General features: G+C 37.1%; 2 protein-coding genes across 3 annotated transcripts; both read left to right on the plus strand.

The window, feature by feature from the left end:
• The first annotated feature begins 16,884 nt into the window (after window positions 1-16,884).
• UFL1 (UFM1 specific ligase 1) lies at window positions 16,885-51,358 on the plus strand. Of its 2 annotated transcripts, XM_056125299.1 has the most exons (19): window positions 16,891-17,004; window positions 18,256-18,401; window positions 20,331-20,359; window positions 20,987-21,084; window positions 21,746-21,860; window positions 22,835-22,965; window positions 29,852-29,910; window positions 31,839-31,985; window positions 33,477-33,652; window positions 35,195-35,374; window positions 37,160-37,280; window positions 39,964-40,080; window positions 43,571-43,688; window positions 45,145-45,308; window positions 45,390-45,520; window positions 47,056-47,136; window positions 47,655-47,740; window positions 48,254-48,434; window positions 49,465-51,358. In XM_056125299.1, the coding sequence occupies exons 1-19, from the start codon at window positions 16,928-16,930 to the stop codon at window positions 49,681-49,683; spliced, it is 2,376 nt and encodes a 791-aa protein (XP_055981274.1). In that variant the 5' UTR covers window positions 16,891-16,927; the 3' UTR covers window positions 49,684-51,358. The 2 variants fall into 2 exon arrangements, with proteins under 2 accessions (XP_055981275.1, XP_055981274.1); XM_056125300.1 differs by lacking the exon at window positions 20,331-20,359 and having other exon boundaries at window positions 16,885-17,004.
• Window positions 51,359-55,776: 4,418 nt separating this feature from the next.
• Window positions 55,777-118,080, plus strand: FHL5 (four and a half LIM domains 5). The gene is made up of 6 exons (XM_056125332.1): window positions 55,777-55,906; window positions 99,767-99,936; window positions 100,854-101,028; window positions 101,944-102,113; window positions 107,984-108,170; window positions 117,813-118,080. The coding sequence occupies exons 2-6, from the start codon at window positions 99,778-99,780 to the stop codon at window positions 117,974-117,976; spliced, it is 855 nt and encodes a 284-aa protein (XP_055981307.1). The 5' UTR covers window positions 55,777-55,906; window positions 99,767-99,777; the 3' UTR covers window positions 117,977-118,080.
• The last annotated feature ends 26,099 nt before the right edge of the window (window positions 118,081-144,179 follow it).

Below are 144,179 nucleotides of genomic sequence, written 5' to 3' on the forward strand. Positions count from 1 at the left end.
ATCGGCCAAAAGTTAGGTATGTGGGAGACACACCCACAAACCACCTCCGACTCAGCTATATAATTGGAGTCATGGCCTCTCTGGTTCTGATCGAACTACTTAATGGCCATGATCCCAGAGATTCAGAAATAAATCTAGGAATCCAAAGGCTTTTTGGCAGAAATGCATCCTGTTCCTGCAGTAGATTACTGGTGCTGGGCCACTCCAGGCAGGAATAGGTTTTGTGCCTTGACCTGTTCCCCTTGGCAGCCCGGTGACTACCATCCTCCAGAGGCCACGGGACAGTCAGGCTTGGGCCTGCCGTGACAAGACACACGTGGCCTCACCAGATGGGGGTGGAACTAGCCCTTTCCTCCCCATCCCAATTAGACCCTGAGTTGCCACCTACAAATGGCCTCTCTGGCTCCTGATCAAGCAGATTAATGGCCATGATCCCAGAGACTCAGAAACAAATCTTGAAACCCAGCAGCTTTTGGCAGAAATGCATCTGGACCACATACAAGGTGGCCACTGCCTCAGAGCTTATTGGAAAGTCAGGTATGAGCCGGAAGTGACGGGGCAACTGCAGTCTCATGGGAAGGGGGATGGTACCAGCTCGTCCTTCACGCCCTACCGAGGTCATGAGTTGCGCCCCATGAGCGGTTCTCCAGCACGGCCATGGTTCCAGAGGCAAAAGTACTTAATCCAGAGCCCAGCAACTTGCAGCAGAAAAGCAAATGGACCATGTGCTAAACTTCGGCGCCATGCCCCCCTGGGAGGGAAAGGGTGTTGCTCCCTTCCACCTCCCCTCCCTCCCCCCCACCCCCTGCAGCAAGGTTCCTGCGACCTTGGAGCTTGCTGGAAAGCCAAGTATGAGCCAGCGGAGATGGGGTAACTGCAGTCTCATGGGAAGGGGGACGGTACCGGCTCGTCCTTCATGCCCTACTGAGGTCACGAGTTGCCCCCAACGAGTGGCTCTCTGGCACAGCCATGGCTCCAGAGGCAAAAGGACTTAGTCTAGAGCCCGACAGCTTGCGGCAGAAAAGTGAATGGACCATGCGTTAAACTACAGCACCATTCCTCCCCAGGAGGGAAAGGGTGTTGCTCCCTTCCGCCTCCCCCCCGCCCCGCACCCACCCCCAGTAGCAAGGTGGCCACCAGCTCAGAGATTATTGGAAAGCCAGGTATGAGCCAGCGGTGATGGGGCAACTGCAGACTCATGGGAAGGAGGGAGGTACGGCTTGTCCTTCATGCCCTACCGAGGTCATGAGTTGACCCCCACGAGTGACTCTCCTGCACAGCCATGGCTCCAGAGGCAAAAGGACTTAATCCAGAGTCCGGCAGCTTGCGGCAGAAAAGTAAATGGACCATACATTAAACTATGCCTCCATGCCTCCAGACACACAGAAACCAATCTCATAATTATCTGGCTCTTTGCAAAAATCCAAAATTGCAGCTGCATGACATTATATGATTCTTATAACCAGCTATAGAAAACAAAGTATTTCACAATGGGTTTTCAGCAATTCTGATTGTTTCGGGTGGGGGGATTCTAAACAATAGTGGTGCATCTTTTGTCAAAATAATGAATGTAATCAATGTAGAAAAGAGTTAAGTAGAAATCATCTGCCTCACAGGCATTGGGAGGGGTGGGATGGGGGCATACTGGAGTTCTTGGTGGTGAAAAATGAGTACTGATGAAGGGAAAGGTGTTTGATCATTGTATGACCGAGACTTAAACCTGAAAGCTTTGTAACTTTTCCCACAGCGATTCAATAAATAAATATAAGAAGAAATATAAATAAATAAATAAATAAATAAATAAAATCATGAAAAAGAATAAGGTGGATTTCATGTCCTATTCATTCAGCTAATCAGTGGCTGAATAAATAGCAGTACTCCTACATAAAACAAAAAAAAATGCTAAACTATGATGTGCAGATATGAAAACCCCTACAGGAAAACAATATCTTTTGAGGAGGGCAACAGTGTGGCATGTGGGTATATTCAAGTGTTTTTGAAGTCTTCTGAAGAGTGGGCTGCAGCCAATGTGATCATCTGAAGAGAGATTGTGTAGAAATATTTTAGAAGCTTTAAGAACTCTATATTTTCTTTGACCAATAAAGAGTCAGTCATTTTGTGTATTTGAAAGTGGGAATGGCTTGACTTAAATGATACCTATAATATAATCGCGATGCTTCTTTGTAGTTTTTTGACTTAATGGTCACACTCATCTTCACTTGGGTAGGGTTTTTCTCAGTGCTCATGGAACCATGTGTGCTTGGGATGGAACCCAGAGATTCCACGTGCAAATCATGTGTTACAGCCCTTTGAATAATCTCCATGGCCTTCTAATTATATATTTTTAATATAAAAATGTTTTGTGCATGTTAACTGATATCACCAAAACTAGTGGATTTTGTAATAATGTGAACAGGTAAGAATATAATATTTTATACATAAGTACTGTGCTACAGGCATCTGTGAGTAGAAAAGTTCCTGACATTGTCCCTATATCTATATAAATGATAAAACAGGATGCTGGCTGGGAAATAGATTAAATGAAGAGAATAAGTCAGCATCTAGAAGCACATAGTCTTTGGGGTTAAAGAAACGTTATAAAATGCACATAGCAATCATATTACCTGCCCTCTTCCCAACACACAGTAACACATGCACACTCTTTCTATTGTTTGACAAGGGAATTTCTGAACAAATACCACCAGGAGAAAACACGCTTTGGGGTTTAGAAAATGGCTTCATGCTGTATGCTTAGAATATTTATTTGCTTAATATAATGACATAACCAAAGTTTTAAAACCTACCCCATAAATAATAAAACTTTAACAATTTGTAAATATTTTTGTTATATTTAGTCTACCAGTTTATCCAAAAGAAAGCTTTTGGATAGGCAAAAAAGAAATGTGTTAAACATCATACAGTTATTTTAGCTTTTCAAAATAGAGTAAAATCTGTGTTCTGCCTCTCATATTGAAATCATAAGCTCACATAGAACTACTGCATTTTTTTGCCTCCTCTATCCCAATCTAGGCTGTTATCATTTGCTTGAAAGACGAATGTCTTATATTGCAAAGAGCACAGATGTATCTTTCTCATCTATAATGATTCAAAATCCCAGTAAGTAATTATTTCGTGAATGGATTTTACAGAAAGCCAGCTCATACTGCAAGACTAATTCATCCTTCTGTTAACAACATTTATCCAAATATCTCCCCACCTGCAAGGATAAGTATCATGACAAATACAATATTTTAAGAAAACTATGTATTTACCAAGTTCTGAAGCTGTGTTCAATCATAGAAATATTATAGAATTTTATGAGGAAAATTCAATAGACTTTAATATGGTGCAGTATATCATAATAAAGAACATTGTACTGTTAACAATGTTTCAAAGAAGCAATCTTGTTATGAAAGTTGTTTTGACCTCAGGAAAAGCAATTGGTAATTTCTAACTTATTCAACATTATGTACATTTATATCAAGAAATTGAATAACCCATTTTTATCTTTTGTTTACTGTTTGATTTTTAAATTCAGGATTAAATATTTTAAGAAGCTTTTTTGCTATAAAGTTTTTTTTAAAAAAATAATAATAATGTACACTACTAAGGTTGGGGTTTCATTCAGATTCCCTACCCTCAACTTTGAAAGGTTCTTGTGGTATCATTATTTATAAAATTATTAGTATCTGATAACATTAATTACTGTATTACCACAAAGAAAGTGATAAAAAAAAGCATCTGGAGAACTTTGAGGTTGGCTGAGATGCAATAACTTTGTACACCAAAAGCATAAACAGGTGATACTATTGTAAACATGTTACCAAAATTACAATTTAAAAAATGTAAAGATTCAAAGTAAAAAAATTAAATTTCCTCTTGTATAATTTAGTTTAGTCTACTTTTTGTTACTGTTAACAAAGTACCACAGATTCGGTCAAATTTAAACAAAAGAAATTTATTGTCTGTATGCCTCTTTCAGTTTCTAGTGGTCCAAGCTTTTTTTCAAATGGAAGCTGAGTGATTTTCCTTTCCTTCTGTCTCCCTCTCTTCTGTGTTGGTCCTGAAGCTGGCAGATAGCCACATGGGTGCCCATTGGCATTGGATTCTTAGGAAGTAACAAAACCAAGATGGTATTTGAAGAAGTTACTCTGTCACTAGTCCTAAAGTAGAAATTTCTTTATGGAGAGACTTACTTGTGGACACAGAAAGTGAGACCTGATAAAACTCTAATTGAAGACAGCACAAACCTAGGAAAGTCTGGACTCCCTCAAGAGAGAAATTTCAGCAGTAATAAACAGGATATATCACAAGTATATTCTTGAGATATACAAAGATATATCTCAATTATCCTTAAGATAAGGATGCCATCACACAAACTCTTATCTACTTAGAAAATACCATGTGGGTGCAGTTTGGGAGAAAACCTCTAAGATCAACTCTTCAGAGGCGAGCAAATCTTCTCCACATTCTGGGGGACAGGAGGTGGCCAACATATCCCCCAAGATGTGTACTCTTAACTATATTCCCCCCCCACACACACACATATAGAGAAGCTTGTATGTTCACTCTTGAACGTTATTATCTCTCTTTCTTTCCTCATAGTCTCCAAATAAAGCTGTGTTATTTCACTGCTCATCTGAAGATTTTTTCTGTGAGGCAAAATGATAGAACATATGATAGAGCTGGAAAGCCTGGGTAGAACTTAGGACCCACTTTCCTTTCTTGTAAAGAGTAATTCCTCACTCCCACCTCAGATCCACGATTCCCTGAGAAATCGGGTGGCAGGGAAAATTATTCAAACCCAGCAGAGCAAATGGGACCCATGCAGCTTTGACCACCGCCTTTTTAGCTGATAAGACTTCAGGTCTTTACCATGCAGAGGCTCATTGGAGATTCATCCACTCTACATTTCCTCAGACAATTTTCTTGGTGAGCAAGGTGGGTAGAGAGGAAAGAGATGTAGTAGACTTCCTCCTCCAGACTGCTACTTTTTCCCTCACTTACATAAGTCACTTGCAAGTTTCAAAACTCTCTCTGCATCCCCTAATAAGTAATTGTTTAGGGTCTGCTCAGATAATTGAGATAAAGGCTTTTCTCAAGATGCTTACCTTTATTGAAAATTTTGTCTTATGATGTTCACAGGTCTTAAAGAATTAACATGAATATGGGTTGGCACTATTTTCCTGCCTATAAAACCCTCTAATTTTTGTCTTATAGTTTGCTGCCAATTCTGAGATTTTTCTCTCTGTTTACCACTGGCCTTATGCTTACTTTTCCCTTTGTCTTGTATATTTTTATTCCCTACCCATTAGGATATTATTTCCTCCCATCACATAATTATAATCATGTATGTTAGTTTGCTAGGACAGCCTATAATTTTGCTCCAAGTTTTATCCTATGGAATTTCCCCAGGCCAAGCAATTCTCAAAACAACAGTTAAGTGTCCTACAGTTCAACTTAATTCTGACACTACTTTTCTAGACACAGTGTCAGAGACCGGATACTAAGGGCTCAATCCTACCAGACTGTCCCCTTCAGGTGCCAATTGTAACTTTATACATCTGCCAAATCATCTATAAATTGGAGATTTCAACCACCACCACTCAGTGTTCTATTAATTTTCCAGGATGGCTCAGAACTCAGAAATATTTTACTTAGTGAATGACCTATCATAAAAGGATATAACTTGAGAAAGATATATGATAAAAGTGCTTAAAGAGAAGCATGGCGAAAGAGTACATCGCTCTTCTATAGAATACCCAGATCTCCCCAATGACACCATGTTTAATAGCAAAGAATCTATTCAAACCTCAATATCTGGGATTTTTATGAAGACTTCATTACATAGGCATAGTTTATTGACCATTGGTAACAGAGTACAATCTCTAGCCCTTCTCCTAATCACCATTTTCTCCATCCTTATAAAGTCTTCCCTCTGTTTATTTCTCTTTCTAATTTCCACTTTGTATAAGAAAACTAGTCATATTAAACTAAGGCCTACCTTATTTTGATGTAATCATTTCTTTAAAGACCTTTTTTTGAAATATAGTTATTAAGTAGGGAGATAGGTGGGGATGGGAGTTAGCCATGAATTCTTCGGATGTAATAAACCAAGGTGGGATTTGACCAAGTTTCTCTGTCACTAGTTCCAAAGCATTGCTGCATATAGGAACTTAGATCAGATAAAACTTTAGCTGGCATCAGCACAAGCCTAAAGAAAGCTGTACCCCCTAGGAGAGAAGCTCCAGAAGAAACAAAGAGTTTTGATAAGGATATCAAAGAGGACCATCAAAAAGTTTAAAAGTCATGCCCTTGACAACGTCATAGCAATGGACACTTATCTAGGCAGAAAGCCCGATGTGGGGGAAAAAGCCTCACTTGGGAGAAAACCTTTAAATGTCAACTTGGCAAAGTCAAGTTCTAGCTTACCGATTCTGGGAGCATCTCTACCTGAAATGTGTACTCTCAGATATCTCTCTTTCTCTCTGTCTCTGTCTGTCTCTCTGTCTCTGTCTATCTCACTGTCTCTGTCTGTCTCTCTTCTCTTTCTCTGTCTCTGTCTCTCTGTCTCTGTCTCTGTCTCTCTCTGTCTCTCTCTGTCTCTCTGTCTCTGTCTCTCTCTCTCTCTCTCTCTCTCTCTCTCTCTCTCTCTGTCCCTGCCTCTAGAGAAGCCCATATTCTCTCTTGAAAGAATTACTCTTCTTTCCCACCCACACCACCCTTGATTACTTCCTCATAATCTCTAAATAAAGTCTTTTTACTTCATTATTTGTCTGCAGTGGACCCCAAAAACCTGGAAAGGTCTATAACTAATTTTCCATTTCTAAAAAGAGCAATTCCTCAACCCAGTCTGAGTCCACACCTCCCTAAGAAATATAGTGGCAGAGATTTCTTTCCCACACCAAGAAGAACAAGTGGACTTCAGGTGCAGTTTCACAGCTGCCTCACAGGACTGTTGAGACACGAGGTATGTACAGCAGAGGTTCACTATAGACCTTTATCACTCTACAATGATAAAAGGCATGCCCCCTGGTGATAGAGATGGGTAGAGAAAAGTGGTTGATTTCCTCTGGTGGCTGCTCTTCTCCTCATGCGTGTAAGTCACCCAGTGACTTCCACCAGCAAGTCACATTTTGATATACTAAGAATTAGGACTTCAACAAATAAATTTTGGATAGAAAAATATAAAACAAATTATCCCACAGCAACACCATTCATTTTCATTTTGGAAAAACAAAACAGAATAAAATCTTCCTTCAAAGAACTACTTCCTCAAAGCACCAGCAGTATCATGTACTTACATCTCGTCATATTTCCCGTGTTCCGACATATTTCCTAGCCCTTGTGCTACAAGGTAGAACATTGGGAGTAATGTTGTTTCAGCAATACTATAGTTCTAATGTACCAGCAGGGGCCTGTACTATGAAAATATGAATATTAAAAAAAAGTAATTTCATTTAGGAAACCACAATCTCATAAGACTGTAACATCCGTTTCAATAAGAGCTGTTTCAATGGTATCCTTGATTTCATTTTGTTTTAATGCCCTCAGTTTTCATCAATAATATCTATTAAAAAATTGCCTTATAAATTCCATCATGCTATTTAATGTAGGAAAACTCTTAGGATGTCTTCAAAAATCTTTTCCTAAAGATTCTTTTTTTTTTTTACTTGTAGGTATGTAATATCGTTTAATTGACGTAACTGTTATTTATTGAATGCTTTTACTTAAAACCATATTTAGTAGGGCCAGAGAGATAGTATAGAAGGTTAAGGCATTTGCCTTGCATGAGGCTGACCAGGTTTAATCTTTGGTACCACATATGGTCCCCTGTGCACCATCAGGAATGATTCCTGAGTGCAGAGCTAGTACTAAGCCCTAAGCACAGCTGGGTGTGGCCCCAAAAAATAAAACAAAATGTATAGAATGCAAGTTATACAACTAGATTGCCAGCATAATGAGAACAACAACTGAGTTGACGAGTCATTTATGCATGAAATGCAAGTCTTCAGTAAGTATTTATTAAATAAATGAAAAAGCCAACCTTTATAGAAGTAGATGACCCTGATTGTTTTTCCACCCTGATTTAACTATTTTCACCAGTACTTCTGATTCTTTTTCTGTTTATCTTTGCTAGCATAATTATTTCTATATTAATAATTTAGGATAAACTTTATCTAAGTTATAAATGTATAGCTTGCAAAGGTTATAAAAATATATGTGATTGAATGAATTTCTTAGTTAATGCATAAATTCTCCACAGTTATTGACACTTTCTAATAATGAAATGTCAGGGACAGTATTAGCAAGGGACTTTCTGCATTGGTCTTGTATAATATATCTTTCACACACTAATTTTTCCAAAGGTTATGGAGAAGTTTTCTAGAGATGAAACAATGACTTCATAAACTGAAGCCAGCCATTTTCTATTAAGGCTGCTAAATGAAAGTCACTGAATATAGACCAAATACGCATAGTCATATAATCAGAACTTGAAATGCTCCTGATGTCTCTGAAATTATGATTCTTAGCCCAAACAAAACTAGATCTATCTTTATGTCTGCATGATCTTTTAACTTCCTGGTCAATCAAGTATACATTTATACAAGCCAGATTATATAATGCTACCACTGTAAAAGAGATGTCAATTCCTAGACACCTATCACAATAGAGAACAATGTAATTCCTTAAGTATGGTTTATAATCTCAGCTGTAGCAGTGAAAGCCAAATTTTTTCACATTTTTCTAAAATCTCCATATTGGTGAACAATTTATTCCTGGCTCAATGAAACATTTAGATCCAATAAAGCTCTCTGATTTTTCTTTTGATAAACCAAACACTAAAACTGTGAAACAAAGCCACTCTTCTCACTACATTTTTATTTTCTAGATTAATTTTACAGAAATTATAGTGTTTGTATTAATAGGCATTTACTGTCATCATTTTCGGTAACTACTAAATTTACCTTAGTTTCTGTTTTAAATACTGAAATCCATTAACCTGTATAACAAAACCTCTTTTGGAAGTTCTCAATTTGTTTAAGACAAGTTTTGTGAGATAAAATTGTGAGAATCACTGGGTTGAAAGAAGGGAATTCTATGTTTTAGGAACACAAAACCTAAAGCAAGTGTCCCTCCCTTCCCTACCCTCACCAGGCAGCTCATTCAGGAAACATTCATGATATCACAACTGAGTTCTATGTAATAAAGCACTCAACAGAATGGGAGAAACCAGGGTGATGTCTATCCATAATCTGTGGATATACAGACACAATTCCAACTAAGATTTTCTTGGTGCCACTTCCATTATGCATTAACCCAAGTCTGAACCAGAATTATCTTGTATGAATTCTGGACTTCTGGGAGGGTAGGATAATTCACTGATTCTACTGGCAAAATTCCCTCATTTAGAAAGATTTCTGACATACTCCATTGGTGGCCCTCATATTTCTGATGCCACTACCAGAGGTCTTTGTAACATGAGACTATTTATCAGAAGTAAGGCCTTGCTCTGGAAAGGCAAATATATTTCATAGCAAGTGCCAGCTCTGATATATTGTTAGCAGCTGCCTGGAACATTGTTTGAGAAGGATTCTGAGGCATTTCCAGGCTTAGCAAGACAAATGCCATAATTGATTAGTGATCTACCTTGGGTGCTAGAACGAAGAGTGGTTAGCTTATGTGTTGTTTATTTGCTGACACAATCAATTGGAATTGTTGTGGTCAAATAGATGTTGAGAATAATGTTTAGCTTAAGTAAAGATTATATAGAAATGTTGCTACTACAATATGTATGTACTTACCCCATAAATGAATAATAATACCAGCAGCATTGTGTCCTTCATAAACAAGATCTACTGAAAGTTTATGCATAGATTTTGAGATTCAGAGAGACATACTAGTATAAAGAAAAATTGGGATTACCTCAAAGTCCTGCAATTACATTATTTATGTGTCTAAATATGTCTCAACTTGTCATATGAGCTAGAATGGAACTTTGGGCCGTGAACTTTGGGGTGTCACCTGTTGACAGCTTCCAGATATTGTTACTGTTTCAACAGTGTTCATGATCATGATCATGATCATCCTGTTGTTCGTCGATTGCCTCGAGCAGGCCCCAGTAACATCTCCTTCGTCCTAGCCCTGAGATTTTAAAAAGTGCCATATTCAAGGCTCTTTGAGGGTTAGGGGAATGAGACCCATCATTGTTACTGGTATTTGGCATATTGGGTACGCCACAGGGAGTTTGCCAGACTCTGCTGTGTGGGCAGGTAACATTCGGTAGCCTGCCAGGTTGTCCAAAGTAAGAATGAGATAATAAGATATCGAGGGTGGCAAATGCGGCTGTGCTTCCAGGAGCCAGGTTTTATAGTCTCTGGGTCTTGGCAGTTGATGGGATTACACGGTGCCAGGGGGCCAGTTGGTGGGTGTGACCCCTGCCTACTGGAAAATGGAGGTTCTGGGTATAGCATCTGATATATGTTCTCAATATCTTTACAACACACTATCTTGTTAGTGTAATTAATAATATCTGGAGTATGGACAGAAGGAGGAGGAGGAGGAGGAGATGGAGAGGAGTGAAGAAAAAGGAGAAGTATTAGACGCAGGTTTTTTCCTAGAGATTTTAGTCAGCCTGATTTTACCATGCTTGGCAGAATGTAGACAATATATATTTCCTAGAATGTGTTCTTACAATGTTTAACTCTGCACAAAACTGTCTTTACCAGGATATTGCTGGCAATGTATTCTTTGAAATCATATTGCATTGATGAAATAGAGGGTTTTAGCTCCTTTTAGATGTGTACCAAACACTGACACAAACACTGACTTGTTCTTCTAAGAATTTGCATTTTTGTCATTTTGGCTGGGAGTTATATTGTGTAAAAGTATACATAGAAAAGCAAGTGATGCCTGGAGCTAATAAATCTGGCCTTAAAAATAGCTCTGTGAAGGAATTTGTAGAAAAAGTAAAACCAGAAGAGACTAATATAGAATTTGTTCCCTTGGAAACAAAGATATAGTGCTTTGGGACATATATAACATTTTATAAAAATGTGTCTTTAAATAATATAGTAAACAATATAATTAAAGATAATTTTAGTAAAAATAAAAGGGGAATATATATACATATGGAATTTTAGAGTTTACTATTATTTACATGATTTAAATCAGATTTGTTCAAAGTCTTTACAAATGATAAAATGATATGGGCCTTAAAAAACACTAGTCATCAACTAGCGGTTGAAGGTAAAAGATCACATTGAACAGAAACATACTTCCTTACTCCCCAACAAAACCTACTAATATCAAAATAGAATATTAAGTCTCATTTTCAGATAAAAAGTAAAACTTAGGGACAGAGTAACAGTACAGTACAGAGACTAAGGTAACTGTTTTCCTTGTATGCAGCCAACCTCGGATCAATTCACAGTAATGTACATGGTACCCTGAGCACCGACAGGAAAAAAGGAAAAATAAAAACAAATTCTAAAATGCAATATTTAACTAACTTGTTTTGAGGAGTTAGAGTGAATGTTGTACATCAGGAAATAGCATGTGCTGCTTAAGAACAAGCAAATGCATTCCTAAAATTGATACATTTGAAAAATAAGAAATTCCATACACAAGGTGACATCCCATCAACTTCATCTTAGACAAAAGAAATTGCATCATATTTAAGATAATTACACTCAAAGGTAGTTATTTTATTTTGTGAACTAAATGAATCAGAATCTTAAATGACTATAATCCTCTCATAAAATATTTTACATCTAGTATTCTAAGGGTTATCTAGTTAACCACAAGAGTGCATTTTTCTCTAAGCCAATTTTGTTATTAAGTTAAATAAAAACAATAATTTTAATGAACTATAAAAGGCGATGGCAGAAATAAAAATTTTAAGCTCTGGAAATCTTGTCTAGAGATGCAATTGAAGGATCTGCTGTATAACTGAAACAAAACAAAATAGAAGGGACATGTTTTGAAAGTGTGAAAAGTTGTCACAGGAAAGACATATCACAGTCATTCTGAGGATCACCTCAGGAAAAATATATGGAAGCAAGAGGTAAACATCTCTCATAAGAAAGAAATTTCTCCCAGATCTGTCTTAAAATTGATTATCCAACTTTGCAAAATAGAAAACAAGTGAAATGTTCCTGTCACTCTATTAAGGTCTTTCAGAGAAATTATCATTGTGGCAGGTAGGATACCTACGAGTGTGAACCTTTCTGTTCTAATATTCTGAAATTCTATAACCCTTGAGTGCCTTGCTGCCTTCCTAGACTTTAGCATCATAAAATCTCTTTCATTGGCTTGTTTTCTTTAATACCTCCTTGCTATATGGTATGATTGATGAACTTATAATCAACACATAATAATCACTTAAATCATATGGTTTACATAAGAGTTTACTTTTGGTTCTGTGTGGTCTATAAGTTTGGATAGTTCTATAGTGATATATGTCAATCATGATATTATCTTACAGAATATTTTTACTGCTCTCAAAACTTCTGTCCTATCTATTCATCCCTATTCCCTTGACAACTTCTGGAAAACACCAACTGCTTTACTGCACCCATTGTTTTTGTTTTTCCTTTCCTAGGATGTATTATAATTGGAATCATATTACATTACTTTTTCATATTCATTTCTTTCTCTTAGTAACATTCATTAAATGATTAATGTATGTATTTGAATGAGTTGAAAGATCAGTTCTCTCTAGTGTTGAATATTATATGAATGTCCCACAGTTAACATACCTATCCACTTACTGAAAGACATATTAGTAGCTTCCAAGTTTTGATAATTAAGAATAAACATGCAACAAAACTCTGTATAAAGGTTTTTGTGTTTATATAAATTTCTAACTCCTTTGTAATATCAATGGATGCAGTTGCTGGGTTGTGTGATATTATTTTAGTTTTGTTAAGAAAGTTCTATATTGCGTCCTTAACTGATTGCAATATTTTTGATTCCCAGCAGCAAGTTCTGAAAGTGCTTATAACTCATTACCATTAACCTTCAGTGTTGAATTGGATTTGAATCATTTTAATTTGTGTATAATGGTATATCATTGCATGGGCTGGAGCAATAGCATAGTGCATAGGGCTTTTGCCTTGCACATAGCCGACCCAGGTTTGATTCCTCCTTCCCTCTCGGAGAGCCCGGCAAGCTACTGAGAGTATCCCGCCTGCACGACAGGGCCTTGGCAAGCTCCCTGTGGCATATTCAATATGCCAAAAACAGTAACAACAAGTCTCACAATGGAGACGTTACTGGAGCTCACTTAAGCAAATCGATGAACAATGGGAGGACAGTGCTCCGGCCATGCTACAGTGGTATATCATTGTTTTAATTTACTTTTCTCTGGTACATGTTGTGTGGCATCTCTTTTATGCTTATCTGACATTTCTACAATTTCTTTAATAAAATTTTAGGGTCTTCAACTCACCTTTTTTTATCGATTGTAATGTTTTCTTTTGTTGAATTTTAAGACTTCATATATCTTTTGGATATCTTCTTTGTTAGATGCCTATTTTAGAAAACAAAAATCTCCCAGTCTTAGATTTAACTGTTTCATTTATTTTTAAGCTTTAGGAGAGGGCCTCCAAAACCATATTCAGAACACCTAGAGGCCTCTTTCAGTAATATTTTCAGACAGACAGCCTGAGGATTACTTGTCACACAGGTGGTGCTTGGGGCTTCCAAAATGCATGGGGTACCAGAATAGAGTCAGTCACATATAAGACATGTGCCTTAAACCTTGTGCTATCTCTCCAGTTCGTCTTCTTGATTTTTTATATTGACTTTTGTCCAGCAGTTTTTTGTTTTAATGAAGTCCAGCTTATCAATTTTTTCTTTCACGAGTGAAGCCTTTCATCATCAGACACACTGTCATCTAAGTTTTCTCATGTTTTTGTTTTCCTGTCTGATACCTTTCAGGAATAATTGTTTTTAAAGCGTGAAAAGGAAAAAGAGAAAAGCACTCTGAATATCTACTTTACTTACTGAACTGAGTATAGGGGAGAGCAAAATCAACTTGCTCCTTGCTCTATATTTTATTTCATTGTATGATAGAACTGCTTCACCATGTAAGAGAATTAGAAGAGGTTCTAACCTATGTAAAAAAAAAAATACACAGCCTTAATGGTATGTGTACACATACACATACAAAATTACACATCTTTGTGCAAGTAAATGTAAATCAATCAATATTGCCATTAATGTGTCATTAATATTCAATAATGTCCTTCAACAAAAAATTGCTCTGGTCCCAGGTAAGAATGATGTATGCATGAAACAATATAATAAATAGTACTGTAAATCCTATACCTTAAGACAAATTCTTTTAGAAGAAAAAGAATCGGCTAAATTCCCCAGAAAGGAACATAAAGTAACAAAATAGGACACTAACATCCAAGAATAGCAGGAGGCCAGCCGCACATGCTAGGGGAAAAGGCAGCTCAGATAGAGAAGGGAGCACCAAATAAAGGGTGTTGGGAGGATCCTCCTAGTGATGTAGGCAGGTAGACAGGGAAAGGCCCTTGGCAATGAAATTTAAATCAACAAAATTTTGGGAAGGAAACAAGACCTGATCAGCCCTTCAGCAGACCCGGAAGAAATTTGATCCCTCACCAGAGAGCCATCAGACACATCTGCATCTCTTAATCCGATTAATTTTTGGTGGATCAGCCCAGAGAAGACTCCAGAACTTCCGGACCAAGAGGACCCCAAGAGCCTATAAAACCCCACCCAAAAGCCCATTCAAGGCTCTCCATTTCTGTAGAAGCCCATGTTCTCTCTGAGCGCTTAACTCTCTTACTCTCCATTTCCCCACTTATCCGCTTACCCCTTTCTCTTCCTCTCCCAAAACCTCCAAATAAAATCTGTTACTTCAGATGGAGTACTATGTAGCTGTTAGAAAAGATGAAGTTATGAAATTTACATACAAGTGGTACTACATGGAAAGTATCATGTTAAGCGAAATGAGTCAGAAAGAGCGGGATAGACACAGAAAGATTGCATTCATCTGGGGAACATAAAGCAACAAAAAGGGAGATTAACACCCAGGAATGGCTGAGATTAGTACCAGGAATTTTGCTCCATGAATGGAAGGCCAGCCACAGGCTCTAGGTGAAAAGGAAGCTCAGATAGAGAAGAGAGTACCAAATGAAGGGTGTTGTGAGGGCCCTCCCAGGGTGGGAGAAGCATGCTAAAAGTAGTCGATAGACCAAACATGATTGCCACTCAAAGCCTCTCTTGCAAAACACAGTACCCAAAAGAAGAGAGAGAGAACAAGGGGGAATACCCTGCCACAGAGGCAGGATGGGACGGGGGGGCGGGGGGATGAGGGGGGGGGGATGCTGGGACCCGTGGGGATGGATGACGGGCACTGGTGGAGGGATGGGCACTTGATCATTGTATAACTGAAACCCAAGCACAAAATTTGTAAGCCTATAACTGTACCTCATGGTTTTTCACTAATAAAAAAATAAAAAATAAAAAAAATTAAAAAAATTTTTTAAAAATTTAAAAAAAAAATCTGTTACTTCACTGCTTGTCTACTCCTGAAATTCTTTTCTGCAAGCTAGACAAGAACCCTAGAAACCCTGGGTAAGGCCTGGGACTGACCTCTCCTTTCCTGCAAAGAGCAAATCCTCACTCCAGCCTGAGTCCGTGGCTCTCCGAGCAATCTGGTGGTGAGGATAAACTCCCGAGCCGAGAAGACCAAGTGGACTTAAAGTGTGACCTGACAGCCACCTTGTGGAGCTGGCGGGGCTCAGGCCCGTGCCAAGCAGGGGCTCACTGCAGACTTTACAGGTCCTAGTCTTCCCAGGGACTTCTGGGTGGCAGAGGTGGAGTGAGAGAGGGTGACTGTCTTTCTCTCCTCCTGACTCGTGTGAGCCACCCGTGGGGTCCACCGACATCACTAGGAAGGGAGATGCATGCTGAAAGTAGACTATAGACCAAACATGATTGCCACTCAATGCCTCTTTTGCAAACCACAGCACCCAAAAGGAGAGAGAGAACAAAAGAGAATGCCCTGCCACAAAGGCAGAGTGGGATGGGGGGATGGGGGTGGGTGGGAGGGATACTGGGATTAGTGGTGGTGGAGAATGGACACTGGTGGAGGGATGGGTACTCCATCATTAAATAATAATAATAAAGGCCCTCCCGTTGATCATCGATTTGCTCAAGCGGGCCCAGTAACGTCTTCATTGGAGACTTTGTTGTTACTGTGTTTGGCATATCAAATACGTCACGGGGAGCTTGCCAAGCTCTGCCGTGCAGGCGAGATACTCTCGGTAGCTTGCTGGGCTCTCCGACAGGGGCGGAGGAATCGAACTCGGGTAGGTAGTGTTGGCTGTATGCAAGGCAAACGCCCTACCGCTGTGCTATCTAAAAGCAAAGCACAAAAATTTCTAAGTCTACAACTGTACCTCATGGTGTTTCGTTCATAAATTAATTAATTCCTCAGAAAGAAGTTCATGATATTGTTGATAGCAACCAAAGGGGAGAAACTAGCTACAAGCACAAGCATGGGCAAAAAAAGTGGCTATCTAGATAAATCCTACGCTTAAATTTTCTCCTGACATCAGGAATAAAGCAAAGACGTTAGATTACACTTTTCTAACGCGGCCCTTCTTCTAGTTCCCTGGCACACCCGGCCCCAAACCAGGTGATCTGACTCCCAGGGCGAGCAGGCGAATTCGCCCAGTGCGGCTTGCACCGCCCAGGCGCGGTGGGCGTGGCCTCGGCTCCGCGGGGCCCGCCCCTCTCCCGGCCCGGGGCGCGCGCGTTCGGCGTCTGTACGGGGAGGCGGCGTTTCTTGTCCCTCTGCGCGTCCCGTTCCGCCTCGCCTCCCGCGGCCTTTGGGGCTGACGTGTCTGCACTTCCTCGGCCGCTGGACGAGTGGGGAGCCGCGATGGCGGACGCCTGGGAAGAGATCAGGCGGCTGGCGGCCGACTTCCAGCGGGCGCAGTTCGCGGAGGCCACGCAGAGGTGCCCGACCCTCCCTCCTCTTTGTGGAGTCCACCGAAGCCCCTGAGCGGCCACGTCCAAAGACCCGAGGCCCGCAAGTCCCCACCCCCCACCCCCACCCCCACTCCCCGATCCTTGGGAAATCCCGGCCTTGCCCAGCCGGGAAAATAAAAAGATTGGAGGCTCTTGAACTGAGTCCTGCGCCCGGGGAGCCTGCCACCTCCTGCGGCCCTGGGTTGTCCCCGCCGCTCCCCGCCGTCCCTGGGCCAGGCGTGTCCCCCTCCTCGCGGCGGCCTGGGCTGGTGACTCCCCGCGGTGCGAGCGAGCGAGCGCTCCCGATGCCGATCTGTCATCCAATCACCGTGGCGTTGTTTCCCCTGCTGTGCTTCCTGAGCCACGAAAGAGCTGGCAAAAAAGAGCCCCCACCCCCCAAGAGAGCACTTATTTTGCAGATGCTAGGCTGACTGTCGAACCTTACATCTTCTGGGCCACCTTTGCAGGTGGGCGAGGCCCGGAGGCTAGCTAGCATCTTTAAAAGGACACTGATTAATTTCCCATCCAAATCACTAACCTTGGGGGTCATATATGTCAGGTGCTCCTTAACGCTGCCTATTTAGGTTACAGAGCGCTCTCTCTCTCTCGCACACACACACACACACAGTGCTAGCAGAATGCATGGTTTGATTTCTTTCTTTCTGTCTGTCTTTCTTTCTTTCTTTCTTTTTTTTGGTTCATTGATTACAAGTGTCTTTTTTCCTTCTGGGTTCTCTGAAGACTATAATTCCTAATGCTCTGACTGGCATTGAGGGCAAACTAAGGCACAGGGTTCCACGCTTGGGTAACAGTTGCATTTAGGATTTTCCCATCTGAAAGGCCATGTCTACAGACCACTGAAGAGGAAGGCAAATGGCACTCAATTTAAAATTCTGCCTGTTTGTTTTTTTTTTTCTTCTTTGTTTCTGTAATGAAAGTTAAAACAGGGCCCCATTCTGTTCAGATTTGGAGATTAGTAGCAGATCTAGTAAAGAAATCAGACTTGCAGTCTGTAATAAGGTGATTTGTACCAATTACGTACATGGTTTTAGTGCCTGTAATCTTGTTTACTCCAAAAGAGCTTTAACTTGTTGAATTGTACTGTTATAATAATAAAATATTTTGTAATAAACAGAATTTAGTAACTTAAATGCCCATTTTCCCACATCCTATTGAGTTTAATGAGCACCATATGTATCGAGTATACTTTTAAAACATAACTTTTCTTGTATGCTTCAGGTTGTCAGAGCGGAATTGCATTGAAATTGTGACTAAATTGATTGCTCAGAAACAGCTGGACGTGGTTCACACACTTGATGGGAAAGAATATATCACTCCAGCCCAAATTAGTAAAGAAATGAGAGATGAACTGCATGTGCGAGGCGGTAAGTGGTCGCTCAACTTTTTTCTTCTTTTTTTTTCCATATTGAAAAAAGGAAGTATTAAATCCATAAATAATTATTTGCAGTTATAGGACATCTTTCTCAATTGTTGATATAATACCCAGTCTTAGTATCTTTATAGATTTCGCTGAACATGATCGTATAACTTAAATAGCACTGCACTGTCCTCCCCTTGTTCATTGATTTGCTCAATCGGGCACCAGTAACGGCTCCATTATGAGACTTGTTACTGTTTTTGCCATATTGAATACGCCACAGGTAGCTTGCCAGGCTCTGCTGTGCGGGCAGAATATTCTTGGTAGCTTGCTGGGCTCTCAAAGAGGGACTGAGGAATTGAACCCGGGTCAGCTGCGTGTGAAGCAAATGCCCTATGTGCTATCCTATCACTCCAGCCCATATAACAAATGAATTTATTACTTTGCAAAAGATTGATTTTACAGAGTTATGTATGTGTGAGTTAACTGTTACTTCATAGTTTGTAACTTTATTCCGTGACTCAGGAGAGAGTAACTAACGACCTGTTTCCGGTCGTAATTAAAAAGGAGAGAAGATATTTTTAAGGAATGTGCATTCTTAAAATCCAAGGCTAGATTGCCTCACAGACACCTTTTTTTTTTTTCTTTTTTGGCTACACCCAGTGGTGCTCTGGGCTTATTCCTGGCTCTCTGTTGCTGAATTACTCCTGGCAGTGTAGTGGAACATATGCTGGGAACACAGCCCCACCGGCATAGGGTGGTACTATCACCTGCTGCCACCTCCACACCCCTCTTATGAACTCTCCTTTGAGTATGTATTTGCAAATTAATAAACTCTCATCCATACAGTGCTACACTTAATCATTGTAAAAAGTATCATTATAAGAACACAAAGGTTTTTTTTTTCTTTTTTTTAATTATTTTTTTCTACTAGTGAAACACCATGAGGTACAGTTGTAGACTTACAAAATTTTGGAAAACAGTATGGACGATTCTCAAAAAAATTAGAAATTGAGCTCCCATTTGACCCAGCAATACTACTCCTGGGAATATATCCCGGAGAGGCAGAAATGTATAGTCTAAATGACATCTGCACTTGTATGTTCATTGCTGCACTGTTCACAATAGCCAGAATTTGGAAAAAACCCAAGTGCCCGAGAGCAGATGACTGGTTAAAGAAACTATGGTACATCTACCCAATGGAATACTTTACAGCTGTTAGAAAAGATGAAGTCATGAAATTTTCACACAAGTGGTTCTACAATGGAAAGTATTATGCTAAGTGAAATGAGCCAGAAAGAGAGGGACAGACATAGAAAGACTGCACTCATTTGGGGGATATGAAGTAACAGAATGGGAGACAAATACCCAAGAATAGTTGATAAGAACACAAAGTTTTTACTTTGTTTGGTCTTTTTAAAATTTAAACCACAGGAAATTTAAACATGGAGCAAAACAGAAACAATTATGAGAACAACTCTTTGTTACATATTACTGAGTATATTTGTGTTTTTTTAAATCTTCCTGGATAGAGCTAATTCAGTGTTTTCATAATTTTTGATCCTTAACAGATGTATTTTGCTCAGAGATAAAAATCTGACTTCCAGTTTCAAAAATATTGAAAAAGAATTTGTCTAAATTAGGTTCTCTTTGTTAGCAGTGTATAAGCACTGTAATGGGAGACACTTCTCACTAGCTGATTTATCCACTGATTTGATATGACAAGTGAAACTTTGAAAGTAGACTGTTCCTATGTCTTCACATCTGCAAAGATTTATTCAGCTAATAGTCTGTATTTAAATACATTCATTATGCTGTTCAATGTCCTTTATAGAAAAAGAACTTAGACATTTCTTAATGTAAATTTATTGATATTTGTAGTTTTCAACTGGTGAAATAACAAGTACTTTAAACAGGTATCTTTTCTTTAAACTAGGTCGAGTAAACATTGTTGATCTTCAACAGGTAAAATTTAAATTTACACATTTTTCTTTTGATCTTAATTTTTATTTGCCATTTTAATACCTTAAAAATATTTACAGACATATTTTGTATGTTTCTGGAGAAAGAATTGTATAATGTTCACTGGTCCATTTTTTTTTAATCCTAAGAAGTTCTGATACAGTATATCTATTTCATGAGTTCTTTCTCAGTCAGTATTCTCATTCTTTGCCATATAAACTTATAGCTGTAATTACAATTGTAGCTGTAATTATAATTGTAATTTTTGTGTAATTACAAGGTAATTATATGAGGAGAAAAATCACTAGTTTTATGTTTTCATATTTTTAAGTACATTGAAGTTAAAAATATTTTAAAAAAGCAATTTTTAGAAAAAATCAAAGTTATAGTGTATTCAGAAAGCTGTCAATTCTTATGTGAAATTTTAGTTTTTTGCTGAAGCAAAGAGTAACAAGTATAGGTCAGTACTGAAAGTAGAGAATCTCTTTTCTATTTGGATTTTTATATTTAAAATAGATTGAAATTTATTTTTAAAAATTTTAGAATGATAATAATACTAGATATATATCATTTCAAACTTGAAAATCCAATGTAAATTTTTTACTAATCATATCTTTATTTATCTTTCAGGTCATTAATGTGGACTTGACTCATATTGAAAATAGAATAAGTGACATTATTAAATCAGAAAAGCATGTTCAGCTAGTCTTGGGACAACTAATAGATGAGTAAGTACAGTATTTAATAATACTAGTGTATTTTTTAAATACTACATTTAGCATAGCAGTAGCCATTTTGTCATTTTGCTTTATTTTTCTTAAAAGTATGTAATTGATTATACAGAGTACTTGGAAATAATATGAAGTTAATTTTCTATTATCATAAAAATTACAAGAACATGATTTTTGCAGTCTTTCTGGTGTGATCTTAACTTCGAAACCAAACTTTTTTCCAAAATAATCAATAAAGAATAACTTTAAATTTTTCATTATTACAATACCTTTGGGCTGGAGCAATAAGCATAGCGGGTAGGGCGTTTGCCTTGCACGTGGCTGATCCGAGTTTGATTCCTCCGCCCCTCTCGGAGAGCCTGGCAAGCTACCAAGAATATCTCGCCCACACAGCAGAGCCTGGCAAGCTCCCCATGGCATATTCAGTATGCCAAACACAATAACAACAAGTCTTACAATAGAGACGTTACTGGTGCCTGCTCAAAGCAAATCTATGAACAACGGAGGACAGTGCTACAGTGCAGTGCTACAATATCTTTGGCATTTATAACTTGACTAAACTTATGTTTAGTTACATTGATGATAAAATGGCTTTCAGAGTATAAAATATAAAGGGAAATCTTTCTTAATAACTGTTTTTGTCTTTTATAAATATTAGGAACTATTTAGATCGGTTAGCAGAAGAGGTGAATGATAAATTGCAAGAAAGTGGTCAGGTTACAATTTCAGAACTGTGCAAAACCTATGATCTTCCTGGAAACTTTCTGACACAGGTATTTATTTATTTTTTTGAAGTTTAATTATGTTTTAGATGAATTAATAAGCAGAAAAATCAGATTTTCTTACTATTAGTAGATTTTTGCAAGTGTTTGTTGGTTTAGCAACATATTTTTATGATGCTTCTTGTTAAATTGATGTTTCTGATAAAATCAATTAGAAATGATTATAATCTTTGAACCTAGAGAAAAACATTTTCAGTTATAAGTCTACTTTGATACAATAACAGGTATATAAGAAATATATACATAAACTTTAATCAGAATATTAAAGTTGTCACTCTACAGTTACGTATTAAATAATAACTAATAAAAAGGGTCTAGGGAATCTCACTCATGTGATAAAGCACTTAAGGAGACCCTGATTTCAATCCCCAGATTGACCTCAGTAGATTTATTTTAGGATTTGAATTAGGTACAGATTTATTTCAGTTATACCTTCCTTCAATCTGAGTATAATTGTGGAGAAATATTCATGAGGTACCAAATATCTGTCAATTTAGATCTCTGGGCACAGATAACTTATACCAGAGAAGTTAATATTTAGGCCTGTGGCTTACTAGGTGATAGAATCTTAGAATAAACTTTTTTTTTTTCTCTACGTTAGAGCCATAAGCTCAAGTAGGACCTTTTCCAGGGTCCTGTTTGTTTCTTGGCTAGCTCTATGTTTCAGTTTGCCTATATCTAGGAAATCACTTCTATTTTGCATTAGGAATAACCCAAATTAGCAAATTGGGCATATCAATAGTTAAGTTTATTCATTTGTTGGCTCTGCATCAGATGATAAATTGTATAGTCCCACATCTTTATTTTGCTTAGAAATTTTGTAAATTTTTGCCTTTTGGAATTTCTCAGTCACATGATTATTACAGAACCAATAAAGAGCATGATTTTTATAAGACTACACAAATATAAATGTTTATGTGTAATTTTGTTCTTTTAAATTAACAAAATGTATTTTTTATCCCCAGGCACTAACTCATCGACTCGGTAGAATTATTAATGGACACATTGATCTTGATAATAGAGGAGTAATTTTTACAGAAGCTTTTGTTTCTCGACATAAAGCAAGAATACGTGGGCTTTTCAGCGCTATAACTCGGTAAGTATAATCTTTGGGGGAGAATTGAGGGGTTTGGGCCACACCAGGCAAGTGCTTAGGAGCTGCTCTTGGCTCTCCGGAATCATTCCTGGTGGTGCTTGGGGCATGGGGATCAAATGTATTTCCAGGTATCAAACTGGGTTCAGTGCATGTAAAGCAAACCTTACACTGTTTCTCTGGCCTTTTCACTAAGAATGTTTTAAAATGTACATATGTATATATAATCATATTCTATTAGCTGAGTCTTTTTTTTCTCCAGTATAATTAATTTATTTTGGTTTTGGGTCCACACCAGGTTTGCTCAGGTCTTACTCTTGGCTCTGCACTCAGGAATCCCTCCTGGCTGTGTGGTGCTCAGGGACCATATGGGATGCCGAGGATCAAACCCAGGTCCGCTACATGCAGGGCAACTTTCTTTTTAGCCCCTCTTGATTTTGTTTTTTGGGTCACACCCAGCAGTGCTCAGGGGTTACTCCTGGCTCTGCACTCAGGAATAACTCCTGATGGTGTACAGAGGACCATATGGGATGCCAGAGATCAAACCCGGGTCAGCCATGTGCAAGGCAAACATTGTACCTGCTGTTTTGTGACTCCCTCCACCTTTGTTTGTAGAAGCAAAATATAATTCAGGACTCTAGAAAAACAGAATAAACACTATGTGGAGCAAGAGTCTTAGACTTTAGCCACTCTTCTTCAGACTGTATTTCCTTCTCCCTACCTTAACTCTTCTTTTGATTCAAATACACTTTTGCACAGTGCCTTAGTAAGAATATAAAGTCACATGCAGATCATGAAAAAAGCATTTGGTTTAATATCAAAAATGTGTGGACTGGAGAGATAGTACAGTGGGCAGGATGTTTGCCTTGCATGCAACTGACACTGTTCTATCCCCAGTTCTCCCGAGCTCACAAGGAGTGATCCCTGATGACAGAGCTAGTAGTAAGCCCTTAGGATAGACCCTAAGCACTGCTGAGTGTGTCACAAAAAACAGAAGTTATTGGGCCATAGCTGAGTCTCATGGTAACCAGGTGAATTTGAGATAAATCAAGTCAACTAACTTCTTCAGACTTCAGATAGAGCTAGATACTTTAACATCCTATATTCTAAATACAATGTACAGATTAATGACTAGTGATACAGTTTTTTTGTTGTTGTTGAATCACTGTGGGACAGAGCACTGCAAAGCTGTTCATCATTGGATTTCAGTCATAGAGTGTTTCAACATCCATCCCTCCACCAGTATACATTTCCGAGCACCAGCGTCCCATCACCCCCTGAACACTAACACTGATCTAGTGATATAATTTATAATTTAAAAGCACTTTACCTTTTCTAAATAAGAATATTTAAAATTATTTGGATCTGTGTGACAAACTCCCATATGAAATTGAGAAAGTCCATATTTGCAGTTTTCTCTTTTCTTTGTCTTTAACTTTATCTCTGTGATTTTATTTCTCACCCTGAAACTAGCATTTTAACATTCCATGATTTCTCAAAATAATCAAACTTTGAACTCTACGTTCCACTGAAATCTACCATTCTGTTTGTTCCTTTCCTTAAAACGATCTTCTCAAGGGCTAACATCTACATTTTTTATCTCAATTTTCTTCTTACCTTCAGGCATTTCCCAAGTCACCTATTTGGCTTATACTTTGTACATAACAGTGACAGCACATAAATGTCAGTATCACTGCAACTAATGGATACTCCTTGTCCTTGTTTTACATGACTTTGCTGTGAAATGAACTCCAATCATGTTAACTTCTTGAAATTGTGTTACATTTTTCTTTCAAATACCACATTTGCTGATTTCTTTTTATATATTTTTTTCTACTGCACCTTTAAAATTACTCTTTCTAGCTCTTCATTTCCCAGTCTTTCAAGTTTTATTTCAGATCATCTTTTCTTCTCAGTCTGGCGCTTTCTTCTTGGATAATTTTACGTTCTCTTTTTGCCAGAAATCAAAGGTACTTGTAAGTAATGTCCTCTAAATTAAACCAGATCTCATGCCCTATGTCATGCCTTGTTTTAAATTTCAGACTCATACTTCTAGCATAGCATCTTTAGTAAAATGTTTTACAAATGTGCTTCAAATTAAATGTACTTAAAGATTTTACCATCTCGAGCTAGCCCACCTTGCCCCAGTTAATTTTATTGGATACTATTTGCATTTTTGTGCAAAAACCCAGAAATCATTTTTTGTACCAGTGTTCTTCAATCACTGGTTTGCAGATCAGTACCAATCCACAACTTAAAATGGTTGAAAATTGATTGTGTGCTACATTGACTGTAACATACTCCATGGGCTGCTAAATAGGACAGGTCTGCAGCTGTAAAAATGTTGCACAATGCTGTTGCTTTCACTCTCCCTTTCAAAGTACAGTCTTTTGAATTAATATCTTTTATTACTTAGGTAATTTTTATTTCTGTGATATCACCATTACAATCACTTTAATTTATTTTTCACTCAACTATTTTCATAGATTTCTAATCAGTCTCTTCTACACATACTACCTTCTAGGATACTGTTTATATTGGAAGTCACGTGTTTTTTATTGTGCATCTCAGATGCAAGGTCCTGGTGCTACAAAAAGCTAGCAGGTTGGAAGCTAAAACTTACAAACTCATGAAACAGTTTTTTCTTTTTTCAGAAATATGATCATAAGCAGAGAGCCCAAAGAGAATATTTTTTTCCGACCAATTGGAGAGGAAGTCACTGTTACAGTGTTCTGTCTCCACAAGTACTTTTTAGTCTGTATATCCTACAGACGGGGTACTTGTCATATATAATAAGACGGCAAAATCAGAAAGTTAATATTGGTATACTACTGCTATCATCCAATTCACATATGCCAGTCACGTTTTACTAGTTGTTGCACTAAGGTTCTCCATACAAATGTATCTTCTTCAGAATTTCATACTGCATTTAATTTTTATTTCTGTCCTTACTTTCAGAGTTACTTGATTTTTATTTTTGTCCCCAATTCTTCTGAAGGGCACATAGCAATTATTTTGTGAAATATTTAATTTTACTTCTCCACTGTTTTTTTTTAATACTTTATTGAGGTTATTTTACTTTAGAAGTTGTATCGTGGAAGTGATTCTGTGTGCTTGTCATTGAATCTGTCAGGTGGCATTTCATTTAAATTTCTTCAGGTACTGGGCCAAAACTATAGTACAGCTATAGTAATACACATTATATATAACTAGTTGTATTAGTATGTTAGTTAACATTAGTTAATGTATATTATATGTTATATTCTATATACTGTTATTAATATCATAATAATATAAATATAATATGTTGTGTATATATAATACATATAATAATATGTAGGATGTTTGTCTTGCACATGGCTGATCCAGGTTCCATACCCAGCACCACATGTTGCCCCTTCACTCCCATCCTCAAGCATGGGAGAAGTGGTTTCTACATGCAGGGCCAGGAGTCAGTCTAAAAGCCACCCGATGTGGGCCCCCCAAAAAACAAAAAAGAATTTTCCATATACTGAAAATGGGCATATAATTTTTAATCAGGAAATATCTGCTGGACTTTTCATAAAATTACTTATTCCTTTTAATTGTTTATAAGTAATTATAGATTATTTTATATAACAGTAACTTGAGACCATGTAAGTTATCCCATTCTTTATCAGACATTCAATTTGTTTGTTTATTTTAATAGGGAAACTCGGGTTTCCATCTTTTCTTCCTTGATTTATGATCCATTTTTATCAGTCTAGCTTTTCATATTTATATTGACTTAGTTAGGGACAGTCACTGCAGCTAGCTTCTGTGTTCTTATTTCCCATTTGTTTTGGAGCATTTCCCTTCTTTCCGTACATGATGTTCCAGGCTCTGTGGAACATATTATTTAGAAACCAAGATCTGGAACTGGATTGCTTATTGCTACTTAACCTATCATAGCTCCCACATCTTCTCAGTAGACAAGCTAAAGGATAAACATAAACAGGTGTGCACAACTCTATATGTCACGACCTCTGTGTATATATACAGACCATGATTTCATACTTTATAGTATGTAATTTCATTACAACACTAAATTTCCTCCAGTTTCCTCCTTTTTTTATTTCCGTTCCCTATCTCGTCATGAGAAACTTCTCTTCCATTACCTTTATTTCTTTTTGATGTGACATGTCTCCCATTTTTGTTACATTTCTCATTTCTGTGTGGATGCCCTCTCACATGTATTTGAATGTAGTTACCATGTTCAGCAAACAGTATCTTTCTGACCCATAGAAGCACTGTACTGTCCTCCCATTGTTCATCGATTTGCTCAAGCGGGTACCAGTAACATCTCCATTGTGAGACTTGTTACTGTTTTTGGCATATCGAATATGTCATGAGTAGCTTGCCAGGCTTTGCCGTGTGGGCGAGATACTCTCAGTAGCTTGCCAGGCTCCCCAAATCTTGTATTTACGTGGAGTACTATTAGGAGGGGGCTGGAACAATAGCACAGCAGGTAAGGCATTTGCCTTGCATGCGGCTCACTGGGTTCGATTCCTCCACCCCTCTCAGAAAGCCCAACAAAAAAAGCTTTGCCATGGCAAAACCTGGCAAGCTCCCCATGACTTATTCGATATGCCACAAACAGTAACAGCAAGTCTCACAATTTGTTATGAGACATTACTAGTGCCAGCTCCAGCAAAATCGATGAACGGGAGAACCGTGCTACTATTAAGAGGACTAGGCAGCCGGATCACCCTTCTAACTCAACAAACTTGTAATGGATTTGTTTCTGAGAGAAGCTGTTTAGCTGAGCAATAGGATGGAGGCATTTGGGAAAGGTGGCAAGTGTTCAGTTTTGTAACACTTTGTACTCTGGATATTGCTTATATAGCCTAAAAATACATTTTACTATTGACAAACAGTTACTTCTTTGATCAGTTATTCATTATTGTAATGACTGTAGCTATACTCAGCAATTATTGTTAGAAACTATTTTCTTCTTAGTTCCATCTTCCAAGAAAAAACACCAGCATCTCTGACTCAAAACAGGTTTATATTTACTATTAGTATAGCCACAAAGAAGTGTGGAAAGTAATTAAGATATATATATATATATATATATATATATATATATATACCAAATTGCACAGTATTTCAGCAGTTGAAGTTCCATCATTAAAAAAAAAATCAAAAAAACAGAGCTACAGGGCCAGAAAGACAATTTATTACACACAGCTGAGTTCAACCCATACCATCATGTATGATATCCCAAGTCTTGCCAGGAATGATCACAGTGCCAGGAGGAGTAAGCCCTGAGCATTGCCTGATATGGTCTAGCCCTCCTCCTTCAAAAAATCAAAACTAAAAATAATTTACAATTCAATGCAGTATTTATTAAATACCTGCAATATGTTATGAGCCCATAATTTTAAGATGAGTCCTTGGATCTCTTCAGTTTAAGGAAACTGAAAATATAGAAAAAAAAAGAGACGGATCTAATTATTTAATAAAGGAGAGTAAACTTAGAGAACCTGATTAGTTTAACAGTTCAGACAGCTAAAATATTTGAATAAAGAATAGAAGACTGTCACTGTATTGTCCTCCTGTTGTTCATCAATTTGCTCGAGCGGACCTAGTAACATTGTGAGACTTCTTGTTACTGTGTTTGGCATATTGAATACGTCACAGGTAGCTTGCCAGGCTTTGCCGTGCAGGCGAGATACTCTCCGTAGCTTGCCAGGCTCTCTGAGAAGGGCGGAGGAATCGAACCTGGCTCAGCAGGGTCAGCCGCGTGCAAGGCAAACGCCCTACCGCTGTGCTATCGCTCTAGCCCAATAGAAGATATGATTCATAAAGGAATTTTGTATAAATAATTTAGGGACTAGAGAAGATAGAACAGTTAGTAAGGTGCTTGCATTGCACACGGCCAAACCAGTTTTAATCACTGGCACATTTTGTCATGCCCTGAGCACAGCCAGGGAGAAAAAAGTAAGTTAGTAAAAAATCCCCCAAGCACAATGGTGTTAAATATGAATTTAAAAACTGTTTCTGCTTTCCCAAGATTGTTATAAAGAAAATATAAAACTATTATCAATAAAAGTAGACTGAAAAGTTAGAATGACTTAACATTTTCAATTATATTAATAAAAATACCAGTGAAATACCACGAGAGATATGCATAGTGGCTTAAAATGAATAACAAAATAATGATTCTATAAAAGTTATTATAATTTTAGACAGCAAAGGAGGCAAATATTGAAGAGACAGATTCATGAAGGATTGGCAACAGCTGTGAAGGAAGTATTGTAGGTGATGGAAATTAATTATAATATTGGTTGCTTGATTTTATCAGCTTATTAACATCATTGAGTTATACTTAAAATTTATTAAGTTTTGGTATACAAATTATACTTCATTAGAGCTTTTATAATGCTTAAAAGCAAAATACCAAAAAGGAAAAAAGCATTTTAACTAGATTTCTACAATTCATTAACCTAATCTAGGAGTATATCACTCTTATTCATTTCTCTTATTCATTTCAGTACTTATATAAGCTTTTATTTTCAAAACTAGAATTGTTTGACAGTCACTTAACTATTGTCAAGTGGCAAAGAAATAAAAAAAAACAGAGAAAAACCCAGACTCTTTTAAAATAACAGAAAGAAGAAAACCACATGAAAAAGAGCAAGGCAGATAATTAAGTATCATTAAATCAAATTGAAAATTTGGTACAAAAGTAAATTGAGCCTGGATTGGAAATACATTAATTTCCCTACAATTTCAGTATGATTCTAATTAAGGATATAAAATGTTGTGCCTCTCTTACTGTCATATATTTTTCTTTGAAATTGTTTTTCATAAATACATATATATAATGAGTATGAATATTTTTTTTCATGTGCTTCTTTCCGTAAAGGCCTACACCAGTGAATTCTTTGATTTCAAAATACGGATTTCAGGAGCAACTTCTTTACTGTGAGTTTTATTTAAGTGTATTTTTATAATTAAAGCAGCGTAATAATTTCTCCAGATGTTGTTTGTTTGTTTTGTTTGTATAGATCTGAATCTCTTACGATGTTTTGAGGTTTGGGTTTTTATTTTTAAGTTTAGTAATTTTTTAAAATAAAGCGAGTTTTTCAACTCAAATGTCTGCAAACCTAGGAACTAAATTAAAGATGGAAAAGAAATACGGATAAAAAACTAGAGTTAAATTTTATTTCCTACATTTTTCATAAGATGGGCTTTAAATATATAGTCTTTACTACATTTAAAATTAGAAGTTGACTTATTTTTCAATCTGTGTATTTGAAGATTGGTAAGAATTCATTATATTTAAAGTTCTTTAAGTGAAAATTGGCAACTTGATTATTTTGATTAGAATTTGATTTGACCTGAATATTTTGTTGTACAGTCAACAAAAAATTTAAAATTTTGTGTTCTGATTCATCATGTAATCTACACTTTAGATTAATTAATCTACACTTTAGATGTTGCATTTTAATTTATGCAAGATTAAGATTTTAAAATTAAATTTTTTGTAAAAAGTTAATTTAAAGAACATTTCTATATGCCAGACATTTTTCTTTTTGGTGGGGAAGGATAAAGAGTGACTTGGGGACCACCCAGCAGTGCTCTGGGACTGTTCTTGGCTCAGTCCTCAGGAGTCACTCCTAAAAATGCACAAGGGGATGGAACTGAGGTCAGCACATGCAAGATAAGTGCCTTAACCCCAATTATCTCTCTCTTGCTCTGCTAGACATCTTTTGAGTATGTTTGTTAATTCACTTAGTCTGCTTTGTCTTTTTTTTTGTATTTTAATTTTTATATGATGAAATGTTTCATAACAGTAATCCTGTCTTTTGGCTGTATTATTGTTAGTCTTTTAATATTTATTGAATGCTTATAATACATCAAACAACAAACAAACACCGTCCTCCTGTTGTTCATCGATTTGCTTGAACGGGCCCAGTAACATCTCCATTTTGAGACTTGTTACTGTGTTTGGCATATTGAATATGTCACGGGTAGCTTGCCAGGCTTTGCCGTGTGGTAGAGTTACTCTCAGTAGCTTGCCGGGCTCTCTGAAAGGGGCGGAGGAATCGAACCCGGCTCGGCCGGGCAGGCTGCACGCAAGGCAAATGCCCAACTGCTGTGCTATTGCTCCAGCCCATCAGCTTCCCTTTTTAACACCTGTGATGTATTCGATATGCCAAACACAGTAACAAGTCTCACAATGGAGACGTTACTGGGCCTGCTCAAGCAAATCAATGAACAACCAGAGGACAGTGACAATGACAGTAATTCTATGAGGATGGTATTTTTATTGTCCCTCTTTCAAAGATGAGGAAGTGGAGGCATAAGGAAAATGATCTTCCTTTGTTTCTCAGCTAGCAAATGCTACAGTTGAGATTTGGATCCAGATCCATCCTCTTAACCACAATATAGTACTTTTTAGGTTGATTTAAAATATGTTAACTTTTTAAGTAATGGAAATGTCATCACCAAATTTTCCTTGATTCCATATTATATACTATTCTAGTTTGATCTAGGTGTCTTGATTTTTTCTGAACATAAGACCATTGGACTTGGGAGCAGTGCATATTATCTATTCTCAAAATTGCAAACATATGCACGTGTGTGTGTGCGCGAGTGCGCGCACACACACACACACACACACACACACACACACACACACAAAATCCAACATGCAAGTTACTGTGAGTTACAAGTTCACCTTTAGCTAATCTTCAACATTTTCTTGAATTTGTGACCTTCCTTTTCTCATAAATAGTAGAGATGAGATGCTTTGTATACAGTACCTTCATGTCTGCTTAAAACATTTTTCAAGGTAAATTGTGAGATTTGTTCCTAATCTTACATGTTTTTCTTGGTTATCTTTTAAGCTGTGCTTGAGGAACTCGTTAATAGTGGACGTGTGCGAGGCACTGTGATTGGTGGGAGACAGGATAAGGCGGTGTTTGTTCCTGATATCTACTCCAAAACACAAAGTACTTGGGTGGATTCCTTTTTCAGGCAGAATGGCTACCTAGGTAACTAATTTTTTTTTTTAATTCCTTTGGAACTAAAACTGCTTTCTGATATAAATACATTTGTAGAAAATATTGCACACTTGCCTGGAAGACACAAATAAAATCCATTTTAATGATTTAGTAAATGACGATGGCTGTCTTTGAGTTTAAAAGTAGTTATACTGCAGGTTTTTGTAGTCCTTAAAACTGAGTTTGATTAGGTACTGAGCAGTTTTAATGTTGAAAGGCTAAATAAACTTGTATTAATTGTCATTCGACTATGTGATATTATATGTTATTCAGTACTACAGACATTATCTAATGAAAATTATGCTCTTATACCTCTAGTACTTTTAATTCATCAGATAAAATTATTTTAATATTTTCTAAAGTTGCCTCTTTTTTAATTTCATCATCTTAGAAGTATTTTAGGTGTCAGAGAGATAGTACAATAGGTAAGACACTTTCCTTGTGTGCAGTTGACCCTGGTGTGATCCTAGTCACGCCAAATGGTTCTTGGCACTTGCCAGAAATGATCCCTGAGCACAAAGCCAGGAGTATTCCCTGAGCACAGCCAGGTGTGACCCAAACACCCAAGGTGGAAAAAAAAAAAAGAATTTTATTTGCTGTTAGCTTTAAAACATCCATTTATATTAGTTACCCAGTACTTCAGAGACAATTATTCTAAAGTGGATTTCTAAGATTCCATCATTTGGGTAATGTTATAAATCAGATTGAATTCAGTCATTAAAAACTTGGTTTGTGAGGAAGTGTGTGTGAGTGTGTGTGTGTGTGTGTGTGTGTGTCTAGTTTGATCAGTTATACCAGCCTCCCCCAAAGATTAGGAAATTATTGTTCATATTTAGATCATTTAAGCTGACTTTTCTTATTATTTTTGTTCTATGATATATTGGTCCATTTTATTAAACATAAACTTGGATTAGAATGTTGTTAAAATTTTCTTAAATATGATTTTTTGGGGGTTAAAAAGAGGAAAGCAGGTATCTCTAGTAACTTTAATAGTTATAAATATAAATGATTTTTGTCTTTATTTGCTACCTTTCAATAACCTAAATTATGATGGAAAAATTACTGTGTACTAAGTTACATTTGAAAACTAAATTCCATTTCTTAGTTAACCAGTAGGCTAAATTGATTTCAATTTTTTTCTTAAGTCTTTGCCTTCTCTTAATCTGTGTTTTTTTACTTTTATTACTCTATAGTTCTCTTTTTTCTCATTGACTCCTCAAATGGAGACGGTGAACACAACTGGGATTGAAGAATTTAAGAACCATTTTTAAATTAAAATTTAATATAAATTTAGGAAGGTGACATAATGAGGAAATAAGCTATGGTACATTTCTGATTTATTCTTTAAAATAATAGTAGAATTCAGTGCAATTACAATTAACAGATTTTAGTAGAAATGACCACATTTATAAAGTTTCTATAGGGTATGAATAATTGACAGTTCTTTCCCAATTTTACATTATTTTATATTTGTATTTCTAGAATTTGATGCCTTATCGAGACTTGGAATCCCGGATGCTATAAGTTACATAAAGAAGAGATACAAGACAGCACAACTTTTGTTTTTGAAAGCAGCTTGTGTTGGTCAGGGACTTGTGGATCAAGTGGAAGCTTCAGTAGAGGAAGCCATCAGTTCTGGGACATGGGTTGATATTGCAGTATGTTTGATTTTTTTTTTTTCTAAAATGTTTTATTAAGCCTCTGAAAACTGCTGTTTTCTAAATATATGTTTACTTCAAAATTTGATATATGTAGGGTTGGAGAGATAGCCAGCAAAGAATGAGTTATCAATCCTACCATACAGAAATTAATGAGATATACCACAATCTTATCTAAGTACCTATGGATTATATTATCGAGCATCATGCAGCATTTGTTTATTCCTTTCCTGTTGATTTCTGCTAGTGTATTTAGTACAAGCTGTTTTAGCAATGACGGTTTCACTTGTTTCATGTGGACATTTATTATGCAAAGAGCCAAATTAATGGAAAGAAAGAAACCAGGCAATTCATTATTTAAAGTTTATGACTTAAATTTTTTATAAATCAGAAAGATTTTTATTTGCCAATCAGAGCATAGCCTGGCCTTGTATACAGCCCACCTGACTGTATCCAGAACCCAATGTGGTCCCCTTAGCACTACCATGAGTGATCCATGAGCATAAACAGTTGTGTCTCATAAACAAAACAAACCAACAAAGTTCTTATTTGGCAACTGGAGGAATAGTACTGTGGATAGGGCACTTGCCCATACATGGCTAACATGCATTCAATCCCCAATAGCACATATGATTCCTCTGTGTACCATCAGGTGTGGCACAAAAACAAAAAATGAAAGAAAAGTACTTATTTTGGATATGCAAGTTCCAAATGATGCCATGTACTTACTTACTCAAATTTCAGTGTTGCCAGATAGGGGTGTGGTATGTGAACAAATTTCCTTTTCTTAGGAGTGGTACTTTCATAAAGGATTAAGGAGCGGGGCAGAGGGTTAGAAGGGTAGACAATTCAAGAAAATGGTGAAATAAAGTCAGTTTTTAGAACAAGGAGTGCGTGCATGTGTGTGTGTCTGTCTGTCTGTCTTTCTGTGTGTGTCTGCGTTGTTTGTTTTGTTTTGTTTTTGGTTTTGCAAGTTAAGCAGTGACTTACTTCTAGCCTTGCTCAGGGATTACTTCCTGGCAGGGCTCAGGGAACCATATGCAGTGCCAGAAATCTAACCCAGATAGGCCACATGCAAGACAAGAGGCTTTCTCTCTCTAGCTCCATGTATATCTTGGAAGTAAAGTTTTCATAACTTGCTGGTAGATTCGTTGTTTGTGGTTTTTTGAGAAAGAAACTACATGTACGTTATATGGACATGCTGAATTGAGTTGGGTGGTTACTATTCTTTAAACTGTTGGAGAATTATGGAGGAAAAATGGGGCAAGCCGGGGATGGACAGGAGACTGCAAATTAGTGCTATTTTGAACATGTTAAATTGAGATGCCTATCATATATGAGTATTATGGAAATGGAAGTAGACATAATTCTAAAGTTTAGATTAATGTTGAAAGTAGAAATGTAACTTAGGACATTATCAAAATATGATGATTGTTGAGCCCATTGGTGTTGATGAGATCCCTTAGGTAGGGGGATGTTTGTTACAAAACATTTCTCTGTATTTCATTAGTCACACTGTGTTTATTTTATTTGTAATTCTAGCCTCTGCTACCCACTTCGTTATCAGTTGAAGATGCTGCAATGTTGCTGCAGCAGGTGATGAGATCATTCAACAAACAGGCTTCAGCTGTAGTCTTTAGCGACACTGTGGTAGTCAGTGAAAAATTTATAAATGACTGTACAGAACTTTTCAGTGAATTGATGCACCAAAAAGCCGAAAAGGTATGCCAGATTGCCTTTTATCTACTAATATTACAGTATTTTCACATTAAATGTTTTTTTTCTGATGTTTTTTGAAAAATGGACTAAGAAGTAAAATTGCTCTCTACATCATTTTCCTTTAATCCATTATTTCTCTTTTTTCCTGTCATGGATTTGTTTTTTCTTTATTGCCGTCAGGTCATATAAGTTAGAATTTAGACAAATGATTTTATAAAAAAGGCCCTCCCGTTGATCGTCGATTTGCTCGAGCGGGCCCAGTAACGTCTCCATTGGAGACTTTATTGTTACTGTGTCTGGCATATCAAATACTCTCAGTAGCTTGCCGGGCTCTCCGAGAGGGGCGGAGGAATCGAACTCGGGTCGGCCATGTTGGCCGCTTGTAAGGCGAACGCCCTACCCGCTGTGCTATCGCTCCATGATTTTATAAATTGAATGATTTATAAAATGATTTTATAAATTGAAATAATAAATTATATACCTCATCTGAGAATATTGGTTTAATATTATACAGAAAAATGCATCTTATATGTGTAAATATAACAGTATATATGATGTGTGATGATCAGTACACAGTTTTCTCTTTAAATCTAACACATCCTATTAATTTTACCTATTTGCGGTACACAGAATGACTATAGAAGAGAAATGTTTGTTCCTACGTAAATTACTTAGATCCTCAAAACATTTGCAATCAAAGTACTTAAAGGAATCATGCCGGATCTGCTTTATTAACTATTCAGTTCAGGTTTCTAATTGGTAGCACCACTTTCTTTCAAAGCCTGCTCACACATAGGTTCAAGCTAACCCACTTATTGTAAGGTAGACTATAATAAATCCATTAGAGCAGGTTGAATTTATAAATTGTTGATATTTATAGTCCTCTTCAGATTTTTAATAATAAAAAAAATACGCAATATTGTTCCACACTTGAGCTACTAAAATAGCCCAGTGAAAATTGTATAGAAGACTTTAGGCATAACTCTCTTTGTTTACCCTGGAAATTTGGACCTACATGCCTTCAATTTCTTCTTCAAAAAAGCAAATTAATACCTACTTGAAATGTAATGAAATCTATGAGAGGTTTATATATCTTTAGTATATTATATGTATGCTACCAGTTACTCGATGAGTATATCATTTTTGTCCTCTTTTTTCCTAAAACTAAAAACTTATAGCAGTTGTCATTTTTTCTTTCCTTATGCTACCTCAACCAGAAAAAATAATTTTTTTTAAGAAATGTGATTTTTCTTGTTTGAACTGTCAGCATTCTAAAAATTTTTCTCTGGAACCCCAAAAAAGAAAAATCATTTTTTAATAATGAAAATATACTTTTGTCAGTATAGATTTAGAGCCCTTTCCTGTGATAGAGAACATATTGCTGAACTTCAAAGTAGTATATTATCTTAAAATAAAAGATCGAGATTGAGTCTACAGGATGAAAATATGCTTCTCTAACTATCCTTATCAGATCATTTTGATAGAGGTACCTTCTCTTTCTGATAATCTCAAGTATCCAAGTGATTATTATTCAGCAGTAGTAGAAACAATCAATCTTAGCTGAAAGGGATTTCATCTGACACTGTGTATTTAGGATTTCTTATTAGATTACAAAAAGCCAAAAATAACAAGGAAAGTAGTTTCAGAGTGGCAACTGTGAAATAAAGCTCTATAGATAGCAGCAATGAAAGAAATTAGGAAAATCATATAAGTCGTAAAGACAACTTTTTTATGTTTTCCTGTTTTGTAATATATACTTTAGCCTACGAAAAATATGATTTATTCCAGGAAATGAAAAACAATCCTGTGCACTTAATCACTGAAGAAGATCTGAAACAAGTTACTATTTTAGAAAGCGTTAATACAAGTAAAAAAGATAAAAAAGATGAACGACGAAGGAAAGCAACAGGTAATAAATTATTAACAAAATTTTAAGAGGGTTTTGGAATTCGTTTTTTATTTTTGCAGTGAATTTTGCATTTATTACTCCCTTTCAAAGACTATAATTTGGTTTGTTTGCCTTTAACTATTAATCATATTTTTTCTAATGAATTAACTTTTCAGTTATTAAAGTGAAGATATTGACTATTACATGTTTTATTAGTTATTTTATGGCCTACCTTCTATTCTCATTTTTTCCTCATGCTCCATGTTCCAGTCTAATAATGATTGTTTTTTATTCTCAATCTTGACAAGTTCATATTTACACTAGCTAGTCTCTCAACATCAATTCCACACGTAGAGCAAGCGATTTGCCCTACTCCAATTGCCACTCATGGCAGAAGCCCTTTTTTTACACTAGCTAGTCTCTGTTCCAGGATTTTTCTCTGCCAGTGTCAATTAAGTGACTTATCATCATTTAGGCTCAATTAAAATGTCAGTTCCTCGGAGATACTCAGTAACTACCCAGAAATTAGGCATCTTCTATATTGTCATCTTTCTAGAGGTGTTTTGAGGGGTTTTTGTGTATTTTTATCACGGTGATACATGTTAATTATCTAAGAACCTTGTCCATGTCAGTAGTTTCCCTTCCAGTAAAAGCACACCTTGGCTTATTTTAGGTGTTTATAAATGTATTGAATGCAAGAACTTCCCATGAGAATTTTTTTTATTTCAGTCACTAGGAATTATATAGAGTGCTACTGGTATTGGGCTGGAGAGATAGAACACACACACTTGCATGTGGCCGACCCCGAAGACCCGAGTTCTATCCTTCTGCCCCTCCCAGAGAGCCTGACAAGCTACTAAGAGTATCTTGCCCGCAGGGCAAAGCCTGGCTGCTACTCATGAGGTATTCGATATGCTAAACACAGTAACAAGTCTCACAATGGAGACATTACTGGGCCTGCTGGAGCAAATCAATGAACAACAGGAGGAGAGTGCTACTACTGATATTGGGCTGGAGCATAGCACAGCGGGTAGGGCTTTACCTTGCACGCTGCCTACCCGGGTTCGATTCCTCTATCCCTCTCGGAGAGCCTGGCAAGCTACTGAGAGTATCTCGCCCGCACAGCAGAGCCTGGCATGCTCCCCTTGGCATATTCAGTATGCCAAAAACAATAACAAGTCTCACAATGGAGACGTTACTGGTACCCGCTCGAGGAAATTGATGAACTGGAGGAAAGTGCTACAGTGACAGTGCTCCTACTGATATTCTGATAACTTATATTTATGATGTAATATTTCCCGTGCTTTTATAATAGGAAAAATTTTATTTGTGCCAACAGTGAAATTCAGTTTGACATGTTTCATCAGAAAATATAGTTATATTTACCATGGGCTGTAACAACTTAAGTTTTGTTTGTAGAGGGATTCACTTATTTCTTTGTATGGTTTCTTTCCCCCTCAGATATTTTTTATAGAATCAATAATGTTTATAATTCCTATTCTGGGAAAGAGATAGTGAATTACTACAATTAATTATAGTATTTGCGGCCATGCATATTTTATCAAGTCATTGAAAGATATAATGATACATTTCTCTTAATAGTTGGTTGCATTCAGTCAGTATTAGTAGCCTCTTTTATTTGCTTATAAAATGAAGAGTCATCAGGTAAGATTTTGTCTGTGCTATTTTATTGTAACAGTATTATTACAGTTACATAGGTTAGATCAAACATGAGAGTTTTCCCCAGGGGAAAACTTATTTTCAATTTAAAAGCATATTTTCTTTAATATGTGCTTTCAAAAATTGTTTTACTATCAGAATAGCAAGGAAAAATTAATAGTTCTTTTAGTAATGGGCTATTATAATATCTAAGGAATACTAATTAGTATCTATGATTATATCTTTAGTGTATAAATAATTGGATTTAAAAAATTAATACACTTTCAGTATTTTTCAGTGTCTTTAGTTTCATTAATAGATAAGTATTTTTTGTTGAATAGGATTTTTTAATGGGAATACCCAGTAACAGAGAAATGCCTCAATACTTCTTACTTCGGTTTACAGTTGTTGAATTTGTTTCTCAGTATGTATTTGTGTAACCTTTACTAGCCAATTGATTAATAATAATATTTTTTTACTTAACTGATTTAATATTTATAGTCAGTACTTTCTGACACCCCTTAAGTGTCAACCATTTACTTAACCCCAGGAAACAAATATTAATGACATATGCCGCTTGCTGTCAAGAAGTTTTTAAGTGGTTGGGAGTGGATGAGTCTGAGTGGGTGATAATCTTTCAACCAAGAAAGCAGTAGCTATAATTAAGTTTTCGAAGTATTGAAAGAGGATACCAAAGAGGCTAATACTAAAAGAGTTGAGCTAATGAGGACACATTTCTTTTAGGAAGGGTAGAAAAGGAAGTGAATAGATGAGTTTGTTCAATAACAAATTAGAACTGTAGAAAAGAAGTGACTGCACTTAGAAACAGAGGGACTGTATTTGAATATTTAGGTTATATCTGAGTTAGATGTTCAAATTTAAGAGATTTATTATTACTTTTATTGAATTTGGTTATGTTTTAAAAGTGGTTACAATTTTCTTTAATTACTAACATGCACCTTTCTACCATAAGGTTAAAATGACAACATAGTATCATTTAAAAACAAAGTTTACTCAGGGATTACTAACTTTATTTTTCCACCAGAGGGCAGTGGAAGTGTAAGAGGAGGAGGTGGTGGCAATGCCAGAGAGTATAAAATGAAAAAAAACAAAAAGAAAGGAAGAAAAGATGATGATAGCGATGATGAGTCATCACACACTGGTATGTAGCTTTATTTCAGTCACCCTTTATATTCCATGATTTTTTTTCACCTTTTTAAAAAGATGTACACAGATATATGTGTTAATCCAACAAGTTGGTTTACATCGTTTCAATGGTCACAAATTTCTTTTTTCTTTTTTTTTTTTAAGACTGTGATTTACAAAGTTTTTGATAATTGAGAGTTTTAGGCATATAATATTTCAACACCAGTCCCTCCACCAGTGTTCCTGTATTCCCTCCCTACCCAAACCCCAACCCTGTCAACTTGACAGGCACGTTACAAAGTCTCAGTGGTTGCAGTTTAAATGTAGTGTTTCTGTTTTGTTAAGTCTGCATTTTGGGTATATGACATACATCAGTAGTCACAAATTTCTTTTGCTATTATGTAGTTATGATAATCACCCAGACGTAGTTCATAATAGGATATATTAATTGTATCAAGTGCCAGTTTTAGTGCAAGCTTCTCAGTTCACAAATTGACATATCAATAACAGCTGTAAATCACGATCCATGACAATCAAATCTCTTCTTTCAAAGTGTGTTAGTGATTGATGGTATGTCTATTTATTTCACTTTATATATTTTGCATCTTTTGGTTACTTTATACACAAGCAAGACACAGAGTTGTGTTTTCTGTATCCCAGTGATAAATCCGTGTGATATATTATCAAGATGGATAATCAAAAGACAGAACTGGTTGACAAAGATGAACAGGCAGCAAAGAAATAAGCGAATACTTGGACATAAAGCATGACTCAACAATAAATAATGTTACAGGAAAAATGCCTTATATTGGGAAGGTTGACATTGCCACTGTTACAGAATACTCTAAACTCATAAAGACTCACTGGTTTAAAGAGGGACAGTGGTTTAACAACAACAACAAAAAAATGAAAATATTTCAGCAGATGTGAAGTTGGCAAAGAAGTTCACATTAAAGGGAACTCTGGTTTCATGTTAAAGGGCAACATTGCAAACTAATCCAAAGTTAAAAAGGAAATGTGACCGTTTGCCAAGGCATAAAAAAGATGCTTAGTCTATTTTGTATGTCACAGGAAGAGAAGAGGGCAAGTACAGTTCAGTTGTCCTTGATAAGTTTTTTACAAAGAAATGAAATTTTTATTCTCAAAGTTTTTGATTTCATTTTTTCATTTTCATTTCATCATCCTGTTACTCGTCGATTGCCTCGAGCAGGCCCCAAGTAACGTCTCTTTCATCCTAGCCCTGAGATTATATTCAAGGCTCTTTAGGAGAATGAGACCCATCATTGTTACTGGTATTTGGCATATTTGGTACGCCATGGGGAGTTTGCCAGACTCTGCCCTGTGGGCAGGCTACATTCGATAGCCTGCAAGTTTGTCCAAAGTAGGAATGAGATAATAAGATGTCATAAAAAGATGTCCTGATAAGATGTCCTGATAAGATGCGGTTCCGGGAGCTGGATTTTATAGTCTCTGAGTCTTGGCGCCAGGGGGCCAGGTGGTGGGTATGACCCCCGCCTACTGGAATTTGGAGGATCTGGGTGGAGGATGCTCGACTCCAATCCAAGTAGGCTGGGAGATCTCGGCCCCGGAACCCGCGTGGATTTGTCCCTCTGCCAGTACCTTCATGTGTGCGGAAAGTGGTCTCAGCATGGTGGTGGCTGGTCCTGGAGGTCTTCGGCTGCCGGAGCCCTGGTCAGGGCGGGGAGGAAAGCTCAACCCGCTCCCCTCCAATGGGCTCCGGCGAGGAACAGCCAGGCGCGGGGGCAGACTGATGAGCTAAATTATTGTGTACTGTATTATAATTATATTTTATTTTCCTAGACCTAGAGTAAAAGCCATTAATGTTTTCTCAGAAACATTTCTCAGAGGTTATGGAACTGTTTTATTATTTCTAGTTGATAATTAAAATACTTTGCATTTTCAACTTGCCTGCTCAGTTTTATGGTCTCCCACTGCAGTGGAAAACAGATTGTTTTATGAAAGTTATATGTGAAGATTTAAGGAGGAAACAATTATGAATGTTTAATTTTTATGGAGACATCCAGTTGATTAGTTGCTTTTACAAAAGGAGGAAAATTATATGTCTACATCTTTCCTCTTGAAAAATAATTTGACTTAATGAAACTAAGCTTTTCCCTTTCTTCCAGCAAAAAGAAAATTATTTGAAATGATTGAGATGCTTATTTTTTAGTTTTTCCCCCAGAGTTCATTGAACATGGCCTAATGCTGAGAGACAGTTATGTGGTTTCAGCTGTTAAGGAGCTACTGCTTTTACTGCCATAATTGTTTGACGTATGTCTTTAGAGCAATGGTTTTCAGTCTTTTCTACCTGTAGACTAACATCAGTCCAGCAGTAGAAATCACTGCTTTAAAATAGTCCAAGAAAGCTACTATAGCTTTTTTTTGATATGCAAATGGAATATTGAAGAAAAAGTTTCTTCATAGAAAGTATTACTTCTACCCTTCTTTTAAATAGTAGTAAGAGTAACTTCTGAGTTTTAATTTTTCACTGATTAATGGACTTCCATATTCTGCAAATATGTTCAAGGATTGCAGTAAAAGAGCATTTAAGAAATAGTTTTTTTAACTAGTTAACTAAATGAAGCATCCGATCCTCCTTTTGTATGTGAATTATGGGGAAGAGTCTGTAGAAGTAGTTAGACCATTAGACTTTTAAAGATGAAACATGTACTTTCAGAAAAGGATTGTGTTTTCATCTCTAAAATGGGGATACAACTAATTTTTTAGCTAAAATAGAGGATATAGGATCAACCGAGAGTAAGAGACTACAGAAGAAATTGTACTTTAGTAACTTCTAAAATGCTTACAGGAACCCATCAGACTATTTAATGTAAGAGATCAAGAATTAACAGTAGCTTTAAGAAAGAATAATACTTGTCTATTTGAAAACTGTGAACTCTACTACTTAGATCTTGATGCAGAGTTAAAAATGTTTTTTTGAGCTCTTTTTGTTTGTAAGGTTCTAGCTTGAAAAATCATTTTTGTATTTTTATACTTAGTAACTATAATATTAGTTTTCTTTGTCTGTATCCCATACTTTTACAAGAAAGTGATTAGCATGACATTTGCATGATTTATAAATAATCCATTATAGTAGGTGCTTGCCTTGCATGCAGATGATCTGAGTTCACTCCCTGGTACCCCATATGGTCTCCCTCCAGCACCACCAGGAGCAATCCCTAAGTGCAGAGTTGGGGCAGGAATAAGCACTGAGCATGCGGCCAAGTGTGCCCACTTCCCAAGGAAAAATAAAAAATCAGAAAATTTAGAAAATTGTTATCCTGATTCATAGCTTATATTTAAAATTGTTTTTATGAGTTACTGCTATTTGACATTGACAATTTTGTTGATGTAAGAATTGCTATCAGTCTTTGTGATAGGCAGTGAATAATTCCCATATTATCAACTATGTTACTGAATCTTCTATTCTTCTAGTTTGCTTATTTGGTTTTGTTATTGTTTCCCTCTGCTCATCTCTATTATAGTGAGAAAGAAACCAGAGGTAACTTTTATGTTCCAGGATGAGATTGAAGATTTTTTAAGAAAACGCATACAAGATGCTCCTGAGGAATTTCTCTCTGAACTTGCGGAATACTTGATAAAGCAAGTATAAAAACATATTTTTCTCTTGTTTTATAATTGAAATTCACTGAATTACTATTTATAATTTTCTCTGAGATCACAGAAAACTTATTATAACTTTTTAAAGCTTAAAATTTATTATAAGCCACCAAAATGCTGGATTTTGTTTGCCAATGAAGGTAGTTGAATTCAAGGAAGTTAAGTGCAAAGTTAAGTGCAAAGCAGTAGATAAAATCAAAGGTCAAAGTGTGGTGATGTCCTTGTTCATTGGACTTACAGTCCTATACCAGCACTAATGATTGCTGGTATCTTCTATAGCATGAAAAGTTACATCTAAAAGTTTAAAAGGAGGATTTTTCTATTTGGATCTTATTTATTTCTATGGGCTGGAGTGATAGCACAGCAGGTAGGGCGTTTGCCTTGCACGCAGCCAACATGGCCGACCCGAGTTCGATTCCTCTGCCCCTCTCGGAGAGCCCGGCAAGCTACCGAGAGTATCTCGCCCACATGGCAAAGCCTGGCAAGCTACCCATGATGTATTCAATATGCCAAAACACAGTAACAAGTGTCACAATGTTACTGGGCCCGCTCGAGCAAATCAGTGAACAACGGGAGGACCGTGTCTGACCGTGTGTCATATTTCTACAGGTCTACAGGTCTGCCTTAAAAATGAGCGTACCTAAATTTGTTTTAATACAAAAAGTATAAAATATTATATATAACTTAACCATCGTTAAGTAGCACATTCTTCCTTCAGGCTTATTCCAGGACGTGAGTTTCCAGGAGCCCAGAGTATCACATGTTTGGAATTTATATATAGCTTAAACAATAAAATTTTCCAGGTTTAAGTGAGCATATTATAAAGGGAGTATATTATAAATTTTCTTATTTAAGAAGAAATATTTAGTTCCTAATTTTTTTTAAGTATCCATCTTGAGTAGTTGAGCATGGATTTTTTTAAAAATTACATATTTTATACAACTACAGTCTTCTGCTCTACAGGCTGAGCTATTGAAGGGAGTGGCCTGGCCAGCTCCCTGTGACGTATTCGATATGCCAAAAACAGTAACAGCAAATCTCACAATGGAGACAATACTGGGTGCCCACTTGAGCAAATCAATGAACAACGGGAGTACAGTGCTACGTATTTTATAGAACTTTAGAAACTAAGAATTTTGTTTTATTCATGGGATCAGGAGGAAATTTATAGTCTACTATCTTCAGATCAACCTTCCATCACTTCTTTGAATTTACATTTTTATTATCATTGTTTTTGTCTTTAGTGCAATAACTTTTCAGTACTTCAAAATTGGGAAAGAGAATTCATTGTAATTCCTGGAATTCGACAGAAAACTTTGAACTGTTCTTTAAATTAATCTTGTTTGAAAAAATATTCTTATAGCATATTTTATAAAGGTTAATTTTTTATAAAATCAGTTAATTTTAATCATCTAAAATGTTTTTCTCTTATACACAGACCTCTTAATAAAACTTATCTCGAGGTGGTCCGTTCAGTATTCATGTCTTCAACATCTGCCTCTGGAACTGGCAGAAAGCGGACAATCAAGGACTTGCAAGAAGAGGTTTCAAACCTATATAATAATATTCGATTATTTGAAAAAGGAATGAAGTTTTTTACAGGTACACTTAACGCTGATTTTCTTAACAATGTTTCTCATTGTCCTTGAACATGCATTTTACAAAAGTACCTTTATTTTTCAGATGATACACAGACTGCTCTTACAAAACACTTGCTGAAGACCGTGTGTACTGATATCACTAACCTCATTTTCAACTTCTTAGCTTCTGATTTAATGATGGCGGTAGATGATTCTACAACTATTACAAGTGAAGTATGTTAGTAATTTTCTTGTCTCTTGGTGTGTGTTTCTTTTGGACCTTAGCATGTTTTATTCTTCATACCAAATATAACATAAAGGGAAGATAAAATATAGAAAGTTTCTAAGAAAAAATTATATAAGTTTATTATAAAGTATACATAGAGTTGCTAAGAGAATTGGTAATCAGCGTTAAAAACTAGTTATTTTGGAATTAGTATTATTTTTTTTAATTATTTTTTTATGTTGTAGTCCCTTTTCTTCCTGAATTACAAGTTCTTAACAGTTTTTTGTCTGGATGCTGTATCTGTAGTAATTTTCATTGAGTAACACCATCCCATTTTATTATTTAAAATAATTTTAACTTATTTTTTAAAATTGTGCCTTGAGGTTGAAAGCTCATCTCTTCCCTTCTTGCAGTGTAAGGTAGAGCTATAATTCCCAGTTGTCTTCTGTAAGATAAAATCTATTCCTAAGAGTCCTGCAGTCTATCTCAAAGATGACTCTACCTCCTTTAATTGTCATCCTTTTAGATCCACTTGAGTTTGATGATTTAGAAAACACTGAGATAGGATTATCATCATCTAACTAGTTGCATCTCATTGACTTTCTTATAAATTTCACAAAATTAAGGCTTGTGATTGATTGTTGCCAGTAGGGTGACATTGATTTTTACTGTTTGGCATTCATCATTATGTGGCTTCTTGTCATAGCAAAAACCTCCTCCATCTACACCTTCTAGCAGAGGTACATTCATTTCCCTCTTAAGCCTTCACAAAGTACTAACTCCTTCCTTCCCTTCTTTTAGCCTGAGTTCCTTATCCCTCACCGTGTAGACAGTTTCATGTCTTGACTCTGTACCAACCTCTGCTATGAAAAATACCCAAAATCCTATTCATGCCCTTCAAGTACCATAGAAGAGAAATAGGTGTGACACTATAATAGATTGCCCCTATCTGCCTAGATACTCATGGTTTAATTGGAAACCCAGTAAGTCATCTCCAGAAATTTTCTACTACATGGAGCCATGAGATTTAGGGCAAGCATGCTACCAAACCTCAAGAAGAGTGCTACAAAGGCCTCCACATACTGTCCAGCATGAAAAACATCTATTCAAGGGACAGGATCCCAGTTTGCCTAGCTTATAAGTATTTTTTTTATAATTATGGGGGGGTGGGGGAAAACGTTCTTCCCACCTGAAAGAGAAGAAAGTAATCTCTTGGCCCCAAAGCCCACGCTCTTACCACAGGCTATTTACATTCTCCTCTTCTCCCTCCCCAGCCTACACCCTCCCCTCCCTGCTTTGCTCATTTTATTTTTATATTGCCAGAGCAGATAAAAAGAATAGGGTCTTCAGGCCTCTTTGGCCAACTGGTTGTTGACATTAAAATGCTTTAAAATGTTTGCACTAAATTTAATCTCTAGTTTGAGATAAAATTAAAAGCAAAGAAATGACACTCAGTATTGTTATAGCATTAATCTTGTTTGATTGGTTGGTCTTAAATATACATGTCAAAGTACACTGCTGAAAGAATTTTACCCCCTTTTAGGTAAGAAAAAAAATTTTAAGCAAATTATCAGAAGAAACCAAAGTACCTCTCACAAAACTCCATAGTTCGCTGAATGAAAAAGTAAGTAAAAATTGAGGGGTTTTGGATATTGGGGCTAGATTTGGTGCTATAAAAAACTTATTTAGGGGGTGGGGACTGTTTGGGTCCCCAAAATAAAAATGTTTAGTGATTACTCCTGAGTCTGCACTGAGATCACTCCAACTGGGGCTTAGGTGGTGTCAGGAACCATATGGAATACCAGAAGTTGATTCCAGGTCAGCTCTGTGCAAGGCAAGCACCCTCCCCACTGTACTATCTCTTAAGCCCACTATAAAGAACTTGTATTTTTTTTAATCATAAATGTAAATAAATCTAAATCTGAGAAAATTCTGTTTCAGATACTGCTAAGAAAATTAAGGGGAAGACTAAACTGGGAATATTTTGCTGTTAGTGCTAAATCAAAGATTTTAATCTAGTAACAAAATGGCCTTTAAAGAAAGATGTGGTCAGGTTGTAAAAATCTTAAGATAGTATCAAATGGCACTGGTTCTTTAGATAACCTGTATAAAAGTTAATCATGGTTATTAAATGCCTTGCAGAGCATAGAAGATTTTCTGTCTTGTCTGGATTCTGCAACAGAAGCTTGTGATATTATGATAAAAAGGGGAGACAAAAAAAGGGAAAGGTAACACTGACTTAATCTGTATTATTAATAAGGTCTTATATTTGTGGTTTCATATCTGAAATTAAAACTCAACAGTCTGAATTTTCCATAGAGAACTGTCAAATCTAAATAGCTCTATGCTTCCAGGCATATTCAAAGTCTTAATATACTTGCCTGTTCCTCTCTGACCCATTTGTTATGGTAGCTAAATCCCTTACACCTATCATTAATCAAACCTAGGCGCTATTAGCCCGTAGACTATCTTTATAGGAAACCTTTGTCAATCAGTACAGTTCTGTCTAATCACCTGTTCAGGGTTTAAAATATTATTAGTCCAGGATTTTCCATGAATCCCTAGCATATTTGTTTACCATTTTTACCTGTATGTACCTGTAGCTCATATTTAAATGGTCCCCTAAGATGTTTATTAAGCAACATGATAAAAAGTGCCATAAAAGGGAAAGATTAGAGTTTACGCTGGTAAAAATTGTCTGAAGTTGTATAACCTACATATGTGATTTTATTTTGGGTTAGGCAGATACTGTTCCAGCATCGCCAAGCACTAGCTGAACAGTTAAAAGTAACAGAAGATCCTGCTCTGATTCTGCATCTCACGTCAGTCCTAATGTTTCAGTTCTCAACCCACAACATGCTGCATGCACCTGGAAGATGTGTTCCACAGATCATTGCTTTTCTGAATAACAAAATTCCAGAGGTATTATATCTTTCATATACTTGAAAGTTTTAAAACTCATAGGTTCATAGTAGATAGATACAGGTTTTTCTGAGTACCAAGACACAAAACATTTTAACATCATCTTCATGATTCCAAAAACAGGAATAGTAAATAAAGCGATTTTTAAAATTAAGCGTAACTCAAAGATTATCTTTCATTATGCTGGAGCGATAGCACAGCGGGTAGGGCGTTCGCCTTACACGCGGCCAACATGGCTGACCCGAGTTCGATTCCTCCGCCCCTCTCGGAGAGCCCGGCAAGCTACCGAGAGTATTCGATATGCCAGACACAGTAACAACAAAGTCTCCAATGGAGACGTTACTGGGCCCGCTCGAACAAATGCTCTGGACTCCATAATAAAAATGTTGAATTATTTTACATTTTGACAATTATGAATCTGAAAATTAAGCTTTTGGAAAACTTAAATCCAACTTGCCATTTCAGTGTGTGCAGTCCTTTAAAGTTCTTTAACAGGGGCTGGAGCCATAGCACAGAGGGTAGGGCGTTTGCCTTGCATGCAGCCAAAATGGCTGACACAGGTTTGATTCCCAGCATCCCATATGGTCCCCCTAGCACCGCCAGGAGTGATTCCTGAGTGCATGAGCCAGGAGTAACCCCTGAGCATCGCTGGGTGTGACCCAAAAAAAGCAAAAAATAATAATAATAATAATAAAGTTCTTTAAGGACAGTTTAAAAATCATACTGTGCAGAAAATATTCTGGCAAACTCCTCTACTAAAAATAATTTGATTTCTTTGAATTTTCATATCATGTTGACTGTTTCTTTGATGATAGAATCTAGGGCAACTTATATTAAAATGATCTATAACTAGGTTTTATCTCCATAAACTAAATTTTTTGAGAATCAAGGACCTTTTCCATTTGACTCTGTCTTTACCTGTACGTTTTGTAAAGATGAAGATCTTCAGTGTGTGTTTATTGAATAAATCCTGCTTTGTACACAGAAAATTAAAGTATGTTTATTAACTTTTCTTCTGTTTTTCCCACAGGATCAGCATGCTCTTTTGGTCAAGTATCAAGGCTTGGTTGTAAAGCAATTAGTTAATCAGAATAAAAGGACTGGGCAGGAAGTTGATCCTCCAAATGAAGAATTAGACAAAGAGCTAGATAATGTCACCAGTACTACTCGTAAAGAGCTTCAAGAACTTTCTTCATCCATTAAAGACCTTGTCCTCAAGTCGAGAAAATCCTCTGTGACAGAAGAGTAACTGTTATTCTACTTTTTCGTCCAGTGAACATTTTCCCCCAAAGTTGAGTGGTTACAAAACCGTGTTCATAACTCTCAACCCTCCCACACAAAGAATTCATTGTTAAAAAGCAGCATTATATTCAATATAAATCTTATTTTTGTAAATGTGAATTTTTGTAAATTGGATTCTCTGTGGGATAGTGTTTCATTTATTTCTGAAAGTTATACACTTTAGACTTTTTTCTGTATGTTAAATTAATAAATATTATGATAACTTTCAACAGTAGGAAAGGACTCATTTGTTCTTATGCTAGATTTTCAGTGATCCAAATATATTTAACACAGCAGAAACTTGTGGTTGTATTTTTTTAAAAAAGGAAACTTCTTTTGGGTAAAAAAAGAAAATCATGTATTTCTAAATAAATAATACTTAAACTTAAAATGCAGGAAATTTCAAAAATATGTTAAACTTTAATACAAAATTCTTGTTTTCATTTCTGAGAGATTAAATAACTTCCTACCTTTTCCTCTACCCCCTGGAGTATACTTTTATGGGGTTGGGGATCTTCAGATATATTAATTCTTAGACATGCACAAAGAGCCCATTTATGTCTGTGTTCAATTCTTAAAATACTAACAAGAAGTAAAGAAGAAACGCAATTTACTGATAATTGGCATATCCCATTTTAACACTGGAATAACAATTGAAAGATTTCTCCTTAACACAATTTGCATTTCTGAATCTCATGTTTTATATTTGTAGTCATCCAGGCACCTAATGAGGGCATCTGTATGTAATCATTAGAACTTACTTTTATTTTTCAATTTTCCCAAAGGTAGAAATTCTCTCATAAAATGTTTTTTTCCCCAAAAGGTAATGGTAGTTGAAATTTACTAAAATATTCCTCAGTGTAAACATTCAAAAATTGGGTTTTAAGCAACAATGTATTATGTATTAAAGGGAATTTTAATTATTCTGAATAGAAAACTATTTTTAAAATGTTTTATTTAACTACTTATGGCATTTAAGGTGTTTGAATACAAATTTAGTCTATCTCTGTTCTAGACAAAGTTTCAATGTTAGCAAAATAGCATTATTTACTAAGTAAAAGAAATCAGCATTATTGTTGATTAAGCATAGTAATAACTAAAGTTGTTAGGAATGTAACATTTAATTTAAGATTTTATTCATTGGTAATTTTTTTTAAATATATTTTCATTTGGGCAAAGGAATGAAAATGATGAATCCTCTGTGACCACAAACTCCTGGAATAGCTGAAACTGTATTTTTGCTTCTAAAATAATGACCACCCAAATCTAATTTTTAACTCAAGCTTTCAGAACTTTATCACTTGTGTTTCACAGCAAATACCAAAGTAATGCAGCGTACCAAACAGAATCTTGGACTGTAAGCAGTGGAGCAAGTAAAATCATTCTGACTTCCTTAGTTTGTGAAAATATGGAAGAGGCAAAAAGGAAAGCAATTGATACTTCATTTGCATAACTTAATTAAAATTGTTCCTATTTTTTCACATTAGATATTAAGACAGTTTTTACTGTGTTTGTAAATAAATTTACATAGCTGATTTTCTATGTAAAAAAATCTAATATTATTAAAAAATTGCTGTGTTTATCTACCATGATCTTAATGAACAGGTTTCAGAATGTTATTTAAAATAAAGCTGCCTATTGTTTGTAAAAAAATTCATTATACTCTGAAGCTTTCGTTCTTTTCATTTCTACAATGATTAATTGATGCATTCAAAAATATAATGTAGATTTTATTCTGAGCATTTTAAAAGAATTTTATTTCACACAAAAATAATTTAGAAGCCTTTAATGTCTTTCATCTTTTGAAAGTTTGTCATTTGTGAACCAGTTCCCTTTGCAATATTATTTTTAATTAGCTAGATTCCAGCAAACTTGCAGACATGTGCTTACCTGCTACTTCCTGTAATTTTAGATACAATAGAGATATTTGAATAGCATACTTAGGTATTCATCTCAAGATCATGTTTTTTGAAAATCAAGAAAAACCTACTTCTGGTCATCAAAAAGTGAAGAGTGGCATGTTTTATCCACAGTTTATTTTCAGAAAAACCAAAAATGCTAAGCTAGGACAAGAAATGTAAGCATTGCTTAATCAGAATTTAGAACCATCTTGAACTTAGAAAATGTGCTTTCATCAAATCATAAAGCACTTAGGATGAGGCCCAGGTGCAACGGTTATAGTGTGACTAGATTAAGAAGGAATATTTCATTTTTTCCTTGAAAGTGCCACTCAATATAGACCCAAATGGATTTCTTTTTCTAACAAGGTAAGGTAAGGTAAAGGCCCTCCCGTTGATCGTCGATTTGCTCGAGCGGGCCCAGTAACGTCTCCATTGGAGACCTTGTTACTGTTTCTGGCATATCGAATACTCTCGGTAGCTTGCCGGGCTCTCCAAGAGGGGTTTCTAACAAGAGATAATATATATTAGGTGGGGAGTATGTGCAGTGAAAAGCGCTGTTTAGAAAAAAAAATAAAAGTGCTTTCTTTGACAAGCCAGTTCAGCCCTTTACCCCGGTGTATGTAGTTAATGAGATAAAAGACACAAATATAAATTCCTCTGGATATATTCTACAGAAACCTGGGAGCACTTATAAAGTGTCTATTAAAGTAGCCTAGGAATTTAATTAGTTAACTAAAGATGATCTGAACTGAGTCCTGAAAGAGAAGTTAAAAACAGGAGTTGAGAAGGGGAGAACAGTGTGAACATTTTTGAGCAAAGCAAAAGAGATGCAGAATTACCAAGATGGGAATTAATAGGAAATCACTGTCCATCCTGTCCTCGCGTTGTTCATCGATCTGCTCGAGCAGGCACCAGTAATGTCTCCATTGTGAGACTTGTTACTGCTTTTGGCATGTGGAGTACGCCATGGGAAGCTTGTCAGGCTCTGCCATGCGGGCGAGATACTCTCAGTAGCTTGCCGGGCTCTCCGAGAGGAAGAGACGAATGGAACCATCAGAATTTAGAACCTGTGTGCAAGGCAAACGCCCTACCCACTGTGCTATCACTCCAGCACAGGAAATCATAGGAAATCACATGTTTGGAAAATCCTGAAGTATGAGAAATTTTAAAAAGTGATCCCAGGAAATAGCGTAATAAAAGAAATAATAGTGGAGCGATCAGAGAGATTAACGAAATGCCTGTATACTAAAAAGTTGAATCATTACCCTGAAAATGAGTAAAAGATTAAGTTAACCAGGGAAATAAGGTGATTATTTTGTTTTAGAGTGATCTAATATAGGGGGCTGGAGTGATTGTACAGCAGGTTGGATGCTTGTCTTTCATGTGTTCAATGCAGGTTCAATCCCCATTATACCATATGATCCCCCAGGCACAACAAGGAGTGACCTCTGAGTATTACCACGTGTGACCCCAAAACCAAAACATTTTTTTTATAAAAAGAGCTAATATACTGGAAGATAATTTGGTTACACCAAAATTCTTTAAAATATACGTATCTGTAATATCACTGTAAAATCTGGGCTTCAAAATGCTTACATCTTTTTGCCAGCTTCTGGCAGAAAAAAGATGAACAACCTATCTTGCTCAATAAGGAGGAACTCTTCTTGTTAATAATTGCTAATTTAAATGTCATTCCACCAAAGAGAAATCCTTAATCTGACTAAGCTAAGAGAAAGTTCCCAGAGGTTTTCTCTATTTTTTATTATTTAACATAAAGGCAAAAAAAATCATCAAACAGTTTTTCTCCTGAAATTGTTTAATCCCCTAAAATACACTTGTTAGCCTAATTCAAATATACAGGTGTCAATGTTGGTTAGTTGTGTGAAGGCATAAATCATGGTTAGCATAAATATACAGTTGTGTAAATGGTTAATAAATGTGAAGGACTTTATTCTGGGTTTTTTTTTTGTTCCCTTTTTCTGATACGAATTTAATGTTATGTGATTCACACACTATAAATGTTCAGAATTATTTCTGGTGTTCCAAAAGACCAGCTCAGAACCTGGAAAGATAGAACAGCTGGTAGGGTGCTAGGCTTTTACAGTTGACCCATGGTTCAATTCTCAGCACCCCAGACAATCTCCCCCAATTACTGCCAGAAGTGATCCCTGATTGCAGAGCCCGGAGCAAGCCCTGAACACAGACCGGCATGGCCCAAAACAACAACAAAAAAGCAAATCAGAAAAAGGGCTTACTATGCTACCATAATTCATAATATTGCAGTCATTATTAACATCTAATTTAAAAATGTAGAGAAAATTATTAATAGTTGATTAGGGAAAAAGTTAATGAAGAATTTATTAAGGAAAATATAACAGATTGCTAAACATATAACTACATTTGTATTTACTTACATAAACTTCCTTGTATGTATCTGAAAAATCTAGTTGAATATTTAGGTTCTTGCATTATAATTATTTTAAATTGTCTTCAATTGTAATTTGCTAAGAGATGTGTTTTATGATTGATCATTCATGTGGGAATTACAATATGGGAATAGATAAATCATACCAAAGTTGAAATATATTTGATAAAACTTGGGGACAGGGAAGATGAAGAGTCTAAGATGATGAATTTACTGATAGTTTCATGCACTGAGAGAGAACAGTCTACGGTTTTCTAACTGTTGAGTTTGAGATTCCTGGGGAACCACTAGTCAAAGATGACCAATAGAAAATAGGATACAGTGCTAGATCTTTAGCAGGTGAAAACAGTTGGAATTTGGGTGTTGTCATGTATGTGGTTATTTGTTTTGACATTTGCTTTGAAGCCAATGAAGAAGGTACAGAGAAACACAGTGACGTTCAGAAGTTGAATCTAACAGTTTACATCACCCTCTCCAGCAGCATCAATGTAAATAGATAAGAAGATAGGGATCTAGGTGACATCTCTAAGATTGTACTTCCTCACATGGAAAATGAGAATACCTGCCTAGCAGTGGTGTCAGAAGTGGTGTCGAGATTAATATCTATCACTAATTAGATGCAATTGTGTCCTTTGGCTGACTCAACTTGTTACTCTAATCAACATGTTTCCATTTTTTATCATAATCACCAAAGTCAAATGAATAACATAGTTGATTAGCTTTGCATTTTACTGGTTCACTTTTTTAAAAATTTTATTGTATTTCATAACTGAATTTGACCTCAGAAAATAATGTTATTTCTTTAGCACTTGGAATTAGTTTAAGTTTGAAGTATAAATGATATATTAAGGTACAATCTTTCTTCTCACCCCACATTACAAAAGAAACAATCTCTGAGATTTTAGGATCATTGTCATTTGGTTTATTAATCAATTTGACATGCTTACAATTTCTGTCGGATTTATTCTGCATTCAACATTTCTTCAAATTCAGTTCTTGAAACCTCTGGTTACTTTCCTTGTTTTAAACAAGTGCATACATGTATCTTTGATTTTCATAGGTCAAATGAGTGTGTCTCAATGAAGTCATCCAGAAATAATGGGCATGACATAACAATCATTGCCAGCTCATAGGTAAGTAGACCAAAGTGGGAAATGCAGAGGCAGCAAGCAGGTGAACTACCTTGAGTCATCCTAGTGAAATCCAAGGCTTCACACATCCACAAACTTCCCAGGAAGGCAATGATAGAGACCACAACCCAGGATCCATCTCTCAGCTTACCAAGAACTCAACAGGTGAGAACTTGGGGCGTCATCTTTCTACCTAATTAAAAGGGAAAATCTCTGTTGTTTAGTTATTTCTAACCTAATAAGGTGGTAAGGGAAAGGGAGTTTTCTGATAGTCATCAGAAAAGAAAATAGTAGATCAATCAATAAACAGAAAATACACTATAGTTAGGTTTTTAAGATAAATACACCCTTAAATGAGTCTAGTCAGTAGAAATTTCTCATGAGTGTATGAGAACCTTGTATTTTAACATTTTGGACCATATTTAGATATTTCAAGTACTAATTTTGGAAGGATTTCCCTTTAAGGATATCCTGCAGAGAATTTGTTGCTCATGACTTTAAGTAAAAATTGACAAGAAGGGCTTTTACAGTCCATTAGGAGTCAGCTATGAGTCTGTCACAAGACAGGAAGAAACTTCTTATTTCCTTCACAGAGTTGAAAAATCTTTAATTGGAAGGGAGCTTCATATAGTTGCTAGCAATATTCCTTTTGGAGCTGTCTATTTGTTAGAGGAAAATATCATCATATATTTCCCTTTTATACTATTTAACAGAAGAAGCAACTTTAAAACAAAAGTGAGTATTATTTTCTTTAATACTTCAGTTTGTGTATGTGTCAGTGTGAAATAGGATATTTCGGTTTCTTTAGACTTTTGAGTATGAGAGATTTTAAAAAAGAGTTTTAGTAACTGTTTAAGAGAAAAGTTTTGCTTGACGTGTCAGCATATAACGAAATATAGCTGAAATCAGGCAATGGTTGTCAAATTTCATGTAACAAGATTCTTCTTTCTGCACTGTTTGTATAAAGGGATCAGGGAGCCTGTAACCTTTTACAGATGTCTGGAATTCTAACACAAAGGCATAACTTCACTGTCATAAAGTGATTCTACAGTTTTATTTGGCTTAATTTATTTAAATGAATAAATTTGTCACTGAGTCCTATATTGCAGAACTTATATTTCCAGAGCACAATTTGAAGTCACTTAACATATTTTTAAGAGAGTTGAGTTCTGCTTTCAAGAAAAATCTGTGTACTTTCCAGAAGCAGGCATAAAAATAGTTCATAATCTTAGGTTTTTCTAAGGTTGAGTTAAAATGTGCGTTTGGCTCACACAGATATATAATATATGACATGGATCATAAGCATTGCTCCTTGAGACTGAGATAGTGCTATTTAAGCAAAAGCATATATCCCATGTGTTAATGCTTTCTCTCTATATTAGTTAGATGCTATTTGATATCCTTCGTCCATTTTAAACCCAAATTTCAGCTCTCTAACTGTCACTTTGGGGCTTATAAATGTGAGAATGAAAATGAATCATTAATAAAATATGTAATTCTTATAAATAAAATATCAGAAATTTCTTGTCATTTTAGCTGTCATTTCATCTCCGCAGTATTCTCGTGTATATATATTCTAACATTTCATAGTTAAATATATGCATTAAAATTTCACACAAATATTGCAAACATATGGATGATATAAGCTATTGCTTAACATATTTGTTGTGATATATGCCTAAAATCATAATCCAAATTGCATGATGAGAAAGCAAACTCTGATATCTGTTTTCAACACTTATTCTATTTATTCCCACATGTTAACTTGAGTTGTCAATTCTAGGATTGTTCTATCAAAATAAGAATTGAAAATTTGTGTTTTTATTAAAGGTAACATCATCTTACAGGTTTATCTCATGTTTATCATACTTGTCAATAATATTTTGAGTTAATCTGGATTAATTATGGGTTCCTTCAGAAAACAATTCTCTATGTTATAATATTGAGGATAAAGGTTTGTCTAGAACACACTGGAGAAGTTTTGTGTTTTTTCAACTAGGAAGTATTTCTGTAGAACTAAATATCAAATACTTGGGAGTTAGCTATCAGTTAAACAACAATTCCATGTTCTTCTGTCTTTTCTCCTCTCTGATCACATAATTTTTCTTGGCTCCTTTCTGTTTCCATGGAAGTGGCTGAGGATGAGGAAGAATGTTGCATAACATTGATTCATTCTTTCTCCTATGCTACAAAGAGCTTAGGTTTATTGAGTAACACCCATCACAGTGCTCCTGAAGCATTTTCATTCGTCTTTAGCTTCTTCTTTGTGCTCCGTTTCCCCTATCTGTTAATCACTCATTTTCCCTTATCAGACTCTGACTTGTAAAGTCAGTTTCTTCAGGGGAATATGGATTTATTATTTATACGTGCTTTTCTCTTTCCTTTATGTTCTTTGCAGTTTGCTTTGTAGCAATGTTATTTTGTATAGACAAGCAAAACAGTTAATGCTATGCTCTTATAACTTGAAAGTTAATTGACTCTGAATAATATTTACTTCTGTCATATTTACTCAATTTTAGCCTCAGTTGCCCTTAGTTCTAGCACCCTAAAAGGAGGGTCCTGATGAGAGACTTGGATGGACCCAGGTGAAGTAAGCTACTCTGGCATCAAAAAGGGACAGGTCAAGTGCCATAAAACTTATAATTAGTTAAGAGCATGGTCATTGACAAACTTTGTCATGACCTAAAAGGAAGTAACTGGATAAGTATCCTGCTGGGGCTAGAAAGAATTAACCCGGTCTAAGGACTGTAGTCTGGGATATATAACAAGATGTCCCCAGGTAAGGCACCCTTTAATCTTAATATATCTCTGTGTCCATACAAAATGACTAGAAATATTGTTAAGAAGTAAATTTAAGATGACTGTTTAAATGAATACTGGCTAAGGAAAGGGGAAAGTAATACACCATAGATGGAATTCTGCCCTTGTGCGGATCTCCTAGTAGAATACTATTTTGTCCTAGAAGCTTCCCTGGAAGGAAGGACTTTACATCTGCTGATTGTGCTACCACACCTAGGTGTAATTGCTACCCCCTCTTTGATATTTTTCTCTTAACTCATGCTGGGAGATGGAAGTGGGGGCAGTGTGAAACCGGAATGGAGTGGGTGGTGAGATTGGAATAGGTGTGCAGGGATACTGGAATAAATGGCAGACCAGACTGGAATAAGTGGCAACTGATCAACAATCAGCCTGGCCCCTGTTTCCTACTCCGTTCACAGTTGCCATGTGCTGATTGGGGTGGGGAGGCAATTCAACCACTGAATGTGCATGGTGCACCCCCACATTTTTTGAACTCACAAAGTCTCCTTCCTATCAAGTCATCTTGAATCTCTCCCTAATGATCCACTGCAGCATTAATCACCACATTCAACTACTTTGGAACCAAAGGTGTCCTTAATAGAATCAATGGATCCTCTTTGAAAAGAAAAAAAACTGCAAATTGATCTTTCAGTGACATTTCTGGGGTTCTGAACACTATGGTTTAGTATTCTCTGCTGTCCTGATTATAAGCTACTCGCCAGGAATTTAGATACTCCAGCTTATGACATGCCTTGGTTCCAGTGAAAACACCAAATATTTAAAAGACAGGGTGAAGCATGCCTATGTAGTCTCTAAACTGTTCCTGTCTAAGGACAAGTAAGATACATTTAGGTTGTATTTTTATTATTATTAAAGTGTTTGATATATATACACACATGGGGACTCAGGATCCAGAATAAGATGCCCACAGTGGGATATTTCTTAATTCCAAGCTCTAGCACCCAAATTCACACACTAACCTGTGAGTAGACTGAAACATATAGGGGAAGATTTGAGCTTAAATATACACAGAAACTGACCCAAGGCCCTGACAAATGTAGCTTCTACAGCAAGGGATAAAGAATAGCTTGCAGACACAGTGCAGGAATAAAGATACCTTGCCAAGAAATAAATCCCACAGTGGGAAAACAATCTGGAAGAAATTTCTAAGGTATGGAAATTCTCCCGTTGGGAGCACTTGATGAGCCCAACACGTGCCATCCCAGCTTTAAGTTCTAGTATTTACAATTCTAGAATGGGAGAAAAGAAATTGGTAGGTATAAAGGATCAGAGTCCTATTCAGCTGCCATCCTGATAACTGCTCACAGCCTTGCTTTCAGTGGTGCTGGTGAAGGCTGTATCAGAAATCACACTCCACCAGACCTTAAGGCAAGTCTCTGAGGAGCACTTCAACCACTCCTAGAAAATTACTAAGTGTGGAGTTGAGAGAGGATTGTTAGTAGTGCTTTCTCCTGGTAAACAGACCAAGTTCCTGGCAGGTCGCATCTGAACCTCACGAGCAAGTTGCACCATTGTAGAAGGAAGAAAACCTGGAGACTTTCTCACAGCACAGTCAGCAAAGGGACAGCCTTTGCCAGTCTATTTATGAAATTTTGTGACAGTTGGTACTATTGATCTTGAACCCCTGTACTGTCTTCGCTCTATGTTTCAATCTACCCATAGGTTGGTGTGTGAAGTTGGGTGCTAGAGTCTAGAGTTAAGAAGGATCCCACTGTGGGTACCTTATTCTGGGGTCCTGATCTTAATTACATCTCCCGATAGCACAGCGGGTAGGGCGTTCGCCTTACACGCGGCCAACATGGCCGACCCGAGTTCGATTCCTCCGCCCCTCTCGGAGAGCCCGGCAAGCTACCGAGAGTATTCGATATGCCAGACACAGTAACAACAAAGTCTCCAATGGAGACGTTACTGGGCCCGCTCGAGCAAATCGACGATCAACGGGAGGGCCTTTACCTTACCTTATCTTCTAAATTCTACTTTGCATCAAAAAAATATTCTACTACTTGAATATTCTGCTACTTCTCAAACGCCAACAGATTCCTCCAAGTACTCACTTTATCAAAAGCCTATTCATGGCCCAGTTTTGCTTAAATGTAGACCTTTGACCTTCGTCCAGGCCTCCAAAGAATGCTAGACCCAATGGAAAGATGAAAATGATCACCACATTAATATATCAGAAATTCCTAATGCAACAGAGATTTATGGGACAACTCCAAGAGGAAAAAATTTCACATCATCCATGCTTAGAAAGAATGATAAGAAAGTGGAAGAAATGCGTAAAACTTACCTCAAGTTGAGAAAAGAGTCACACAAAGAGATCCAACTCAAAGTGTGTCAACCACAATAAGTGTAAAAACACCAAGACACATTACATTAAATGAGAAAATAAAGAGAGTGTGAAAATAAAGATAGAGAATCCTAAGAACAGCAAAAGCAAAGCAGAGAGGTATGCAGCAGGGGCACCCTTACAAGACCATCGCAGAGTTTTACAGAGCTTTACAGGACCAGGACAGGTGAAGTGATGAATAGAAAAGTTCGACCATCAGCTAGTTTATCAGATTAAAGGGGAATAAACAGCTTTCAGATGAGCTAAAGTAAAAGAATTCATTACCACCAACACTATTTTCCAAAGAAAGACTTGAGGAACTTTTGTAAAAGGAAAAGAAATCCCCCTCATAAGTAGAACATTCTGAAAACCATAACATGCTGGATAGGAGAACAATAATAGGGGCAATTTATTTTAAACTTTACTAATTCTGCTAAATTTAGAGAATTTTATGCTTTAAATGTTAATTTTTAATGTATTATATACATATACATGCATACATATATTCATATACAGACACACATACACACATGTGTTTATAATTTTCCCCTTTGTATGGAAGAAGGAGTTTAGGATCAGGGTGATGGCCCCCTGTTGGTGCTCAGAAATGATTCCTGTTGCATTGTTCAGGGATTGCTCCTATACTTGGGGGTGTTCAGAGTTTTAGTGGTGCTAGCGATTGAGCCTGGCCTCCTCCATGCAAAGCATACATGTTAGTTCTTGTGTAATCTCCAGGTGGGTAGAGAAAGCCCCGGCAGCTCTCTCTGTTCCTGCCCAAGTTCAGTTGACTCGGGCTGCTGCCCTACCCTGGGCAGCCCATGCCATGGGCGGATGAAGGAGAAAACGAGGGCCAAACTGGATGATAATCAGTTGCCATTTATTACATTTTCCCCCACGTGCCTGTTCCAGTCTCCCTGAGCTTCTCATTCTAGTCTCACACTGCCCCTCATTCCCATCTCCTCAGGACTCACCTGCTCATCTCTCTGTGTTCCCTCTTGAAGCCGTTTCTCTCATCTCTCCATGCACCTGCTCCTGAATTCTTCCCTTACATTCTTCTCCCTCTGTTCCCCTACCTACTCTCTCCATGCTCCATCTTGCTGCCCCGATCTCTGTCTCTGTTTCTCTCTTATCTCTCCTCTCCAACTCCCAACGTTGGTTTCCCACCTCATCAGGTAGCAAAATCAACATATCAAAAGCCCTTCCTGATCACACATCAGGCTCAAGGGTAGAAATACAACCTAGGGGTTTTTCTCCTCTCCTTAGTCTAATAACTTAATTAGCATCTTAATTAACATCTTAATTCCACTTTTTAATAGTAGTTATTTTGTATGGACACAGTAAGAGATAACATTGAGCGTGTAGGGTGGCTCTTCTGGAGACATCCCACCACAGACTCAGACTACAGTGATCAGGCCGGATTAATCATTCCTAACTGTGGCAGGGTATTAATTCAGTTATTGCTTTTTGGATCATGACAGAATTTGTTCATGAGCATGCTCTTAACTATAGTTAAGTATTATGGCAATTTGACCTTGTCCACTTCGATGCCAGGGTAGCTCACCTCTTGCCCTGGGTCCATTCAGTCTCTCATCGGGACCCTGCTTTGGGAGTGATAAGAAGCAAAGGCAACTGAGGTTTAAGTCTAGAGAACAGATGCACCGAAGTGAATATCATTCAGAGTCAATTGACTCCCAAGTTACAAAAACATAGCATTAACTGTCTTCCTGTATCCATACAAAAAGGACATTGCTCTGAATTAACTATGCAAAGGACTTAAGGAGAAGAGAAAAGCAGTATTTACAAGTTAACAGAACACAAAGTAAGAGGTTATAAATAAACACAGAGGAATGGGAGCACTCTGATTGGAGTAACCCAATAAACTTAAGCTCCCTGTGGCATGGCTGAAAGGACAAGCCAGTGTTATCCTACAAGTTCTTATATCCTCATTTCTATTTTTCTTTTAAAATCTATCTTCTCTGTGAAGATTTTATACATATTCATTTATTATTAGCATATTTTAACTTCTGAATGTAGTTATAATAGATGATTGATATTACTTTGCTCAGTTCGACATTTGGCTCAATCAGTGCTGTGCTAAATTGATTTTCTTTTGAGAATGCATCGTAGTTTCCTAATTCTCCTTTCGTTAAAAAATTTTGGATCGCATACCAGGTTGGTTATATATTCTGTTCTGAATCCCAGATTCTGTTTCATTTCTCTGAAAAAATGTTGCTTTGTGTTTCTTTAGATTTTCATTCAATTGAACTTAAGATGCAAGAGTCTGCCTCTTGGGTAAAACTTAAGTTTTGCTCAGTTCATTAACCCCCTTTGAAATGCTTTGAATCTAATTCATCCATGTATAAATTAGGGGACAGTAACATATATTTTAGGCGTAGTTTATTATGGCCTTTCTACCACCCTCAATACCTCACATTTCAATCACTGAAATACTACCTTAAATTTCAAAATATTCATCTTCAGCTCAGTTCTCTTCTCTGAATTAGGAATCAGTAAGTTTAATTGACTGTGAATACAGGATTCCCTAGAGTGGACTTGGACCCCAACAACACTAACAGGGGGACTGTCTTCAAGGGTAAGCCATTAAAATTTTATAATAGAATTTTCCTAGGTCCCTTTCAAATACAAAGTCACTTATATTGTTTCACTGCACATCATTTTTTTCCCCTTTATTTTATTTTATTTTTTTTAAAGTTGTAGATTTACAATTTTTTGTGCTTTGGTTTCAATTATACAATGATCAGATACCCATCCCTCCACCAGTGCCCATTTTCCACCACCATGGATAATATCCCTCCCACCCCCATCCCCCCATCGCCCCTGTCTCTGTGGCAGGGCAATCCCCTGTGTTCTCTCTCTCCTTTTGGGTGTTGTGGTCTGCAAAAGAGGCATTGAGTGGCAAACATGTTTAGTCCATAGTCTACTTTCGACATGCATCTCCCCTCCTGGGAGGATCCTCCAAACATCCTTTATTTGGTGCTCCCTTCTCTATCTGAACTGCCCTTTCCTATAGGATACCCGGCTGGCCTCTAAGTTATGGAGTAATCCTCCTGGTGCTGATCTCAGCTATTCTTGGGTATTAATCTCATACTTTGTTACTTTATATTCCCCAGATGAATGCAATCTTTCTATGTCTATCCCTCTCTTTCTGACTCATTTCGCTTAGCATGATACTTTCTATATTGTACCACTTGTATGTAAATTTCATGACTTCATCTTTTCTAAGAGCTACATAGTACTCCATTGTGTAGATGTACCAAAGGTTCTTTAACCAGTCATCTGTTCGTGGGCATTCAGGTTTCTTCCAGTTTCTGGCTATTGTAAAGAGGCACTGCACATCATTTTGGCCCTAACTGAAGAACACTATTTGACTTTCTTACAATTTCCCCCAAATTTACCATTTTAAACTAAATCCATCATTTCACACCACATAATCCCTCCCCTCTCCACCCAAATACCATAAATGACACCATGATCTAAACATTTACTGAAGCCAGTCATTGAGGTAAGTTAGGTTCCCCTCCTCTATTCATTCATTACTTTGGAGTATGGTCCACATTAAGTGGTACTCAGGGCTTACTGCTGACTCTGTAGGCTCAGGGATCACTCCAGAAATGAGTCTCAACTCAACTAGAGTTCAAATTCTTTTGCAAGGTGCTCAAATTTTTTAATATCATAAATCTCTGCATTGTAAAAATTCACAGGACTTTTGTGAAAAGTAACTGTTTATCATAAATTTTGACCAAACATATCTTAGTACAGAACTAGAAATACACTCATACAAAAATTTTTTGAACATACGATCAACATTTCTTTAGCAGATTCGTAATTATAATTTACATATGAGGAAAAGGAAGAATCTGACATCAACTGTCATACTACCCGATTAATTTTTAAAGATGATTTCCACCTATGTAATTACATTCACTGTATTTGTTTTTTTTAACACTTTGAGCTATACAATCATAGAAAATTATGATCTTTGCATTTTAAAAAATTTAAAGAACTGCCCTTTAGTTTTGTTCAACTTAATTTTTTTATCAAAATGATACATTATATATTTATTTTACACATTTCTCTAGGGCTGGAGTGATAGCACAGCAGTAGGGCATTTGCCTTGCAAGCAGCCAACCAGGCCAACCCAGGTTCGATTCCTCTGCCCCTCTCAGAGAGCTCAGCAAGCTACCCAGAGTATCTTGCCTGCACAGCAAAACCTGGAAAGCTCCCCGTGACATATTTGATATGCCAAACACAGTAACAACAAGTCTCACAATGGAGACATTACTGGGTATGCTCGATTAAAATCAATAAGCAACGAGAGGACAGTACTATAGTGCTACAGTGCTACATTTCTCTAGAAATTGCTGAACAGTGAAATGTTTTAAAAGTCCATAATTCCAGGTGTTGGAGAAATAGTGGAGCAGGTAGGGCACTTGCCTTCATGCAATTCATCTCAATTCAATCTCCAGCATCCCTTACAGTACCTTGAACACCACCAGAGCAATCCCTGAACAATGGCTGCCACCCCAAAAAAGTAATGATAATTAAATCTATAATTTCAACCAAGAAAATTAACTTTTGAACATTTGAATGCCTTCTTTAAATTTTGTTTTCTATTTTTTTTAAATTAGTTGAGATGTCATGTTTATTATTCAACTCATATTCTTTTTCACTGAAGGTGATATCATAAATATTTTGCCATTTCATGGTATTCTTTTCCAAACACAGTACGTATGACTTGTATTATTATTTAAGTCATTTAGTAAATCACTGTATCACTGTCATCCTGTTGTTCATCAATTGCCCCGAGCAGGCCCCAATAATGTCTCCTTCGTCCTAGCCCTGAGATTTTAAAAAGTGCCATATTCGAGGCTCTCTCAGGGTCAGGAGAATGAGACCCATTATTGTTACTGGTTTTTGGCATATTGACTACAACACAGGGAATTTGCCAGACTCTGCCTTGTGAGCAGATACTTTTGGTAGCCTGCCAGGATCTCCAGAGTAAAAAGTAAATGATAAGATGTCGCACGGCTGCAAATGTGGCTGTGCACTTCCGGGAACAGGGTTTTATAGTCTCTGGGTCTTGGCCGTTGATGGGATTACACGGCACTGGGGGCAGTTGGTGGTTGTAACGCCTACATAATGGAAGATGGGGATCTGGGTGGTTAAGTGCTTAAGACCACTCTCTAGACATTTGGACAAGCCTCACGCATGAAGGAACCAGCCGAGGAATCCAGGTGTGTGGGACCCTGGGCTTAGATCTCCAAGCCTGCTCGGATTGGGACTGGGGACTCCTCCACCCAGATCTCCATCTTCCATTTAGTAAATAATTTTATATTTTTTCATGCAATGTGTAGAATGCCTTCTTGAAATCCTAATCTATTTTTAACAAACACCCAGAAAAATTAATCTGAAAAATACAAAATATACTTTGAGACTTCAGATCAAGTGTCAGTAAATATTTCCTATAAAGGGCCAAAAAGTAAATAATTTAGATTTCAAGACAACTCAACTTTATCCTGATGGCTCAGAAGTAGCTATAAACTGTATGGAAGTGAAAGTGGCTACAATCCAACAGAACTTTATTTATGTACACTGAAATGTCAGTTGCATTGTAACTTGATATGTAAAAAAATTATTTTCTCTATTTGTTTGATCATAAAAGAAGTAAAGGTTACCTAGTTTCCAGGACATACAAAGGGAAAAGTAGCTAGCTTTGGTTCTTGATCTATAGTTGGCAAGATATATGTACACATAATATGCATTATACCTAATATAATATATTTTATAATTATATTTATTGTATTATTTTGTTTGAAGGCCATAACTGGCAGTGCTCAGTGCTTACTCCTGACTCTGTGCTTAGGAATTATTCCTAGCAGTCTTCAGACCCATATAGCACTCCAAGGATCAAATCCAGGTTGCCAGCATGCAAAGCAAGTGCCCTATCTGCTGTACTATCACGCTAACCTCTATTATATTATTTACTATACTATATTACAGAAACTAATATATAATCTAATATACACTATTTTTATAAAAATAGTTCTATTAATGTGATGGCACAGTGGTAGGACATTTGCCTTGCACGCAGCCAGTCCAGCCAAGCCGGGTTCAATTCCTCTGCCCCTCTCGGAGAGCCCGGCAAGCTACCAAGAGTATCTTGCATGCATGGCAAAATCTGGCAAGTTACCCGTGACATATTCGATATGCCAAACACAGTAACAAGTCGCACGTCTCTGAGCCCACTCGAGCAAATCGATGAACAACAGGAGAACAGTACAGTATTAGTGCTACAGTGCTACAATCCTATTAATACATCATAATCTACTATGTCATATATTTTACAAATTCCTTTCATCTCTCCAAATTCAAACACACCCACAATATAACAAAAAAGACAAGAATAAATCAAAATTATTGTAACACATGGATATGAGAGTTGAACCTAATCATGTTCATCTCCTTTCAAATTCCTAAGATAATTGAGAAATATGCTAGGAATTATACAAGAGTCAATTTATCACTTTTAATGCTGCTACAGCTGCATCATAAAGCAAATATTTTTTATGTTTTATATGCATAAGTGTATTTTCATTTTTCCAGTTTTATTATTTTATTTCATATTTACATAGTATGAAATGATCACCACAATAAATATAATTTTTTCATTAACTTATAATTTATTTAAAATATTATGAAATGTCTTGGTCTAGCTTCATAACCCATAATTCTCTACTCTAGTTACACACACATAACTTGCTGATCAACCCTCCAAAAGACTTTCCTGTTCACTGCTCCCAACTTTCACACACACACTTTGCCTCTCGTAATCATCAGTTTTTCATTGAGTCTAGTTTTGTTGTTTTTCAAGAGGTTGTTTGCTTTAGTTATTTACACTTAACACCTGAACTGAAACCATCCAATGATTACCTTTCATTTTCTTGTTTCATTTGGCAAGTTTCATATCACACAAGGCACTATCTCATCTTTTTAAACTGCAGAATAGGGGGTATGGTGCCACCAGCAGGTCAATCTGTACCTGTGAGGCAAGAGCATCAGCAGCCTGATGGTGCCTTTCAGACTTCCAGATACCCCAAAATTGCTGCTGTGCCTTTGGCCAGACCCCAAAAACTTGGGGCAAAGTTAACCAAGACAGTAAATGGCCATAAGTTAGGTACGTGGGAGACACACCCACAAACTACCTCCATCTCAGCTATATAATTGGAGGCATGGCCTCTGTGGTTCCTGATCGAATTGCTTAACGGCCATGATCCCAGAGACTCAGAAACAAATCTTGAAACCCAGCGGCCCCAGCAGCTTTTAGCAGAAATGTGTCCAGTCCCTGCAGTAGGTTACCGGCAATAGGCCACCCCAGGTGGGAATAGGTTTCATGCCTTGGCCTGTTTCCCCTGGTGGCCTGGTGGCCACCATCTTTCAGAGGCCATTGAGCAGTAAGGTTTGGGCCCAGAGTAAGGAGACACGAGGTGGGGGGGGGGGGGGGGCTCACAGGATGGGGGTGGAGCCAGCCCTTTCCTCCTCATCCCAAAGAGATCCTGAGTTGCTGCCCACAAACCGCCTCTCTGGCTCCTTATCAAGCTGCTTAATGGCCATGATCCAAGAGACTCAGGAACAAATCTTGGGACCCATTAGGTTTTGGCAAGAAATCCCTCCAGATTGTTAAAATTTCGGAATTTCAAAATTGCGCAGCCACTACTGCAGCCACACATCATCATATGTTATTCAAAACCAGTAATAGAAGACAAATTGTCTACTGTTGACTTTTCAGCAGATATGAGTGTTGGGGTAAAATCCCAAATAATAATGGTGGGTGTATGTCAAAATATTGAATGTAATCAAAGTAGAGAGAAATTTGGATATCATCTGCCCCACAGGTAGGTGGAGGGTGTGGGATGGGGGGATGCTGGGGTTTTGGGGGATGGAGAATGAGCACTGATGAAGGTACGGGTGTTTCATTGTATGACCGAGACTTAAACCCAAAAACTTTGTAACTGCTCTCACGGTGATTCAATAAATAAAATTATAAAAAATGGGAAAAAAAGGTAAGGTAGAGTTCATGCACAATTCAATCAGCCTAATCAGTAGCTGAATAAATAGCAGTACTCCTACATTAAAAAATAAATAAATAAAATAAACTGCAGAATAATAGTCCATTGGGTTAAAAAACTACAACTTCTTTATTCAGTTGTTGAGTATTTACAGCTGATTTCATGGTTTGGCTATTGTGTTTATGCTGCTCTAAATATAGAAGAAAGAGTACCATTTAAAATTAGTTTTCATGTTTTTCAGATAAATATTTGGTTATATTGCAGTATTATAGTTTACATCTAACTTTTTCAGGAAAAGCAAAGCTTCTTCCCAAAACTGCCCCACCCAGAATTAATTGAGCTTATTCCCAGCACATCTGGTCTCCTGCAGAGATCATTCCTGGGTGGCCAGTTACACTGAGCTCTCTCTAGGCAAAGAAGCACAGTTAAGCCTGGAAATTCACATTGGAAGGAGGGACAGAGAAGGTGGATTGTATCTAAGAGTTCCCTTTTGCCTAGTCATACTGCAAGTAGAATAGAATCAGTGAATCGGGGGGGGGGGGGGGGGATGGATTATTTACCTCAAATATCTATTTTTTTAAAAGTTGAAATAGAATGCTGAGAAATGGAAAGTAAAGGGTTTTGTCCTATAATCTTTAATTTATAAAAGGCATTTCTGGTTGTTATAAGTGTAGTGCTGTAGCACTGTCCTCCTGTTGTTCATCGATTTGCTCGAGCAGGCACCAATAACGTCTCAACAAATCGTGAGACTTCTTGTTACTGTTTTTGGCATATCGAATACGTTCCGAGTAGCTTGCCAGGATTTGCTGTGTGGGCAAGATACTCTCAGTAGCTTGGAGGGCTCTCTGAGAAGGGTGGAGGTCATAAGTGTAAAGCATGATTTTTTTAAAAATTTTGATTCATCAGTGAAAGTTGTTGAGATTCCAAGAGAGTTGTTTCATTAATCTCATAATTGGTCTACCATTGGATAAAAAGAAAACAGTGGGTAAATATATTAGTAGCAATGTGGGAGATTTTAACCCTCTGAAAACAAAAATACATTTCATTTGTGTTCTTCCTGTTATCTGAGTTTGGACAAAATGCTGCACTCATTGTGTGATTCTTCAAGGGTTTCTTGAAGAAGCCTCTCTGGATAAGCCACTTGGTTGGACCCCACAACCATGCAGAATCCCCTCTGCTGAGGACCATTCTCCCATGCCTTTCTCGAAACTTTGTTATATCTACAAAATAGAATGCTATGCAGCTGTTAGAATAGATGAAATCATGAAATTTGCATATAAGTAGATCAACAAGGAGAGTATCATGCTAAGTGAAATGAGTCAGAAAAAGAGAAACAGACATAGAGTGACTGCATTCATTTGTGGAATATAAAGTAAAATAATATGAGACTAACATCTAAGGATAGTAGAGATTAGTATTAGGATCACTCCATGACTTGGAAGTCGATCTCCTGTGCTGAGGTTGAAAAGGCAGCTGGGATGGAGAAGGGACCATTAAGTAAATGATGGTTGGAGGGATCGCTTGTGATGGTAGATGCATGCTGAAAGTAAACTATGGACAAACATGATGGCTGCTTAGTACCTGTATTGCAAACCATAACATCCAAAAGGAGAAAGAGTGTAAGAGGGAATGTGCCTACCATGGAGGCAGGGGGTGGGAAGGGGTGGGGGTGGAGGAGGGATACTGGGAACATTGGTGACAGAGAATGGGCACTGGTTGAGGGATGGGTGTTTGAACATTGTTTGACTGAAACACAATCATAAAAGTTTGTAAGTCTGTAACTAGCTCACGGTGATTCATTAAAATAAAAAAGAAAAGAAAAAGAAAAAATACTAGCTTGCATTCAACCTTCAGGAAGAGCTCTAAATACCTTTACATTTCTTATTTATTTATTTATTTATTGGTTGGATTTTTTGGGGAGAGGACCCACCCATCAGTGCTCAGGGGTTACTCCTGGCTCTGAACTCAGGAATTATATCTGGCAAGGTTTGGGGAACCATTTGGAATGCTAAAGATAGAATACAGGTGTGCCGTGTGCAAGGCAAATGGCCTACCTATTGTACTATCACTCTGGCCCCAATAAAAAAATATTTTCAAGAAATTTTCAGGGCACTCTGTGCATAAATAGTTCCTCCTAGAGTCACTACAAGGAGTTATATTTCAGATTCATGGAGCGTGTCTGATAGAAGGCAACATCTGTTCTGCCTGAAGTTTACTGCTGTTGAGAAAGAAAACCTGTTAGCTAGGGCTGAAACACACCATCTGAACTGTAGTGCCAGAAACCCTGAAGGCTTGTACCCAGGGTCCTTATTTGAAGAAAGAGTGATGGGATAAAGAAATGAATGGTGAGTCTTTTTCTTGTGTAACCCTGGAAGCATTTCACAGTAGAGAATGGATGACCCATAGTTGGCACTTAAGAATTCTTTGTGTTTGCCTTTTAATAGATAGACTTGGAGAATATCATGCTGAGTGAAATGAGTCAGAAGGAAAGGGACAGATATAGAATGACTTCATTTTTTTGTGATATAAAAAAAAGTATGAAACTAATATCCACAGCCAGGGAAAATGGGCCAGGACCAATGGTTGGTCGATGGTGTGGGAGATGGAGGGCAGTTAAGATAGAGGAGGATCCATTATGACAATATTAGTTGGATATGATAACTCTGGATTAGAACTGAGTGTTAAAGCAGGTGAAGGGATATACATGTCTGTATCGCAAACAAAATGTCTAAAATGAGAGAAAGAGAGAGAGAGAAAAAGAGAGAGAGAGAGAGAGAGAGAGAGAGAGAGAGAGAGAGAGAGAGAGAGAAGAGAGAAGAGAGGTACCTGCCACAGAAGTAGGCTGGGGTCGGGGGGAAACTGTGGACACTGGTCCTGGAAAATCTCACTGGAGAAGGGATGGGTGTTGGCACATTGTATGACTGAAACGCAATCCGCAACAATTTTGTAATGTTGCATCTCACGGTGATTCTATAAAAATAAATAAATAAAACATAATTCTATAAAACCTACAGAACTTAAGGCCTATATACTCAAATACTGGCTTGAAAATTTGAGGTTTAAAGTGAAAGTCACAGTAAGACAAAAGGTAAATTGTATAAAGTATTATTTGCTATACTAAGAATTCTTATTTATGAAAGCCACCAAAAAGTATGATTCAAGTAAGTTATTTAAAGACTCTGGAATATTCTCTTTATTTATAAAACAGATAAAATGGAGTGGGTTTTGGCTCTAAACATTTAATACTTTCATCTGTGGTATATAGAGAATAAAGCAAGAGAAGAGGTAATACCAAGTAAAGACTAGATCCTAGGGCTTTGTAAAGTAAGTAAAGTAAAGGCCCTCCCGTTGATCATCGATTTGCTCGAGCGGGCCCAGTAACGTCTCCATTGGAGACTTTGTTGTTACTGTGTCTGGCATATCGAATACTCTCGGAAGCTTGCCAGGCTCTCCGAGAGGGGCGGAGGAATCGAACTCGGGTTGGCCATGTTGGCTGCGTGCAAGGCAGACGCCCTACCCGCTGTGCTATCGCTCCAGGGCTTTGTAGAACTGAGATTATCAAGCAATAGGAGAAGGGGATACGGGAAGGGAAAGGGGAAACTAGACGTGACATAGGAAGAATAAATTGTAGAGTGTTCCTGGGCATTTTTTGGATGAACATGTGCAGTAATTTTGTACATCCAATACCATGAAAGCTAACATTAATGTAGCCATGCTGTTTCAAAAATAACAACAACAACAAAAAAACCCTGTCTAAAACAAAAAGAATGGTCTAATATTTAACTTTTTCCTTTCATTCATTCAACATCATGTACCAGGCTCTGTATTAAGTGCCAGGGACACATTCCTCAAGGCTGGAAATGTCTCTCCTCCTGTCTGTGTGATTCATCAGCATGCTCCTAGAACTCACACATCAATGCTTAGGGTGAAAATAAAATAACTCTAAGTATTACCAACATTTATCAACTAATCCTAGGAACATTCCGTTTCCATGACAATAATAGAAAATTCCTTCCTGTATTTTGTACTCAGGACTAGCAACAACAATTGAGATCAATACAGCTTTCCAAAACTATAGACCTGCAACAACTGATGGATAGCTGTGATTTCTTTGGAATCCTTTGATGGATGCTGAGAATTGATTTTGCCAACATCTCTGAGACTGAGAACATAAAAATTAAATGTAGTCTTATTTATGTATTACAGTCCAACCATTTAAATGTCAAGATTCTCAAACACTAACAAATTTTAAATTACCAAGAGTAGTTTGTAATTATTGGTTATTGTTATCAGCAAAGTACAGGACACTGTCTTGTATCTTTCAAACTCAAGTTCTGATAGAGAGCTTAATTTGCTTCAGGCATAAATATTATAAAGACTAGTTAACTACTTCTGCCCATTCCCAACCCCAGTCTTAAATGCCCACAGATATACCAGGTTAAACACAAATTAACATATGCATACCCACAAACACACACGTGCACACATATCTCTACCTCATTTTCAGATTAGGATCCAGAAAATGGAAACCACATATGGTTTTGGGTTTTTCTTCTCAACCACCATAAAAATCTCAGAACTATAATAGGCAATAACAATAAAAGTTAAATTTCCTTGAATGTTAGAGAAGAAATGTACTTGCTTTTAAGAATATACTGGTTCATCTTAGTATATTCATGGTAGCTTGACTTCAGGTAAAAAATAAACTTCTCGTTTATTCACATAAGTTTGGTCAGCAATTAAAACCTAAATGAAATTCCAGATACAAATGAGAGGGTTTTTATCTTTCTTTTATTTTGAAAAACCACAGCAGTTGCCAAAATAGTCATGACATACAGAATTTTTTTATGACCGAAAACAATTGACTACTGACCACTGACCTCCCGTTGTTCATCGATTTGCTCGAGCGGGCTCAGTAACGTCTCCATTGTGACACTTGTTACTGTGTTTTGGCATATCGAATATATCACGGGTAGCTTGCCAGGGTTTGCTGTGTGGGCGAGATACTCTCGGTAGCTTGCCGGGTTCTCTCGACAACAGCAAATGAAATTAAGTGCTTAGAAAACTGAATTGTGGTTCAAGCTTTTTCACAAACCACTTTGTGAACTGAAAAAAAAAAGGTCAGTTTCTATTACCGAATTTTTTTCCTCACCCTTCTCTACTTATCCTTTATCCTTCCTTCCTTTGTCTTTATTTCCCTTTCCCACATCATCTTTTCAATTGTTTGTTTTTAGTTTTAGGGCAATACCTGGCAGTGCCCAGGACTTATACTTGGCTCTGTGCTCAGGGACACTCCTGGCAGGGCTCAGGGGACTATTTGTGTTGCTACGGAGCAAACCCAATTTAGAGACATGTAAGGCAAATGCCCTAGTAGCCGTATTATCTCCAGCCCTAGCCATACTCTTTACTCTAATGTTTAATATGCATGTTTTTCAAAATTTTAATGTAAAGGACTTGCTGTGCCACAAATGTACGGTAGCGTGAAAGTCCATTATATCTTCTTGATGAATTAACTCACAGAAAATCTAGTAAACAAATTATAAAAATTACATCTAAATTATAACTGATACAATATTTTTAATGGCTCATCTAATTGATAACCATCTTTCACAGATCTTAAAGAAAATGTTTATTTGGAATTAGAAATCATTTTCTAAATAGGTCAATCATTACAAACTAGTATAAAAAGAACCTTGTAAATGTTTGTTTTCAATAGCAATGTGAGCTTTTCTATTATATACAGATTTTATTTAAAATATAAATTCTAATTTCCCCCATATTACTTTAAATTAAATACTCTCTGAATACCCCATTCACAATTTATTTCCATATCTGTAAAAGTAAGAAATCCATCTCTTTCAATTAAAGATTTTTTAATCAAGAAAAAAATAAAAGCAAATAAGTTTAGTCTTTTGATGAGTGCTAAGATTTTATTTAGTTTTTAAAATAGATCATACATTTATTTGGTAAAAAATGGAAAAGTTCTGAAGAGCTAGTAGAGTGTTAAGTAAATCTCAATAGAATTCATTGTATCTTATACTATTTCTTCCCATTTATTCTAGAGTGACTCAGGGTATTTTTAAGGCAAATATAAGTTAATAAGCATTTGTTTTTCAGGAGTTTGTGATCAAATGTTTCAGCACTACCATTTTTACAAGTTATATGTGTTCTTAAAATGTTGACATTTCCTCCCTATTAATACTGTCTTGTATACTTTCTTAGTCAACAATGTTTGTATTTATATAGCTTATAATAAATGTTTAATATATATTGTTTTCTGCTCTAAACACCATATATATTTATATAATCAGTATATCTTAAAAAGAATATGAATGCCAGTTTGTCAGTTCTTTTTTGCCATAAACATATTTATTTTTTTTAAATAGTGAAACACCATGAAGTACAGTTGTTGACCTTACAAGTTTTTGTACTTGGGTTTCAGTTATACAATCATCAAGTACCCATCCCTCCATCAGTGCCCATTCTCTACCACCAAAGATCCCAGTAACCCTCCCACCCCTCCCAAACCCTCATCCCATCCCACATCTGTGGAAGGGCATTCCCTTTTGTTCTCTCTCGTCTTTTGGGTGCTGTGGTTTGCAAAAGAGGCATTGAGTAGCAAACATATAGTGAACCTCCTGTAACTTATCTCGATTATTCTTGGATGTTAATCTCCTATTTTTTTACTTTATATTCCCCAGATGAATGCAATCTTTCTATATCTGTCCCTCTCTTTCTGACTCATTTCACTTAGCATGATACTTTCCATGTAGTACCACTTGTATGTAAATTTCATGACTTCATCTTTTCTAACAGCTGCATAGCACTCCATTGTATAGATGTACCAAGTTTCTTTAACCAGTCATCTGTTCTCGGGCACTTGGGGTTTTTTTCCAGATTTTAGTTATTGTGAACAGTGCGGCAATGAACATAGAAGTGCAGATGTCATTTCAGCTATACTTTTTTGCCTCCCCAGGATATATTTCCAGGAGTGGTATTGCTGGATAAAATGGGAGCTCAATTTCTAATTTTTTGAGAAATGTCCATATTGTTTTCCAAAAGGGCTGAACCAGTCGGCATTCCCACCAGCAGTGAAGGAGAGTTCCTTTCTCACCACATCCGCACCAACACCAGTTGCCCCTGTTCTTTTGGATGTGGGCCAGTCACTGTGGGGTGTGGTGATATCTCATTGTTGTTTTGATCTGCATCTTCCTGATGATTGGTGATGTATAGCATTTTCTCATGTGCCTTTTAGTCATTCAGATTTCTTCTTTGAGAAAGTTTCTGTTTCATTTCATTACCCCATTTTTTGATTGGGTTGGATGTTTTCTTCTTGTGGAGTTCAACCAGTGTTTTGTATATCCTTGATATCAACCCCTCATCCAATGGATATTGGGTGAATATCCTTTCCCATTCTGTAGATTGTCTTTGTATTCTGGTCACTATATCTTTTGAGGTGTAGAAGCTTCTTAATTTAAGATAGTCCCATTTGTTTATCTCTGTTTCCACTTGATTGGTCAGTGGAGTATTGTCTTTGAAGATACTGTTAGCCTCAATATCGTGTAGGGTTTTGCCAACTTGTCTTCGATGTATCTTATGGATTTTGTTTTTTGTTTGTTTGTTTGTTTGTTTAGGGTTATACTATTTTATTTTATTTTTATTAGTGAGACATCATGTGGTACAGTTGAGACTTACAAATTTTTTTCCTTGGGTCTCAACCTATCTTATGGATTTTGGCATGATGTTGACAGCTTTAATTCATTTTTATCTGACTTTTGTGCATGGTGTTAGAACGAGGTCAAAGTCGATTTTTTTGCATGCAGTTGTCCAGTTATGCCAGCACCATTTGTTGAAGAGGCTTTCCTTGCTCCACTTCATATTACTTGATCCTTCATCAAAGATTAGATGTTCATACATTTGGGGTTGTGTCTACGGATATTCCACCCTGTTCCATTGGTCTACGGACCTGCCTTTGTTCCAGTACCATGCTGTTTTAAGTATTACCGCTTTGAAGTAGAGTTTGAGGTTGGGGTGGGTAATGCCGCCCCACATCCTTTTCTCAAGAATTGCTTTAGCTATTCGTGGGCATTTGTTGTTCCATATGAATTTCAGGAGTGCTTGGTATGTTTCTTTGAAGAATTCCATGGGTATCCTTATAGGTATTGCATTGAATCTGTATAATGCTTTGGGGAGTATTGCCATTTTGACAATGTTAATTCTTCCTATCCATGAGCAGGGGATATGTTTCTATTTCCTTGTGTACTTTTTTATTTCATGGAGTAGCGTTTTGTAGTTTTCACTGTAGAGTACCGTTACCTCTTTAATTAGGCTGATTCCGAGGTATTTGATTTTCTGGGGCACAATTATGAACGGGATTGTTTTTTTCATGTCACTTTCTTCTGTCTCATTATTTGTGTATAGGAAGGCCATGGATTTTTAGGCATTAATTTTATAACCTGCAACTTTACTGTACAAGTCTGTTGTTTCTAGGAGGTTCTTGGTAGAAGATTTAGGATTCTTGAGATACAGTATCATATCATTTGCGAATAATGAGAGCTTGATTTCTTCGTTTCCTATCTGGATGCCTTTAATGTCTTTTTCTTACCTAATTGCTATTGCAAGTACTTCCAGTACTATATTGAATAGAAGTAGTAATAGTGGGTATCCTTGTCTTGTCCCTGATCTTAGAGGGGAAGGCTCTTAGTTCTTCCCCATTGAGGATAATGCTTGCCATGGGTTTGCATAAATGGCTTTCTCTAACGCTACTCCATGAAATAAAAAAGTTCCTTCAAAACCCATTTTGGTGAGATTTTTCATCATAAACAGGTGCTGTATCTTGTCAAAAGCTTTCTCTGCAACTATTGAAATGATAATATGGATTATCTTTACTTTTGTTGATATGATGGATTATGTTGATTGATTTCCAAATGTTAAATCATCCTTGAATCCCCGGGATGAATCCCACTTGGTCGTGGTGTATGATGTTTTTGATGAGTTGTTGTATTCTATTTTCTAATATTTTGTTGAGGATCTTCGCATCAGTGTTCATCAGGGATATTGGCCTATAGTTTTCTTTGTTGGTGGTATCTTTGTTTGCTTTTTGTATAGGGAGATATGTGCCTCATAGAAGCTGTTTGGGAGAGTTCCTGTTTTTTCAATTTCCTGGAAAAGCTTGAGGAGAACTGGAAAAAAGTCTTCATTAAATGTTTCGAAGAATTCACTAGTGAATCCGTCTGGGCCTGGGCTTTTGTTTTTGGGAAGACTTTTGATTACCGAATCAATTTTCCTTGTTATGAATGGGTCTATTCAGGTATTCCAAGTCTTCTTGGTTCAATCTTGGGAGATTATAAGAACCCAGGAACATATCCATTTTTTTCTAGGTTCTCTTGTTTCATGGCATACAGACTCTCAAAGTAGTCTCTGACAATCTTTTGAATTTCATTGGTTTCTGTTGTGATGTCCCCATTTGGTTTATTAGGGTTCTCTCTCTCTTTGTGAGTCTTTCTCATAGTTTATCAATCTCATTTATTTTCTCAACGAACCAGCTCTTGGTTTCATTTACCTTTCAGATTTTGGGGGGGGGGGGGGTTCCATGGCATTAATTTCTGCTCTAAGTTTTATTATTTCTTTCGTTAGGCCAATTTTGGGTTCCATTTGTTGGTCTTTTTCTAAGATCTTGAGCTATGTGGTTAGGTTATCTATGTAGGCCCTTTCTTCTTTCCTTAGGAATGCTTGCAACACTATAAAGTTTCCTCTTAGCACAGCTTTAGCTGTGTCCCATAGGTTCTGGTAGCTCGTGTCTTCATTCTCATTTGTTTCTAGGTATCTTTTAATTTTGTCTCTGACTTCCTTCCTGACCCACTCATTGTTCAACATTGAGTTGTTTAATTTCCAGGTGTTTGATTTGGTTCTTGATGTCTTTGTATGATTTGTTTCTATCTTCAGTGCATTGTGGTCTATAAAGGCCATATACATATTTAGATGTTGCCCAAAGGACTGGTGAGATGCTGTTGATCAAGGGGTTTTATATTACTATCATATGTGGCCCACCAAAAATGATAACAGAAACAATAGTCTGTGACTGAGTGTAAATTTCATGTATATGACAGGAGGCACATATTCCATATGTCTAATATGCAATGTCAGAAAACTGGGTTTCGCAAAATTCTCTTTGAGGGTGGGAGTCTGAAGAGGTTCACCCCAGGTCTGAAAAGCCAGAGAAATGGCATGCTATCACTTAATATAACTGATTATGAAAGTTTATTTTCGATTCTTATTGGAATAGCTGAAAGTTCTAACAAACTGTCTAAGTAAACTTGACATTTAGTAAGGCATGGGTTTTTTAAATCTGCTATATAGGCTATTAGTTAAAAAATATCTATTGTTTTATATCACCTTCTTTCTAATGCACTTTGTTGAAATATTTTTAGTGCTATCCATGTATTGTCAAAATATAACTGGTTCATTTCTTCTATTTAAGAACTTTTGTGGAAAAAGATGTTATGTTACAATGATTTCTTATATCTACTGGGATTTGTTTCAGTATGCAAATAATAAGTCCCACAATTATGGGTACTCAAGTTCCTTGTCTGATGAAACATTTGTTCAAAAGTACCATCTTTACAATGTCATGCAAGGAATATTGCCCTCTGTACTGTAAATTAACTTTATTATATTTAACACATACTGCAAAGTAACTTATGCAAATTATTATTTTACTACATCATGTATGCAATAATAATGAGTAAAAAGTCTGCCTCTGTTCAGTACAGACACAACTATACTAGGCCTAATTGCAGTGATCATGGTTGATTGAAAATGAGGATGCAGAAACTGTAGATACAGAGGCCAAACTCTGTGTGTGTGTATGTGTGTGTGTATCTACCTGTACACATATATAATAGTATTATTCCTCAATAAAATAATGAAAGCTTACTGTCCTGTGGCATTACAGATGAATGTCAAGGGCATCATAGAAACAAATCAACAAGTTGGGGAAAAATATCATAGTTCTCACTTATGTGTGGAATAAAAATATAAAGTAAAAATAAAACCAAGCTCATAGTTACAAAGAACATATTACTGGGAAACAGAGTAGGCAAAGTAGATTAAAAAGGGCAAGAATCTAACTTCCAGTTATAAAATAAATAATATGGGAGACAAAAATGTTGTACAGGGGTTAAGGCATTTGCCTTGCATGTGGTTGACCATTTCAATTCCTGAGCACTGCCTTGAGTGATCCCTGAACACAGAACCAAGAGTAATCTTTGAACACAGTTCTCTGTAACCCCAAACCCCAAAATAAATAAATAAATAAATAAATAAATAAATAACTGATGGGTATATAACATATGCCATATTGCCCATAGTTTTAAAATGATGTGTTGCATATTTGTAAATTATTAAGTGAATAAAGCACTAAAGTCTTTATCCCAAGAAAGAAAAAATTTATAACTATATGTGGGGATGGATGTTTTCTATACTTTCTATTAGAATCAGGAGATAGTGGTTAGTTGCATGCCTGGGTTTCATTTCTTTTTTTTTTTTTTATTAGTGAAGCACTGTAGTATTGAAATTAAGTCTACTTAATTTATCAAATCATGTTCATTCCCTGATTTTATATACTTGTATCTATCAATAAACATTGCGATACTTGGGGGAAAAAATGGTTACAAAGCCAAATGCCATGTCGATTTCGCACCTTAAAAACAAACATTTTTCAAAGGGGCCGGAGATTTTTTGGGGGGTGTGTAATGTGTGGGGAAGCTCCTGGAGAAAAGCTAGCCGAGCCTTTCCGCCAAGCAGATACCCAAGCGCCTCGGCAGAGCCGGGTTCCGCGCGGCTGGGCAGCAGAGGCCCCGAGGCCTGCGAAACGAAGGGGAATCCAGAGGAAACTGGCTGAGAGGACTAGATACCCGGAAAGGAAACTTTCTCAAGTTTGTCGCACGGTTCACTTTCCTTAGGGAATCTCCTCACGAAGATGAACAATTCTTTCGTCACAGGAAATCGCTGCTATTCACCTTTCTTTTCACAACTCCCTCCAGACATGCTCTTAACGTTAGGAGTGTCTGGCCTGCCTGCTCCCTTTTCTTCGGAACCGCACCCCTGAGGCCCCGGGTCCCTAAGATTCTTTTCCAAGACGGGGTCCGTCAGAAAAACCGTCGATGGCCTGGCCGAAGCCCCACCCGTCAAGCGCCAGACCGGTGGGAGGGCGGGTCTCAAGCCGCCCCGGAAGTCACCGCCCCCCAATCGGCGGGTTTCATTTCTAATACCATATTGTTCCAAAAAATCCTGGGTACAATCCTGAAAGCTCCAGCTCTGATGGGCTACACTGACTAACCCATGGCCTTGCAGGGCCTAAGAAGCATCACGTTCTCAACCCATTGCATTGAGACTCTTGCCCAGTTGACTAAGAATTCTCCGTGTGGTCCTTTGGCTTCCTAAGTAACATGTGGGAGGGCAAATAAAATAATTACACTTATCTTAGTGATCAGTGTGTATGAAATATAATTACTGGATCATGATGCTATATACTGAAAAGTAAGGTTACACATTTATTTAATGTAATTAAAATTTTAAGAACATATTTCTTTAAAATAATAATATTGCTTATAATCCCATGAGGAGCAAGTATTTTTAATTTTCCATGAGTTTATATGATTATACTGATTTGACATTTCTATGATAATTGAATACTTGTTTTAGCTCCTCTAAATTCTTGGATCCATGTTTAATTTCCACCTTATCTACCCTCAAGACAATGTTTAATTGAAATGTTTTCCACCTTTACATGGTGAACTGAAAAAGAATTGAGTTTTTATATCACTCATTTTGGAAGAAAGATAAAGGTAAAGGTAAAGGCCCTCCCGTTGATCGTCGATTTGCTCGAGCGGGCCCAGTAACGTCTCCATTGGAGACTTTGTTGTTACTGTGTCTGGCATATCGAATACTCTCGGTAGCTTGCCGGGCTCTCCGAGAGGGGCGGAGGAATCGAACTCGGGTCGGCCATGTTGGCCGCTTGTAAGGCGAACGCCCTACCCGCTGTGCTAAAACTAGAATATATTTTAAAACGTCCAGAAAAATAATATAACCCTCTGGTTTTACGATGATAACAATCTCTTTAAAACACACAGTATGAAACTGAAAAATTAGAAATAAAAATGAAAAATAGCTTTCTCTATTCCTCTAGACTAAAGCATATTTTTCATGTGACCTACTAGATTTAAATACCTTGTCATAAATACTTAGTTGATTAGTAGGTGTTTCAGGTGTGACTCAGGTTATAGATTAAATTCTTCAATGGACATCTTTTGAACAGTGACACATCATTCCTCTTGCTAAATAAACTTGGATTTGTCATTAGACACAAGAGAAAGCAGGCAGGAACAGTGTTAAATAGACAGATTAGTGAAATTCCTTTCCCATTATTGAGAAAACTTCTGGTGCTCAGAAACTGAAAGTAGTTAATCAGCATGATGAAAATGATCTCCAAATAGCCAAAAAGAAAAACAACAAAAATATCTGACATAGTTACTACCTGTGATGAACTCCATGGAATGCTTAAGGAATATTCTAAGAATCAGAGAGAAACATGTTGATACATAATTAGACTTAGAGTCCTTGTCACCTGTCTTTCTAGGAAATGGAATTTACATACCAAAAGAAATACCCTGTCACTACCTTATGCTAAATTAATCAAACATATTTTACTTCAATCTGTATATCTCAAAGCTTGGAACTGAATCAGTTAAGACTTTAAGAAAATCTTGAGGCCACCTAGGAACCAATTTGTTTTTAGCCTGCATTTTACAGGAAAACTTTTAACCTTGCAGGGAATATAAAGGAAAACTGAAATTAAACCTGGGGACATAATTTTGTTTTCAGGATCAAAATTGTGGGAAAAGATTGATATGATGTACTTAGAAGCAGGAAATTAGTATCTATATAGGCAGAAATGGAGATAATCCCTTTTTATTGAAAAGTGTTGTACTCTCTTTGCCTTCAAATTTTTCTTATGCTGCAGTGAGGAAAAATAATCAGGACATTTTTAACAAACTTTCTAGAGTTTTACTTTTTAATTTTTTAAAAAATATAATGCTTGATAAATATAGTTAATACACACTTCCATGAACTAGATATAACCTCTATTTCAGTAATAATTTCCATAATTGCACAATTCTGAATGTAATCCCCACATGAAAATCATACAAAGCACTTTTTAAATCTTGTTAGTTTCATGGAACAAATTAGCCAAATGGAAAAGCTCTAGTCAGCTGTTTTATTTTTCATGGGAGAGTAGTTCATCAGCTCTCAGGAGAATTGTATTTGACCTTTCCACACAAGACATTCAGCTTCCAACAAACCGGGCTTGCAAATATGTCTCTAGAGACTGATATCAAATATTCCATCACATTTCTATGATGCTTGTTTTAGGTTATTTTTGATTGATGGCTTAAAGTTATGACTTAAGTTATTTTTAAAATTGTTTGTTGAGTTTTTAAAAGTAGTTTTGATGGGAGAAGAAAATAACTTCCCTCTTCCAAATGGGAACCATGGTTATAACTGTAGACTTTTCATCACATCAAATGTGCATGCTGTGAACTTAAGCTTGACTTTTTATTCATATATCTCACTTATGCTTGAGTAGAACTCATAAGTAGCTGATAACATTATCTCATAATGAAAGAAAGTAAGGTCCAGAAGTTGTCCATACAGTGAAGAAGTTAAATGACAGTATTGAAGTAAAGTGTGCAAGAAGGTACAGTTGCTGATTTCTACCCCAACATATCTCAATATGTTTTGTCTTGGGTTATAAGTAATAATAAGGTAAAGTATACATAGTTCAGTTGAACACCCTCAGAACCACTCAGAAAAGAAAGAAGAAAAAAATTGAAAACTACACCTTCTTTTTTGATATTCTAAATCCTTGTTATTTATAAAAAACGTGAATTAAAACTGTTTCTCTATAGATTAGATTACATTTGATGTAGTTTAGGACAACTTTGTAAGATTGACTTTTTTCATAGATCTCATTTAACTCTCCAAAATTTAAAATTTCAAAAGTTCATTCAAACATTTAGTTAAGTACACTATTGTGCATAATAAATGTTAGAAGATGAAGATATGCAATATTCATAAGGATATGGTTTGTCTCAACATTTTAGAAAGGCTGCAGGTATTTAAAGTATTGAAGAACATGATCAGTTTGAAATCCATTAATGGAGCTCGTTAGTGCCCCTACTTTAGAGAAAAACCCTTTAATAATGTCAACAGATTAGCCACCTACTTTTGACAATATTCCTCAGCTGGTATTCTAGAAGTTTCTAGCTGTCTTCTTCAGCATCAAAAGTGAAAGAGCTCTTTTTGTCATGAGCAGGTACTGAAGGAACACTTTTGTTCTCTCACCTTCATTATCTATTTCTTTATATTTGCTGCAGTTAGAACAAATATGAATTAATTTACTATTCAAGTAAACATATAGTACAGGTGTTCTTAATTATTTAATATTTGAGGACTTGTTCTTAACTGTGCATTTTTGTATGAATTATCCTGGACTCCCTATCTTTAGAAGACAGGAATTTTAGAAGGAATTTTTCTCCTCATCTGTTTATAAATTATAAATAATTTTCTGGGATCCTACTCTACTTGTATCTCAGTTACAGCAGAAACAGCATATATATTTTTGAGTAGGTAACAATTGAGAGACATATATAGAACAAAACATTAATAAAATGTGACAAAAGAAAAAATAGACATGCATATTTATGAGAGAGCAATAACTATGTCATGGGAAATTTGAGAAAATTGCAGAGAAGTCACAACACAATACATAGGTGACAAGAAGCAGGGTCTTGGAGATAAGGAAAAAAGTCAAATGTGAAACCCCAGAGACATAAGATATAGCATATTGGAAGTACAGTGGAAAAATCAAAGGTAGTGTTTCTGTGCATTAGAGAGTGCAGGATTTACAAAGGCTTGGGGAGAAAACATTAAGCTGCTTACTAAATGGTCTTTATGATAATTTGTGAAATTTAGACCATTACAAAGAAAAGCAGTTAAGAGTTCCCCCTCACCCTCCAGGGAAGGGAGATGATCGTATGAGTCTGGGAAAAATTTTCTTCAAGCATTGTAGAATGTGTTTTGGAGCAGATTCTCTCTCCCATCTACCCTCAAGAAAGTGGGTTAATCATTACAGAACCCAATTAGATCTGTTAAAAGAATAAGATATATTTAATATTTATTTTGTTCAATAAAGCACTATTGTCCATCAGTAATATAGGTTGGGAAAAGCAGGGATTGAACCAAGATTAAAATGCAGTCAGTGGAATGTGTACCCGGGCAAATGCCTGTGTGGAGTTCAGGCAGGAAAGGAGCAGAGGAAAATGATTGAAACAGTTGCCTTAGCAGAATAAGAGGATTGTATAACTATGCACTATGCATGGCTTCGTTAACTCTTTATAGAGCAATATTTGTTCAGTGAGGCTTCCAAATGTTTTTGGCTGACCATCAGCTCCTTGTCTGCCTGGCAGTCATATTCCCATTAAGGATTTTAACTTGGATTAAAATCCTTAATGGGAATATGACCACAGGGTGAGGTCATTAAGTATAGTTAAAATTAAAATTCTTCATCCAGTTTCTCTCTTCATCCAATTCTGGTATATCAATCAGTTAAGTTTCAAACTAACATTTCCCAAGAGTATTTTAATATTCCGTGCACCATTTAAACTTAAATTTGTCCAAGTTCTTCCCTAAAGAAAAGCAGAAACAATTCTAAAGAATCAATAAGAGACCCAAATGGGCAATTTAAATAGTCCTGCAGCACTCCCAGATGAGCGCAGATGCATTTATAAAAGCTGAGTGGATCTACTTTGAATAACCAGATGAAAATTAAGCCAAAAATCCCAGAAACTTTAAAGAACAGTGCACTTTACAAAAGTGCAAAAGTAGTGACTATGGTGTTATATGCCTCCTTTTTTTATTTTGCAAAACTTACAGATCATATATTAGCACTGTAGCACTGTCCTCCCGTTGCTAATCGATCTGCTCGAGCGGGCACCAATAACGTCTCCATTGTGAGACTTGTTACTCTTTTTGGCATATCGAATATGCCACGGGAAGCTTGCCAGGCTCTGCAGAGTGGGCGGGATACTCTCGGTTGCTTGCTGGGCTCTCCGAGAGGGATGGAGAAATCGAACCCAGGTCAGCCACTTGCAAGGCAAATGCCCTACCTGCTGTGCTATCGCTATCGCTCCAGTCCACAGATCATATATTAGAGATAAGTAATTTTAAATGCTACTTAATAATTTTAAATACTACTAGTTTTTGTGCTAAAACATGTAATCAATGTAATGATGTCATGTGGTATTCCCTTCCTTGACGGTAAACTAAAAGCTGCAATCAGGGGCTAGGATAGCATGTAAGGTGTCTGCCTGCCTTTTAAGCGGGTAGCTCAAGATCCATCCCTCCGCACCATATATAGTTACCCAGAATTGCCAGAAGTGGTCCTTGAGCATAAGGCAAGACTAAGCCCTGAGCACTACCGGGTGTGCTTGCCCCCCACCAAAAATAAACAAATAAAAGCTGCAGTCAAATGAAGGCATTAACTTAAAATTAATGATTAGAACAAAGACCATATGGTTACTCAACTTGCTCATCAATAAAAGTCTCCAAACACAGCAATACAGTATTAGTCTAGAAAACTGGGCCAAATTATATTCTGGTACATTCCCGTTCAACTATAAGAAGGGAAATTCCTCTTACTTTTGAAATGTGTGATCAATGTAGGGAAGTAATCAGACATCCAGATTTGTTTGATTGGCACAATGCTTGTGCATGAAGACTGTTTATTAGAGTTATTTGCCTTACAGTGCATGCTCCCATGATTACTAAATATCGAGACAGAAAATTATGGTCTTCTTTCCTGTTGCCTGCATCTAAAACAGTCTTCTCTCAGCCATCAACCCTCGATTCTGCTGAAAATGATTCCAGATCTCATATTTGGACGATTTCTAGACACCATATGCATATAAAAATGTCTTTTGATACACATCCAGAATGTTTCTCTGGTGATAAACACCGTGGTAGGATGTACCACTTCAGCTTATTATTCAGACTTAAAAGAATTATTTTAAGTCTTTAATAAATAGGGGCCGGAGTGATAAAATAGTGGGTAGAGCTTTTGCATTGCGCAGGGCAGACCCAGGTTCAATCTCTGGCATCCCATGTGTTCCCCCAGCACCTCCAGAAATAACTCCTGAGTGCAAAGCCAGAAGTGTCCCCTGAGCATTACTGGGTGTAACCCCCCACCGAAAGTAGCACTGTAGCACAGTAGCACTGTCCTCCCGTTGTTCATCAGTTTGCTCGAATGGGCCCAGTGACGTCTCCATTGTGAGACTCGTGTTACTGTGTTTGGCATATCGAATATGTATGTCAAGGGGAGCTTGCCAGGCTTTGCCATGCCGGAGAGATACTCATGGTAGCTTACCGGGCTCTCTGAGAGGGGCGGAGGAATTGAACCCAGTTCAGTCAGTCCGGCCACATGCAAGGCAAATGCCCTACCGCTGTGCTATCGCTCCAGCCCCACCAAAAGTAAGATATTTAATGTATAGAAAAGCATTTCTAATTTTGGCTTTAGAAATAAAATTTTTTTAAATTACTAAGTACTGCAAATCCTCCTTAAAACTGTTTAGTTACCTACCTAACCCCCTAATGTAGGTTATCTTGAATTGCACCCTTCTGAATTTCATGTTTGTCAACCATCATGTTTTTATTTCCATGTGTATGTATGCTTCCTGGGATAAATACAAGTAAGTTCTCATATACACAAAACATGGACTCTGCAGAAAGAGAGGGATAGACATAGAAAGATTGCATTCATCTGGGGAATATAAAGCAACAAAATATGAGATCAATACCTAAGAATAGCTGAGATCAACACCAGGAGGATTACTCCATAGCTTAGAGGCCAGCCGGGTATTCTAGGGGAAAGAGCCTTTCAGATAGAGAAGGGAGCACCAAATAAAGGGTGTTTGGAGGATCCTCCCAGGAGGGGAAATGCATGTTGAAAGTAGACTATGGACTGAACATGATTGCCACTCAATGCCTCTTTTGCAGACCACAACACTCAAAAGGAGATAGAGAACAAAGGGGAATGCCCTGCCACAGAGGCAGGGTGGGAGGGGGGGTCGGGGGGGGATATTATCCATGGTGGTGGAAAATGGGCACTGGTGGAGGGATGGGTATTTGATCATTGTATAATCAAAACCCAAGCACAAAAAATTGTAAATCTACAACTGTACCTCATGGTGCTTCACTAATAAAAAAATAAATAAATAAATAAATAAAATAAAAAAACATGGACTCTGATATTAAGCTACTTTCTTAGTAGCATCTTCATAACTTAAATAGATATGAATATATTATGTTGAATAACATAATTAACTTGTTAATAAAACATTAGAGTTCTATATCATGAATGTTGTCTATTTGGAGTATATCTAAATGTGACATTCTGATATATTTACTCTTGCAACTTTTTTTATTTAAAGCTGTGAAATTAATTCTATAGTGAAGAGGGTACTTATAATTCATGTGATTGTTACTTTATGGCACTATATTATATCAAATACATCTTTTACTTGCCAGTTTCCCCTTTGATAGGTATGCAAAGTTTCCTGTCCTGGGTACTATAAATTATGCTGTTATAAAAGCTCTTGCTCCTGATTCCTGCAAGACTTTCCCAGTAATACACCGGATTAAATTGCTGAATCATATGAAAGACACATGTTCAACATTACAATATAATGAAAAGTTATTTATCAGAGTGTTTTTATCCCTCCATCACTCATTCCTGTTTTCAGTTTGTGAGTCATTGCTGCTCCTTATCATCACTGACATTTAGTCCTGCTAGCTTCATTTCTTTCAGACCTTTAGTACTGCTAGCTTCATTTCTTTCAAACCTTCTAAATATAAATGTGTTTCATATGGTTTGCTGAGCAGTATATTCAAATTACACTAAGTATATTAGTTTTCTTCTATTTTTGTCCTTTTTCTATCAGATTACTTTTCATTCTTATAGCTTTATGAGTATTTCTATATATTTCACGTTCTAATTTTTTGTCAGTTATATATAGGGCAAATATTATTTATTAATCATGATCCTATGCTTTAAGTTTTAACTATTAATATCTTTCAATGATTATTTTTCAATTGTTTACCTTTACATTTACCTTTATATGTATCTTTTAATAAACTTTCCCTAACCTGAGATCATATTCCCATATTTTAAGTTTTGCTGTTCATATTTTTTAATAAATTGTTTTGACTACAATGTAAAATTTTTTTCCACATGTAACAAACAATTATTGAAGTGTTACTTATTGGAATGTTTCCCTACTAAACAAAAATGACCTTTATGTATTAAATTATCAAGTCTCTGTTTGTATGAGAGAGAGTGAGAAATAGAGTGAGACAGAGAGAGACAAAGAGACAGAGAAAAAGAAAGAGAAATTTCTTAGTACTTTATGTTTTGGTATTTCATATAAAAATTTTAACACTATTTACATGGCGACTATATTCCTGAAAATGCTTGATTATAATTAGAGTGCTACAAGGATATTTATAGGATAGATTTCTTAAATACATAGTATCAGTAACTTTCAGAGTGAAAAATTCAAGTTTATCATATAATTACAGGTCTGCCTCTAGCAATTAGGGACTAATTTGGCCAAAAAGAAAGAGTGCTGCATTTTTCTTTTTCTATTTTTAGGTGTGACTGACATATAATATTATACTAGTTCTAGATGCACAATATAATGATTTTGTATATTTACATATATAGTGAAATGATCACAATATGTCTATATTCCATACATCCATCAATGAACATAGTCATAGCTTTTATTCTTGTCATGATAAATCTTAGAATTTACTCTCAGAAATTTCAGACAATTCAACATTAATTATTGTTTCCAGTCTGTACATTGTACTATCTGGCAAGCTACCCGTGACATATTCGATATGCCAAACACAGTAACAACAAAGTCTCCAATGGAGACATTACTGGGCCCGCTCAAGCAAATCGGTGAACAACGGGAGGACAGACAGACAGGCATTGTACTATCATGGCACCAAATAGCTCCTTCTTTCGTTCTACCTTCTCAGTCTTCAGTTATTTCTAATGAACAACGATCTGTTTTATTTTATTCTTCTCCTTTTTTTATTTTTCAGGATCTCAGTAGGGATTTTTTTATTATTTGTTTTGTTTATTTTTTATTTTTCTGAGGATTCTACAGGTAAGTGAGAAGCATATGGTATTTATCATTTGTCGTTCTTTACTTGACTTATTTAATTAGCATGTAGAAAGCTACAGCCTGTCACAAGCTGTCACAAACAACAAGGTTGAATTATTTTTTATGGCTGAATTATATACCATTATACATCACATTTCATTTGTTCATTCATCTATTGATAAACACGGGTATTTCAGTATCTTCTCTAATGAATATACTGCAATGAAGATAGAGGGCATAGTTCTCTGAGCTGGTCTTTTTATTTCTCACATAAATAGATATAGAATTGCTGAAACAAGTAATAGTTGTTTTTTTGGGTTTTTTGGGGGTTTTTTTTTTGCTTTTTGGGTCACACCTGGCGATACACAGGGGTTACTCCTGGCTTTGCACTCAGTTTCTACTCCTGGCAGGGAACTGTATGGGATGCTGGGAATCAAACCCGGTTGGCCACGTGCAAGGCAAATGCCCTACCCGCTGTGCTATCTCTCCAGCCCCAACAAGTAATAGTTTTATTTGCAATTTTTTGTATAGAAACTCCATATTGTTTTCCATCTTGTTAAACCAGTTTACTTTCCCACCACTGTACACAAAACTTTGTCTTCTCACATACTGGCAAAACCTTGTTATTTCCTACATTTTTAAGAATAGCTAAATAGGTTGATAGGTAAAAATATCCCACTATGGTTTTGATTTTACATCTATTGCCCATTTTTTTCTATAAGTAATTGGTATCTGGTTTGGTTTAATATTTGCTTTTGAGTTGCATACGTTCTTTATGTTGTTTAGATATTAACCCTTTATAGATTGGTGGTGTTGTCGATTCCTCTGCCCCTCTTGGTGAGCCCTGCAAGCTACCGAGAGTATATCACCTGCACGGCAAAGCCTGGCAAGCTCCCCGTGAAGTATTTGATATGTCAAACACAGTAACAACAAGTCTTAACAATGGAGACGTTACTGGGCCCACTCCAGAAAATTGATGAACAATGGGAGAACAGTGACACTGACAGATTATAGTACATCTTTTTATTTTTATGGGTTCTTTTTATATGTAAAATCTTTTGAGTTTAATTTAGACCTTCCTGGTTATTTTTACTTTTGGTCTCAAATCCAAAAAATTATCCAATCCAATTAAAAAATTATCAAGGACACCACCACTTATGTTTTCCTCTACAAGTTTTATAGTTTTAGATTATGCTCAAATCTCCCATTTTGAGTTATTTTTGTGCATGGTATAAGAAAATTATTCAGAATTGGTCTTATACATTTTGTTATCCAGTTTTCTTAAAACCATTTGTTGAAAAGTGTGTCCTTTTTGAGTTGTATATTTTTGGGTCTCACTATACATAGATGATAAATAGGTTTATTTATTTTATTTTTGTGTTAATGTGTTATCTATTGTTATCTTGATCTATGTACTATCATGGCACCAAATAGCTAAATCATACCATACTGTTTTAATTATTATATTATAATTTTGTTGGATATTTTGAAATCAAAGATTCTGAGACTTCAAGCTCTGTTTTTCTTTCTTAAGGTTGCTTTGTCTGTTCTGAGATTTTGTTGTCCCATACAAGTTTTAAGTTTGTTCTATTTACAAATAAATGCTAAAATAAAAATTTTGAGGTATTGCACTGAATCTGTAAATTGTTTTGTATGTATTATATATATCATAAAAGTGTAATTCTTCCAGTCTATAAGGATTTAATATCTTTTCACTTGTATTTCTTCAATGTTTTTTTATCAATGTCCTAGTCTCCAGTGTACAGGTCTTTCACCTTTATTAAAATTACATGAAAATAGTATATTCAACTCTAGTCTGAAATTTAATCCACAAATAATCATGTTGAGTCTAATGTTCCAAATGCGTTATCTAATATTGCAATTTTGTACTCTAAAAGCTACTTTAAATAATTTTCTATTTTACATGCCTGTGTCACATATCTACATAGGAATGACTTTCCAAATTCCATTTGCTCCACCTCAAATACCCTTCACCACACCTCTAGGAAAGGAGAGATTTTCACAAGTAATGATATTTATATTTAGCATTTTTTATTGGTCAAGTGACCTGAGTCTTTGTGAGCTATGATTTCTTCATCATGTGGACATCAGTAAAGGGAGTAGTAATAATAGAATTCTTCTAAAGGTCACTGGGAGGTCAGAGAGATCATCTACATGACATTGTTAAGACATTACCATCACTCAGGTGACATATAGGAATATAAAATATGATTGCTAGAACTTTTAAAATTAATCTAATGAGACCAAAGAGATTGTAGAGTGGGTAAGTCCCTCCCCTTAAATGCAGCTGGCCCAGGTTTGATTCCTGGCATTACATATGGGATGAGCCCTCCCTGAGCTCAGAGAAAGAGTAACCCTGAGTATATTTCAAATCAAAATACCCCAAAGATGGTAGAGATTACTCTTCTCATACCTCAACATTCATTCTGTAGAATGCAGACATCTAAAACCTGCTACTACTGCATCCAGTCCCACTACTACAAATGTCTCTCTCAGGCAAAAATCACAGAACTCTAGAAATTTTGAGTTCCAGAATGTAGAAAGGTTGGAACCACTAATATTTTAATGACACAACCCACAAGCATCAACAGTAGCACAAACTTGTCTTTTACTTTACTATTGCCTGAAAATTGCACACATGTTTAGGGTTAGCAATGCCAAATACCAGTTAGAGAGCTCAGTCAAAGTCTAGTGCCAAGCACTAGCAGTGCCAAACACTAGTTCGAGAGCACAAAAAATAAATTTGGTTGTCTGCCTTCACTGACTCAATAAGGACAAGACCACTATTGAAAGAGCAAACTCCATACAATCTACGGCCCGTCTCAGAACTACACATGACCCTTTCAGTTGCTACCTTCTCTGAGTTGTCCCTGAAAATTTTTTATTAGCTGAAAAGAATTGTTCTTTCTTTTTCTGTAAGCTGTTCACATTAGACATTGTAACTACATAGGACATTAAAAATTTCTCATTTAACATCAGAAATTTTGACTCAATTAATTTAGGTTGAAAGTTCACTTCTTGGTTTTTTGCCCCCCCCCCCCCGGGTTTGAGGCTACAGTCAGTGGTGCCTGGTTTTGTGGACCAAATGTGGTGCTAGGGACCAAAAAGGGCAAGCAGCCTACCCACTATAACTTCTTGCTAGCCCAGAATGTTGGAAATGGTCTAAATTCTGCTGCACATCTTTTGTCTAAAACCACTACTCTAAAATAAGAACTTGTAAGTTTTTATTTTTCCTTATTGTTTCCTAACATTTGATTCATTTTCAAAAAAGAGTTTTTTGGAGGACAGGGTTTGGGCCATACCTATTGGTTCTCAGGGCTTACTCCTATCTCTGTGCTAAGGATAATGCTGGTGGAACTCAGGGAAGTTATGGGTTGTCAGGTTATTGCCTGTAGCCCAGGTCAACTGCCTGTAAGGCAAGTGTTCTGCCCACTGTATTATTTATCTCCCAACTATTTTCATTTAATTTCAAAAGAAAATGTCCTTACTCTTCACACTAGCTTGAGGATGAGATTTTCATCTAATCTGTTTTTCTAGCAGATTATTTTGCAAGTATAAGCACGTGTTTACAGAATACATGAATTAGGGTGTGCAATGTCTTGCAAATAAAAGCATACTAAGGACAACAGGCATGGCAACATGTCTTTGCCCCTCTTCTATTTAATATGTTCTCAATTAAACCCCTTCCTAATATATTAATTCCATTCAAGCATTACTCTTCTAATTAACAACTCACTGTAGAATATAACTTGAAAAAATTTATCCCTAAATTTGAAAGTAACTCTTAGGAAACATATTTTTCAGCTCTGAAAACTATTACCAATGAACTCACATCCTTTTAGATAAAAATCTAAAATCCAAAAGAGAGAATTGAGAAAAAAAAAGTGTAAGTCACTTGTGAAATTGTAGTTATGAGCTGTTTACCATCATAACTTTTTAAATATACATCACTGTAACTCTAAAACCCAATATGTAGTAATCCAAATTTTGTCATTATACTGTTATTTAATTGCAGTATGACTAAGAAATACTTTTCCAATATTTGAAATTTTATACATTATACTTTCTTTGAAAGAAACTAGACAGGAATGCTAAATTATTGATTTTAACTAGCATTTCTAAGTTTGTATAAGAAAAATGAAGTGCTCACAATAGGTCTATTGTTGACATTTTGATTTCTTGTGACTTATGATTATAAACTAGGTTAGCTCCAGAGTCTTAAATCCTATTTTTACTCGTAAATTTTTGCTATGTAGATCTATTTTTTCTTCTTTAAAAATGATTTTAAAACTATACATGTTAACTAAGTTATGAATAAAAGTGAGAAGATTTTTGATTGAAATAAAACATGTTATACCAGTGACGATAAAATTGGTGGACCCCCATGGGTGGCTTATGTGAGGAGAGAGATGATCACTTTCTCTGGGTCTACTTCTGCCACCCTGGGACCAGCTGGGGAGGCTAGAACTGATGATGTCTGAGATGAGTCCCTACACAGTATGGACCTCGAGTCCTGCCAGTCCACAAGGTCTGCTTGGTCTTCTCATACAGACTTGATTCCCAACCACACGATCTCTCCAGAACCTGCAGACTTAAGATGGGGTGAGGAATCGCTCTTTGCTGTAATGGAAAGTCAGTCCTAGACAAGGTTTAGGGATCCTTGTCTTTTCTCACAGAAAGGAATTTCGGAGTGGATGTTCAGTGAAGTAAAAACAGATTTTATTTGGAGAGTTTAGGAAAGGGAACAAAGGAGAGCTAAAGAAGAGAGTAACACACTCAAGGGAGAATGTGGGCTTCTCCAAAGGCAGAGAGAGCCGCATACACATGTCAAAAGGAGAGATGGGGAGACCTGTGTTCAGGTGCCACATACTTTAGGCCACTTGGGCACAAGCAGCATATGGACTGGGGCAGCAAGGTGGCCCTTATAGAGTATCTCCAACCTGCTCCCACCAGGGTTTCTACCTAGGTAAAAGTCTGTTGCTAGGGTAGGTGCCAAGGGGGTAGAGTTGGAGGTGATCTATGGTCTTCTTTGAATTTCCTTTCCTAAACTTTGTTCCTGCTGGAGCTTCTCCCAGAGGAGGGTCCAGACTTCTCTGGGTCTGTTGGGGCCAGTTGAAGGTTTTATCAGGCCTACTTCTGTTTCTGCAAGGTGTATCCTGATGGTCTTAGGGCTAGGTAGTTTTAGTACTCCCTAGGAACTCTACTGTTATGGGGGCCCCTATCCTATTTATCTGCCTGCCTACATCAAAGACACAACTGTTAAAAAAGCAAAACACCTTTATTTTTGATATGCTAAAAAATTGACTGGCTAGGATAGAAAATCAAATTAGTCATATATAACATTCTCTTAAGCCCAAAATGAATTCAGAGAAAGTACTCTGTCTCTGCTCTGTAAATGCAACAACAAATCCAGGGTTACAGCATAGTTTACTGAATATTTTAAGCCTACAGCTGAAAACTACTATTTAGAAAAAAATTAAAAATTAATATTACTGCTTGTTCTCAATGCACCTGATTTGTTCTTTCTATGTCTACTTATACAAGATCAATGTTTCAACTCATGTCAAGGAGTTATTTTAACATTTGTCTCATAATTTAGAAAATATTTCATAAATCCATAGCTTCCAGAGAGTAATTATTCTTCTGATAACAAAAATTCTAAAGAGAATTCACAATTTTAGGTGTCATTTAGAACATTCATAATTCATGAGAGTAGGTCAAAATATTAACATTAACAGAAGCTTGGAAGAAGCTTATTCCAAATGTTTGGATGACTTAGAGGTTTTAAGACTTCACTGGAGGAAGAAAGTACAGATATAGCATTAAAAGCAAAAGAACTAAAATAAGATGTGAGGGCAGATGATATGGATAAATTATAATTCAATGATAAAACTTTAACAAATGAGGAGTTGTTTTCGACATGTGAACAAAAAAAAAACCCAATTTCTTGAGATGAAATTCAGACCTAGTAGAGATGATGATGTGAACGTTATGAAAATGATAACCAAAGTCTGAGATAACTGCACAAACTTACCTTGAAAAGCAGTGGAAGCATTTAAGGGAACTGACTACAACTTTCAGAGAATTTCAACTCAGGGTAGGGGAACTGGAGAGATGGTTAGACCCTTGCTTTGCATGCAGCTGACCTTGGTTTATTCTCCAGCAGGACAGATGTTTCTCTGAGCACCACTCCTTAGTAGAGAGTCAGGAGTACAACCTCATAGAATCCAGAAACAAAAACAAAACAAAAGTTGTACTGAGCGGGGGGTAAAATGCTATCAAATAATATGCATGCTACAGAGAAATCTTTCGTGATAGGGTTTATCAACATGGAAAATGTCATTATTTTTATTTCAACAAATTGCCAGAGCAACCCTTATCTTCAGCAAGAACCATCTGAATCAGCAACCATTAACATAGGTCAGAAGTTTCCACAAATAAAGCCATTAACATAGGTCAAAACCTTCCACTAACAAAACCATTGTGACTGAAGGTTCAGACAATTGGCATTTTTAGCAATATTTTTTCTTTTTCTTTTCTTTTTTCTTCTCCTTTCTTTCTTATTTTTGTGCAGCACTAGGAACTGAACCCAATAACTCAATATGCAAGTCATGTTCTATACTCCTAAGCTATAACCTCCCTAGTTCCAATACAATTATTTTTAGTATTTGTATATATATATGTGTTGCTAGGGGCACAGGGCATGCACTTTATCACTTCCTTGGCATAAAGAATTTATAAAAATTAGATATATATATGCTTTTTTCAACATATTTTTGTATAATTAATATAGTGTAATATAGATTCCACATGTACTGTCACTGTCACTGTCACTGTCTTCTGGTTGTTCATCGATTTTCTCGAGCATGCCAGTTACTGGGTCACATGTACTAAGAAAGAAAAATTCATGTATTTTACTGTAATATTCACTTAATTTTGGTGATCTTGAACCAAGATCTGCAATATTCATGACACATGCATACATAATTTCAAGATCTTTTATTGCAAATGTATCCAAGCAAAAATCTTTTCAAAACTCAACTTCTCCTAAATTCTAATAAAATAGTGTTGTTCTCTTTGTCTTTCCCTCCACTCTCTGCTAAATCAAAACTATTTTCTTTTTCCTAATAAATTTAAGTTTAACTTAAGCATGTTCCTTAAAAGAATTTTCTATGTTGTAACTTCTCACTCTCTTTACTATTAGTCCCCCAAGAACTTTTTATGATCTAGTGGAATGTACATCATTTATATGGCTATAAAACCTTTAAGAAATTCTACTTGAATGCCTATTATGCCTACATATTTAAATAATAGATTCTATGGAAAGGAGGGTTGAATTTCTCAGTGTATTTTCCTCAACCAAGACTATAATGAGCAAAAATTTAGGTTGTTCTCTTAACTCAAATTATAATAATTATTAACAAAATAAGGGTTTATTCAAGAGAATCTATACATCTTGAGAGCAGGGAGTTCAAATATCACAAAGTATGCATTTGATACATATTGAAACAGATCAAATGTCTATTCTCTATACTTCTATAAAATGCAAAATTATAAGGTTTTATATTTAATTTACTGTTCTAACCTATACAATTTCCTTATGTTGCTTTAAAACAATAGTTGGAATAGTAACATTGTCCTTTAAAAATAAGAAGAAAAGCACCAGAGAGAGTGCATGGGTTAAATCATTTGCCTTGTAAATGACTGATCCGTTTGATACCAAGAATCACATTGTCCCCCAGGCATAAACAGAAATGAACCCTGAGAACCAGGAGTAACTCATAAAACAATGCTTATATGAAGAAAACCTGATCCATTTTATTTTAAAAAATTTCTGTGAAATAAGTCTTATTACTTGGTTAAGATGGAAAAGAAAAGGGTCTTCAATTCTTGTACTTACATGTGGATAAGTATTATATATGTATATCTATTAACTGTATATAGATATCAATATGTGTACATAAAATATTTAGAGAGGGGCTAGAGTGATAGCACAGCGTACAGGGCGTTTGCCTTGCATGCAGCCGACCAGGGTTTGATTCGCAGCATCCCATATGGTCCCCTGAGCACTGCCAGGAGTGATTCCTGAGTGCAGAGCCAGGAGTAACCCCTGTGCATCACCAGGTGTGACCCAAAAAGTAAAAAAAATAAATAAAAAAATACAATAAAATAAAATATTTAGATATTTAGCTCATATGTTTAGTTATTTAATATAACCATTATATTAAATAGAGGCATTATAAAATTAAGTTAAAGTTACTTAAATGTTTAAAATATTAGCAATTTTGTGACCCCTTTTGTTCTTTCTACATTTTATAATATACTAAAAATCTCACAAAATGGAAGTAGGCTAGGAATCCTAATCATGTGAGTCTGAGATTTATGGTATTATATACTTCTAAAACTAAACATCAATAATAAAAATGGCATTTTGCATAGTAAGTGATACATTTAAAGGCATAAAATGATTCACTCTTCAAATAAATACATGACAACTTTAAATGTGAATAAAATTTAAATTTTAATACCATTTGAAGAACAAGATCTAACTTTCTACTGTTTACAAATGCTCAGTAGCACTTTGTGTGTATTTGTGTATTTGTATTCCCCAGGAAAAGACATTTCTGTGGAAATAATCAAATAGAGAATTCGATGTTCCTTGCAGATAATTTTGGAATGTCCACTGGGAACTTTCTTGTCTGATTTTTTTTCATTTTTCTTGGGAAAACACCCAGAATTTCTAAATATTAGGTCTTCTTTTAGTTAAGCTGCTATATACAGAGTTTGTATAATTTGTATTTAGTAAGACACTATAGTAGAAATCCTCATCATTAAAAGTAGACAAACTGTGTGAAAGTATAATTCAAATGTAATAGAAGTGACATTAAAAGTAACATTAAATGATGTAGAGTATCACAATAATTACATTTTATTTTGCTAAACTTTTAAAAATTTCCTGGGTAGGTAATTATAATATGTAGATAGCTCCCCATTTAGTCAATAAATCCAAAATTGATATGTCTCATTTTCATTTTCTAAGAAAACCAATGGCCTTGTTTTTGGAAACAATGATAAACCCAAATTCTTTGCCAAAATCAAAATCCTTTTTAATCCATGTTTTGTTCGTTTGTGGTCTTCTCAAATTTATAAAATGATTAGAATTTTTATCCTAGCCCTGCCTTATTATTTTGCATCAATTTTTTCATCCTGAAAAGTGCAAATGTTATTTGTCTTTCTGATTAGCCCAAACTCTGAAGAAACCTATGGCTGTTTTCTACTGTTGATGGTTTTATTTACCATTCCCTGTGTGGGCAATTGCTCAGCAGTAATCGCAAGGACCAATCACTTGGATTGAATCCTACTTTCTAAGAAATTCGTCTTGGCCAGTTTGTCCCAGGGCACTGCAGTGGCCCTCAAGACAAATGGAAGATAGGCCGAAGCCAGAGATTTGGAGTCTAGAGCACAGAGGAGTGGCTGATGTAAAAAAATAAGGAACATATCCCAAAGGAAGAGAATATAGCATAAGAAGATCTTAGGACTAATATGCAGAAACTTTGTTAGATACTCCCTAGAAAGTTAAGAAGTAAGAGTGGCTTGAAAAGGCAATATGCTAGGTTACTAATTTCTATTTTTTAAAGTAAAAAAAGATTGCTGTTATTTCCGTAGAACATGGCCTCCAGAACTCTTCAGCAGGGACTAAGTGATGACAGTAGTGAAAGCCCTATCAACGGTTCATATTTATATCCTCGAGGTGAAATGCCATATTCACATTCACATTGAATTCCACATTAGCGAATGATGAATACAAGATGTTTTTCGCAATCTGGCTGCTGGCTTGATGCATTTTGTTAAACACACAGAAACTGCCAAAGTGGGAAAGTAGCCTTTCCTAAATCACTCTGTCACCATGACTATAGGACATTTTTGTAAAATGGTTGAGTTTTGATTAAGGCAAATAAAAATTTTACTGAAGACCTTGATATAGAGTTGGCTTTAAAACTCATCTTTAAATTTTTGCTTTCATATTCATGAATAATTCTCCTGTTCACAGGATTAAACAAAATGACAACTCCTCAATTTTATTGTCAGTACTGCACAGCATCACTTCTAGGGAAGAAGTATATACTAAAGGATAACAATCCATACTGTGTTTCCTGCTTTGATCGTATCTTTTCTAACTACTGTGAAGAATGCAAAGAGTCAATTGAATCAAACTCTAAGGTAAATTAACACCTATATTAAAAGAATTGTTGTTTATGAACAGCATATATGTGTTTGGAACATTTATTTTCCTTTAATATTGATTATTCTCTCTTGTTCTGCTATTGAATATAAGGATCTTCAGGATTAACAATAATGCTCTAAGCAACAGTATGCTTAGAACAATTGGGAAAAAACATAATATACACTTTACTTTAATCCTCATATTCATGTTAGAAGATAGTTTACAATACTAAAGACATAAGAAGTCATCTGTTAAATTATGTAGCCAAAACATTGAGTTAGAGTATCACCAGGTATAACCCCCAAACCTGAAATAAATAAATAAAATTACTTATCTCTGAGATAACAAGAATATAACTAAATAATGGTGATGTAATAATTCAGAACTATTTCTAACTTCAAATTAGCTTAGCCTCATGTCTGCCAATCTCATTATGCCCTATGCCTCTCACATACAGATAATCCCTCAGTACACATTATCATGCATGTGTGTGTGTTTGTGTGTACACGCATGTGTGTTTGTGTCTGTCTATGTGTCTTTAGTTAGGTGGTATGGAATTTTGTTTAATTCATTCTCATACTGTATCAGGATATTGCAAAGTAAAAATAAAAATTGTTTCTATGAAAACCTTTATTGTAATTAATAAAAGAAAAATAAGAAATTGAAAAAAATCGGAGGAGGGTCATTTATTTTCTAGCTGTCTTTAGTGACTCACCAAGAAAGTGCCAGGTTCTAGCTCTTAATTCCCCCAGAGAGTCTCCTCTCTATGGGTAATAGTATCAATAACAACTTTCCCTATAGCTCCCGCCACAACTGACTGGCACTGGAGTCCCAGTAGTGTTTAGTTTTGTCTTAAAAAATGACCAGTTTTGTTGCAAACACATTTAATTAACTTTTATGTACTGTCTCAAAGGATCTTTGCTATAAAGGCCGACACTGGCATGAAAGATGCTTCAATTGTGCCAAATGCAATCACTCTTTGGTGGAAAAGCCTTTTGCTGCCAAGGATGAGCGCCTGCTGTGCTCAGAGTGTTATTCTAATGAGTGCTCCTCCAAGTGCTTCCACTGCAAGAAGACCATCATGCCTGGTAAGATTATAAGGGATATCCAGTATCTAAGTAAAGCTGCAATGCTTTGAATTAAGCCAGCGCAGGGGAAAGATGTAACAGCTAACAAAACCAGGTTTTAAGAAAAGACATCTTTTTTACTATCTCTTGATTCCATTTAGAGTATTTTATGAAAACAAAGATTATCCATTCTTTCTTAAATAGCTATATTTTAGTGTGCTGCCTATTTTCATAAATCTTATTTCTGAGAACACTTTAAACCAGAATCTGAGTCATGGAACAAAAATAAAATCTATATCTGTAAATGGATTAACCACATGGAGATACTAATGGCATCAGAAAACAGTCCATCAGTGAATAATGGAGCCAACCATCTTTTTGTACTTTGACAAAAGTTGGTTTGAAGGTTGTTTTAATCCCCTTTCAGAGAATACAAAGATGCATAAAAACTGTTCCAACTTTAGCTGAGCAATAATTTTCTATAGTTTGATCATCGTTACATCTCAGTGGACAGCAATAAAAGAACACAATTCCCTCTCTTTTACTTACCTTTTTTTGTTTTTTTGAGACATTATTATATGACATCAATCTCAGAAGTTGGTACCACAGACATTGCTAATATCATAATAGCTCATCTAGTCCAATTATATCTAAATCAAGGTCAGCCTTCCAGAGTTATCTCAGTAATTTTAAATCTCCAAATTATAAATCGCACAAGTTTTTAATGAGATTCATCATAATTATAGTGAACTCTACTTATGATTTTTTCAGATAAATGTTGTAGAAACAAAACACTATGTTTAGAAGAACAATTAGTTTATTACTGTAGCGTAATATGTACAAGCACATATATTCAACTATTTTGACGTGTCTTTGATTAAAAGAAAATAAAGTTAAGCTTAATTTGTACTAATAGTTTTTACTTTTGGGATACAGGTTCACGAAAAATGGAATTTAAAGGAAATTACTGGCATGAAACCTGTTTTGTATGTGAGCATTGCCGACAACCAATTGGAACTAAACCTTTGATTTCCAAAGAGACTGGCAATTACTGTGTACCATGTTTTGAGAAGGAGTTTGCTCACTACTGCAGTTTCTGTAAGAAGGTAATTATCTGAAGTGGATGAACTTTGTGAAACCTTCCAGACCAATGCTTTTTTAGCTGCACTGTACATTTGGAATGTGTTGATAATATCATGTCCTATCTCCCATTATACATTTGTATTATTTTTGAATGCCAACCTGTCCAAAAGCACTACCTCTTGCAGTTAGAATATTTGTCCCTTTTCAAAAAAATCTATAAAATTTTACTAAGAGCATAAATTTAATATCCCAGAGGTTCAAATGATTTAATATTCTAGAACCGTTTGCTGCTGCTACACATGATCTCATGTATTCTGGGGGAGGAAACACGTCTCTCTTTGAATGCAAAATATTTCTTAAGAAATAATTCTTGATTCATTTAGATTCAGAGAAATGATGAATTTATCTCACAGACCAACCAAGAAAACCAATTTAAGCAGGATGTTTAATTCTTCATGTTTTGTGTCAGTAACACAAATATATTCTGGTAAGACCCTGATATTTACAAAAGCAGAGAGGTATGTTCATTGGAATTGTTAGATCATTGGGGAAATTGAGCAGAGAGTAAAAAGCAAAAGAAGACTAAAAGCTTTCTTTTAAGTTCCAGAGTATCATGTAAGGACTCTTGAGTTGGATACCCACTCAAAACTTTTATTCCACCTGGTTGTAAAGAGAGTATAGAAGTTAGGGTGTGTGCCTTGCACGTGTCCAACAGTGGTATAATACTGTCACTGTATATAGTCCTCTGAGTACAGAGCCAACTTATAAACCCTGAATACCTCCAGATTTGACCCAACAGGAAAGAAATTTGGGGGTTATACCTGGAGATACTCAATGCTTACTCCCGGATCTGCATGCAGGGATCACTCCTACTGGTCCCCCCAGGTCTGCATGCAGAGATCACTCCTAGTGGTCCTTGGGTGACCATATGGGATGCTGAGGATGAAATATGGGCCAGAGGCTTCCAATGTAAGTGCTATTACTGGTTATACTATCTCTCCAGCTCTGAAAAAAAGTCAGTTAAAAAATAAACTATGTTCAATACTGTTTCATCCTCTAAGATTTATGTGGAAAAAAAGTTTGTTCATCTGTTTCTGACCTTGATGAAGCTTATGCGTATCTCCCATACAAATGTTAGTATTTGTTAACATTTTCAAACAAATCCTAAACACATGAGACATCATATCTGTGCTAACATGATACTATAAATTTGGATTAGAAAGCAAAATTATAAAAATATATTGAATTAGTAGAGTAGTTTCTAAGTATTTTTAATCTACTTTTTTTTTTTATTGAATCACTGTGGGAAAGGTTACAAAGCTTTCAGGTTTAGGTCTCAGTCATGCAAATATCAAACACATTTCCCTTTACCAATACTTATTTTTTACCATGAAGAACCCCAATAAAACCCCACCCCCCAACCCTCCCAGTCCCTGTGAGGCAGATGAATTCTAGTTAACACTCTATCTGCTTTGATTAGATTCACTGTTTCAATAAAAGATTCACCACTATTATTTAGAGTTTACCGCCCCCCCCCCCCAATCAGACATGCTGAAAAAGCATTGTGAAGTGATTTGCTTTCTACAGCTGGGTTCAAGAATTAAATGTTGGTTTTGGATTTCTGCTATTTTACCTATTGACCCTGGAAGTATTTCTACTGAAAGTCAGATAGTTAAGAAATTGGTTTCTGTGTTCTGGAGTCGTGGCCGTGCTGGAGAGCCACTCGTGGGGGGGGGCAACTGGTGGCCTCAGTAGGGCGTGAAGGGCGGACCGAAACACCCCCCTTCCCATGAGGTTTTAGTCGCCCCCACACCCCCGGCTCATACCTGCTGTCCACAAGGCTCCCATGTGGCCGCCATCTTTCTTTCCAGAGGGAGGAGGGTGGAAGGGAGCAACACCCTTTCCCCTCCGGGCAGACATGATGGTCTGGATGAACGCATAGTCCTTTCACTTTTCTGCTCCAAGCTTCTGGTTTCTGCATTAAGTCCTTGTGCTTCTGGGGCTGTGGCCGTGCTGGAGAGCCGCTCGTGGGGGGCAACTGGTGACCTCGGTAGGGCGTGAAGGATGGACCGGAACAACCCCCTTCCCATGAGGTTTTAGTCGCCCCCACACCCCCGGCTCATACCTGCTGTCCACAAGGCTCCCATGTGGCCGCCATCTTTCTTTCCAGAGGGAGGAGGGCGGAAGGGAGCAACACCCTTTCCCCTCCGGGCAGACATGATGACCTGGATTAACGCATAGTCCTTTCACTTTTCTGCTCCAAGCTGCTGGGTTCTGCATTAAGTCCTTGTGTTTCTGGGGCTGTGGCCATGCTCCAAACTTAACTCTGATTTCCAGGGAGAAAGGTTGGGTGGTTTACTTCCCATTGATCACTTTGTATATAGAGAGATGTCGCGCGGCCGCTTATGCGGCTGCGCAGTTTTGAGAAAAAGTCCTAGTTCCCGCATACTCGAGCTGTGCTTGTAGAGGCTTCTGGTCACCGGGGTTCCATCTGGGGAAGGCGGGATGCGGTACCTACCCCATCTGGGACTTCCCGGTGATCTCGGCTCTTTTTGAAACCTGTTTTTTTTTTCCGGGATCTGTGGTTCCCGCCCTCTATGTGGTCCTTCTCTTTGGCTGTATCTAATCTATGGTTATTTTGGCAGATTTCTTAAGCTTTGCATCTGGACAGTTAGAAGCCTACAGCCACTTTCTAAAACATTGCACATAAAACACATGCACATTCACAAGTAATTTTCTACTATTTTTAATATACAAAGTAAGGTAAAGGTAAAGGTAAAGGCCCTCCCGTTGATCGTCGATTTGCTCGAGCGGGCCCAGTAACGTCTCCATTGGAGACTTTGTTGTTACTGTGTCTGGCATATCGAATACTCTCGGTAGCTTGCCGGGCTCTCCGAGAGGGGCGGAGGAATCGAACTCGGGTCGGCCATGTTGGCCGCGTGTAAGGCGAATGCCCTACCCGCTGTGCTATCGCTCACTTAATTTCTAATTAAATTCTATTCCTTTGAAGGCTAAAAATAACAATTAACAAAAAACATAAAAATTACAGTTGCCAAAAATCATCTTATGCTACATAGATTTCCATTACTCTATCAGAAACACAAATTTAGTTAAACATGTAGTTAGATCAATAAGATGTAGATGGTTTTTAGGTGTAGCTCCAAAATGTTATCAGAATCAAAAATATGCATCCAGAAACAGATGCAGACAAAAAAATGGTGACTAAGTTGGCCATTTTAGGCTTATATTTCTTAAGAATTCATATTAAAGTATTAATGACACTTATGGGAATAACCTTGAAATTATTTATTGTGCATACTATATAAAGTTTCTTTCCATTCTACAAAGATTTCCAGAAGGAATTTCTCTACTAAGACAGCATTAGTACTGCCTGGGGCCAAAGCACAGGCATTTCCCAGGTTATAAGAGCCTTACCAAAAATGTATAAAATATTTATATTGGGTAACACAGATCACAAAAATGTCAGATTGTTTTTTAATGTTTTTAAACCACAAATCTTTGAAAGAAAACTGAATATAAATATTTCTGATCACATGATTCAAGCTGAACTTGTTTCAACTCAAACCAAAGAGCAGATCTAAAACAAAAACAAAGACAAAAACTACTTCACAAACAGATACTTAGAATTTTTCTTATGGCTTTTATTTGGTAAAACTAAAGCTTACATTACACTGAAAAAACCAAGTAACTTTAAACTATAAAAATGCATTGAATTCAAACTCTTCAGGGATCAGATACTTTTGAATATATTCTGCAATTCATCAGCTATTCTCTGTTGAGTACAAAGGCACTACTGCATCTACTTTGCCAGAGCAGAAAATTGATCTAAATCCTGAGGTCAATCAGTTGCAAAAAACAAAGCTTAGATATTGGGCTTTATCTTAGCTCTCCCTTTTCAAAGGGAGCATAATCACAAGCAAACTATTTTTAACACTTCAGAGTTTCTTCTCCATTAAACTATCTTTAATATACATCAAGCTTTTATTTTGCTGTGACTTTGTGTGTATGGTGTTTTCTTGTTTGTGTGTTTGTTTTTGTTTTGCTTTTTGGTAACTTCTTGATCTTTTAAGAGTGCCTGCTAGTCATTTAACCAAGTAAAGTAAAATAAGTAAAGGCCCTCCCGTTGATCATTGATTTGCTCGAGCGGGCCCAGTAACATCTCCATTGGAGACTTTGTTGTTACTGTGTTTGGCATATCGAATACGTCACGGGGAGCTTGCCAGGCTCTGCCGTGCAGGCAAGATACTCTCGGTAGCTTGCCGGGCTCTCCGAGAGGGGCGGAGGAATCGAACTCGGGTCGACCATGTTGGCTGCGTGCAAGGCAAACGCCCTACCACTGTGCTATTGCTCCAGCCCCACAAGTCAGGAAAATCTTGAACTTTCCTATGTCTGCTATAAGGCATTGAAGTCAGTGAGAGGTGTTTTGAATTCCTTCACAGACACCATTATGTTGCCGGTTTACTTATTTAGAATAACATACTCTTTCCTGAATGTGACAGTGACTCTTTCCTCATAGGAAACTACATTTCCATCAAATAACCTTCACAAAGATTTTTTTTTCTTTTTTCTTTTTTTTTTTTTTTTTGAATTTTTGAATCACACTCAGTTCTAATGCTTGGTGGCTTCTCCTCCTAACAAGATCGGGGGTTGCTCCTGGGTAATGCTCAGACAACATGCTGTGCCAAGGATTGAACTTCTGCCTCCTACATGTAAAGCATGGGCTCAGCCCATTGAGCTTTGTGTCCAGATCATTATTAAGATATTTCTTACAGGACTAAAAACACACTTAACATTTCTCCCAAAATATTTATAATTAAATATTTTTTAAATTTATCAAAAATTGCAAATAGAGATATTTCATCCTTTTAAAAAGTAGAACCCAGATTGATATATTTTAGGAAAATTATTATTTTACAGATGAAGAATAAGTACCTCTAATATAAAAAATGCCACACATCAAGTCCTATGTGCTCATTGAACTAAACCAGTAATTCAGTAATTACCTAGGGCTAAAAATTCATGCTGTTGCCCACAGCATACCATTTCTGTTAGATAGAATATTGGAATTGCTTTCCAAATACCTTTTCCATTAGCATTTATTCATTCCTTCCACAAGGCCTTATCAATTGTTTATCAGTGCAAAAAATCTTGTCTCTCTGTATGGTATTCACAGTTAAGCACACATACTGTGAAGTTAGGCTGTGCAAGTTAAATGTTAGCTCTATGTGACCCAGAAAAGTGATTTAATCAGTCTAACCTTCAGTAAACCCACCCTCAGCTCCAAAAGGGGAAGGATAATTGGCCCTGCTGTGTTGGGATGTTAAGCACAGAGCTATGGACTGGGGTAAAAACCACCCCTTAAGCAATGTTAGTTATTATTAGCTGACAGTTCTTCTCAGTCCCCTTCAGACTTAACTACTGCTGATTGCTTGAATCTGGTGTCAAGTTTTAAGGAAAAGACTTTTTTCACCACCCTTAAAAGTTAGACTGGGAAATGAGAACTCAGAATAGAAAATATCTTATCTCTAAATTGCAGTTCTTTTGAAGACCCACAAGAAAGTTAGAGGGGGGGAAAGGTGAGAAAAGAACTCACAAGCCTACTTCTTTTTCATCCTCTCCAAACCATTGTAATTCTTCTGCCTTTCTATTCCACTATGAAGAGGGCAATTCAGATCTCTCTAACTAGTTCTTTTTAATTCCTGTAGCCCTTTGCATCTCTAATTGAGTAAAATCAAACCACTGGAAAGAAGCATTCTACCAAAAGGTGATAAATGAGACTCAAGTGCCACTTAGAGCTATGGATGAGAAGCAGACAAAGGTTTGAGTTGTTATTGCCTTCATCCTTATTACCTTTTCTGTGATACTTTCACAGGTAATAACTTCAGGTGGGATAACATTCCGAGGACAGCCATGGCATAAGGAATGTTTTCTGTGCAGTGGATGTAGAAAAGAGCTCTGCGAAGAAGAGTTTATGTCCAGAGATGATTTTCCATTCTGTCTGGAGTGCTACAACTATCTTTATGCCAAAAAGTGTGCAGCCTGCACAAAACCCATTACTGGTGAGTTTTTCTGTTGGGATGGAACATTCTTCTAGACATTTATGACTATATAAATACTTCAGCTATTTATAACAATGCAAGTAAAACATATGGATGATCTTTCCCTCTTGTTTCTTTCTGGGATGAACATACATGGATATCCGTATATAAAAGCACCTATTACAAAGATCCCTGAAGTCAAAGCGCCATGATTTACAATATAATTAGTGACAGGATCTCATGCATACTATTTTCCAACACCACATCCTTCACGCATGCCTGCTTTTGTCTACCCTGCACAAGGTTCCCTTCTGACCATCTGCTACCCATCCTCCCCCCACTCGCCCACTCCACCCCTTGGTAAGTTTAGTTCTATAAACTAGTTCTCAGGTTCTGTTGTCTTTGATCATTTTTACCATACCATGTACTGGGAGAGATAATAAAGTTTAGCTACTCTCTTACAAGACAATTAATATTAAACATACAGGCACTAGATTTAAGTAAAGTTATAGCTCAGGGAAGGAGAAAAGGATGAACTAATAGGTTAAAAAAGACCATGAAGAGCGCTGGTCTGAGCCAGATCTTTAAAGATTTGAATTGGGAGATAGGGATTCTCATAAATCAAAATCTTGCTTAATTCCAAATGAAGGCCAATGACCCTTAAAATAGGGGGAAAAGTTTTAATTAAATCCAAGTATCGTATAAACTTCAGAAGCTATAATAATTGGGGTAGCATAGGTCAGGAATTAATTAAACTTATTTTGAAGCTACTCCTTACAAATGTATTATTCTCTTCTCTATTCACTTGTGATAAGTTTTAATTATGAACACATGAAAAAAAATATAGCATTCTGCTGAAGAACCAAAAAAATAACAAAACTGTGGTAAATCAATCTATGTTAAGTAGTTTTTAAGGTCACAAATGCTGTGATTTCCTCAGGGACACTTCTAAAACACTAACTCTATTAGCATTTGAAAGGGAAAGAGCTGAAGCCTGAAGCTAGCTGAACACCTGAGAGATATGAAAGCTTTTCTTTTGGTGAATCTGGGGGGCAAATGGAGTTCCCAGAAGTGCTATGGTGGTCCTCAGCCAAATTAACAAAACTTTTCAATGCTAGAGCCCTGCGCTGCCAGGGACCACCAAGGATAACCTGGCAGTGTTCAGGAACCTCCATTGCTGGGGCCTGAAACAGGGTCACCCAGGCAGAACAAGCACACCCACTTGCAGTCCTCTCCCCTGCCCCTTAGGAGCTATTCTTCACGGTTATGTCATCAGTGAATGTACGAAAGAACTGTATTTCCTACTCTCTTATCCTAGAATTCTTATGTTACATTTTTGCTTGATTTGTGAAATATAAAATTAAAAATTATGTTATCCCTTACCCATCTTCAAATACATCACCAAAATATTTGAAACTTCATATACCTTCAAAGAAGGCAAGATTTACGAAAAACCCAGTTAGTAGACTTTCACTGAAAGGAAGGGAGAGAGCTTAAGAAAACAGTCCAGTTCTGTATTTCTATATATAATATACCTATTACACACACACACATACACACACACTCACACACACGCGCGTGCACACACACACACACACACACACATAAGATACCAAGTTTCTCCAGCTCTATTGTCTCTATTGGCTGTCTTCAGCCTTTAGGTTTATTTTCGTTCAACTGCTTATGTTTGGAAGCAAACAATGTAAAATTCATCTCCACATCAAAACGGAATGAAAAACCTTTATTGAAGAGACTTTCCTCGCAGCCCCAGAAAGGTTGTTGTCATTTGGCACTGAATAGCTGCTTCAGATAGAACATGCCCTTCTTTGTTCTTCCCACCTTGTCTCCATCATTCAGCTACCCGACACTTTCAAAGATGTATATTGTCAATCCCAAATGACTTGCTTCAAAACCTTGTTTTCAACCACTAAATGTTCCTATCTCCCACACATCTAGTGACTCCAGCAGTCAAGAGAATAAGTCACCATTTCTACCATTTAGGAACTGGAAACTCTCAAATATTCAGCATATATAGAGGTCCAAAAATCTATTTTTTAACTTTTTTATTGAATCATAGTGAAATAGATCCTTACAAAGCTGATCATGACTAGAGTTTAGTCATTCAGTATTCCAATAGCCATCCCTCCACCAGTGTATACATATCCCATCACCAGTGTCCCCAGGTTGTTTTCCCCCCACCCCAACCCCCACCCTCTGCTTACCTCTATGGCAGTCTTCAGTTCATCTCTTCTACATTTTTCTTAAACTGAACCATGAAAGTGTTGGGGTAATTGGGGTGAAGGTAAGGTTTCGATGAGGAAATGAGCACATTAAAAAACTCAGTGAGTTTGGAAGCTTCTTTTCATCAAAATGACTAATATTGATGTGCAAAGACTTGCCACAAACCCTGATGAGATTCAATTATGATCCATCATGTGTTTCTACAGATAGTCTCTACAAGTAGGGTTCTTTGAAATGGAGCTATTTGAGCTAATCAATATACCATAGGTAATTCTAATACTACCATATACTTCTGAAAGTTGAGTATTTGTCAACTTCAATATAAGTATAGTCACTGCAATAAATCAACTACATTGTAATGGCTTTAAAGTGGTGTTTTATTAGAAGCTTTGCCTTTTAACATTGACCTGACAATTCAGTGTTCAATGTTCAGTTGGTTCTGTCAGAAAGTGTGTGGGTCCCATGAAATCTATGTCACCAGGCATAATTTTCTAAAATACCACCAGAGCCTCAGAGCAATAGCACATCACTTGCCTTACACCAGGGGGCCCACAAATGGTTCCCTCAGTCCCGCCAGGAGTGATCTCTGAGCATAGGATGAAGAATAAACCCTGAGAACAACTGAGTGTGGTCCCAAAACAATAACAGAAAAATAAAATGAATTTGATTAATTTGAATAAACCTATCGAGATACAAATATAATTTTTCTCTTCATAAAACAAGTTTAAACTTTCAAACTTTTTTGTACGAATGAAACAGTTTGATGAGATGGAAAGTGCTCTAGACTAGAAGTAAAAGACCTTGGTCTTGGCCTTCTGCCTCTTACTACTGAGTGACCTTAGGTAAATAACTCACCTTCCAACGTCTTCATTTTCCCTCATTACTTAATGAGGAATTAAATAATATCACAATAGCCCTCTTCTGGTTCTAATTATTTTGAGTAAAAAAAGTTTCAAGTGGTAGAAGTGTGCACAAATATGGATGAATCAGAATATATTTTTATATAAAAGAGAAACATTTAAGTATCATTTGGAGAAATTAAGAGCATAGTCTCTGAAGTCAAATGACAGAGAATTAAATCACTGCTTTTTCCCTTAAAAATTGGAAGACCTTGGGCAAGCTATTGGATCTCTGGTCCTATGGCATGCACTGAAGGGTTTATAATAATATCTACTTCTAGAGACATAGTACTGCAAGTTAGGTTTGACCTTGCACCATTTGATACTGGTTCAATGCTTGGCATTTAATGTCCCCTGGTCCCTGTTACACGTGTGTGTGTGTGTGTGTGTGTGTGTGAGAGAGAGAGAGAGAGAGAGAGAGAGAGAGAGAGAGAGAGAGATACTATATGAAGCCATATGAAGGTGAGATGAGAGCTGGACTTAGTATACTGACTGGTTCATCTTCCAGTTTTTCAATAAATGTTTCCTCTTCCTCCGTTGATTTTTAAGTACAGAGACCTGATTCCTAGATAGTTTTCTGACTAAAAATGCCTGTCATGTCTTTAAGGGAATAAATATATTCAAATTGAAAATTTTGTAAAGTTTATTTGTCTGATCAGAGTTTTAAAAAAATCTCTGCTGTCATATGCTTCTTTTTTTTTCTTTGTAGGGTACTAGAATAATTATTTTTATATTTGCAATTTCTACAAATCTTACTAAGTAAGTAAAGTAAAGGCCCTCCCATTGATCATCGATTTGCTCTAGTGGGCCCAGTAACGTCTCCATTGGAGACTTTGTTGTTACTGTGTCTGGCATATCGAGTACGTCACGGGTGGCTTGCCAGGCTCTGCCGTGCTGGCGAGATACTCTCAGTAGCTTGCCGGGCTCTCCGAGAGGGGCGGAGGAATCGAACTCGGGTTGGCCATGTTGGCTGCGTGCAAGGCAAACGCCCTACCGCTGTGCTATCGCTCCAGTCCACAAGGATCAAAATGCTAGGATATATAATAAGTAGTTTCATAAACAGATGATTTATGTAGACAGAGAGCATTATTCTAGCAACTTATTAAAGTTTTGAATAACATTAAGGGAATTAATTGGCACATTACTGACTCATCCTTATTAGAAAATAATGATGATAGCATCATAAATAAGCAAGTTCTAAATTCAAACATAAAAATGGAGTGTGGTAGAAATTTAACCATGAACTAGCAATTTCTATGTAATAATAGCAATTGTTTCTAGGATATAAACAAAAGTTCATTATATTAAAGGGTACTTGTCTGAAACAGAAACATTGCCCTTTTTTCTTCATTTCAAAAGCTATATTTGGAGGGGGCTGGAGCAATAGCACAGCAGGTAGGGCATTTGCCTTTCACACAGCCGACCCGGGTTCAATTCCCAGCATCCCATATGGTCCCCTGAGCACCGCCAGGAGTGATTCCTGAGTGCAGAGCCAGGAGTAACCCCTGTGCATCGCCAGGTGTGACCTAAAAAGCAAAAAAAAAAAAAAAGAAAGCTTCAAAAGTTATATTTGGAAACCATGTATGAATTAACAATCAACACATGAACTACTTAGCTTTACTCTGGCTGATAAGCAACCATAGAAAGTATTAAAATGACTTGGAAAAAACTTGGCAAACAGGTAAATACTCATCCCTCTAGCATTTCAACCTCTCCCCAATCACTCCATTTTTTTGTCTTTTTCCACAATTTCTCAATTGATTCATATTAAGAAGATGGACTCTCACTGCTGACAGAAATTCTACTAACCTGTTTTAGAAATCTCATGGTTCAAGTGAAGTCCAAATTGAGGAGGTGGATTTCTCATAAACTAACACATCACTTCTCAGATATTAGTCATTGGGTAGCAAGACCTCTGTGACCACAGAACAGAATCATAGACTTCTGTTACAGCTCTTTGCTAAAGTTGTCCCTAGACAAGGTAATATATCATCAATATTTAATTTTAATTAAATTTCTGCTTTCGAAGATATTCAAAAAATTTCTGCTTTTGAAAGTTCTGTCCACAGTATATCTATGCCATTTTAGCCTAATTAAAATTAAAATTAAAGTACAACATCATTGGTCTGACCGAGACAAGAAGGCACGAATCTCACCATGCCATTTTCGACACTGGAGAAGAATTGTTCCTCGGAACATGCAATAAAAGAGGTGTTGAAGGCATCGGTGTCCTTGTCAACACAAACTTGGCCAAGAGCATTGATTCATTCGAATGCCTAACAACCCGAATCTGACGTTTACATTTGAATAGATGTGGCTCACTGCCTGCAGTTTCTACGCACCAACATCTCATTATGATGAAAGAGAAATCGAGAAGTTCTACATGGAGCCAGAGAAGTTCTATAAAGAAGACCACACCTTCTACAAGATCATTGTGGGTGATTTTAATGCCAAGATAGGACCGAGAAGATCAGCTGAAGAACTTCACATCGGGACCCATGGCCTAGAAAGGAACGAATAGGGTGAGAGACTGAGTTCATCATGTCAACCAAGACCATTCATAGTAACTCACAGTTCCAGAAGGCAGAATCTAAACGATGGACATGGGAGTCTCCCAGTGGACGATTCCACAACGAAATAGACCACATCATATTCAATCGACGGTTTTGCCTGACCGATGTCGCTGTTGTCCCAAAATTTCGAACAGGATCGGACCACTGTCTCCTTCGTGCAAAATTCTACTTCACAGAGCGGGGAGAAAGGGCTGCAAAGTTCAAAAAGAGAACTCCCAGAATGACCACCAACTGGGAACTCTTTGGTACTATTGCAGCAACATGGGAAGATGCCATTGTTGACAACATTGATGAGGAATACGATCGACTGGTTCAGCACCTCCATGAATGTGCGAGGAACGCCAAGAGAGAGATAGCCACAAAAAATCGCCTATCTTCGAAAACTCTTGAGCTAATTCACCAGCGTGGTTTGGCGCATGCCTCAGGCAACCGCATGCTAACGTCCAAGCTCCGCAAAGCAGTGCAGAGATGCGATCAAGGAAGACCTCAAAGAGAGAAGAGCAGAAGTACTGGTAGATGCGGCAGAAGTCGGGAAAAGTATTCGTAATGCCCACCTGTCCTTCGCCAACTACAAGTCCAAGATGACTGCCCTCCGACGTCCTGATGGATCCATCACATCCTCCAGAACGGCAATGGAGAAGATTATCCACGACTTCTACTCAAATCTCTTCGATAGCCATGTCCACTTGCCGACATACCAAATTCCACAGGATGGATATGTCGTTCCCAACGATCTCCCTTCCGAAATCCAACACGACATTTCGTTGGTAAAGAAACAAACAGCACCCGGCCCAGACAAGGTCAGACCTGAACACCTGAAGAACCTGCCATCAGTACTCATCAATACGCTGGCTCGGCTCTTCGCTCGCTACCTGTCTGAATGCAAGGTTCCGTCCCAATGGAAAACCAGCAGGACCGTACTACTGTTCAAGAAGGGAGACATCCATGACATTGGCAACTATCGCCCGATCTGCCTATTGTCTGTCATCTACAAGTTGTTCACTCGAGTCATCCTAAATAGGATTGGGAGAACACTAGATGAAGGACAACCATGCGAGCAAGCCAGGTTCCGCAAAGGATTCAGCACTATCAACCATATCCACACGATAACCAAGCTCATTGAGGTTTCTCAGGAGTTCAAGATGCCGCTCTGTTTAACGCTCATTGATTTAATGAAGGCCTTTGATTCTGTTGAGACAGAAGCAGTCGTCGAAGCCCTAGCCAATCAGGGCATTCAAACTCAATACATCAGGATCCTCCGTGAGCTGTATTGCGGATTCACTACCAGGATCTCACAATTCTACAAAGAAGTGATCGTTGATGTCAAGAGAGGGGTGCGGCAGGGTGATACCATTTCACCGAAACTCTTCAGTGCCACCCTCGAGAACATCATGCGACGACTGGAATGGGAAGGAATGGGAGTGAAGATAGATGGTCGGCAACTACACCACCTCCGCTTTGCTGATGACATTGTTTTAATAACACCAAACATCAGCCAAGCGGCACAAATGCTGGCCAACTTTGACCGTGAGAGTGGAAAGGTAGGACTACAGCTGAATCTTACGAAGACAATGTTTGTGAGAAACAGCCTTGTTCCTGACGCCCCATTCGCTCTCAACGGAATGACCATCACCGAATGCAACAGCTATGTGTACCTAGGTCGAGAAGTCAACATGACAAATGACCTGGCACCCGAGCTGCGCAGGAGGAAGAGAGCGGCTTGGAACGCCTTCAAGAACATCGAAAAAATAGCTAAGAGGACGAAGAACCTCCGGCTCCGGGCACATCTCTTTGATTCCACTGTTCTTCCTGCATTAACATATGCCTCAGAAACCTGGGCCCTACGCAAACAGGATGAGAACGCTATTCAGGTCTCCCAAAGAATAGAAAGAGCTATGCTTGGAATATCACGTTTCACTCAAATGAGAGAAAGAATCCGGAGTTCTGACATCCGTCGACGATCAAGAATCAGGGAAGCTGTCTCATTTGCCAAGGTGTCGAAAATCAGATGGGCTGGTCACGTAATGAGATTTAAAGATGACTGCTGGACTAGAGCTGTTACCGCCGACTGGATCGCGTGGCCGCCCACCTACCAGATGGTCAGACTTCTTCGTCAAGATCATGAACGATGGGTTTGAGGCTCTTCATGTTCCCGGAGCGAACAGATGCCATTGGGCTACACAAGCACGCGACAGGGACAAATGGAGATGTTACTGGCGCCCACTCGAGCAAATCGACGACTAACCGGAAGTTAAATGATTAAGTGATTAAAATTATAAACATAACAAAAAAAAGACTAAAAGTCATTCAATCATCAGACATCAGTCAAGGAAACACTTTTTTTAATTTTATCTTAATTGTGTAGTTAACAGAATAGGATCATGAGCAGACAAAAATATTTATACTTTTATAGCTCTGACTCTAAAAACCTATGCCCACTTTCCATTGCCTATATTTTCTTATCTAAGGAATTTCTAATGCATGTCCCACAGGATGTGCTTTCTGTGTTCATATTCTAAATACTTTTATGGATCATGGGGAAGTTTGACTGTTTTTTAAAATTTTTTATTAGTGAATTGCCATGAGGTACAGTTACAGATTTACATATTTTCATGCTTGTGTTTTAGTCATGCAATGCTCGAGTACCCATCCTTCCACCAATGCCCATTCTCTACCACTGATGATCCCCCCACCCTACCACACCCCCACCCCACCCCACCTCTATGGCAGAGCATTCCCTTCTGTTCTCTCTCCTTTTGGGTGTTGGTTTGCAATAGAGGTATTGAGTTGCCATCGTGATTAGTCTACAGTCTACTTTTAGCACACCATCACCCATCCCGAGCCAGTCCTCCAACCACACTTTATTTGATGCTCCCTTCTCTATCTGAGCTGCCTTTTCCCCTAGCATATGAGGCTAGCTTCCAAGCAGTGGAGCAAGCCTCCTGTTACTTATCTCTACTATTCTTGGGTGTAAGTCTCCCATTCTGTTAGTTTACATTCCACAGATGAGTGCAGTCTTTCTATGTCTGTCTCTCTCTTTCTGACTCATTTCACTTAGCATGATACTTTCCATGTTTATCCACTTATATGCAAAGTTTATGACTTCATCTTTTCTAACAGTTGCATAGTATTCCATTGTGTAGATGTACCAAAGTTTCTTTAACCAGTCATCTGTTCTTGGGCACTCGGGTTTTTTCCAGATTCTGGCTTTTATAAACAGTGCTGTAATGAACATACAAGTGCAGATGTCATTTTGACTATACTTTTTTGCCTCTCTAGGATATAGTCCCAGAAGTGGTATTGCTGGGTCAAATATGAGCTCAATTTCTAATTATTTGAGAAGCATCCATACTTTTTCCAAAAGGACTGAACCAGTTGGATTCACACCAGCAGTGTAGGAAGATCTCTTTCTCCCCACATCCACATCAACACCTGTTGCTTTTGTTCTTGGATGTGTGCCAGTCTCTGTGGTGTGAGGTGGTATCTCATAGTAGTTTTGATCTGCATCTCCCTGATGATTAGTGATGAAGAGCACTAAATACTTTTATTGATTATGGGAAATTTTGACTGGGAGTCAATCTAGGTCTTACATTACAAATTTGCTTATAAATGCCATTTCCAAAGGACGCAGGCCCACAGCCAGCAGGGGAAAAAGAAATCATATTTGGGGGTTAAGTTATTTTAGCCAAATATTCATTGCTGCAAAAGTCATTTATTAAGATGCTTAGTAAATGGTTGAGTAACTTAAATGCTTAAGTTAACCTGTTAACAAACTGGTTATCCAACTGGGTTAGTAAATTTAATGGTTAATAAACAAATGGTTAAGTTACCTAAACCATTTGTTCATTGCTCCATTTGTTCATATCTCCAAGTCTTAGAAAAGAGACTGGCATAAAGCTCAACAAATTCATCTGAGAAATAAATGATTCTTTTTCTCAATTTCTTTGCAGGTCTCAGAGGTGCCAAGTTTATTTGCTTTCAAGACCGCCAGTGGCACAGTGAATGCTTTAACTGTGGGAAGTGCTCTGTCTCCTTAGTGGGGGAAGGCTTCCTGACCCAGAAGAAGGAAATCTTCTGTCGCAAATGTGGTTCTGGGATGAACACTGATATCTAGAAGGAAACAGTCCTTCCTTACTTGAAACTCACCTTGCTTTTGTTCTCACTAAATCCAGATCTTGGTTAAAATAGTGCTTCTATCTCAATTTTAGTAAATACTAATGTAGAGTCTATAGTATAAGAGTTTACACACATTCTGACTGAACTGTTAATCAGAATTCAAAAAAGCAGTCTCACAGAAATACACACTAAATCACAAAGTCACATATTGCAAAACATTGCGTCTTGCTAACATAAAAAAATGACTTATTGTCAAGTATAGAACCAAGTACATAACCTATATATGAAAGTCATGGATGTTATGACTTTCTTTAAAGCCCACTTTTATGTCTTCCCACTTATTATCTGTGTAATTTTAGAAGGCAAATTCATGAGGCTCAAAGCTAAGCCTAAGACCAATGTTTTTCAAAATGCATAGTAGTACAAAAGAAATTAAGAGATTAAATTAAAAAACATATGAAAAACTAAAGCTTGTACTCAAAACATATAACATATGCTATTTTAATGACTTTTAGTTCTTTGTCATTTATCTTTTTCCATGTTTAATTATACTTATAAGAGAATACCTTGGTCATATTGTAATTCAGAACATAATTTCCAAAAGCTCCACATAGAGACATATACATAATGTTATAGGTTGACTGTGAATAGTAGAAAACAGAAGCGGATGAGGGGAAACTGATTAGCAATCATCATAGTTTAGAATTCTGTCACTTAATCATTTTTTAATTACTTCCATGTACCAAATTTGGAGTTGTGAAACAAAGCTGCAATTTGCCCACATCCACAATATTTCCACAGCTGGCTGCTTCCTTTGTTTAATCAATGGAATTTGAGAAATGTGGAAATTGAGAATTGTGTCTCATACTCTGTCTGCATAGGTAAGAAGGGGCTCTTTCACTACAGGGATAGTCAAAGCATGTTTCAATCCATTTTGTGTTGAATGTACTTTTCAAAGCCCAGAATGACTTTTCTAGATACTTACAGAATACATGAAAGGAGTCTATTCGTTAAAATGAGCTAACCAGGATAATCACTGTTCCCAAAGGCAAACCTTTAAAGTAAATAGATCATTAAATCATCACTTGTGGAAATGAGTTTTAGGGAAAGGATTGAGTGTTGGAATATGACTTTCATCCAGATATCTAAAGGCATAATAGAATGCATAATTAGCTTTGAGCCTCATGAATTTGCCTTCTAAAATTACACAGATAATAAGTGGGAAGACATAAAAGTGGGCTTTAAAGAAATATAGTAATAACAAGAACTAAAAAGAATAATAATTCAGGACCTGCAAAAGCAGTACAATAGAGCAAAGTGTAGATAATCCCATTCCATTCACTCATCACACATTGTACCAATCATGCTCCAGAGCTTCAGTCTCCTGAATAGTCAGAAGATGAACCCGTAACCCAAAAGAAACATTCACAAATAAGTCCATAAGTCACAGACATGTATCATCCTTGGTGAAAATTCTATTCCTGTTATCTTTATAGCAGACATGAACTAATCAAGACCTGAGCGAGCTCCTCCTGGACAATATTTTCTACATCTTATGGGACAAAATGAAAGCAACTTCTGCTCACCTTTGTTTTTACCCTTGGCTTCAGGGTCTATCTGTAGGGTAGATGCAGATAGTGAATAGTAATACACAAAGAACATTTCTGGCATATCTACTTTTAAATCACTGCATAACACTAAAGGCTCTAATTGAAATATAATTAAATGTCGTGGCTGATTATGATGCTTAAAAGTTTCACAAGAGATTAAAAATATAATGGAAACATTGAGGGGGACTTTATGTGGTACCAGATTCAAACCATTATTACAGCCAAATCCACGTGAAAAGTGGCATAACTGTTGTACCATTCTCAAACCCCACAAAAATACAATTTTTGTAAAAGTTGAAAATGTAAGGACAGTTGGAGACACTGTAGACATACCAAAATATATTAGGCATTATAGGCTATTTTAAAAATACAATAAATGCAATTGTCATTTTTTATTAATACTAACATTTTTTCATCCTTATCAGTAAAATACATAAAACTATCAACATTTTCCCTGGCATTATTTGAAATTACACATGTGGAACTAAATAAACCAGATGTTCTAAGTGAAGGAAATAGCCATGAATTTCATAGTTAGAAAATCAAGCCAAAGTCTAAACAATGTACAACATGTAACGTTTTGGTTAATGATATATAGACATACACACAAAGTTCATAATGTTTTTAAGTCAAATGGTAACTGATTAAGGCACTTCCCTATTTGTAAAAGGCTGCAATCAATTTGTGTTCAATATTTACAATTTAAAAATTTTAAAAGTCATAAGATCATTGCTGAGCAATAGATTTCTTATCCTTTAATAATAAGTATGTAAATAATTCCATATTTAAAATTCTATCAATCCCATATTGTGCATTAGAATTTCCATATTTCTGGCATTCTGGAAGGGAGGGTAAGTCAGTGTATGCAAATGTGGGGTGAACAGATTAAGAGCTCCTCCTCTGAAGGACATACATATGTAATAAAACTAAGAAGACCTCCTTAAATGGACATAGATACAAAAAAGATAAAGATAAAACACACATACATGCACATATTATGGAGGAGTATGGATGCTTTCAGGTCAGTAAAGAGAAAAGTTTTCTGATTTCTGTGGAAAATGAAATGAACTGCTTCAGGAAGTAGTGGATTCCAGTAATTCAAGAAGTGACATCTGCATAAACAGGAAAGCAGTTAGAAGCAAATCCTGTGTGCTAACAAGATGGTTTGGAAGCAGCATAGAGAAAGGTGCGAAAGACTAAGAAGAAGTGAGATTGCTAACAAGAAAAGGTCAGGTGAAGTGAGAATATTAACTCAGCATAAAAGACTTGCATTGTCTAGAAAAAGAATAGAAAGTTACTTCTTAAATAGCAGAGAGAAAGCACTAGGGCAGCGTTTGAGAAACATTAGGCTAATGATTGATTTTGTGTGGCCCAAAACTAAAGAGATCAAGGTTCCAAAAATTATATCTCTCACTAATTTGTGACAATAGAAATGAAGAATAATTTAAGAATAATAATAATTCTCACTGAATCAAAATCAATTTGCATTAAACAAATTCCTAAACATATTACTTTGGAACAGTCAAAATTGATAATTAAGTGAAGAATTATAGTATTACAATCACAGGTTCAAAATTTACAAGGTATCTACCTTTCAAAATATTAAGTGGCATTTTGGAGTGAAAGACTGACTTACCATTGTGTAAATGTCTAACATTGTTACAAATGGCTTTGGTTTAAAATAAGTATAAAAATGAATACCACAAACACATCAACCTAAAACATGTCAGATGTTAGTAACACCACTTTTGAATTTTAGAAAAGATCATTTTCATCTATTCTGATGTACTACTAATTTTCATATTTTGATTAACAAAATAATATGTTATAATGTTTAGGTAAATATAATTGAGACAAATTATTTTAAAAACATGTTTATAAAGAGATATTTGTTAATACACTTTTAGTTTTACTTGAATTATAAGTTGAAATTTCAAAAATTTCTTATGCTAAATAAATTAGTGTCATACTAATTGCTCCATTGTTTCTAGGTATTTTTATATTAACCAAGTAAATAGAATAGGTGTGTAATAAATTGGTAGTGTTGATAATTTTATTACATAGGGCACATAAAAATTTTTCTTATTTTATCTATTTTTACATCACTTAAATATATTTTGAGACATTCTAGAGTATTGATAAAAAATTTTACATAATAGACTTGATTTACCAAGGCTGTATTATCTTTCTTATTAAACCAAGTGAACCATCCTTCTCTCTTTCTAGTATATGTTATATTTTTATCATAAAAAGAGAATAAGTAAAGTAAAGTAAAGGCCCTCCCGTTGATCGTCGATTTGTTCGAGCGGGCCCAGTAACGTCTCCATTGGAGACTTTGTTGTTACTGTGTCTGGCATATCGAATACTCTCGGTAGCTTGCCGGGCTCTCCGAGAGGGGCGGAGGAATCGAACTTGGGTCGGCCATGTTGGCTGCGTGCAAGGCAGACGCCCTACCCGCTGTGCTATAATTATCTTATTTCTGTAATTCAAAATTACTTTACCACAAATATTCTGCTTTAATTCTATTTTCCTGTTTGGACTGCAATAGTTTAGTAACTACTCTTTAGTTGGCGGGTAGGGGTGAACGAATCTCCCATGTAGTACTTAGGCATTCTGAAGGCCACTGTTAGTAATACTTGGTAAACTGGGCTGAAAATTCAATGTGGTACTCTCAGCCCTTGTGCCTGAGGCCATTAGCCCTACTAGGTGGTGCACTAAGTGCCATGCCCTGCAGGGATCTACTGCAGGACCTATTCCATACAAAGCACGTACCCCTGACCTTGAGGTCAGAAATCTCTGGGCCTTAAGATTTGTTGTCATTTCTGTGTTGCTTTCAGACTCTTACTTTCTCAAAAGCAAAATTTGTATTATAACATAAGCTATAGATATAAAGCAAGCTAGGTCACACTCAAAGCATTAACTAAGTTATTTTCTGAGTGACATTAGATAATAAATTCATTTATCAGGGCATTTTTCACAAATGTGTAGATAGAATATCTCTTAACAAAACTTTCAATTTCTTTTTTTTTCTAAAACATCTGGAAATTTCTATATATATTTTTTAATTTAACCACCATGAGATAGAGTTACAATGCTTTCATAGTTGGGTTTCAGTTTTACAGTGTTTCAACACCCATCCCTCCACCAGTGTACATTTTCCAGCACCAATTCACTCTCACTCTCTCGCTCTCCGTTTGTCTCTCGCTCTCTCTGTCTGTTTCTCTCTCTCTCTCTCGCTCTCTCTCTCCCTCTATCTTTCTGTATGTGTGTCTCTCTCTTTCTTGCCTCTCTCTTTCTCCTCAGATCTTTCTAACTTTTACTTTCTTGCTTCACCAAAAAATAAATATGTGACTTTGGAACAAAATTCTCTTTCCCTCTCCCCTTCAGTGAAATTGCTATGTTGGTAGTGGTCAGGGTAAGTGCTGGCTGTGGCTCTCACTGGGCATTGCACATTAGGTTGGGGGAGCTCACACATTCAGGTACAGTGCTCACTAAAGTTTGCACTTCTTTAGTTGTGGTGCCTCCACACATGCTTGTTGTGAGTCTCACTTATTGTTGAGTAACATTTTTGGTTGTGGTCAGCCGGGGAAGGTGAAGTGCTCATATGTTCTTATCAGGGATTGTATTTTCTGACTGCAATACTCACACATCTTTTCACAGTGCTCGCCAGAGATTACACTCATTTTGGGGGTGGTAAGCACCAGGGATCACCAAGCACCAGAGATCATGAATAGCAAAACTGACAGCTCAGAGAGCAGAGCTTCCATGACCATTCTCAGCATAGGTAGGATACTGGGGATTTGAATTCATGATCATATATTATCAAAGCATGATTCTCAGCCTCTATGCTATTCTCTAACATATAACAAAATCCTTAGGCTCCTCAAAAGATAAGCTTTATCTTGGAAACGTTTCTTCAATGAAATAAAATACCATTAGAAATTCCATTCCTAGGATCATGCTCTTTCCCCAAAATTTTTACCTTAAAAAGCATCAGATCTTTATATTTTTATTATTAAGAAAAACATATCTAAGGAATTATCAAGAAATTATAACTATAGAGTTGTAAAGAAATCATTAGGAAATTGGAGTTCTCTTTTCCAAAGAGAGGTAAGATCTACTAAGACTTGAGAAAATATGCCAGGAGATAGATTTAAATGACTTTATTGTTTGTGGGTACTGTTACTCCAACATAACAAAAGGACACCAAAGAACAAGGACACCAGGAACCTTCACCTGAACCACTCAAGGCAAAAATGTCTTGTCATCCTTGACATGTCTTAGGAATAAAAAAATGACAGAAGTAAAAAAATGTTTTCAGAATTCCAATCATTCTGAATTTTCTTAAAGGTCTAGTTTAAGGACTAAGTAACTCAAATATGGGGATGAGGCAGTGAATATTAAATTTTGATGCTCAAAAAAGGAGAGGGGGAGAGATTCACGCATGAGTTTGGGTCTGTTCAAGGAAAAGACAGGATTTATATGGATTTGGAATGACTGGATTATATATCTCTGTGGTTAAGAAAGGAAAACAACTCAGTGGGATAGAATTTGCATCCACGTCACAGAGGACCAGAGAGCATTTGGGTCAAATGTTTTCCCATGAATGGTAATAAACTTATGGACGGATGTCTATAAAGAGTTCAACTGATGAGAAACATTAATGAGCTCAACAGATATCCATTCAATGACTCACTGACATTGAACCCATTCCCACAACACATAAAAACAAAAAAATATATTTATGGAAGTCCATAAACTAAAACCCAAATGGTTATTTTTTCTTTATACAAATGACAGTCTATCTCTGATTTATATCTAACAATTTATTTATTATTTATTCTCATTTATTTGAAAACTCAATTCCAGCTCTCCAATAGAATCTGAGAGATGAAACAGTAAATATTTCATAAATAAAATAAAAAATAAAGGTGCAGAAATAACTGGTAAAAATAAAGACAAAATGCATTCAATTTTCCCTTTATATAATTTTACAAAGTCACAAGAAAGCAAAATATATAGACATAGAAGTGTCATGTTAAATTCTTTTTTGTGAGGGTCCTTCTAAGCAGTATTGAGGTGGTCATCTATTTTCAGCCATCTGAAAGAGTGGTTGAACCTGAGGGCCTGAGGTTTGGTGCTCCTTGAGTCCTGTACTTCTAGGGATTATTCTGGTGAGATCAAACAGTTCTCAGACGTCCCCAGAGTTGCATGCAGCAAGCCTTGGGAGACTCTAATCATATTAGTCTCTCTCTCTCTCTCTCTCTCTCGCCCCTGATAAAACTTTTGACTAGAGAACTACAATTGTAAATTACTCTCTTCTATGTTATTTTCCACTAATGGATATGTAATTATAAATTATGGTCCAAGTGGTGGACCATATGCCTCACACATACAAGCCCTTAGTACTTGGCACTGAATGGCCCAAACTTTCTCTAGGCATGGCTTTGGTAGCACCCCTCACTATCATTCAGAGTTAAGGACCAAGTAACAATAAATAAAATTCTCACAGTAAATATCTATGGGTGCTCAGTGGAATCTGAAAAAATAGATTCTCTGAACTTGTGGGAGAGAGGGGGAGAGTGTGGGGGCTCCTGCTTCAATTCCTGTTGTCACCGAATCTCAGATCATTATTGGATGTAGTCTTAGAGATCCCAAGCACTACCAGGTATGGCATTGGTGGACTCCAAGCACTGCAGGGGTAGTCTGGGTAATCCTGGATACTGCAGGACCCAAATACCACTGAATCCTCAGACTATAGTATTGAACATTTATCCTGGTTGACCAAGAGAAACTAGAATGAGCCCAGACCTCCTGAGAACCACTTGGTAACCCACTTAGACACTTATTTAAATAATTGTATATTTGTAAGAATTTTTTGTGATAAATATTAATTTATCACATGCTCATACAGTGCTGGACAGAAAGAAAATATTTCTGGAAGGCAATTTCAAAATGTTTATAAAGAGAGTCTTAAATTGTTTTTATATGCATTGAGTAAGAATTTCTATATATAAAAATTTATACTGTGGGTGGAAATTATTGAAGAGCTATGCAAATATTTCTGTACTAGAATTTTTGTCTTAAAAGCATCCCCAAATAAACTCATTTAAAGTTCAAATAAAAGGGAATGAATGATATATATATATATATATATTTAGAGTAAAATGTGTACAATTATTTTTAGAAATTAAGACTAGTGACACAGGAAATGTTTATAAGATTAATGAAAATAGCATTATATGAAACAGCATGTATATGATCCATTCTTGCCAAGTTTGTTAATATCTGTACACGAATATTATTATGGCATTTTAAAACCTTAACATTAGAAAAGTAAAAGAACTTTCCATTACATCCCATGTACCAGTCATATTTTCTCATAAATCTTCAGTGATGCATTCTGTATGTTTCTGTAAACCATATATTCCTATGGTTAAGTATATAATATCTCAACCACCGTGATTTACATTTTCTCAATCAGTTACCTCTGCTAGTTTTATGATTTAAACTGTCTTCATATTCCAAATCTTATTCCTACTTTAAACTTTCATTTGACTTCCAGACTCGAATTTCTTGACTGTGTGTTGTCATGTGCAACTCAAAATTAGCATACATATGACAAGTTTATTATTCTTCTACAAGTGAAACTTTTACTATTTTATATCTTGGTTAGTGCATATCTCTATGGAGACTTCAGAATGTATGCCTTAGATGCATGAAAAGAAGTTCAACTCTATGGCATTGGAAAAATTCAAATTAAAACCATAAGATACCATTTCACAAAAACTACAATGACCATGATATATAAGCTATACAACAAATGCTAATTAGATGTAGAAAACAGTAGCCTTCATACACTGATGTATAAAAGTAGTACAGTCATCTCACTGAACTCTGAAAAAGTTTCCCAAAAAGAACAAACTGCCATAAAGTCCTACAAGTACTTTTAGGTATCATCCAGAAGAAATGAAAATATGTCTATACGAATATTTATAGCATTATTTGTAAGAGAAAAAGAATTAGTGATACATGCTGTAACAAGGGAGAACTTTGGATACATGATGCTAACAGAAAAAAAAAAAAAAGAAAAGTCACACGTCAGATGATCCCACTCAGAAAAAATGTCCAAATGTCAAGAAAAGTCAGATTTATAGAGATAGAAATTAGATTAATCCTGTCCTGAGATTGAGAGTAGAACAGAGATTAATCTTTAAATGGGTACATAGGGATAACAAGTCTCACAATGAAAATGGTACTGGTGCCTGCTCGAGCGAATGGATGAACAGCAGGATGAGAGTGCTACAGTGCTACTTTACAGTGCTACATAGGGATTAATTTTAAATGGGTACAAGTGATCTTTATTGATCACTTGATCACTCGACTTCCTGTTAATCATCGATTTGCTCAAGCGGGCACCAGTAACATCTCCATTGGTCCCTGTCACGTGCTAGTGTAGCCCAATGGCGTCTGTTTTTTCTAGGAACACAAAGAGCCTCAAACCGATCATTCAGGGCCTTGACAAAGAAGTCTGACCATCTTGTAGGTGGGCGGCCACGCGGTCTTTTGACGTCCCTTGGAATCCAGTCAGTAACGGCTCTAGTCCAGCGGTCGTCTCCAAATCTCATTATGTGTCCAGCCCATCTGATTTTCGGCGCCTTGGCAAACGAGACAGCGCCCCTGATTCTTGACTGTAGACAGAGGTTGGAACTCCAGATTCTTTCTCTCATTTGAGTGAAACGTGATACTCCAATACTCTTTATTAGGAACTTTTAAATATAAAAGTTTTAAATATACAGGGCACTTCAATTTTTTTTTCTTTTTTTGCACTGCAATTACTGCCTCAGGCTGGAGCAATAGTACAGCAGTAGGGCGTTTTCCTTGCGTGCAGCCAGCCCGGCCTATCCAAGTTCCATTCCTCCACCCCTCTCCGACAGCCTGGCAAGCTACCCATGATATACTCAATATGCCAAACACAGTAACAACAAGTCTCAAAATGGAGATGTTACTGGGCCCGCTCGAGCAAATTGATGAACAATGAGAGGACAATTACTGCCTCAGGAAATAGGTAGTATGGCACATACAGTAGATTACTCTGGTGCCATCAGAAGTATGGCAAGAAGTTCTTTATTTTTTTAATTTTTTTTAATTTTTTAAATTTTGCGTTGAATATCCCTGACACAGACCATTACAAAGCTGTTAATGATTGGGCTTCAGTCATAAAATTATCCAACACCCATTCCTCCACCAGTGTACACTTCACACCAGCAACGTCCCTCATTTCCCTCTCACCATCCCCCAACATCCTCCCACCCCACCCACACCCAGCCTTCCTCTATGACAGGCACTTTTATTTCTTTCCTTTGTGTATTATGGCCTGCAATACAGGTACTAAGAAGTCATCAGGTTTGTTCAGGGCATTCAGTACTTTTATCAGGAAGGTAAGATTGGAATAGCTGTTTTAACTGGGTGGCAGCTTTGGGGTGTGGACATGACTGCCACGGCTTCTGGAAGTACAGGGAAGTGAGGTAGTTTCACTGTTCTATTCCAGTCCTGTAAGAACAGCCCATTCTGACCCCAAGAAAGCCTGGAGATTTCAGTCATAAGACCCGCATATCTAAATTTTCAACAGGTTTAATATCTCTGTGAGGTCCATCCCAAGATGGTGGAGTAGGCCAGGGTCATGGCAGCGATTTTGGATTGTGGGAGCAAGCAGCTGCCAGGGACTCTACATGCGCAGATACCAAGCTGACCCATCCCCCTCTTATTTACTCCAGTCTGTTCAGCCTTGTAAGGGTATGAGATTAACTGTGGATTTTGATCTCTTTTGAGGTTTATTTATGAGTCTCTGAGCTTACATGGTGGTGCTGGCATTGGTTCATGGGGGTGACTGCTAGTGCTTCCATTTGTATAGGGAAATGGGGGAAGGTATCCCATCCCAACCGTGAGAATGCCTGGAGATTTTCGTCATAAAACCCTCATATCTGAATTTTCAACAGGGGAGGTCCATCCTAGGATGGTGGAGTCCAGCTGTGGGCTTGATGGAAATTTTGGGTTTGGGGATCAAATGGCTGCTGCAGGCTTTGCTTGGTTGGGCACTAAGCTGACCCTCTGGCACAGATGCCTTTAAATAAACAGAATTCAAGATTAAGCAGCAATCTCAGTTATTGTAGAATGTCTTAAAACAGATGAAGTCACTTGTCCTTCCACCAACTATTGTATCTATTTCTGGTATTGAAACTAGCACCAATTATACGTCAAAAAGTGTCATTACCCGAAACAACACTATCCATTACTCTCAATACCTAGAATGTTACTGATGCTGTTGCTTGCCCATTGCTGCGTACTATATTACTCAGGACTTCCTGGGACAGATACGGCACAAATTCGACAACCACACCATTAGCCACTGGGGGCTTTCTTTCACTTCCTCTTTAGTACAAAACAAGATAAGGCTTCTGAGTGAGAAATCAGTTCTAATGTGAAAGGTTCTTTAGTTTTGCTGCTCACTTCATCATGTGCGAGGTAATGTCTGTGTGTGCTTTCATGCAGCCCTTGTCACCAGCACCGAAGGAAAGCAGGAGCAAGGACTATTTCAGCAGCCGTTTTGGAAAACAGTGTTCATTCCCTGATGATGACTAGCGCTGCCCCCTTCAGGCCACTTCAGAAATTTCCCTTCACCACTCTTCAGAGGTGATGCTTACACAATGCCAGTGTGTATTATTACATGTACTTTTCCTTTCCCCAGTACCTTACCTTCCAGTCCTTTAAGTATGCTACAGCTTTTCCACCCTTCCTTGCCCTTAGTTGCTCTCGATGTTTTAATGAGAGGAACCCTCACACATTTGATTTTAGCGCTGGAATGTTGCTCACACTCTCGGCTGAGGAGCAAGATGAAGGTCACGCAGTTACTTGAGTCGTTTGCACATGACTTCGCTGAAGAACAAACTCATTTAGTTCTGGTACTCAGACATATTTTGGTTGTCATGCTCCGTTGTGGTGCTCACGTGACCCTGGGGACATACTCCAGGAGGCCGAGTTACTCACAGATCTTTCATGAAGGTGCTTGCACATACCTGGCTGTGCAAACGCAAATCATGCACCAGGATGCAGAGTATTGATAGGAAAGCTGCCAGGACCTCCTACAGAGCATGTGGGCAGCACTGGAATGAAGCTCAGGGGTTTCTTGCTTGCAAGCAGTGACTTTAGCCACTGAGTCATATCCCCATTCCCCCACCCCCATCCCCACCCCCACATCTACCCACCTCTTTCATTTCCCCTGCAAGCTTCCTTTGTTGCTGTTGTTTTTCCAAAATATCTTTCTGTTTTATTTTTTCTATACCTAGGATTTTTCTCCCACTTGCCTGTCAAAATGTTTCACAGTCACTAAAGGTCAGATAAAATTCACTTGCTATATGTAAAATCTTTTCCAACATCAGAAAATTAAATAATCATCCCTACAAAATTTAAATAATCATTCTTACAAAAATTACAAAATGAAATAATGTTGAAGATATTACAGAATGAACCCATTTTGCAATTATGAGCAAAAATTAAATAATCATTCTTCCATTTCTTTCACAATTCCATGAGCTGTTGATTTATGTTACACTTTAGGACAGAAAGCAATTTAATTAAAAGAGAATGATCTTTGGAGTCCAGAACACTGGGGAGAGATCCCAGCTCTGTCATTTCCATGTTTTGTGATATTTGGTGGTGGTTACTGAATTCTGTGAGCCTCAGTTTTCTCATCTGTATCTGAGACTCTACTATAAACTCCCGAAAGCAGTTGTGGGGCTGGAGAGAAAGTACATGGGTTAAGACATTTGCTTTATGTGAGGTTGATCTAATGTGATCCCCATATGATTTGGTGAGCATTGCCAGGAACAACTCGCTCAACCCAGAGCCAGAAGTAGCCCTAATACTGCTGGATGTGATCCTTCACATGCCCCACCCTCCAAAAATTACTGTTAATATTAAATAAAATATATGAAAAATGTTCATGTCTGACATTTAATTTATAGAAGTTATTAATTCCAGTTATTTCCATCTTCCCTCCCACTCCCTTCCTAAATACGCATACAGTATTTACTCATCTAAGCTGAATATTTAGCAAAATGGCAAGCACTGGGAAATAGCCAATAAATACTAAACACAACTCTAGTCATGAAGCATTATTATTGCTCTAATATTCTTCCTATGTTGGTTGCCAATAGGCATCATTAAATATGTTAATCTCTTGCTGCTTACTTTGAACATGATACATGGAGAAACCATATGGAAAGAAGTTAAGTTGCAAACCACTTCCTTCACTTTCAACCATGTGATTTAATTTTTTTCAGTTTGATATCTAAGTTTCCTCTCTCCACAGATTACTGATGGCAAAGTATATCTCTTTTAAGAATTCACATCAGTGTCTTGAGATACTTAATCTCCAGGTGCTCTGGGGAATAACCGCCTATATATGAAGTTTCCTCTTGCAACTGAAAATAGATTTTGCATGCACTCTGTAGCTCTTTTTTATTAATCCATATCCTCCATAATATGCCTGCCAAATTTGTAGTCAATCTGTACAATTATGTATCATGAACTTACAGACAGAAATGTCATTGTGCTTACTCTGCTTGAACTGCAAAACGCATTCTCCGTGTCTCTCAAAAATGCACACAATTTTATCCTAACCTATTGCTGAGTGGGTGCAGCTTTAGGCATCTTAAATTCTGTTATCAAACAGAAACAGCATCCATGGGCTCTCACAGTTCTCCCAGGGCACAACATTTCTCTGTTCCTCCTTATTAAGCGCCCTCCTTTCTTGACAAGCTTGGCTCTCCTGTTTCAGTGTTCTTTTTCTCTTAATGTGCATCATTTCCCTTTGGACACAGATTCAGTCTATGCACATAATTACTTCAGGTGAAATTATGAAAAATAAACAACTGAAAAATAAACATATTTCTTGATCTGTGCCCATGCCTGCTCCTTAACCAGGATTCCCACTCCTGCTGCCAGATACCTGAAATATTAAATGCTCTAAGTATGGAATAATAAAAACCTACACTTAGCAAATTTCCAGGCAGAACCTAAGTTTGAAGAAAAAAAAACTCCAGGTATTGAAACATCAGTTTAATTGAGGCCTTACTCCTGTCTTGGCTTGGCACTCAGTAACCACTCTGTGCTATGAGCAAGCACCTTACTGACCCCTCACAAATTTATTTCTATCTTTCATGAGAGGTTGGGTCATATCTTGAGTGCAGGGCTTATTCCTGGTTCTGTGCTCAGGGATCATTCCTGAAGAGACTCAGGGAACCATACACAGCAGTGGGGATTAAGCTGTGAATGTCTTGGGGAAACACAAGATCAATTTATTTAATCAATGTAGATGAATAAATATTTCAAAATATAAGCAAACTGAGTTCTACAAAATTTCAAAGAAAATTTTTTTGCTGTTTATTTGTATTTATTTCCCTTTGGTTTTATTGGAAATGAAGACACAAACATAGATCTAAGGCCAATGACATGAAGAATATATCCTGTTGTATTCTATGCATTTATTTAGATCTTATATTCTAGAATTAAATTCATTTTGAACTAACTTTTGTGCATGGTATTAGGTCAATAAGATAACTGAGGTTTACTCCAGCAACATAAGTATCATTCAATTAGTGCAATATCATGATAAACCACATCAACACCATGCAAAAATGACAAAAATAAGATTTTCATCTCAATAGACACACTAGAAGCACTTGAATATATTCAACATCCACTTAAGATCACCAAGATGGATATAAAGATAATATACCATTACTTGGGGCTTGAGAGATAGCACAGCGGGTAGGGTGTTTGTCTTGCACGTGGCCGACCCGGGTTCGATTCCCAGCATCCCATATGGTCCCCTGAGCACCGCCAGGAGTAACTCCTGAGTGCAGAGCCAAGAGTAACCCCTGTGGCATCGCCAGGTGTGACCCAAAAAGCAAAAAAATATAATAATAATAAAAATAAGAAGATAATATACCATTACTTGATAAAGACCATATATGACAAATCCACACCCAATATCATACACAATGAGGAAAAATATAAGAACTTTTCCCTCTAAGTTTGGACTCATTTGACTGGAGTTTTCACTTTGCATGCAGGAAATTTAAGGTTCAATCCCTGGCACTGTATTGTCCCCAAGCACTGCCAGGAGAGACAAGAGCACAGAATCTGAATTAGCCCTCAAAGATTACCAAAAGTGGCCCAAAGGCACAAGCAACCAAAAAGTCGAAATTAAGATATAAAATAATCATTATTATCTGCAATATCTGCAGATGACATGATAATATACTTCTAAAATCCCAAAAAGTCAGCAAAAGCTTGCATTGTGTTAAAATTTTATACATGTGAAACTATTATTAACAGTATTATTACTCATAATACCTAGTCAAAAATTAAATAAAAATAAATAAATTCTGTTGGAAATGATAAATAAATACAAGAGCTGGGAAGATAGCTCTAGACTGTAGTACATGTCTTCATGCTCTAGAAATTATTACCTTGTCTTCCCAAACTGCACTGAGTGTATCCCTGGAGGACCTCAAGAACTTCTAGAGTAACCCTGTTGGCCCTCAGTACTGCTGAACCAACAAGCATGGCTTCACCAGGCCAAGTAATGAACCATCAGACCCACACAACTGAGCCAAGGATTCACCAGGAATGACATCCCGCCAACATACCCTATATTAAGTTGTACCCAGTTTAAGCCCCAAATATAAAATTCCTACGATCCCCACTTGTGCAGTTTAATTTCCATTAAAACATATCCATTATTTTTCTTCATTTTTAAATGAGAAACTTGACTCAAAATTATGGCAATAAAATTATGGAATAGTACAGTGGTAGGCCGGGCCGGCCATACGGGGTTCAATTCCTCTGCCCCTCTTGGAGAGCCCAGCAAGCTACCGAGATTATCTCGCCCACACGGCAAAGCATGGCAAGCTACCCACGATGTATTCTATATGCCAAATACAGTAACTGTTGATGTTACTGGGTCTGCTCAAGCAAATCAATAAATAGTGGGAGAACAGTGCTACAGTGCTAATTTTGAATATATAAGTCTAAATATGTTTATTTTTTATTGAATTAAATCTTAATACAAGCTATTTCTGAAATGCTTCCTCATTATTAGTAAATGTATAGGTCAAAAACTAACAAATCTTTTAAGTTTAAAATAATTATATTGAATACTAAGTGCTTTCATGGATTTAATCCGTCCAGCAGCCCTATGAGAACAAAAATGGTTATTATTATTATTATTATTGTCATCATCATCATTACTATTATTAAAAAACTGAAGCACAAAGAAGTTAAATTCATAAGATTCCAACAGACCAATGCAGTCCAAATTTTAAATCAGTGACATTGACTCTTCAGTCCATTTTCTTAACATTGGGCTATCTACATGCAATACAAGATGGAAAATTCAGAGTCAAAGATATACACATTCATCTATATTACAAGTCTGTAAGTGTAAAAAAAAAGTGGGCATTTAAACTTAGATTTTGGGAGAGTTCACAATTTTTAGCAACAATAAGACTGGAAATAATAGCAATTTTCCATTAAAAATAAGCACCCAGGTTCTTTTATCCCTTTTATTTCTTTCCCTTTCCTAATTGCTATGGCAGGGACTTTTAAAGCTACCTTGAAAATAATAAAAATATCAATAATAAAAATAAAATATTCTGCTAGAGAGATAGTACAAAGTTTTAAGCACTTGTCTTGCATCTGGACAACTCAGATTCAATCTCAGCAACTTCCCTGAGCACGGAGTCAGGAGCAAGTGCTGAGCACCACAAGATATGCCTGAATCCTCTCCCCCTCCCCCCACCACCAGCAATACTATTAAAAAAAAAAACCACACACACACACAAAGAAAACAGACATCCTTGCCTTGTACCTTATCTTAAGATGGAAGTCTGTCGGTTTTTTCACCATTGAATGTGATGTTGGCTGTGGGAATGACTATCTTGAGATATTTTTCTTCATTCCCTATTGTGTTAGGCTTTTAGAAAATTTAATAATGGAGGCTAATCTTGAAAAAACATATTTTTACTGCAATGTTACTTTAATAACTTAACTGTCCTCCCGTTGTTTGTCGATTTGCTCGGACCCAGTAACATCTCCATTGTGAGACTTGTTACTGTGTTTGGCATACCGAATATGTCACAGGTAGCTTGACAGGCTTTGCTCTGCAGGCGAGATACTCTCTATAGCTTGCAGGGCTCTCCGAAAGGGCCAGAAGAATTGAACCCGGGTTGGTCACGTGCAAGGCAAACACCCTACCCGCTGGGGTATTGCTCCAGCCCTACTTTAATAAAAGCATTTAAAAACTAAGGCAATAACAAACAATCCCTTCTAGCAACAGGATGTTTAAAGCCATCCATAACTTTGGCTGATTCAAACATAAAAGACATGGTTTATTCTTTGAATTATCCACTAGATGGCAGAAAGTTGTTACTGTCCAAAGCTGGTTCCTTTATAAACTTCAGATCTATGCAAATTGCTTTCACCTACACCCGTAGTGGCAATGATTGTTTGTTCTCACATGGCATCTAAAGCAAATACCTATTTTTAAGCTGGGAGAGAAAAATCAGAGGTTTTCACAATAATAAATATTAGGTGTGAACATGCTAATTATATGTTTGCATTGCTCTGCTTTAACACAGCACGAACAGATGTACAGACAAGGGAGAAGGGCTGGAGAATTTACAAAGAATTTCCATCCAGATGTCAAATATTAGATTTAATTCTAAAACCTCCAGTAGGACAGTTTTCTATGAACTTTAGTCACAGTTTGCCTCCCTGGTTACCTGGGAGCCTAACCCAGACCTCATTTCCCTGATGGTAAACCATGTCATACTATTTGTTCAAACTCTCTTAGCAATAGCACAGCGGTAGGGCGTTTGCCTTACAAGCGGCCAACATGGCCGACCCGAGTTCGATTCCTCCGCCCCTCTCGGAGAGCCTGGCAAGCTACCGAGAGTATCTCGCCCACACAGCAGAGCCTGGCAAGCTACCTGTGACATATTCGATATGCCAAACACAGTAATAACAAGTCTCATGATGGAGACGTTACTGGGCCTGCTCGAGCAAATCGATGAACAATGGGAGGACCATGATCCGTGACCCGTGATCCACTTAGCTATAAAACAATAGGCCAGAGTTCGGTGGAAAAGCACGTGCCTTGCATGCAGAAACCAGGGTTCAATCTCTGAAATCCCATGTGATTCCCTGAGCCCCTCCAGGAGAGTATCCCTGAGCACAGAGCTAAGAGTAAGCCCCGAATACTTTGAGGTATGGCCCCCAAACACCTAAATAAAATAATAAAATAACAGGTTGAAAAATAGGTAATCTAATCCTTTCCAGCTCTAACCTTCTAAAATTGATGTTTAACAGCATATTTATTACTATAAGCTTTATAAATTCAGTAGCTAATTGTGCACTTTAACTTACTTAATCCACTAAAGTATGACAGAGCTGAGAGTTGGAATGAGACACATAAGGGTTTCAATCTAGCTCAAAACCAAACAAAACATAAAGATGTTGAGATCTGATTCAACAATTTAGCTCTATACCCTGAATATATGATATTAAGCCATAATTCCCCATAAGCAACTTACTAATGAATGAAATAAACCCATCTTTCTATGTTTCTACCAATATCTAAAATTATACCTGTGCTAGTAATAATGATTCTGACATCTATTGTTATTCAACTGTAGCTGCTGACCTGGTTTGAAAATTAGCATAACATCTGGGAATTGTGCTATGCAAAGGCAAATTTAAAAGAATCAGTGCATTTGGGAGTACTGCTGTTTTCCTGTATGACACTATGATTAAACTCAATAATCTATAGTATTTTGCAAAAGTGGAGTTTTTTAATTTGGATGGTCAAAGTACACTAGGACTTTAGTGATAGGAGTATTGACAATTAAAATATGTATCAAGGCATGAATCTAAAACCCTAAAATGACTTAATGTCAATAACCAATGATAAATCAATTAAAAAATGTCTTTGGTTCAGGGGTCCTAACCAGTGGTGTTTAGAGATTACCCCTGACTCTATGTTCAGGTAAAAACCCTGACAGTTTGTTAACTTTTGTCGGGCTGGATGTCTTCAGAACACTATCTCTGAAGTTTCTGTTAAACTATTGTACATATTGATAGCTTATTCCTTTTCTTGCTGGAGTATTGTTTCTTGGGATATCCCATTTATGTTTTTATCCAAATGATATTTCGAGCTTTTGCCTATTATGAATAAATCTACTATAAACATTCATACAAAAATGATCGTCTGTACTTTCAATGCACGTACGCTAGCATCAGCTGCATCCATCGAGGACCTGATGGCACAAGTGCGAATGATCAAGTACGACATCATTGGTCTGACCGAGACAAGAAGGCACGAATCTCACCATGCCGTTTTCTACACTGGAGAAAAATTGTTCCTCGGAACATGCAATAAAAGAGGTGTTGGAGGCGTTGGTGTCCTTGTCAACACAAACTTGGCCAAGAGCATTGATTCATTCGAATGCCTAACAACTCGAATCGGACGATTACATTTGAATAGATGTGGCTCACTGCCGGCAGTTTCTATCTTTGTTGTCTACGCACCAACATCTCATTATGATGAAAGAGAAATCGAGAAGTTCTACATGGAGCTAGAGAAGTTCTATAAAGAAGACCACACCTTCTACAAGATCATTGTGGGTAATTTTAATGGCAAGATAGGACCGAGAAGATCAGCTGAAGAACTTCACATCGGGACCCATGTCCTAGAATGGAACGAACAGGGTGAGAGACTGTCTGAGTTCATCATGTCGACCAAGACCATTCATGGTAACTCACAGTTCCAGAAGGCAGAATCTAAACGATGGACATGGGAATCTCCAAGTGGACGATTCCACAACGAAATAGACCACATCATATTCAATCGATGGTTTTGCCTGACTGATGTCGCTGTTGTCCCAAAATTTCAAACGGGATCGTACCACCGTCTCCTTCATGCAAAATTCTACTTCACAGAGCGGGGAGAAAGGGCTGCAAAGTTCAAAAAGAGAACTCCCAGAATGACCACCAACTGGGAACTCTTTGGTACTATTGCGGCAACATGGGAAGATGCCATTGTTGACAACATTGACGAGGAATACGATCGACTGGTTCAGCACCTCCATGAATGTGCAAGGAATGCCAAGAGAGAGATAGCCACAAAAAAACGCCTATCTTCGAAAACTCTTGAGCTAATTCGCCAGCGTGGTTTGGCGCATGCCTCAGGCAACTGCAAGCTAACGTCTGAGCTCGCAAAGCAGTGCAGAGATGCGATCAAGGAAGACCTCAAAGAGAGAAGAGCAGAAGTACTGGTAGATGCGGCAGAAGCGGGGAAAAGTATTCGTAACGCCCGCCTGTCCTTCGCCAACTATAAGACCAAGATGACTGCCCTCCGACGTCCTGATGGATCCATCACATCCTCCAGAACGGCAATGGAGAAGATTATCCATGACTTCTACTCAAATCTCCTCGATAGCCATGTCCACTTGCGGACATACCAAATTCCACAGGATGGATATGTCGTTCCCAACGTTCTCCCTTCCGAAATCCGACACGCCATTTCGTCGGTAAAGAAACAAACAGCACCCGGCCCAGACAAGGTCAGACCTGAACACCTGAAGTACCTGCCGTCAGTACTCATCAATACACTGGCTCGGCTCTTCACTCGCTACCTGTCTGAATGCAAGGTTCCGTCCCAATGGAAAACCAGCAGGACCGTACTACTGTTCAAGAAGGGAGACATCCATGACATTGGCAACTATCGCCCGATCTGCCTATTGTCTGTCATCTACAAGTTGTTCACTCGAGTCATCCTGAATAGGATTGGCAGAACACTAGATGAAGGACAACCATGCGAGCAAGCAGGGTTCGCAAAGGATTCAGCACCATCGACCATATCCACACGATAACCAAGCTCATCGAGGTTTCTCAGGAGTTCAAGATGCCGCTCTGTTTAACGTTCATTGATTTAAAGAAGGCCTTTGATTCTGTTGAGACGGAAGCGGTCATTGAAGCCCTAGCCAATCAGGGCATTCAAGCCCAATACATCAGGATCCTCCGTGAGCTGTATTGCGGATTCACTACCAGGATCTCACCATTCTACAAAGAAGTGATCGTTGATGTCAAGAGAGGGGTGCAGCAGGGTGATACCATTTCACCGAAACTTTTCAGTGCCACCCTCGAGAACATCATGCGACAACTGGAATGGGAAGGAATGGGAGTGAAGATAGATGGTCGGCAACTGCACCACCTCCGCTTTGCTGATGACATTGTTTTAATAACACCAAACATCAGCCAAGCGGCACAAATGCTGGCCAACTTTGACCATGAGTGTGGAAAGGTAGGACTACAGCTGAATCTTACGAAGACAATGTTTATGAGAAACAGCCTTGTTCCTGACGCCCCATTCGCTCTCAATGGAACGACCATCTCCGAATGCAACAGCTATGTGTACCTAGGTTGAGAGGTCAACATGACAAATGACCTGGAACCCGAGCTGCGCAGGAGGAAGAGAGCGGCTTGGAACGCCTTCAAGAACGTCGAAGAAATAGCTAAGAGGACGAAGAACCTCCGGCTCCGGGCACATCTCTTTGATTCCACTGTTCTTCCTGCATTAACATATGCCTCAGAGACCTGGGCCCTACGCAAACAAGATGAGAACGCCATTCAGGTCTCCCAAAGAAGAATAGAAAGAGCTATGCTTGGAATATCACGTTTCACTCAAGTGAGAGAAGGAATCCGGAGTTCTGACATCCGTCGACGATCAAGGATCAGGGACGCTGTCTCATTTGCCAAGGTGTCGAAAATCAGATGGGCTGGTCACATAATGAGATTTAAAGACGACCGCTGGACTAGAGCTGTTACTGATTGGATTCCACGGGATGTCAAAAGACCACGTGGCCGCCCACCTACCAGATGGTCAGACTTCTTCGTCAAGATCATGAAGGATCGGTTTGAGGCCCTTCATGTTCCCGGAGCAAACAGATGCCATTGGGCTACACTAGCACGCGACAGGGACAGATGGAGACGTTACTGGCGCCCACTCGAGCAAATCGACGACTAACGGGAAGTTAAGTGATTAAGTGAGTAAGTGAAACATTCATACATAGGTTTTAGTTTGAACAAAAACTTGCATTTATTTGGGGTAAATAGCCCAGGGTGTAATTACTGGCTCAAAAGGCAGTTTTTACGTTTAGTTTCATTATTTTTCTAGTGTCTATACTGTTATACATTCCCTTTAATAATATACTCGCTATCCTGTTTCTCCAAAATCTCAGCTTTACTTGACATTGTCATTAATTTACATAATAGTCATTTTAATAAAGATATGTAGCAGCATCTCATTGAAGCTTTAATTTGTATTTTCTTATGGCTAAGGATGTTGAGCATATTTTCATGTACTTAGCCATTTGTTTATCTTTTTCTAAAAAACATTTCATATTATGTGTCCATTGATATTTGTATTACTTTTACTGTTTAGTTTTAAGAGCTCTGTGATTTTAATTATTGGTTCTTTGTTGAATAACATAGCATGCAAGTATATAGTTCCAACCTATAGCTTGCCTTTTACCTTCAAACAATATCTTTCAGAAAGAAAATTATTTTTATTAAGTTAAACTTATATCTCTGTATAGGTGAAAGTTTAGCATTATGTAGCATTTCCTAACAGTATCCTCATATATGGGATGTGTTGGAGGAGTAAAATGAAAGCCCAGGGGTTGAAGTTGTTGCTTGTGTCTTTGCTGTGTTTTAGACTGGAATAATTAGCATTTTAAAAGATTTCTGTTTTGGTAGCTTACATTTTTTTTAACTCAACAAGGTTTGGCAAAACTAAGAAGTTACTTTAAAAACAGAGCTGGAGCAATAGCACAGTGGGTAGGGCATTTGCCTTGCATGTGGCCAACCGGGGTTCTATTCCCAGCATTCCATATGGTACCCTGAGCACTGCCAGGGGTAATTCCTGAGTACAGAGCCAGGAATAACCCCTGTGCATCCCCGGATGTGACCCAAAAAGAAAAAAAAAAGACAGGCAACAGTTGTAGAAGAAAGGTAAGGTGTGATTTTTGATTGCTCCAACCACTACATGCTTTCTCTCTGAAAGAAGAGGAGGAAATCACGGAGGGTTACCAAAAGACACTTCTTTTGCGCTCCAGCCTGACCTTTAGTTCAGGAGAATTGGCTAACTGATCCAATCCTAAAGGCAGTACTTTCAGTTTTCCAATCCAGCATACCTCTAGAAAAATAAAAACACTTTCCTTGGTTAAGAAATAATACCGGGGGTAGTGGAGGGGGGGGAGAGAATACTGGGATGGAATCTTAGGGAAATGGTTGTCATGTGTTAACCCAAAGATTTAGTGCTAAGACGCAGTGTTCTAGTAACTGGACTCTTAAAGCAAAAGGACGAAAACCTTGAGGACTGCCGTGTGCCTAATTGCCCTTAGCAATCCTTCAGAGTCTAACAGAGAGGTTTCTCCAACCTACCCATCGCTTGTCTCTACCTCTCTCCTCCATGCCCTCGTCTCCTGACTCTGGGTTCTCTCCCCACCAACCACTTTATTTTATTACATTATGTCCTGTCTCTACTGTGTCTTCCTCAAAGATAAGAAGGATCCTGTCAGCTATTTGCTGAGCCCTCCCCCTCCAGGACCGAAAGAAACCTTCTGGTCCCCTTCACAGCTGTGTGATCTAGGCTTCTCTGCAGGGTCCAGGAATGGGCTCATCATTATCTTCCACTGCCATTTTGAGATTTTTAATACGTTCCTAGCAAGGGAATTTGCATTTTATTTTTCACTAGGCCCAGTAAGTTGTGTAACTTCTATATTTGCACACATACGTTCCACCCTGGAGTCCCTCCTCCCCCCGCCCCCGCAGTGGCGCTGGAGCAGCCAGCAGGGCGTTTGCCCTGCACACGGTGGACGGGGGTTTGTTTCCTCTGTCCTCAGAGAGCCTGGCAAGCTACCGAGAGTATCCCACCTTAACAGCAGAGCCTGGCAAGCTCCCCTGTGGCGTATTTGCTATGCCAAAAACAATAAAACAAATCTCACAATGGAGACATTACTGGTGCCCACTCGAGCAAATCAATGAACAACAGGAGGACAGTGCTATAGGACAGTGACAAACACTGAAACACAAACACTGTCCTCCCACTGTTCATAGATTTGCTCGAGCGAACCCAGTAACGGCTCCATTTTTTGAGACTTGTTGTTACTGTGTTTGGCATATTCAATACATCACGGGTAGCTTGCCAGGCTTTGCCGTGCAGGTGAGATACTCTCGGTAGCTTGCCAGGCTCTCTGAGAGGGGCGAAGGAATCAAACCTGGCTCGGCAGGGCTGGCTGTGCACAAGGCAAATGCCCTACCACTGTGCTATCGTTACAGTGACAGTGCTACAAATTTCCTAGGAAGAACAAGTTTTGTTTGAGGCATTTTGCTTGTTTTCATGGGTATTTCCAGATAGCAATAGCAAGCTTTTTGTTTTTGTTTGTTTGTTTTGATTTGTTTTATTTTGTTTTGAATCCACATCTAACAGTGCTCAGGGGTTACCACTGGCAGGGCTCAGGGGAGCATTTGGGGTACCAGAGATTGTACCCAGGTCTGCCACAGGCAAGACAAGTGTCCTGCCCACTATACTATATATTACTCTAGCCTCTACTAGCTTTTAAGCAAAGAGTCCAGAATATATGAAATAATAAATAACCCAGAGAACTCACCCCTTTGTGTTTCTCAGGTCTCGGGATTCTTGGTCTTCTGAGCTTTCACTCCGTCTTTGCATCTTTTTTGGGTTTTGGTAAGGCATGTGGGTGAGGGTTGAGACGATCTTGTTTTGTTTAGGGCAGCATATAGCAGTGCTAAGGACTTACTTCTGACTGTGAAATCAGGATTCACTACTGAAAGGTCTCCAGGGACCTTATGAGACTTGGGTTGAACCCAGGTCAGCTGCACACAAGGCAAGCATCCTGACTACTGTACTATTTCTGCAGCCCTTCAATCTTTCTGTCTTGTATTTTTGTGTGTTTATTTACAAATATAATCCTGCATTAGCAGTAAAATTACATTTATTCTTATTGTCTCACACCAATGAAAATGGCATAAATCAAAAAGTCTGGAAATAGCCCATGTTGGCGGGTTGTGGTGAAAAGGAACCTTCAATCATTACTATGGGAATGTCTTCTGAGTCCATTCCTTTTGAAAACAATATGAAGATCCTTCATCAAAGTAAGATTGGAACTCCAAAAATGACCTAGCAATACCACTTTTTGGCATCTACCCCCAAAACACAAAAACTTTAATTCAAAGGGATTTATGCATAGCTATGTTCACCATAGCAAATAATACAAGAGGCAGAAGTAAAAACAACCATAGATTGTTTATATGCTCAACTCAGATGAATAAATCAAGCAGTTGTGGTTTATATATACAATGATATAACATATATGCACATATTTATACTATATATTTCTGTGTATATAGATACATATATGTGTGATACTATGCAGCTGTAAGAAAAGAAAAATCATGTCATTTGCCATAATATGGATGAAACCAGAAGGTATCATGCTGCATGAAGTCAGCCAAAAGGGAAGAGATAGTTACATAATGATCTCTCTCATGTGTGTGCTTTAAAGAGATACAGTAAGAGAGCAAAAAAGGGTCAAAGCAACAGAACTAAAGAATTTGTCCAAAGAACAAAAGTTTGCAGGTGGGGAGGCAGGGTTGAAAGGGAGGGGTTTTTGGGATCTTGGTGGAGGGAGATGAGTACTCAGGTAATGGAGTGTGTTGTATGATGAATCCATAAAACCATCATTAATGGTACTGTAAATCAGAGCACCTTAATAAAGATTTAAAAGAATTAAAAGAATTACATCTATTCTGTCTTCCTCAAAAAAACGTAGCTTGTTTTTACACTTAATTGCTGTTGTAGATCAAAACATAGAGATCTTTTCTTTTGTACAGTTTTGTACTATTTTATTGCATAATAGTAGCGTGACTCATTTGGTTAGTTTTTTGACATTTGAAAATTCATCTATAATTATTAATAATTCTACATTATACATATTATTTTCATACATGCAATTATATCTGCATACATTTGCATGCATACAAAATTCTTCTAATGTAGAATCATTGGTTCAAAAACTATTGCAACTACCCTTCAGGCATATAGTATCAATTTATACATTAGCAAGTTGGTGTGAGAATAACTCTTTTCTAAACAATATGTTTGCTATCAACTGTTTGTTCCAAATGTACAGGAAAAAATTAAGGTATTTCTGTTACTATAGTTGTCTTTCCATTATTTTTAAAGGCATCTAGCATCAGTATACATCTTTTCATTTCTATTAATTTACTGTCCATATAGTTTTAAGAACATTCTTATTTATGTTTGGTGTTTACAATAATAGTCACAATAAACTAGAATAATAATAATCATTTATTTTTTAAATAAATCAAAGTTAAAAATATGTATAAATCCATGTACTTTAAATATGCAATTTCAGGAGGTAT

The sequence above is a fragment of the Sorex fumeus genome, unplaced genomic scaffold, assembly GCF_029834395.1.
Source record: "Sorex fumeus unplaced genomic scaffold, SorFum_2.1 ptg000054l, whole genome shotgun sequence".
Lineage (NCBI taxonomy): Eukaryota > Metazoa > Chordata > Mammalia > Eulipotyphla > Soricidae > Sorex > Sorex fumeus.

Bases quoted from the DNA above. Each gene is read 5' to 3' on its own strand.
- UFL1 (XM_056125299.1), top strand. From the start codon at position 16,928: ATGGCGGACGCCTGGGAAGAGATCAGGCGGCTGGCGGCCGACTTCCAG. The intron at 17,005-18,255 runs GTGCCCGACCCT...TGTATGCTTCAG, and splicing joins TTCGCGGAGGCCACGCAGAG to GTTGTCAGAGCGGAATTGCA. The intron at 21,085-21,745 runs GTAAGTACAGTA...TATAAATATTAG, and splicing joins TTGGGACAACTAATAGATGA to GAACTATTTAGATCGGTTAG.
- FHL5 (XM_056125332.1), top strand. From the start codon at position 99,778: ATGACAACTCCTCAATTTTATTGTCAGTACTGCACAGCATCACTTCTA. The intron at 99,937-100,853 runs GTAAATTAACAC...ACTGTCTCAAAG, and splicing joins CAATTGAATCAAACTCTAAG to GATCTTTGCTATAAAGGCCG. The intron at 108,171-117,812 runs GTGAGTTTTTCT...ATTTCTTTGCAG, and splicing joins CTGCACAAAACCCATTACTG to GTCTCAGAGGTGCCAAGTTT.